Below are 135,936 nucleotides of genomic sequence, written 5' to 3' on the forward strand. Positions count from 1 at the left end.
TTGCACTGACAGCAGATTTTCAAGGGTTTTATTCCCTTCCACGTGAGCTTTGCTGCTGAAAGGTTGCCAGCAGCTCTCAGAGCTGGAAATTGAGACAGCAAGGCCCGCTGCTTGTTTTGGAGGGAGAGCAGGGAGGAAATGTTCTTTTCCTCAGAAGAAGGAAAATAAAGAGTTTGGAACAAGAGTCATCACTCAGAGCCCCCCTTGGCCTCGTTTAGCACCCTGAGAACTCCAGGATTAAACACTCCCTGGAGCCACAAACTGCACAGAACCTGCAGCACATCCAGAATTTCCATCCCAGCTGCAGCCAGACCCTGGAGTTTTTAAGCAGGAGCCAGTTTTTAAGGCAGCAGAGACCCCTCAGTTCCCAAGCCCGTTATTTTTGTCACTCTTACTGCTGACCACTACTTCTGCCACTAAAGGCCATCAGCAAAACCCACTGACCCCTCTTCTCTCCCCCCAAAAAGCTGATTCAGGACCCTCTACTGAGCAAGGAAACCTTCAGCAACAGGTGACTTCTGAGCTTTAAATTGCACCAAAAGCAGCAGCTTTTCTCCTCCAACACTTCCTTAACTTCCATTGCTTTTGAAGGACACAATTAAAAAAAAACCTAAATGAATAAAAGCTCATTATTTACAAGGAGTGACAACAACACTCCTCAGAGTTTTTGGGCTGTGCTCTCTGCTTTCCCTCCAGTGCCAGGAGGGCACAGAGAAGAGGGGAGGAGGAAAAAAAAAACAAACAAACAACCAAAAAATCCCTCAGGCTTTAAAAAGTGAAATTTTTCTTGTCCTTTAGACCCCTCGAATGTGTCATTTATCTCGCTGGCTGTTTTTATCCCGCTGTAACCTGTTGTGCTGCTCAGCATCAAAGAACATTGCTTTATTGTGACATTTTCAAATGAAAACTACATGGCAGTAATGGTTTTCCAAAGAGTGTTCATTTAGCCTGGCAACTTTTACGTGTGGCAGGGAGGAGAAGAAAGGGAGGGGTAGGGGGGGACACAAAGCCCCCAGCTCTGCATAAAACTGGTGCTTTGAGCAAAACTCTGTGATGATTATTTAGCAAACAAGCCCCTCTATTCCAGGGGCAGGGAGGAAGATTGCACATCCAGGCTAAATTACACTTTGCAGGGAGATGGCACAGAATGGCTTTCTGCCGAGGTTAGGGGAAATTATAGCTGTTGCTAAAGCAAACAGCTCGTGGTTTGTGTGTGAATTTGAATGATGCAGCCAGCAGACAGTGTGTTTATGAAAAAAAAAATATAATAAAAGCATGAAGTCAATAGATTGCTAAATTGCAAAACCACGTTTGTAGAGGGCAAAAATAGCTGTGGTGGGAGGGCACCAGGAGTGAGGCACAAACATGAATTAAAGCACTGCTGTCCAGCACTCAGCAGAGACTGTTTGGCTCTTGAACACCCCAGGAAATCATTGCCAGGGATAAAATTGTACACAAGGCTCTGACTCTCGTGTTTTGTGTTTTGTTTGGGACCTTCAGGGCCTTAAAATTCCCCAGAGAGCAAAGAGCTGGAGCTGGGCAGTAAATCCAGAGGGAAATGGTTCATGAACAGGGAAGCAGCCCAGAACCTGGCCATGCATAACAGAAAGGTCAAGATAAATAAGGGGATGATTTTTTTTCCCCCAGCAAAAGTAGGAGAAACTGAGGGAAATGGGTGGAGATGTGGGGTGGCACCTCAGCAGGCCGTGCCAAAGGGGTGATTGGTGCATTAACAATGGCCAGGAGTGCCAGTGAATCCTTTGTGGTGGCTTCCCCTGCTGTGCTGAGCTCTGAGCAGGCAAAGGGGATGCGAGAGGCAGGGTCTGGGGCTCAGCTCCCCTCCAGGGAACGCTCAGTGCTGACATCCAGGAGGGCTCCTGGATGCTCCTGCTGTCCCCACAGACCTGGCTCAGCTGCACAGAAACACACAGGTGCTCTTCCTGGGGCTGGGACTCTGATTTTTCTGGGGACACACAAGTTTTTAATCAAACTCCAATAAAAACACAGGTGGGATATAAGCAGTAACTTTAAATAAAACCACTCAGGACTGTGCCAATAAAGCTTGTGCAGAATTAAACTCCTGGCTCCTTTAATTTTCTTGTTTTAGTTCAGAACTTGTCTGCCACTGCATTACCAGTGAAGAATTAGTTCTGAGGTGTTTTTGTGCAAGCCAAGATGATGGCTCAGGGAGCAGTTGTGTTATGACTCATAATCCCTTGGTTCCAGATGTTGTAGAATAACTGATTCCCTGTCAGGACACAAAGCTGCAGATGTGGATCTTGCTGAACAACCCACGAGCTGAGGCAGTTGTCTGTCTGTCTGTCTGTGTGTGCATGGACTGCTACTGGAAACTCCCAAAAATGTGGCATTGAGGTACAAAATTTTTCAGTATTTTTTTTTTTTCCCAGAAAGGTCTCCTGGAAAAATGTTAGGAGATGACTTTGGGATGGTGACCAATCAGGTTTAATGGACAGCATCAAACACAAGGAGGCCAAAAACCCTACTTGGCCTTTCTTGATTCTACTATAATACAAACAATAAACCCCAGAAACCCAATTGTTCACTTCATTCCTTATCCTTTGAGACTGAAAAATACCAACAGGGAGAAGGGGAGGCAGGAAGCACCTGTAATAGTTTCACAGGAGCTATTAAAGCCATTAAAATGAGCTTAAGGAACAGACATTAATACCCAGTTAGGGCTGCTCTGACCTCCTGTCTTGCAGGCCCCATTTATGTCTTGTTTGATGAAAACTCTGCAGGACTGTGAAGCGAAAAGGGCAGAAGTGATTTATGAACAGGGCTCGTTGTTGCACTGGCAGGTTTGTACAACGAGAAATACATGGAATGCAGGGAAGGCAGAGCTTCCCCAGGCAGGGGCAGAGTGTCCCCAGTGATGGTTTGGGGGGCCCTCAGGGGATTAATTCCTGTTTGGGGCTGTGCTGGCAGCAGGGGAGGCTCCCCCAGGGAGGAGGGAACGCTCCCCCCTGCCCCTGGGGCTGGGGTGGAAGGTGATGGCTCATCCCCTCTGAGGAGGACTGACTGCAGGCTGCATTTCAACAACCTCTCCAGATCAGACCCCTGCCTTAGTGAGGTGTTCACAGCCCTCAGTGCCCAGGTGTGGGGTGGGAGGGCTGTTGCTGGCAGCAATCTGGGGTGAGGGGTGTGCAAGGAGCAGTGCCACGAGCAGGATCCCGAGCCAAAACTGGGGTAAGGGAGGTGAAGTTGGGGCGTGGAGGTGAAATGGGAGGGCGGGGAAAGATTTGGGGTTCACAGGGAGAAAACGAGAGGGGAAATCGAAATTGGGGTACAGAGAGCAAAACTTTGGGGTTGGGGGGTAAAAACTGGAAGTATGGGGGGGGGCATTTCCAGAGCAGGTGTTTCCTGATCTAGGAACAGCTCCCCTGAGGCTGGACACTCTCCCCTGAGGTTGGACACTCTCCCCTGAGGCTGGACACTCTCCCCTGAGGTTGGACACTCTCCCCTGAGGTTGGACACTCTTCCCTGAGGTTGGACACTCTCCCCTGAGGCTGGACACTCTCCCCTTCCTGCCCAGGAGTGTGGCAGCCCCATCCTTGCAGCTCTGTCACTCGGTGCAGCTCCATCCCTCCCAGGTGGAATCTGGAGGAGCAGCTCGAGGTCTGTGCAGCCTAAAAAGCCTGACCCGTGTCCCTGGGAAGGACCTGCTGCTCTGGGTGGAGATGTGTGGGAAAGATGAAGGGGGTAAATACACGTGGCCAACCCCAGGGACACCTGGCCCTGCTCAGGGTTTGGCCTCTGCAGTGGGGATGCTCTGGGTTGATCAGTGGCTGCGCCTGAGCTCGTTCAGCTCTAAGAAATTCTTGTGCTCGGCGTAGATTCACCCTCAGTGTTAAAAGCTTGACCTTGAAACCTTGGTGCTCTCTCGTAGTGAAGTGCCAGAGCACCTTTAGGCAGCACAGACTGTGAGTTTATCCCCGACTCCTCCTGTTTTGAGCAGATTCGTGTCTGGAGGAAAATGAAAAATTAAAAAGAGGGTACAGAGGAAAAAAACTTTTCCCTCCCATCTCACTAAAAATATTGATTAAACAGAGAAGAGCCTGGGGAAGGTGCTGGAAAACAAGACCAAAGAAGCTAAAACATTGATAAACTTAATTAAATTTCTAATGAAAACAGAGGCAGCCTGTGGTGATTACTCTGTGTAACTGAGACTAATACACCAATTAGGATAATTCATCCCCTGGTGCTCTAAACACAGTTACAAACTTAATCCATAGTTCTTCTCCCATGTCAACAATGGATTTCTGTAGTTTTGGGAGCCCCTGGTTTGGCCATGGAAAGCAGAGAGAGACTTTTCATTCCCTGTGGCAGCAGATCATGAACTTGTGGGACCTCCAGGGATTCCCTTTCCTTTCCTCCTTGAGCTTCCACACCAGCCCTAATCTGCTCTGAACACTTTGTGAGCCTAGTTCAGGGCATTATTAATTAAAGAATCCAGCAGTTGGCAAGCATTATCCATGCTGCAACAGAGGCAACAAAGGATGGAGGAATTCCTTATGTCTTTGGGATGGGAGAAACCTCCTGCACGAGGTGAAGCTCAAACCATTCCTTGGTCTTCTGGTTTTGGGCTTGAATTTGGAAACTTGATAAGCACATTTGCACCAAAACTGAATTAATTTCCTAGTGTGTGACAGAAACCAGTGGAGCACTGAAGTGGTCTGATTCCTGTTTCATTTATAAAATGTCCTTGGGCAGCAGTTACTGAGCCCCAGCTGGTTTTAAAGGCAGAGGTTCACTTGGGTTGGTGGTTGTGGCTGTCAGAATGCAGGGCTGCACCAGATTAATCCCCTCTCGTGATTTTCCAGAAGTTTGAGGATGTGTTTAAGCTTTTGACATCTCTGCACACAGATAAATTCAGCTGCATATGGGAATTAGATACCAGAAAGGTCAGAGACGGCCTGATGCCTGTTCTGTGTATCCTGGAAACAAATCCTGGGCAAAACAGAAGGGAAAACAAACATTTAGCAACTTTGTCCCAGTTGCCTGTCAATAATGTAAACCCAGCTCAGCCAGTTAGACACAGTGGCTGTACCAAATCAAAAACCATCTCGGGCAATTAGCAACACTTAATTTTGAAAACGAGCTAATGGAATCAATTATGTTTTTTTAATTTGCCAGACAGTTATTTTACAGGGTTTAATTTTCTGCTACTACACCTTTCAAATTATCCTCAGGTGCTGTTTTGAATGTCACTGCTGATGCTTCTTCTGGAACTATTAGCTCTGAATGTGCCCCCCCCATCCCTGCTCCTCCAGGCAATGTGCCAGTGATCTGTGGGATGCAGGAAGGTGGCAGGAGATGTTTTTGGCCTGTGATGGGATCCAACCTTCCCCTGTGTCACCAAAACTTTGTGGTTTCCAGCTCGCTGGGGGTGAGCCTGTTCTGCTGCTCTCCCAGACACGTGTCTGGGGTTTTATTTCACTGTTTCAGGAGGCTTTGCAGGAGCAGATTAGAATTATTAGCAGCAGGAGGATGTGCAGATTGTGAATGGCAGAGTGTGCTTCTCTCCCTCCCTCCCTCTGAGTCAGACAGACTGTGCTGAGCTGCCCTGGCTTTGCACCGAGTTTGCAGCCAAAAGTTAAAGCTCAAATTAAGGAACTGCTCTTTAGGTGGGAGCTGCATCCTTGGCTAAACCACTGACATACTGGGCTAATATTTTATCCATGGCTGTGCCTGGTGATCCGTGGTGAATGCCAGTCCTGGCTTCTGCTTTTCTGCTGTGCCCCCCTGCCAGGGCAGCATTCCTGGTGAGCCAGCAGAGGGGAGGGAGGGGGAAAGGCTGTTTAATGGGGATCCAGCTGGGCAGAGGGCTTGGTGCAGCCAGGTCTGCACTCCTGGTCACAGCTGAGGAATGTGAAGGGGATGGAGAAGCTCCCAGCTCAGCCTGTGTGTGTGCTCGGGGTGCTGGGTGAGGATCCAGGGGGTGAAGGGGCAGCTGGGGCAGAATTACAGGATATTCTGAGTTGGAAGGGACCCCCAGGATCACTGAGTCCAATACAGTCGTTCTCCAGCAGAGGGTACAGCCTATTTCTGAGGATAATTCCCTTTTCTTTATTTACTCTGATTAATTCCCTGCTCCTGCAGAGACAGAGGACATTGTGTCTGTGCTTTATCTCTCACTCCCCCTCCAGTGCAGCCTTCCTGGCATGTTGTCCTGCTGTCCCTCTGTCCCTGGCTGTCCTTAGGGACACAGGCAGGACTTGGGTTGTGCCACCAGCTCTGCAAACAGCCCCTGAGAGCAGATCAGCCCTGAATTTACGGGGAAAAGTCCTTCAGCTCACGTTTCTCCTGGAAAGGTGGTGGAGAAGCCACAGCTCCTCCCCTGGGTGTTCCCTCCAGGGTTTGAGGATGACATGGAGCAGAACAGCCTTTTATTCGTTGCCTGCACAGCCCGGGCTCCAGAAAGACACTCTGTTCTCCTCGGTGGCACTTGTCTCACCAGAGGGCTTTGTTCCTGCCCGGCCTCGGCAGCACAAACGCATTTAAATCAAAGCAATTACATTTATGCAAATGTGCGGTGAGCGCTGGGATTGCTGGATGGATGTGGCTGAAGGAAGGGCCGGTGGGCACAGCTGGGCTTTGATCTGCCTCCCTTGAGGGGCAAACACGCTCTGAATGCCCGTGGGCAGCACTGGAGCCATCCCCTGCAGGACCTTGCCCGCTCCCTGCCAGGCAGAGTGTGATCCCAAAGCCAAGAGCCAACACACTCCCACATTCCCAAGCTCCTCATCCTGCCAGGCACAGCTGAGCAACCTGCAGTTCCCAAGAACTTTCCTTGGAAATTCAACCCTTTCTCCTGGAGCTCCTCGACACCAGCAGCTGCCTGGGCAGCCCCAGCCTGGAGCTCCCTCCCTGAAGTCAGAAACCCAGACCTGAACCTATTAATAATTTGAGCCAATTTACAGAAATAATGTGGTTTCCTGAAACAAGTAAAGCCCAGAGAATTAAAACTGCCCAGAGCCTCAGATGCTCTGAAAGAACCTGGTGAAACTCCACCCAAAGCTGGTGAGAAGCAGAACACGGCACCTGGTTTTTTTTTTGCCATGACATCCTTAAGGTCAGACCAGCCACGGGGAGGGGAAGGAATTAAAAAGGTGGTTCCTCTGAAGACACGATTTTACAACACTTTTTTGCTTGTAGCTTGTTAATTTTCTCAGCAGAGTCGCCTTTGTGCCGCGAATTAAAGAAACATGAAAAAAAAAAAAGCCTCGTGCCTCCAACTGCACCGAAGGCCCCGTGCACACCCCTGTGCCTTTGATGAGAAACATTAAACATTTTTAATTTAGCACATCAATTTGAAAATCTAATTTTTTTATTTTTTTTATTTTTTTTTTCCCCCCTTAAATGCTTTGTGGCAGCAGAGGCTTTTCAACGGGGGCTGTCACGACCGGCGGAAGAATTATGAGAAACTTGAACCGCGAAAAGTAAATTAGAAAAATCTCATTTCGGTTCCTCTAAAAAGAGGGGAAATTAGATTTTGATTAAAATCACTCACACATACAATTTTAGGTAAACTAATTTAGCAAGACTGACTATATGATTTTTTTTTATTATTATTTTTTTATTTTTTTTTTTTTGCTTCTAAAAGCAGCTGCAATGGCCTTGGGCTGGTCCCCCCTTCAACAGCCCCAGCAGAGGAAGGGCTGGTGCTGGTTTTTCCTTGGCAGTGCTTGGAAGGTCACGGGAAAGAGCCACTTGTTTAATTTGCCCACGGAAAGCCAATAATTAAAACTGAAATGTGCCACGCTGGATGTTTTATTTTCCTTAAACAACCTGCTTAATTAACTGTAAGGACAATCACAGTTAATTTGAGCTCCTTGGGATCCTGGTGCCAGCAGAAGGGATTTAACATTTAACACTTTGACTTTGGGGGGACGAGCGAGTGGTTTCCAGTTCGTGCTGATTCATGAATTCTCGAGGAATACAACGTGATTTTTCTGAAATATATTTGTCATTTCACACTATTGCCTGTCCAATGACAGCAGCTCATTTTCCACCTACCATTTGTTTGAAAGGTGCTTATTGAGAGCTCTGTTCGATCTCAAAGGCGTTCTGTGGGTTTAGTTTTGAGGTGGGATATCAATTATATATTGTATTTTCCTTCTCCCGTGCTGGTAGAGCCAAGTTTACAGCCCAGCCATTCGCAGGGTTTGTAAAAGGAATTTGTGTTGTTGTTTTATTGTTTCTGTTCCATTTGTGCCATTCTCATGCTTGGTGGTTAAATCTTCACGAGTGCTTTACAAAGGAGATAATTGAGTTATAAAAGGATGCGAGAGAAGGGAAGGATATTAAGGCTCCAGATCTGTCCCAGGGATCTCTGGAATCCCCAACCCTGTGCCCTGGGCTCTTCCATCACGTGTTCCTCAGGGAACTGGCTGCTGCTGTTGTGGCTTCACTGCGGCTGAGAACAGCCTGGGTTCCAAATTGGGCAGCACTTTGCATTTGACAGCAGTTCTGTGCACTGACACGAGCTCCATGGAACTCCAGAATGGTTTGGGTTGGGAGGGACCTTAAAACCATCCAGTGCCACCCCCTGCCACGGGCAGGGACACCTCCCACTAGCCCAGGTTGCTCCAACCCACCCTTGGACACTTCCAGGGATCCAGGGGCAGCCACAGATGCTCTGGGAATTCCATCCCAGCCCCTCCCCACCCTCACAGGGGAGAATCCCTTCCCAATATCCCATCTCTCCCTGCCCTCTGGCTGTTTGAAGCCATTCCCTGTGTCCTGTCCCTCCATCCCTTGTCCCCAGTCCCTCTCCAGCTCTCCTGGAGCCCCTGGAAGGGTCTCTCAGCTCTCCCTGGATCCTTCTCTCCTCCAGGTGAACCCCCCCAGCTCTCCCAGCCTGGCTCCAGCCCTTGGAGCAGCTCCATGGCCTCCTCTGGACTCTCTCCAGCAGGTCCATGGCTTCCCAAGGTTTTATCCTTCTCACCAGAGCAGTGAGACCCAGAGCCACTGCACGGGGAGGAATCCCACCCCTGGAGCCCTGCAGAGCTTTCTGCCTTCAGTGCTCTGCCTCCCTTCATCCCAGCCCAGCTGCACTAATAAAATATGTACTTTTTCCCTGGATGGTTGGATCAACCAAAGCCAGCCGGCTTTTATCTCTTCTGCTTTGATTTAATTTGAATATCCTTGCAGCAGAAACACCCTGATCAAAGATGGAACGCGTGAAGTGCTAAATGAATTTATTTGGTCCTAAATACCTACGAGCTGTTTGTGTGTTTTTAGCTCCAGACCTGAACATTGGGGAGAATACACACACACACGTGGCAATTTTTCTTTTAAAAATCTGATTTTTGGGGGCCAGTGAGGAGGGAGACACGGCCCAGAGGAGAATTTGAGCTGTGTGGGAGCAGAGTGGGGAGAGAGGGAGGGAGGGAGGTGGGAGCTGCTCTGCCAGGACCCACCCCCAGCACAGGGGCATCCCAGGAGGGAGGAGTGATTGATGTGATGAACACAAAAAAAACCCAGACAGATGATACAGGCTAAGCTTTTGTACAAAAACAGAACCTAAAGGAGAGGTGGCTCTGTTTCCCGAGCGGGTTCCTCTCATCACCCCGAGCTGCTGATCTGTACAGGAGTGTGTTTTTAATCAGTCAGGCTTTTTTTAATCACCCACACTCAATTCTGCTGCTGAGGGGGCAACACAAGCTCCCTGTGGGTCGATTTTCAAAGCTGAGCATGAGGATCTCCCCTGGAAATGTGGGATTTGTGCCCGTGGGGAGCTGCCCCACAAGGGTGGAGCCCAAACTTTTTATCCCTCTGGCTCTGAGACCGCAGATTGCTGGCACTGTTTTTGCCCTCCTCCCCTCCCTCCTGCCTTTTTGTGAGCTTGTTCTGGCCTTTTCAGTGTATGATTAAACTATTTGGTGGTTTTATGGCAAGGTCCATAAAACAAGTAATTTACAGGGAGCCTTAAAATCGGGTTTATTTCGATAATAAGCACTTCCAGCGTAATGGTTCTGGTGTCACCGGGTGTCAAGTGAGAAAAGTGACCTCTCTGTGTCAAGAACACCCTGGATACTTGAGCCAGTTCCTGTTGGGGCTGGATCAGTGACCTGAGCACACCAGCAGTGGCTGAAGTTTGGATGGTTCAATAATTGTTGCACAAAATCCCAGCTGGGGCCACATTTGAGGTCTGATCCCTCGTCCTGTTTCCATGGGAAAGGAGGGACGAGCACCTCCTGTGTGGTAAAGATCAAGTGCTTCACTTCAGGCTGCTGTTCCACTCCACCACTGAGATCCAGAGCTCGAGGCCACATTTCCTGGTAGCTCCTGCTAAAATATATTGATTAATTAGGGCCAAAAGGAAGAAGGGGCCTACATACCTTCCAGGTCCTCAAAGTGGGGAGGAAAGGTGACATTTCAATGACTTAAGCCACTAAACAGCCCCTCAAAATGGCAAGGTGAGATTTCAGCTGGTGGGAATCTGAAACAGAAGGGCCACGATGTGACTTTTTTTTTTTTTTCCCCCCAAACTTCACAGAAAGTGTGAAGAAGATGAAAGGAATGATCTCAAGCCCCGGTGGGGAACACAGGCAGGGACAGAACATTCTGTTACTTATTGTCTAGACAGAGGATATGTCCTAATTAAGGCAGAAACCATGAGCAGAACTGCACAGAGAAGCTCATTTCTGGTGGATTATGGGAATACAATTCACCTGTGTGTGCTCAGGCCAAAAGCAGGACACACCTGAAGGCCTGAATTTTCTGAACAACTTGGGAAAGCCTCAAGTCAAAACTGGTTAAGAACAACAGGTGAAGCCATTTTATGGTCTAATTAATAACTGCAAATTCCCACGGATTTTTTGGGAGGTAAAACCCGGTGCCAATGCCCCAAACCTCCATTTTGGGGCCTCTCTGGTGGACCAGCAGGCAGCTCCTGTGAGGCAGAATGGCCTGTGTGTGGTGCCAGGGAGAGATGAGAGCTAATAAAATGCAGAATATACATCAGCCATTTGCGTTTATTGCACATTAAACCCCGGCACACACAGAGGATTATGACGGATGCAAATTGAGAGCACTCAAAGAGTGTGTCTGTGACGGGCACGGAGCCAGAGACACGGATTTGCTGCAACACATGTTGAGAGAGAGGGGTCAGGGAGGAGCCAAAGTGCCCTGCCAGGCCTGTCAACCTGTGCATTGACCTCGCCAGGGAAGTGTTGGTGGCACCTTCCCCTCTGCTTTGCATCCATCCTCACCATTCCCAGTAGGGCAGGGGCTGGGAAACCCATCTAAGGGGCAAAGTCCAGCTGTACAAATGTCTAAAGGCAGCCCCAAACTGGAAGAATTTATGATCATGGAATGGTTTGGGTGGGAAAAGACCTTAAAACCATCCAGTGCCACCCTCTGCCATGGGCAGGGACATCTTCCACTAGCCCAGGTTGCTCCAGCCTGGCTTTGGACACTTCCAGCCACTTCCAGGCTGCTTTGGAGCAGCCACAGATGCTCTAGGAAACCCATTCCAGGGCCTCCCCACCCTCCCAACAACACAGAACCCAGAGGGATCAGCGTTGCTCCTGTTCAGGTGGGGTAACACTGAGGTTGGACACCCCCCCACGCACCCAGATTCCACATGGAGCACCTGGTGGGGCTGGGAATTGCCTCCCCTGTGCCAGGGCGTTAATTATGAGGTGAACTTTTTAACCTGCCCCGGGGAGGAGGTGGCTCGAGTTCTTCCTTTCTCTTTACTCTCCATTTTCAAGCTGTTTGCTCTTTCCAGCCCGCTTTTCCCAAAGTCAATCAGCACAAGAGGCTGCTCTTCTAGTGCAGAAACTCCCCCTTCCAGGTGGGAATGGCAGAGCAGGATGGGAGTTCGTGCACAGCTGGAGCCCTGGAGGAACATCTGGAGAGAACACAGAGCACTTGGTAACACAAGTGGGTTGACAGGTCTCTGTCAAAACAGTCACCAGGACAATTACCTGGAGATCTGGTCCTTGTTCAGGGGTTTATTCTTGAGGAACAACACCGGCTCCAAAGACTGTGTGTGTCTGCCTTGAGCTGTTCTGCCTCCCCCTCCTCCTGCCAGCGAATCCCTGGAAGAACATTTGCTGCTTCCCCTGCTCGGGCTGTGCCAAAGATAAACGGCCTGGTGCCTGAAAGGGAGCAGGGAAAGGGGCTGGAAGGAGTTTAATTACCAGGAGTGCTTGTTTGGTGCCTGCTGCGATTGCTTCCCGTGATACAGTAACTTCTCTTGCCCTGGGAGAGGGACGTGCTCCCATTTATCAGGAGGAGACCGAGGCAGCAAATTGGGGCTGGAGAAGGAGCCACGGAATTGCTGCATTTGTAAGGAAAAGCCAGCAGTGCAGGGGGAAAGCAGCAGGTCCTGCTGGAAGCCTGTTATGGATTTTCTGCCTGCAGAATTCCAGCGTCTCTGGCCCTGCCTTGCACTTCCCGCTCTTGATTTTATTTTCAAAGGTCGGCTGAGTCTGAGTTGGGTGTTTTTAGTCCCATTTTTACAGAGGGGAGAACAGAGTCCTGGAGCAACTTTCACCAGGGAATGTTGGGAGGTGTCACTTTTTTTCATACTGAGAACCTGTTGAAGCTGGAAAATCATATCCAGTGGACAGCAAAGGTGCCTCTGCTCTGTCTCAGGGGGCTCCAGGGCCATTCAGGCCTTGATGTCATGGGTTGCACACCTTGAATTGGGATTGTTCAGCCCAGGAAAGGCTTTGGGGTGACCCAACTGTGGCCTTCCAGGGGCCTGCAGGAAGGATGGAGAGAGAGGCTGTTTACAGGGGACAGGACGAGGGGAATGGCTTCAAACTGACAGAGTGGGCTTAGATGGAATATTAGGGAGCAATTCCCCCCTGGGAGAGTGGTGAGGCTCTGGAATGGATTTCTCAGAGCACCTGTGGCTGCCCCATCTCTGGGAGTGTCCAAGGCCAGGTTGGAGCAACCTGGGCTAGTGGAAGGCGTCCAGGGGTGGCACTGGATGATTTTAAGGTCCCTTCCAAGCCAAACCACCCTGGAACTCTGCGACAAACCCATCCCAGGGCAGTGCTGCAACAGACTGGGAAGATGCAGGATCCTGGTGGGTTCATCCCCAGCTCCGGGGGGCTCTGCTGGCCCCGGGGGGGCAGGGCCGTGTTTGCAGGGATGATGTTCCTTTAACCACCGTTTGTTCTCGTCCCCTGTGCCCCTTGCTGCCTGCCAGGGATCGTTATCACCGCTCGCGTTATCACCGCCCATCACCGCTGCGCTCCGCTCGGATAAGCTTCGGTAAATAAAACCCGCCGAGATGAAAAGGCCAACGCCTGATTACTCTCTCCGAGTCGGGCGGCTAGACCAGGTTCCAAGGGCTCAGCCGAGGCGCTGCCGTTTCTGCCCGGGGCTCCGAGTGGGAAAGAAACGGCATTGTGTGGGGTGCGGGTAAAGAGGGGGAGTAGCTTGGACTCTCTTGCTGTGGCCGCCTCGGCGGGTTCCGAGCCCGGCGGGTAGACCTGGTGTCCGATAGAAGCGGGTAGACCTGGTGTCCGAACGTAGCGGATAGACCTGTTGTCCGATCACAGTGGGTAGACCTGTTGTTCGCTCACAGTGGGTAGACCTGTTGTTCATTCACAGTGGGTAGACCTGTTGTTCTCTCACAGTGGGTAGACCTGTTGTTCTCTCACAGTGGGTAGACCTGTTGTCCAGTCACAGTGGGTAGACCTGGTGTCCGAACTTAGTGGGTAGACCTGTTGTCCAGTCACAGTGGGTAGACCTGTTGTTCATTCACAGTGGGTAGACCTGTTGTTTGCTCACAGTGGGTAGACCTGTTGTTCTCTCACAGTGGGTAGACCTGTTGTCCAATCACACTGGGTAGACCTGTTGTCCAAACTTAGTGGGTAGACCTGTTGTCCAGTCACAGTGGGTAGACCTGTTGTTCACTCACAGTGGGTAGACCTGTTGTTCGCTCACAGTGGGTAGACCTGTTATTTGCTCACAGTGGGTAGACCTGTTGTCCAATCACACTGGGTAGACCTGTTGTCCAGTCACAGTGGGTAGACCTGTTGTTCACTCACAGTGGGTAGACCTGTTGTTCATTCACAGTGGGTAGACCTGGTGTCCAGTCACAGTGGGTAGACCTGGTGTCCAAGCCCTGATCACAACCTGATGTCCAATGCCTGATTACAAGCCACCAATTTGGTCCCCTTAAGTTCTTCTAAGGGGGAAAAAAAAAAAAAGTAAGTAGGATCTTTCTCAATCTCCTGCACTCTGGGAGCCGAGGAGAGCTTTCCAGGCTCATTAAGGCAAGACATGCTCTTCATGGAGCTGTTAAGGGGTATTTAACTGGTGATCAGCTTTTACTTCAATCACGGGGTGTGATGAAGGTAAAGATGGAACCAAAGGAATCGTCAAACTCTCATATGCAGAGGATGGAAGGGCTCAGCCCACAGTGGGGTTTCATTCTCACTGCTCAGAGGTGGGGAGTGGCAGCCTGCTGGGGACACCTTTCCTTGCCATTTTGGAAGGTGTTTACTCGGGTTCACCCATAAATGTGGAAAAATAAATACAGGAATCATACATAAATAGGTTGACCTGTCTGCTGATCAACTTACCTGCCATTTTGAATTTTTTTCCCTACATTTATAATCAAAAGAAAACCCAAACCCTGAAATAATTTAATCCATTTCCCATCTTTCACCATCCATGCTTTCTTGACCGTGTTAGTTTTTTATCACTTAAAAATGAATCACTATTGTGATCATCTGAGACTATTTCAGTAAAAACAGCCAAGGAAAGCCTTCCTGCTGCAGGTATTTCCCTAAAATTCGGGGTGGCATTCACTCCAAAGTCTGCGACTGGAAAATGTTGGCCACTTCCTTCCTCCTCCTTCAGCGTCCTTGTTTTTCCTCCCCTCAGGAAGAACAAGCAATTCATTCATCAGACAAATTCCTGAGATACAAGAGTAGAAATGGCTGACTCAGCTAATTCCTTGTGGGTGTCACAGCACGAGTAGGTGACTTAAAAATTTTAAGAGCATTTGCTTTTGGAGGAGATACAGCATGGATTTTTTTTTTTTTTAATTTTTTTTTTTTTTTTTTTACTTTCCATGTTTTTCCAGTGCTATTTAAACTTTTTCGACCCAGGCTTCACACCTTTGACCTCTTTAAATTCTGATCTTTCCTCCTGGTTGGGAAAAAGAGGAGCCCTCTCCACGGGGCACAGTGGCAAGGAGCTGAACCTTTGCCCCCTTGCCTTGCCTGCTGCCCAGAAATGAGCCATTAACATTAGCTGGATGGAACCTGCGCCCCCTAAAACTGCTTGGCATTCATGGATTGACATTCCTGACCTCTGCTGATATTTGAGGGCTGACCATTTTCCTGCTGGGCTGTTTGCTGAGAGCAGCTCTGACGCTCTGCACGGGAGGTGATCTTCAGCCTTGCTCAGGAGCTGTGGAGGCCAGAGAGGCACTGAATGCCCACCCAGGCTGAGAAATGGAGAATTGGGCACTTACCCACCCAGGCTGAGAATTGGGCACTTCACTGTGGAGGGGGTTGGGTTGGGTTTTGTGCTCTCAGTGGCTGCAGTCTCACAGTCCCCTCTGGTGATGCTGTGCCTGCTGCAAAGGGGGGTTGTGAACCAACACACCTCTAGGTTCTCCTGGGACTAGAGGGTCTGGGAGAGGGCCTGGAGGGCCCGTCCTTCCAGTGGGATCTCTGAAAACAGCCGGCCAAGGCTGGTGAGCGGGGACAGCCCGGAGCGGGCGCTGCCCCTGCGGGACCCGCAGGGCACACGCGGGAGGTGCCAGACTCAAACACGGCCCGCAAAGTTAAACAGCGCACGGCTTTTTATCTACAACTCGATGTAGCGTTTTCTGCAACAAACAAAAAAAAAAAAAAAAAAGGAAAGAAAAAGATAAAGAAAAACAACAAAAAAAAAAAACCCCAAAGAAACCCGATTTCGCGGAGTTTTGGGGCCGAACGGCGACTGCGCAGCGCCGCCTGTGGGCGGCGGAGGGAAGCGCAGCCCCGGCGGAGATTTCCCGGGAATTGGAAAACTGGGAAAACTGGGAAAACTGGGAAAACTGGGAGGAAGCGCCGCAGTGCTGGGGGGGCCTGTCGAGGGTCCCGGCGATGGCAGGGGCACAGCTCTGTGTGCGGGGTGGCTCGCTGCGGGCACAGGGCGTAGGCATGAGCTCTGACAGCACCCACAGGCAAGGCTCCGACGGGTCTTCCCACCTCTAATCCCTGGTTTTGCCATCTGGCAATAACTCATGCTAATGTTATGCGTTTGACCAGGAGCATTTTAATGAGAAAAATTAGCTCTGTGAAGAGCAAGACTCTTTTTTTTTTTTTTTTTCTCTCCCTCCAGAAAGAAGGTTTTGAACCTCTCCCTCTGGCTGAGCTGCATGAGATGGGTGCGGGAGCCTGTGTGAACACACTGAGCCTGCAGACGTGATGGTTGTGCTGATAAACACATGCACTGGGCTCCTGAACACGCCTGTGTTGTCCATGGACACATTTCTGCATAAGGGGTTCCATGAGCACACATCCATGTGGCTCCATCCCGGGGGTTCCTGTGCTCCCGTGGCTGTGCTGATGCCTTGTGTTTGTGTGGATCTATCTATAGATGGTGCCTGTGCCTGCACAGACAGTTATTATGCTTGTTTAAGGATCTAATCCCTATATAACTCTGCTTTTACGTGGGAGTGCTTGCACAAATACCAGTGAATTTAAAAAACTCCAGTAGAGGTAATTGGATACATTTATTACTGTCAGAGCATTTGGAAAGTGAGATTCCTGACCAGAGCAACTTTTCCCCCTTAAAAAAAAAAACCCAAAAAAACAACAACAAAGCAAAAGGCCCAAACAACCAAGTAAATGAAGTAAAAATGCTGTTGCTTTTATATGGGGAAGGCCAAATCTAAACCCTCTTTCACAGGGTCCAGAGCCTGGAAAGGCACTAATCACCCGGAGATAAACCAGAGGAGTTGCTGCTAACAAGCCTTCAAACTGACAGCGGGATTTGGCAGGGCTGCTGTACCGCTGTGCTGGAAGGGCTTTAAACTTTCGGGGTCGTTATCCTCTGACCCTGGGAAAAAAAAAAAAAAGAAGCCTTCCCAGCTTTGCAGGGGCACTGAGTGCACAGCCCTCGCTCTAATTGGCCCTGCCGTGTGTGAGGAGCATCCGACACGCTTTGATGGGCTCTCCTCGTGCTGCTGCCGTGGCTCTGCTCTCTGTGCCTTCCCGGAGCCAGGGCACAGCTCGCCCCGTGCCCTGTCCGAGGTGCTCGTCAGCCAAAGCCTGGGTGCCACTCAGAGGGTTCCCCTGCGAGCCAGACCCGGCCAAACCCCCCTGCTTTTGTAGTGTTTGTGCCGGAGTGTGAACACGGCCCCAGCCTTGATCCTCTGCGCTTGCTGTCGGCGGAGATCAACGACCCTCTTTGCATTTCGGGGCCGTGAATCGGCCCCTTTGTGCTCGGGCTCGATGTCCCCGGCACTGCAGCCCCTCAGCACAGTCACCCTTCAGCCCGCTCGGCTTTGAGCGAGGTCGCTGCCTCACCTCTCTGATGTTCCTCTGTCCTTGCCTCACCTCTCTGATGTTCCTGTGCCGTTCCCTCCTCCCAGGCTCTCTTTGATGCCGGTGCTGTTTCTCAGCTCCCCAGAGGGGTTTTCTCAGCTCCTGCCAAACACTCTCCAGCCGGGCCCCTCTTGGCAGTTCCGACGGGGCTCCTCCAAGACCCCGTAATTGAAAAGGCTCCTCAGATGTGGCCCCGTGTGGCATTTGAAGTGCCTGTGCGTTTGTCTCAGAGTTCACTTGCTGATAATGCTCGAAGGACTGACATCAGTGAGGTGAGATTTGGCCCGTTCCACCTCCTGCTTTTCCTTCCCTCCCCCACCTCCGAGGCAACGATAGGAAAGGCAGAGAGGCTCTGCCCCTGCACAGCCACGGAAGATCAGCTCCCTGGGGCGGAAAGGACAACCCCACATCGGCCTTGGCTCATCTCACCCTGCTCTGCTGCCTTCCCCTGGGCTCTGACACTGCAGCTCCGAGCACGGGGCTGGTTCCACGAGAACTTGTCTGATCTCTGCTGTGGTCTCGTCCTCGTGCTGTCAGGCCCCTCGAGTGTCTTCTTTGGGGGCCTGCAGAGTGATGTGAACCCGGGGCAGGTCACCCTGGAACACTTGCTGTGTGTGCCTTGTTCTCCCTGGGCGGGTCTCGGGGTCTCGGGCTCGGGGGGGTTCAGGGAAAGCTGCACCTTTTCCAGGGGAGTGCAGAACCCTGGCAGGGCTGAGCCCTGTGAGCAAGAACTGACAGCAGCCCTGACACACCCCCTGATCCTGTGCCAGCCCTTCCCTGGGGAACTGCCAGCCCTGACCTTGGTGCTGGAGTGTTGTGCCCTCAGGGAGGAATCCGGGGAACTGCTCCGGCTCAGGCCCTTCCCCAGCCTCCCAGTCACATCCATTAGAACCAATCCTTGGCTGGGTTATCAATAAAGGGCAGCTGGGTGACACCAGTGACCACGGGAGGCAACAGGCACATGTGTCTTGGGAGAGTCCCCTCGCAGGAAGGGGAGGGAGGGAGGGAGGGAGGGAGGAACAGGCCACGCTGCCACTGCCCAAACGTTCCTTTAGGGGGAAAAAGGGAAAGCAAATGAGGTGGAATAAAAGCTGCAAAATAGAACACCCCTGACAGTTTTGCTGCTGAATGTGGTTTCTCATTTAGGACCAAGAGGGTGGCTCACAACGGGAGCAGAACGAGTGTAGGTGCCATCCCAGGGAGGCCTCAAAGAATATCTTGAATTAAAGGACTTGTGCCATTAGCTGGAATGACACGAGGATGCACAAACAACCTTGGCAAAACGGCACGAGCCAAAGGAAAAAAAAAAAACCTCCAGTGCTTCACAGTGTCTGATGCTATTTTGTCTTTTGATGTTTGTTTCCCGCACTGTGCCAGCAATTCCTGTCATCCCTGGTGCACGTTGCCAAGTCCATTATTTGGGATGATTCCTGCTTTAAATATTTTTAGCAGCAGCAGATCTTTAATCACGGGGAAATTGTTTTCAGGAACGATTATTTCTCTGTGCATCCAAAAGCAGAGCTGAAGGTCCAGTCCAAAAGCGTCAGGGATCATCCTGCAGCCGGAGGACAGGGCGGGAGGGGACAGAGCCAACTCCAAGGCTATTAGAGGAGAAGGATGTTTCATTCAGATGGAACAACCGATCCCTGCCCTCGGCTCGACCCAGGGGGTGCTTTTCAGTGGTGATGATAAATCCGGCGTGTGAGCAGGGAGAGCATTCCCCCCCTCTGATCTCCAGAACGCTGGAAATTAAGTGTTTATCTGCCGCCTGTTTGCGGAGTAAATCACAACTGCAGCAAAGACTTGGTAATGCTCCGTTCCCCCATTGTTCTGTTTAAAAGCAGCGATGATTTCTGGTGCCTGGGAGTCAGACACCCAGCTGGTGCACGTCTGCAGAGTTCCATTCACTTCCCTGAGGGAACAGCAAACCGGAGAGCACGGATGGGAAGCAGGGCTGGTGTGGGGTGTTTTTTTTTCACTCTTTCCTTCCTGAGATCCTGGAATAAAATAAAAGCCCTGATTTCTTGAAAAGTCCCATTAAGAATTTAAGAACCGTGGCTTTTTGGAGCTAAGCGAGGTATTGACCTTGAATTTGTTCCCCCTGGGAGGTAAATCTCCCCCAGCAAAGGCTGGTATTTGAGCACAAAGCTGCCCTGAATTTCAGCGCTGCATTTGTGTGTGTGTGAGAAATGCATTTAACAATGTTACCCCAGTATCAGGGGCTCGGAGGCTCAGATAAGCACAGAAAATCTCAGATGATTATCTGAATCAATTTTGGAACGTAAAAATTGATACCAGAACTTTACAGGAGTCCCTTTTTCTCCCAGCCCGTCTGCACGAGTCCTATTGATTACTATTTATGTGAAGGAAGGACCTGTAGTCGTCCGAGGAAATTACAGGCAGGTGTTTTTTCACAGACTTGAAATCCACACTCAGGGCTTGCAATTCCCACTCTGGCCCAACCGTGGAGTAAAATCCCAGCCAAGGGAATGTTCTTCTCCAGGGTCAGGGTGGGCTGAGGGCACACCCAGGCAGGTCCTGGCTGATAGGAAGCAGGTTATTAAGTCTGGTAACTTGATTGCCCCCAACACCACCCTTTGTCCCTGGGTGGAATGAGAGCTGCCTCACTCCTGAGTGTGTGTCCCCGTGAGGCTGAATGTGTTTTAACTAAATTCACGTCGTAAGTTAATTAGGATCAACCTTCTCAAGTTATCTCAGTGCTGAGCAGGAAAAGTAGGGCAGGACAAGGAGACACACTACCCAGCTCATTTATTACCCCAGACTGGCTGCTCTGTCACTGCTGCTGGATGGTTTTCCACAGTATATTTCAGTATATTGTCCATATAATATAATAATAGATATTATTGTACAATATAGCCACACTATTTAGGATATTTTAGTATGTCTGGGCTGTGTTTGACATTCCCAGAGCTTTGCTCTCTTTGGCACTGGGGTTCTGCCAGTCCCATTATTCCAGATGTGCATGGAGCTCTTCCAGCAGTGGTGATTGAGGACACAGTGACCCCACAATCCAGGGAATGGTCTCAGAGCTGTCCCTCTCCAACAGGAGCTAAACTCTCCCAGCTCCTGTGAGTTTGGAGCTCCTTGTGTTGGTCCTTCTGTGCCTGGAGCTGCTGGTGTTGGTTCCTGTGAGTTTGGAGCTCCTGATGTTGGTCCCTGTGTGTTTGGAGCTGCTGGTGTTGGTCCCTGTGAGTTTGGGGCTGCTGGTGTTGGTCCCTGTGTGTGTTTGGGGCTCCTGGTGTTGGTCCCTGTGTGTTTGGGGCTGCTGGTGTTGCCTCAACAGGAAATCAGACCAACGGACAGGGGCCACACTAATCACAGTAAATTAGCTTGGGTAACACTCACAGACAAATAAAACACGTAAAGCCCTTTCCAGAGGAGTTCAGCTGCTGCTGGCTGGCCCCAGCAGGGTGGGAAGGTGTGTGGGATCCCACCTTTCCAGGGGGGAAATGAAGAGCTCCAGTGGCTCCCGTGGAAATCTGCAGCACCATCAGCTGGGGGCTTTAGAAGCAAAGGAATTGGAGGCTCCAGGGGTAATTTCTCTCCTCTTTTGCAGCCCCGTGTGGGAGTGGGTGCCCGCTGGGTGATTACAGGCTGTGCCAGTCACAGGGAGGGCAAAGAACAGGCTGAACTGAGGGGGGCTGTGTTTCTGCAGCCCCCCCAGTCATTAACCAGCCCCCGGTGGCACAGACACACCTTCCACGGGGGACTAATGAGTGGGGCTGACACCGTCTTCTGGGGAATGCTGGTTCAGTCACCTCCAAATTAATGTGGCAGGGAGGGGTTAACCCCAATAAATGGCAGGTTCCAAACACACGCTCACGCCCTGCTTGGAAGTGAGGGAACATTTGCAGGGGCTGACTCACTTGATAGCAGCATTTGGGGGAGAGTCTGGCATTTATTTCCCTGCCTTCCCAGCGTGGTTGTGCTGTTCCACCTGCAGGCACTGCCCCAATAAACCCAGTGGCAGAAGGGACAGGCAGAGCTGGGGCACAGGGGCTGCCAGGGGTCAGCACCAGAGCTGGGAAGTTTAAAAAATCAAAACAACCCTCCTTGCTTGAATAATGAGCTGCTGCATATTTATTCCTTAGCCCTGCAGAGAAGCAGGGTGTGAAATATTGGTACTGCCGGGCCAAAACAAGTGTATTTCAAGCTGATGCTCAATGCAAAGCGTAACCATGTGCTTAAAATTTAAGGTGCTGTGTCAAAAGATGTGACTCTGATGACAAACTCCAGGCTCCAGGAGCATAATTCAGGGCTTATTCTGCTTGATTTCGTGATGATACTAATCCAAAGGAGGAGATGGGGAGAAGGCTGTGGAATATATGTATTTATTTGTTATATTTTTTTATATATTTTTTAATATTTATTTATATTTATATTTATTTATTTATTTATTATATACTATATGTTATATGTTATATACAATATATTATATATATTATATATGTTATATGTAATATAACATATATAATAATTATACATTATATATAATTATATATAAAATATATATTATATGGTATATAATATATATTATATAAAATATATATAATTATATATAGAAATATATATTATATATGTTATATAATATATTTTTATATTATTTATTATATATGATTTATTTATATAAATATGTATTTATCTATATATAAATACCCGGGGCTGTGAATAACCAGCAGTGGAAGGCCATGGCAGGTCTGGGGCCTGAAGAACACTGCAGAAGAGGAGAAGTTTGCAGGCTTTTGTGGATAAAAAGCCCAACGCTTTCAAAAAACTTTAATTTAAGCGGTGTGAGAACCAACACAAAGCCGAGCTATTTGCTCGTTCCCCGCTCTCGGAGCAGACCCAACCTGCCGAAGGTGGACATCCTCCAGCCACAAATAAGTGTATCTTGTGTATCTTAAAAGCATTAGCGGGGCTGGGAGGCGGCAGGGCTGCAAACAGCGCTCGCTTTCACAGGGTAATTGCCTCTATTCCAGCCGGGGAAAGCGCCTGCACTTTCTAATTTGAAGGAGCCACGATCTAAAGTGCTTGACAATGCGCCTTTTTTTTTTTTTTTTTCCCCTCCCCATTTTCCTCCCGCGGCAAAAAAAAAAAAAAAAAATAAAAAAAAAATAAAAGAAGTGCTGAGGTGGGTTTTTCTTTGCCTGTAAACAGGAGGAGTTCTATTGTCGCGGTGGGGACTGGGAGAGGGGGACAAAGGCTCCGGGGATGGGATTTGCTCCCCTGCACACCGGAGGGAAAGAATAGGGGAGAGTCGGTGTGGAATGAGCTCTTTGATGACCTGAGGAGTGCAGGAGGCTGCAGAGTCGGGGGCAATTTTCCAATAACTGATCACTACCAAAGGAATTGTTTGCTGCCTGTTCTTCACCGTGAATTTATTCCTTCCTAATCTCTGGCTCTGGTGCTCTCAGCAGAGCTCCACAGCACGCCCAGGTCCCTCCTCCTGCCCCAGGGCTGAGGCTGCACCCTCGGGCTGTGTGTTTTGGGAGGCTGGAGCTGCTGCAGGCAGAGGTTTGGAGTCTCCCACCCTGCCTGACCCCCCCTTTGTGCCCCCCTGCCCTCTGGGAACCTCGGGCTGCACCTCTGGGCTGCTCAGTTTTTAATCTGCACCCTGGAGCAAGGGTGAGGTGCTGCAGATAACAGGAATACCTGGCTCTTGCTGCCAGGAATCCTCCAGGAGGATTCCCCCCTGCCAGACTCACTCTCCCTTTCCAGAAGGAGGGTTTTCCTCCAAAGGGACACCGTGGGATGCTCCAGTGCAAAGATCCAGCCTGTGATGGGTTTGCACCTCCACCATCTCCAAGCCTGAGGTGTTCATTAGGATGAGATCCCACCTCTCACCCAGGCCTGTGGGGCTCCTGCCCTCTCCAAGGCTTTGCCCATCCAAGGACACAATTTAATGTCCCCCCACCTCGAGAAAGGCCCTGCCAGGGCAGGTGTTGTGGCTCTGGATGCACTGGAAGCTCTCCATGACCATCCCTCTTGCCATACTCAGTGTTCTGCTGGTTGCACTGTTCCAAAACTTCCTTTTCCTTTTCCCTTTTCCCTTTTCCCTTTTCCTTTTCCTTTTCCTTTTCCTTTTCCTTTTCCTTTTCCTTTTCCTTTTCCTTTTCCTTTTCCTTTTCCTTTTCCTTTCCTCTTCTCCCAGCTTTCCCAAGCTTTCCATCCCTCCAATAATCCTTTCCTGAGTGAGCATGGCAGCAGTGCCTGTGTTTCCAGCCCAGCCCGGGCCCCAGAGCTGTGACAAACAGGTATCTTCCAAGGCCTCTGATCACATCCCCTCCAAAGCCACAGGAGCACTAATTGTGTCGCTGTGAGCTGCTCCTGGACGCTGCCCACGGGCTGGGATGGACTCACCAGCTCGTTTGGCACCTCCAGACGAGGCAAGAGCACTGCCAGTTCTGCCTCTGCACCTCCTCTGCCAGCACATCATTAGCCCTGCACAGGGGGGTCCTGGCAGGTGGAATCTCCTCACCTGATGTAGCAGGAGGTGCTGCAGGGTCTGTTCTTCCCCCAGACCCAGGAACTCTTCCACCTGCACAGATTGGCCCCCCATCCACAGGAGGGTGATGTCTGATGCTCTCACCAGCACAGGGGCTTTGTTCCACCACTGCTGCTGAACCAGGGTTATTTCCATTTCATGGGGAACAACCCAGGGGTGTTTTTTTAGAGGGAATAACCCATTTTTATCACAGGAAAACAATGTAGTTCTGATGCCTATCAACTGTTCTGATTAACCTCTCTGAACCTGGTTATTGGTGAGCCTTTGGGGGCTTTGCCTCAAGATCAGGAGAAGCTGGCAAGCTGTCCGTGTTCCAGGTGCCATTTGTAGCCATTTCCCTTTGTTCAGTCACACTCTCCCAGCATTTAAGGGCAGTAAATTCCTTTGGCACATGTCCCACGGGCACAGGGGACAGAAGGAGACCTCGGAGGGAATCTCTGCCCACCCATCCTGCAGCTCCAGGGACCTGGAAGAGACCTGGAAGGTGGTTAAGGTGGGAAGCAGTTCCAGAGGGGGGCAGGGAAGGCTGCAGTGATTTTCACACCACAAAGAAGGGAAAGGTGCCTTTCTGCTTTAGCTGGAGGGAGAATAGGAAAAGACAGCTCTCTCTCCTTCCCTAAACAAACCCATCTGCAACACTTCCAATTTGAATCCAAATAATATCTGGGGTTTGGGATTCAGCAGCAAACTAGCTCTGAGTCCTTAATCCCAGCGCCTGATGTTTGGGGGTGTTGGGACTTGGAGCTAATTAATTCAGCCACCTGTAATTCTGCTCAGATGTGCTGCTGCCTTTTCCTTACATAGATCATATGCTGGGAAGGCTGCACACTTGGCTGGCCTGAATCCTAATCCCTCTCCACTGCCTTTTTTTCTGAAAACCCTTCCCTTGTTCTTGTTCATTCACACTTTGTCTTGTTTCTCCTTCTTTCCCTCCATCTTCCTCCTGCTGCTGTCTCCCTCTTCTGGGTCCTGACTCAAAAAAACCCCCAACAACACCACCATAAAAATCTGACATTCAGTAAGTGATGTGGCTCTTCCCAAATGGAATGGCCTTGTTCCCTTCAGGGCTGTCCACAGGATGGTGCTCCCAGTGCTGTCCCAGCCTCCCTGACTGGTTTCATATGAGCTCAGACAGTGCTGAGTGTTCCTGGTGGGAACAAGGCTGCAGGTGATAAATATTGCAAGATCCAGCCAGCCCAGGAGCCCTGTCCTGATTTCTTTCCCTTGGCAGTGAAAAGATGGAAGAAGAATGAAAAGATAACTCGTTTTGGAGCATTCAGAAATTAAATGGGAAAGGTCAGGCCATTCCCTTTGTGGCCAAGTAAAAACCTGGGCTCACCCTGCCCGGGCTGGGGGGTCCTGAGTGGCCATGGAATGAGGGGGGGAGCTGCTTTTTTTCTTCCTGTGAATTTTCCACTAGAATTTCCAAGTCCATACCGGGTTTGCCCTGGTTTTCCAAAGGAAAATGAACCAGGCTTTCCAGGCTTTCCTTAGTTCAGTCCCTGTTTTTTGGGCTCTCGAGGATGGCTAGTTGTTAAAACTCCCCCTAAAAAGCCACATTTGTCCTTTCATTTCACAGAAAGTGGGGGCAAAATTGGGGGAAATCCCACAGCTGCCAGCTCTGGCTTGGAATTCTCTTGCAAATTCTTGCCCTGAGAGGTTGTGGCTGCCCCTGGATCCCTGGAGCCAGCAGAGCCATCACTCTTGGTCTGGCAGCTCCTCATTGATATTTTCCTCCACGCCTGGATGTGTGTGAGGACCTGGGGAAGCTCTTTGGTGCAGCCAGGCTGCCAAAGCCCTGCTTCTCCTGCAGAAATCTCCCTCCTGGAGGCACAGAGAGGCCACCCAGGCTGTTTTTGCACTGAAGGTCAGGGGACATCTGCAGTGGCACCAGCAAATAGGCCAAAAGGCCCCTGGAGCTCGTGGGCCATTGCTGCTCGAGTGAGATAAAGTTATAATTATTTAACATTCCTGGGTGTGAAATTAGAGTGATCACATAATCTCCTTAGTCTCTGACTGCAGGTCCGGCGTGGGAATATGAATCTTAATTGGTGTTTTCTTATCAATACACTCAAGTGGAGGGATTAAGGACAAGGCTGTTGGGTACAACCTGAATTTTTGGAAGATGTCTCTGATTTTGGTGTGGTCAGGGAAGCATTGCTGGTGCAGGGAGAGCCTGGGGAGGAGGAGAGCAGGGACACGAGGGAATAACCCACACAGTGCCCCCTGTGCTGCCCTTCCCCTGCACACCCAGTGCCCAGGCTGGGCAAAACACCTCAAAAACCAGGAGCACAGACAGGGAGGAAATGCATTTTATAGGTGTGACAGTGCTGAGAATGGTGCTCCATGAGAAAGACCTGTGACCACGTGAATAAATACACAGAGGACTCCTGGTTTTATCTGCTATTTAACGTCAAAAACTCTGGGTTTATCTGCTGCTTAAAGTTAAGCACACAGCTAAAAACTCTGCTGAGCTGTGATGGTGAGATCCAAAGATGCACGACAGGCACACGCTGCACCTCCTGCTCCCCCTCCTTTGGCCCAGGGCTGCCTCACATCTGCTGTCCCAACCCTGCAGATACTCCACCAAATCCATCCTTTCCCTGCTGGTCCCCTGAGGAACCTCACCCGGTGCAAGAACACCGACCAACCCCAGTCCCTGAGGTCAGGAGCTGCTTCCAGGGCAGGAAAAGCACATGCAGGGAGCTCTGGGAGCTCCGGTGTGCAGGGGCTGGGGCACTTCTGGAGCGGCTCGTTCAGGAGGCTGCACTTAATTAAAACTGCAAAACAGAACAATTAGCCAGGGCTGACGATTTCCTGCAGCCCCAGCTGAGTGTGAAGGCTGGTTTTTAATCTCTCCATTTATCTTTTTGTTGATCTGTAGCTATCAATTAAATTAATTCTCCCAACTTTGACGGGTCCATCTGAAAACCACCCAGATAACAATGGAGTCATTTAACTTTTCTTTTCTGAAGCTTAATTTGCCTTCACTTTCTTTTCAGTGCTTGTCACTCTTAAAGGGAGTCTGTGCTCTGATCTCAGAGCTGGTGTGTTGCAGAGGATGCAGGTTGGGTACCAATGCTGGGGAAAAAGGGCAGAAATATGATTTATGGCAGTTTGCAGATGCTGGAGTAAGTCCCAGTCATGCTGATCGTTTTAGTCAGCTGAGGAAAAAAAAACATGCAGCAGAGTTTTGGGCCGGGAAAAAGCAGTTGAGGTGTGGGAGCCTTTGAAGTCTGAAAATTGATTTTCTTCAAAAGGGGGAAAAAAAAAGCTTCCTATCAGCTCACAGCTCCAGTCACGGGCAGTGGTGGCTTTTTCCTGCAGTCACAGTTCAAACCCAGGCTGAGAGTGGAAGAATAAATAGTGTGTAATGCTTAGTCAGTCACAAGGCATTTACTTCAGCTCCATTTTCTGCCACTCAGGCTGGGGGCATCTAATTGAATTGGCACTGGGGAGAGGCTGCACTGCCAGTCCAGGGTGCCACAAGCTCCTGCTGGGGAGCCTCTGATTCAGTAATCAGGAATATACCATGGGCAGAGCTGCCCTTTGCAGTGACCCCTCCTGCACAAAGCCCCTGTTCTAGCTGAGAGCTGCATTTTCTGGGGTTTAGCAGGAGTTTTGAGCGCCCTAATTAAATCAGGGACCCGGTTTAATAATCCTGGCTGGCCCTGGCAGCTGAGACAACTGGCTCACAGTTGCTTTATTAATGCAGCAGTGATCTCCAGGCTGGGAGTTCGCCTCTTTACTCATTCCTCCCTCCAGTTCTTTGGGAATGGGGATGGATTCTGAAGGCAGCACGTGCTCTGGCTGGGAAGGCCCAGCCTGGAGCCCACACCCAGGATTAAAACCCTCGCCCAGAGAAGGATGGAGAGAGGAAACCACACTGACAGCTTTCCAGCAGGCTCCCACCCCAGGCCATTTGGTGTTTCCTCAGCACCCAGAATAGTTCCAGGTCCATCAAGCCTCGACTCTGAGCTCCTGGCTGCCCACACAGTCAATAAATCTCGTGCCCTGTCCATGGTTTGGAGCAAGCCAGGCCAAAACCCTGCCCAGCTTTGGAGCTGAAACCCACATTGTTCTGCAAGTCGTTAAATCCGTGGCTTTCACTGCTGAGCTTCCTGCTTGTGGCTTGGATTAGAATTTATTCTAATCCCCTCCCTGTAAAACTGATATATTCACCTGGTGCCTGATGCTGTTTCTGCACTCGCTGGGGTGTAAAACAGGAGCTGCTCGATTCCAACTGACAGCTACAGCACATAAACATCGACAGGAGCAGGAGCAGAACCAGCCCCAGTGTGCTCACAAGGTGCACAATGAAATGCTTTTTTTCCAAATGCTGCATAATATACAGGATGCAGCAGGGCTGATTTTTCTCATTTCTCCAAAATATATAAGAGGATGGAGGTATAAAAGGAAAAATTATGCGTTTCTCGATACGTGGAAACCACATCACAAAGCGCCTCCGAGGCAGAAATATTTCCTTGGATGTCACCAGTTCCTCAGTGGAACATCCAACACCCCAACTGCTGTAAATCACCCTGTTGACACGAGTGGAGCTGCCCTGATTTACACCAGCCAATGATCTGGCCTTTATTCATTATTATGGCCTCGGATTTAATCCCTCTGGAGGAAACAGAGGGATTTGGGATGCTGGGCTTGCCGTGGGTGTGTGCCCAGGGCCGAGCCAACTTCCAGAAACTCGGGGAAGGAAGAATGCTGGGATGAGGCAGAGATGAGTAATTGAGGCTCACGACTGTGATTCTAAGGTGTAATTACAATTAGCAGCACCAGGGCGTTAATCACGGCAATAATCACCCGGCAGCTCTTCCCAGCAGGAAGGAGAAGGGAATTAAGTGGCCCGAGTGGGTGACAAAAGCAGGGATGGTGTTGGCAGGAGGGGCACAGAGTGTGCTGAGGGGAAAAGCCCACTGGATGTTTGCTGTTGCCTGTCCAGCCCTGAGCTCCAGTAATGGGGCTGACTGAGCCAACTTTGCCAGGGAAAAGAGGGATCTCAGGGTTCCAGCTCCTGGATTTCTCAGCTTTGTCAGGTCAGGGCTGTCTAGTTCTTTTGCAGTGGGTTTAGGACCAGACCAGTCCTCAAGCCACCTTTCCTCTGCACCCAAATGAAGCTTCTTTTGCCCCACAAGACAAACCACCCGTTTTTAGAAGGCATTTGAGCAGCACAACCCTTAATTCTCCTGGGGCTGGTTTAGGTGCTGCACCAGGGGTTGCCTTTGCTCCTCTCCCTCTTTTTGCTTAGACAGGAACTTCTTGTTCCAGGTGGTTTTGGGTGAATCCAGTGCTGGAGCATCCAGAGCAGATCCCTCACGCTCTCATCATGAATTATCCAGAGCCCTCTCAGGGAGGGAGGGTGGCAGGGTCCTGTAATTTATCTTGCATGAAATGAGCTTGTTTGAATGGACTGGAAAAGCCAAGCCATTAATTTAGAATAGCTTCTGGACTCTGCAGAGCTGCAATTCCATTCTACATATCCACTGCTGTAAAAGTTATGGGATTTTAATACCCTTTCAGGTTTTATTTTTCTTTTTTTTGATCTTGTCCTGCTGCAGACTCTCTGCTCTGGGTGTTCTGGATGCTGCTTCACCTCACAGCAGCCTCCTGTGAACAACTGAGTAAGTTTGCCCAGCGTAAATCCTCTTCTTTAAACTCATTAAAGTGTGCCAAGCCTCTCCAGGAGCCATTTGACAAACTCCCCTGAGCGGCAAAGGAGTGTTTATTATGATTATTATTACTATTATTATTTTTCTCCCAGCTCCATCTGCAATGTAAACACCATTACATTTTAATTATCTGTTTGAATAGGAGATTTAAGAAGCGAATCCCCGCAGGAACCTGGCCGGAATACACAATGGAATTCCCCTGGAATGTCACTCCTGGAGGTGAGAGCTGCTCAGGGCTGAGTGTCCCGGGCATCCCAAAGCCTTTGATCCCACAGGGGTGGGGCTGGAAGTGGGTGGATCACCCCCTCCAAGGGGGTGTTTTCCAGCCCTGTGGGGGGAAGAAGGTGCTGGCAAAAGGCTGTTTCTCCCCCGGGGGTGGAGGGGTTGTCCCCCAGCCCACGGGGAAGGGGCTGGGAGCTGGAGCAGCTCATCCTCGGGAGGAGGGAGTGGGAAGGCAGCGGTTGCCATGGAGCCGAGTCTGAGGCTGGTACCACGGTGGCAACCACGGGGCTGAGATCCCCCAGGCAGCATCCCAGCACCCCTGGGGGGGAAATATCCCCCTCTTTAAATTTAGAAGGACAGCAGAAACTCAGGGAAGAGGTGAGCAGAGGGCCTGCAGGTGTGTCATTGAATTAGAAATGCTGCCCAAAGGAACCCGAGCCCAAGGCAGGAATGAATTGTTGCAAAACCCCAGAATCACCTCTCCCTTACTTCTTAAGCATGAAGCAAACTCAGCTTGGTGACCCCTCCTTCACCCCCCTGCCCTGGGACAGCTCTGTTTGCCAGCCCTGCCCTGTGTTCAGTGTCCTGCACCTTCCATCAGCACCAACCTCCTGGAGTGAGAGGCAGGAGCCCGGGCTGGGTGTTCACCACAGCCCTCCTGCCTGCCAGGAACAGGGCAGGACAATTCCCAGTCCCCTCCCAGTCCCCTCCTGCCCTCACCTGTGGGGAGGATGGACAGCAATGACAGCAGTCTGCTGGCCTGCAAAGCTCTTCCTCCACCTCCTGTGCCCCGGAAAGGTCGGCAGCCCCCCAAAGAGAAGGTCAACACTTCAAAATTAAGCTTTCCCAGAAGCCTGGAAGAGGCCCTCCTGCTTCCCCAAAAGCCCTGGAATTTAGAATTCCTGTGGGAGGGATGACACTGGTGAAGATGTGAGATGAGAATATTGACACCCCCGGGGTTACCAAATAAAAAAAAATTGATTTTTAATAACTCTAACCATGTCTTCAGCTTTCATTAGTCTCCTCTTCGGCTTTTTAGTGCCGGGCATGAAGAATATGAGGATTTGAAGAATTAACTGAATTAATGAGGGTTGATTATTAATGTTCAGAGCTCAATAAAAAAAGAGAGAGAGAGAGGGAAATAAAACACACCAAAAAATGAGCTGGAAATAAGGGCAATCTTTCATCCCCCCAAAATGAGATACATTGAATTATTGCCGTGCTTAAAACTGAAGCACCGAGAGAATGGAAATAAATACCTCCCATTAGCTCCAGGGGGGCCTGGGAAATCTGCAGCAGGGAAGTGTCCTGGTCAGGGGATGACAGGGTGAAAATGGCTGATTCTGGGGTTCTGTGATTCTGTGATTTTATGATTCTGTGATTCTATGATTCTATAATTCTGTGATTCTATGATTTTATGGTTCTGTGATTCTATGATTTTATGGTTCTGTGATTCTATGATTCTGTGATTCTATAGTTCTATGGTTCTGTGATTTTATGATTCTATAATTCTATGATTCTATGATTTTATGGTTCTGTGATTTTATGGTTCTAACCGAGGGGAAGACACTCACTGAGAGCGAGGAGGGAGAGCCAGGATGTGCAGCAGGTGCCTGGGGGAGTGCAACAACTCTTATCTGAGCTCTCCCAGACCTGGAGACCCTTCCCAGTGCTCAAAAGGTGGAGAAATCCCATTTGGGTGCCAGCAGCAGTTCCCTGTGCTTTGCTTTGCTGGTTTATCCCTGTAGGAACTCTAAAACCCAAGGGCTGAGTTCTCCCCTGCACTGCCCCAGTCTGGGCACTCAGTGAGGGGTAAATCCAGCAGCCAGTGCCCTGGGGTGAGGGGACACTCCATGGTCCTACAGCCTCAGATCTTGTGCTGGTTTTGCTCCTGGTCAAGGTCCCTCCCCACCCAAAGCATTCCATGATTCCAGGACTCTCCTCCCCCTCCTTCTGTCCGTTTGTAGGGTGAGGAAACAGAATCCACCTGCAGGGAAAACTCCCTTCCTCGTGGCCCCTGACCCAGAGAGGGACTGGAGGGAGAAGAAAGGGGCTGTTTTTCACGTAGGAAAAGCCTCCCTGAGTCTGGGAACCCAGTAAACAGTGACAGCCCTGGGAGGAGATTTAGAGATGCAGGAGTGCTGACAAAGGCCAAGCCTGACCCATTCATCTCCCAGCCCCTCTCAGCATATTTAGCAGCACCTCACCAAATTGGAGCTGGGGAATTTAAATGATGGCCTCCTCTCCCGCTCTGGCTTTTTTAATTTCCCATCCCTTGGATGCTCGTGGAGTGCTCCTCACCTCCCGTGATGGATGAGGTGCCTGTCCCCAGCTCCACAGAACTTGTTTGCAGAATGGTCATTAGGGGTCTGCTGGCTTTAATTAGGGGGAGACACCAGCTGAAGGGGGCAGGCAGGGAGCTGGGGGCACAGGGCTGGATCCAGCACTGCGGGTGGGGCCTCAGGAGAGGGGAGCAGAGCTCCTTTAAAACCCTTTTGTGCTGCTCCACTGCCAGTGGAAATCACTCCATCAGTCGTGACGCCTCACGAGGGCTGATCCGGCTCATCCTCTGCAACAGACAGGCAATTATTCCATAAACTCCATTTTATTTTTTGCCCTGTGTCTTCCCTGATCCTCAAACCATTAAATATCAACTGTTTTGCCTTTTCTTTTTTTGCTTTTCTGGGTTTTTTTCCCCCTTTCTTGTGAGCAAAGCCGGAGCCCGAGTGTTCCTTTTCGTAACAACCCAGCTCCAGCACTCCCCCACAAATGACAGGCTCCACGTCGTGCCAGGAAAAGGTAAATTAACTGCATTTACTCCTTTGAACACAGCAGCTGACACAGCCATCCGGGGGGTTTTTTGAGCCCCTGTCACTGAGGTGCCTTGGATGGAGAAACCTCCCCCTGGAAACTCAGAGGAAAAGGGGTTTGCTGGTGGAGCTCCTGGGAAACGATGAGCCCTGTTAATTAATCACTCCTTTTCCAGGGGAGGTGTCAGGATGGGACCAGAGCCAGCCAGTAAACGTGGGAGCAGGGGAGAGGGGCTGGAGCAGCAGCAGGAAACAGGACGAGGGAGAGGAGGAGGAGGATGGGTTGGACCTGGGATAACCTGTCCCGGGGCTGGCCAAGGCCTCCCAGGTCAACTGGAGCTTATCCACAGCAATGAGCACCAGGAATGGCCCTGCTGACAGTCAGCAGGCTGTGCCAGTGTAAAAATCACTGCACTGTGGGGACTTTAACATCCCTTTAGGTGCCCAACAGCCTCTGAAATCCGTGGCATTTGGATGCTGGAAGTCCTTTAACCACAGCAGATCCCACTGAAAGCCAGGGAAATGAGTCCAAACGGTGCTGCTGATGGCAACAGGCATTCAGGGGAGATGGGAACGGGAGGCAGTAGCAGGGAATGTTTGCTGTGGCCCTGCTGGTTTCCTCCAGTGTTACCTCCCAGCCCCACCAAACCTCCAGGTCCTTCCCCAGACCCAGGGGCTGCTCAGATGGAAAACTGGAGCCATAAATTGCTGCCAAGTGCTCAGCGAGGTCAAGGGAAGGAGTCAGCAATCCCTGGGCAGTTTTATGATCTAATTTAACTCCTCAAGTGTATCAGTCTGGAGTTCATATAGTCCCTGATATATGTGCTTGGCCAAAACCTGAGAACAGGAATATGTGGGTGGCAGAATAACTCTGGACAAGACAGGGATATAGACTCTTATCAGCAGAATGAAATCAACCCTTTATTGGCTTGAGTTGCTTCCCTTCCCTGTCCTGCAGAGCCAGGGCTGCACTGATACAGATCAGCTGAGTGTTCTCCTCGGGGCAGCACTATCAGCAGGGAATAAAGTCCTTAGAAATGTGCATTAATCATCTGGGAGGGAGAGTTTGCACCCCCAGGCACAGCTGAATTTTGCCTCGAGGTGTGTTGGTTTTGTCTCCAAGTTAAAACAGCAGCTGGCTCAGCACAGCCAAAGGCAGAACTCCTGGCCAGGAAGGTGTGGAGCAGCAAACCAAGGGCTAAGTGTGGCCAGAGCCTCCTCACATTCCCTTCCAGCACTGGCCAAGGGCAGCCTGGGTTCTGTTTGATACCCTGGGTTCTGCCTGACACCCTCCCTGTGTTCTGACACCCTCCCTGCCTTCAAAACCACGAAATAATTGTTTCAGGCTTTGAGCTGAGGGCTAGAAAACGACTGGGGGGAGGAACTGAGCTCCAGGGTGTCTGCTGGGGTCATGGAACACCACGGGAGCTGGAAGTGGCCTGCAGTTGATTTCCTAAAGGCAGCCTGTGGCCTGGGAGCACTGAAAGCTCCTTTAAACAAGGAGGATGAGCCTTCCCAACACCCCTTGATTGGCAATTGTGATAAATCCCTGTAATTGCTATTGACTGCTCCCAGGGTTTTCATTTGTTAAAGACCTTGCTGGAATGACAGGGGATAGAACAGGAGGAAGGGAAAGCTGCACGAAATGCTTGTCCTTGCAGAGTTCCCTGAGCAGATCTGGGATGAACCACAGCTCTTCCCCCCCTCTCTCCACCAGCACCTCACTCCTCACCCTCAGATCATGCCCGTGGAAGTGCTTTTTGTTCTCTTTTCCTGGCCAGGTCCTTTCCACCCTGGTCATTTGTAATTCAGTCCTTGTGCAGGAACAGGGAGCAGCATGTGCTGGAACCACGTGGGGTTTGGGCAGAGGAATAAAATATTTACAGATGTGAACCCTTCCACGAGTTTCTGAGGTCTCTGCCCAGCACTGAGAAATTATGAAGCATCACCCAGAAGCATCTTGATCTCTTTTTTTTTAAAGAGTCCCAAGTTTAGCAACGCTGAAAGGCACCCTCAGCTTCATCCTCTGCTCCTGCAGGTCCTTGCTTCGTGTCTTCAAGCTTTTTTTTTTCATTTCCCTTCCCCTTTCTTTAAGAAGAGTGGAATTTGTGTGATGTTCTTGCCGTGATTCAGCTGCTGAAATTGCCAGGAAGAAATCAGAGCTGAGATGAAATAGGAAAACAAGGAACATTACCACACACACCCTCCCCAAATCAATCAGGGGTTTGCAGAGCCCTGATCTCTGAGGAGCCTTTGCAGGGGAGTGTGGAAGCTGCTCTTGCCTCAGAGCTTCCAGGAGGAGAAGAACAAGGGCAAATGGAACCTGCAGATGGGCTCTGAGTTAAATCAGCAGCAGCTGGGAGGAATCCTGGGCTCTGAGGCATCGACTTCAGTGGGATTTGGAAGGAGCAGAGGAGGGAAACGGCTCCAGAGCTTTTTGTTTCCATTAAGGAACAAGAGGACGAGCCCAGGTGGCTGCAGAGCCCCTTTAACAAGCAGGACACACATTCCAGAGCTGCAGAGCCCTTCCCCACCATCCCTGAGCCATCACAGCAGCTCTGTGCTGTTGTAATCCGGGTATTAGTGGCTTAATCCTCCTCCTCTGGAATTCCAGGAGTACACAGGACGTGTTCCTGCTGCCTCCTGCACTCCAGCCAAAGCCTGGAGAGGGCAGGCTGTGGATCCCAGCAGGTACAGCTCCAGCAGGAGTAATCTGGGGGAGGAGGGAGGTGAGGGAGCAGGGAAAGAAAGAACTCCTCCAAATCCTTCAGCTCCTCACTTGGACACAGTGAATGAGATATTTAAATACGTTGCCATGGAAACAATCAAAGAGGAGGGGTCCTTGTGTGAGTGTGTGTGTGTGTGTGTTTGGGTAATCCCAAAGGGGGTATTTAACTGGAATCAACCACAGCTTTTTAACCGTGTTTTAAATTGGAGAGAAGCAAAAAAGAAGGAGCTGCCAGAAAAGGAACATTAAATAAAAGGGGAAAAAAAAAAACAAACCAACAACAACCAACCCAGCCCACCTGAAACGAGATGAGGGGAGAAAGGGAAATCAAAAGAATAAATTTACTGTAACTGGTGAAGGATTCATTAGGGTTCAGTCTCCCTCCTGTTGACATGAAGGAGTCTGATGGAGGTCCAGCCCAAAAGGCAGAGAGAACATCCCTCCCTCTCCCCCTCTCCCTGCTCCCAGGGGACCCAGCAGCTGGAAACTGGAAACTTCTCCCCACTCCTCACGTTTTCCCTGCTGAGCAGAGCCCTCAGAGCTGCCTCACCACGGCATTTTTGGGGCAGGAACAGCCCCTGCAGGCTCCTAATTCGCTCTTCCTGCTGTCAGTGGGAGTGCTGGGGCTGCTGTTTAAACTGAAGGACACTCTTGGCTCAAGAGCAACCTCAGTGTGGGTAAACTTGGGAAATTAGAGAGGTACCTGCTTTGGAAAGGCTCATCCTGGACTGAGGGCACTGGGAGAGGAAGCCTGATGGTTTTAGTAGGGCATGAATGGGATTGTGTCTCAAAGATCTCAACCTCGGGGTCCAGAAGGTCTTTTCCAACCCCTTGCTCCCATGTTCAGTGCTCTCCTGTGTTAAAATGAGGTGTCCCAGGGTCTGAGTGACAGGGCAGGGGGGGTTCAGTCAGGCACCCAGGGAGCAGGAGCCAGTTCCTGACCCTGTGTGAGGGGACAGGATGACATTTGGGATTAATTCCGCATGGACAGAGGTGCCAGGACACGCAGGGGAGGGGAGGGCACTGATCCCAGATGGCAGGAGCAGGCTCAGAATCAGCTCACAGGAGGGGCTGGGAGGGGTCCAGCAGCTCTGCAAGGGAAGGGACTCACTCCAGGTCCAGTTTTAGGGCTATTTTTAGATACTGCACATTCTCACCCTCCTCTGGAGAGGAAATGAGGGAATGCTGCCTGGTCCTGCTGCCTTCCTAAAGCACTGGGAGCCCCACTTCTGGGCCTTGCACAGAATCTTTGTGGGGTTTCCCTCCAGAGCCTCCATGCCACGCTCTGTTTCAGTGCCAGGCATGGCAGTGCTTGCTGTTATCCTCCTTCCCCACGCTGTCCTGCTTCCCCGTGGGCATCCCCGTGAACACCTGCTGCAGGAGGCTCAAACCCACCCCCCTCAGATGGGAGGATATTTCCATTAAACCTGCCAGGTGTGAGGAGAGATAGAGGCTGTTCCTGCGGTGCTGCTGCCCCTTGGATGTTTGCCACAGCCCCAGGGCTGGGCAGGAAAACTCCCCTTTGGCAGAGCAGAGATGGCCACGGCCAGGGAGGTGCCAGGAATTCTGCACTGGGATAACTCTGGGGAAATCAGGGAGGTAGGGCTCTTGCCCAGGCAGCAGCTCTCGCTGGGCTCAGCCAAGGTCCCCCCAGGCATCTCCCTTCCCCTGTGGAATGGTAGCAGCTGGGAGCAGGGTGGTTTGTTTGGCCTCTCAGCCCTCGGCGTGATGGATGAGGATGCTGATAAATTGCTGCCTCCGAGGGAAAGTCTATTTTTGGTCCTTAGCTCCCATCTGTGGCTCTGTGAATTGTCCTCCCGCTCACCTGCTCCAGGAACAAGTGCTGAAGGCTCCTGGAGAGTTGGGTGCCGTGCCCAGGGCCTGGGGATAAGGGCTGGGGATCTTCTGCTCCCTTACTGGAAACAAAAGGGAGTTTCTTCCCTGCTCAGATCCTCCCCATGGGGCAGTGTCTCCAAGGAAGCTCCCCAGAAACGCTCCTGGGGCTGCCTCAGATCCTCCTGGATTTCACAGCCCGTGAAGTGCCCAATCCCTGGGCATTTCCCAGCTCCAGAGGCGCTTCATTCCCGAGGGACTGGGAGCTGCTGGAGCCTCCAGCTCAGGGAGTCACAGCTGTGCATCCCTGGGGAGAAGGGACACGGGAAACAGCCCCACTGGGAGCAGGAAAGCTGTGGCCCAGGGTTTGCCTCAGCCCCCTGCATGACTCTGCAGCAGCCACCGTGTGTTTAATTTTCTCTCCCCTTCCTGAGCATAATTTCTATTATTTTCCGTCTCGTCTCCGCAAGACAGAGCCCGGGATGGGTTTGGATACCTGCATCCTGTGCCTGCGCATCTCCCAGTGCCATGGGACGCTGATTTCATTTGGGTTTCTAATTTATTTCACAATACCGTGGAATAATTAGAATTATTAAAGCCAAAATGTTCTCTGCTGCCTGTTTCCATTAGGCAAAGCAGCTCAGACTGCCGGGTCTTTGGGGAGGGAGGAGAAGGTTTGTTTTTTACCACCTCCCAATCTTTTGTCCTTCATGACCTTTACTTTTTTTTTTTTTTTTTTTTGGCTAAAATTAACATTCATGCAAAAAAAAAAAAAAAAGCAGAAGGGGGAGAATTGGTCTCTCTTCCCATTGCACCAAATATTCCTGCTGAGGAAAGGTTGTTCCTTGCACGTGGGGCATTTTGGAGGGGGGAGGATCTGCCCTTTCTCGGGCTAAATCATCAGCTCTGATGTGTTTTCCTTCTTTCCTTATTGCTCTGCTCTCCTTGGAACACGAGTACTTTCCGTGTTGGCTGTGACATTACTGCCTGTGCCGGGAGCAGATGGAAAGCCAGGCTGGAGGTACAAGTCATGTTCCCATTAAGAGCCAGCAGTGAGATGTGATGGTTCCTAATGTGACCCTTCAAGTTGTCGCTGGAGCTGTTTCTCAACAAAAAAAATAAATAAATAAACAAACCCCGAAACTGAAAGAAAAACAACCCAAAAACAAAGCAAACCAACAAGCCTGAGGCACAGCAGGATTGGTGAAATCCTGCCTGGGAGGTGTGGAGAGTTTTACAACTGGCTTTGGGAATTTCTTTTAGCTTTTCGTTGGAATAAATCAATCGAGTGAGAGCTTTGCTTTGGGATAAGCAGGGAGGAATTTGCATGCTGGGAAATGGAGCAGCCAGATTTTTCAGGGGGGCTGTTCCTGGATTCCAGACATCGCTCTGGGGTCTGGATCAGCTGGAGCAAATCAGCCCCACGGAGTCTCCAGTGCCCACCAGGAAAATGAGGATTTCTGGCTGCTGGGGAGAGCCAGGGGCTGTGGGAGGGAGCTGGCACTGGGGCTGAGCTCGAGCCAGGCCACCCTTCTGGATAAGTGGATATTAAAGTTCATATCCCTTAACTCTTGCCTTGCCAAGGCCTTCCCAAGCTTCCCAGAGCTGGGATCGTTCTCCCCCAGTCCCAGCTCCTTCCCTCCCTCCCTCCCCAGCCCTGCCCAGCCAGCTGCTGGGGGAGAGCAAACCCTGCAGGGTTTGGATCAAATTTTGGATCAAGGCACAGGATCCCGGGATGGTTTGGGCTGGGAGGGACCTCAGAGCCCATCTCACCCCAGCCCTGCCGTGGGCACCCACCCGGATGGGGCTGCTCAGGGGAAGGGAGGAAAAACTAAGGGAAAAGAGGTGATTTTGGCTCATTTCACTTGCAAATGCAGTACCTTAACGCTGCCACATCTGCAGGAGCCCTCGAGCCAGGGAGGGATTTTAAAAGCTCTCTGTATCAGAGCCTTTCCCTCGTCCCATCCCCTGCTTCCCTCCCCAGCCTCCTCATCCCCTATTCAGGGTGAGCCTTTGTCCTCCCCGTGCCCAGCAGTCACCACCACGGCTCCCTTCATCCACAAAGAGAAACCTTATCTTCTGATGGACACATCCAGCACATTCTCTGTGACATTTAAATCTCCCTTTGTAGCCAGCTCAGATATTTTCGCTGTTAAAAGGAGCGGCCCAGCCGGGTGATTTCATTGCTGCAAATGTTATTACAGTGAAAGCCTGTTTAAGACATAATGTCACTGAAGGGAAAATAGGATCTAGCAGCAAGAACAGCCTGATGGAGGGTGCTGGGCTTCATCACAGCCTGAAAGAAACCTCTCAAACATCATACCTGCTAATGGAGCAGCTTTTTTTCCTCCATCGAATCAAACCAGCCACTTCCTCAAAGCCCTAAGGCGAGGAATTAGAAAGGAGATTGAATGGAATTAGGCACCCAACTCCCTCTGACTTTATATTTGAGCTCCTAAGCTGTTCTTGCTGCTTCAGAAATTGGAGCTGAGCTGCTGGGGTTCTCAGAGCCACGGCCAGTGGAGAGGCTTTGTGGGAACAGCAGCCACGGGCTCTCCAAGGCCCTGCAGCTCCCTGTCCGTGGCCACAGCCAGAGCTCCTCGGCCCAGGAAGCCACCACAGACACGTCCCAGCCTCCCTGGATGGAGTCCCTGGGAATCTGCCAAGGACTTGGCCCCGATTTCCACCCTGACGTGGCTGCAAATCCTTTCTCCTCCAAAGCAGATTTTCCCGGAGGGGTTTTGGATTTGCCAAGAGTAAAAACCTGAGCTCCTGCAGCCGGGGGTGTCACGAGGGCTCAGCTCAGAGTGTGGGGCTCTGGGTACACGGGGAGGGTGGGGGGAGAGAGTCACAGGGCCCCAGCCCCTGCTCCCACCCCTGTGCCCTGCAGGCTCTGCTGGCTGAGCCTTGGCTGGCTCTGTTTGAACATCACTGTGCTGTGCAAGAGAGATGTGACCTTCATCTCAGCCTCCAGAGAGTGTGAGGAGCTCAGAATCCCTGTTAATGGGGCTCGTGGATGCCTTGGCTGTGCTGCCTTTGGAGGGGGGAGCAGCTGGAGCAGTTCTCTTCCATTTGTTCAGCCTGGAGAAGGGGAAGAAGAGATGAGAGGAGACCTCCTGGCAGCCTCCAACCTCCTCCCGAGGGGCAGCTCCATCCCTGCCCCTTGGGAGCAGGGACAGCACCCAGGGAATGGCTGGAGCTGTGCCAGGGCAGGCTTGGGTTGGATCTCAGGATAAAGGTTCTTCCCCCAGAGGGTGGTTGGCACTGCCCAGGCTCCCCAGGGCAGTGGGCACAGCCCCAAGGCTGCCAGAGCTCCAGGAGGGGTTGGACAACACTCTGAGGGACAGGGTGGGACTATTGGGGTGGATTTGGATGCACGGGGAGCAGAACCGGGGAACGGCAGCTCTGGAGCTCTCCAAAGCCTCCCTTCATTTCCCTGGGCTGAGTTTTCCGCGCCCGACAGTGCTCAGAGGTGATTTATGTATAACCAGAGCAGCCTCCAGTGGTTGGACCCGCGAACTTTTCCAGCAGCCCTCGGTCGCGGCTCACGGGGCGGGTTTTGCAGACCCCAAACCCAGCCTGGGAGGGGCGGGGAGGGCGAGCCGAGAGCAGGGGGCTGCCAGCAGGGATGCGGGGATCCTCTGCCGGTGCTGTCCCACCACATCCAGGCAGATCCCACTGCTCTGGGCTCCCACATCGCCTGTCCCTGCCCAGGAGGGGATGGTCCTGCTGGGTCTGTGGGCTCAGGGGTGGTGCAGGGACCCAGCTCGCAGGGACAGGAGGGGGCAGGATCCCTCGGAGTGCTGTCCTGCGCCTGGAGCTTCCCAGGGGGAGCAGCTCGGAGAGAATCCCTGCCAGGAAAGGGGAGGTTTGGGGGGTCTGGCTTTTAAATTCCCTCCCCGTGCCTTGGCCACGGGTTCTCAGAGTAGTTCTTGCTTCCCAGGGCAAAGCAGAGGAGGGACAGGGCTGTGCCCTGGGGGTGCTGGGAGGAGGTGGGAAGCTGAGGAGGGTGTGTGTGAAGGTCACAGCAAATCCCGAGGGGGATTCCTGCCTCCCTGAGCCTCTGGAGCAGCTCCAGGCCTGGAGAGCCTCGTGTCCCCCGGGACAGGAGCTTCAGGAGCAACACTGGGAGCTGATAAATCCTGCCAGGGAGCAAGGGGCAGCTCGGGCTGGGCTCCAGCTCTGCTTTTATGGAAAACAAGGAGAGGAGGTGAGGCAGAGAGGTCTGCTCTGTGTCTGAGAAAAGAGGTAAAGAGGTCTGCTCTGTGTCTGAGGAACTTCCCTTATCAAAAGGCAGATTGGTGACACTTTTCCTCGATGCAGCTGCCCAGGCATTTCAAAGCCTCTGAAATTTCATTATCTAAGGAGCCGTCTCTGGCTTTGTTGGGGACTTCTGGCTGCTTTACAAAGCAATTCCAGCATTATTATTGGAACAAAAACATAACAACTACTAATCCTCTGCTTAAATGACCAGTGAGTTCCCCGCAGGCAGCGCTCTGCCAAAACATTTATCCACCTAATTTTATTTCATGTAGTTTCTTTAAATTCAGATTTAACCTTTTGTGATGGGGGTGGGAGGCACTTCTGTTCAAAAGCACATTGCACAGTCACCTGGGAATGTAATTCCCTGGTGCAGGGGAGGGAGAGGGCTGCTGCTTGTCCACGTTAAAAGCTGTCTTACAGAGCTGTGAAAGGACAAATTTCCTTTCAGGTCACTCAGTGCCTGTTTTTTGAAGGAGTGTGGCCAGGCAGAAGGGAAAAGCTCAACCTCTCTGCAGGTAAGTGGAGTCAAACCCCTTTTTCCGGGGGGCAGGACAGGCTTTTCACGAGACACCGTTGGCTCAGCCAGGACCTCCTTGCTCATCCTTGGAGCTCCTGAGGCTGTATCCTGGGAAAAACACAACCTCAGCTGAAAACAAACCTGGAGACTTTCCCTGCTTCCAGTCGAACAGGGCTGGGGGAGAGGGTGCCAGAAATCTGGAAACGTGTCATTTGGCCTGGAACGGCTTCTCTCGGCTCTCCCCCGGCTGGTTTTTCCCACCACACTCCCACTTTCTGATTTGAGTCAAACTTTTCCCTGGAAAGCCGGCGCTTCAAAGGGGAGAAGGGAGCGTATCCTGCCTGGGAAATGTTTAACTGAAACATCACACTGCTTGTGAAATGAACGGCGTCGTTTAGGAGCTGTCAAAACAAAACCCTTCCATCTTCCCAGTTTCCTCTTTCTTTTTTTTTTTTTTTTTCCTACCCCCCCCCGTGGGGAGAAAAAAAAAAAAAAGAAAAAAAATTCCTTGCCTTTGACATGAATTTGTAAATACTTTGTTCCCCATCCAGGAATGAGATGATCCTTAAGGTCCCTTCCAGCATGAACCACTCCACAATTCTATTTTCTATCACCATATAAACCCTCTCCCCCCCCCTCCCCAAGGTTTATATATTCCTTGCAAATGAATAAAATATGAAATATCCCCAAGCCCTGGCCGTGCAAAGGGACTCTGGCTGAGGGGGGTTAGGGTTAGAGGGTGAGGTCAGCTGTGTAAAACAGCCGAGGATTCACCCCCTCGAGATTCCCGGGGTGGGGAATCATGGCTCGGGCAGCACTTTCTCAGCTCGCCCTTCTTCCCTGTTGCTGTGCAGGAGGAGGAGGAGGAGGAGGAGGAGGAGGAGGAGGAGGAGGAGGAGGAGGCAGAGCAGGGCTGGCAGGAGGGCTGGGATGTGCTGCTGCCATGGGCTCCTGCTCCATCCATGCACAGCGTGAGATAAACAAAGCTGCCTCTGGCCATGTCATGCCTTAAAATAGATGTTCATACATCAGCCTCTCTCTCCAGCGGCGGCGGCAGCGGCGAGACATGGCCGACTGGAGCTGAGCCTGCCCCCGCTCCCAGAAGGAATCCCAGCCCTCGCCAAGGTAGGGTGAGGGGTGGGCGTCCCCTCCCCGCCGGGGCTGTGTGTCTGTCTGTCTGTCTGTCTGTCCGTCTGGCAGGGAGCTGGGTGCCCAGGGTGAGCCCCCTCCCTGCCAGCCTGGCACGGGGGGTCTGGAGCTGCCACGGGGGGAGCGGGGAGTGACCCCTCTTTGCAGAGGGGGTGCATCTCATGCCTGGGGGGGTTTGGGTGCCCTGAGTGCTGGGGGAGCTGCTCCCAGCCCCGGGATGTGGGGCAGTGTCCCTGTGACACCTCGGGGGGCTGGCGTGGGGCTGTGCAGGGGGTGGGATGCTGGAGGCAGCTTTGGCCCAGGAAAGGTGTGGATTGCTGGTTTTCCAGCTGTGGCAGGAAGAGGGGCTGCAGCTCCTCCAGTCCCAGCCTTCCTGCGTGATTCAGTTGCTTTTCCAGACCCCCCTGCTGTTGTCTCTCCGTGCTGGTGACATGTGGCTGTGCTGCAGCCAAGGTCACCCAAGGTTTGAGGGCCCTGCCCGGTGCCTTTCCCCGGGTGGGCTTTGCCAAGTCTGAATTCCCGGCGTGGAGGAGCCCAAACGTGCTCAGAGCAGGGTGAGATCTGTGCTGGGGGCCAGGGATGGGCAGTTTGGGCAGGGCTGACCTGCCCTGAGCAGCTCCCCGGGGTCTGAAGTGCCCCCCTGGAATGGGGAGTGGGGAGGGAGGCATCCATGAGCCTCCTCCCAGCTCCCCCGTGTCCTTGCAATGCTTTTCTCCTCACGTTGCCAAGGAGTGGCTGGAGGCTCCTTCCTTCTGCTCTGCTGGCTGGTGCCTCGGGCAGCACGTCCCTCACGGGCTCTGCTCCAGCCTGGGCAGCCCAAGGTCGTTGTGTCCCCCTCTCCAGCCCCAGGGACAACTGGCCGGGGCTGGGCTGGGCTGGGGGGTGGGAGGGGAGGCTCTTTGGGCCCCCCCCAGGGTGGGAGTGATGGGAGAAAGGGAACTGATTCCCGTGGGAGGGACTGTCAGCCGGGCAGCAGCAGAAAAAGGCCCCTCTGACCACATCTGGCCCAGGGACCGTGACCTCCCAGGGGAGGGTTCCTGCAGATGTGTGACAAACATCCCAACGATCCAAGGGCTTGGGAGCAGAGCTGTTGTGTCCTGGAGGAGCTGCTGTGTCAAACGAGCCCTCTCATCCCCTGGAGTTAACTCTTCCCAGCCCAGCCCTGGCTGTGGGGGTGCAGCAGCAGCAGCACTGCTGTGCAGGGAGGGGTTAATCCTGCCTCTCCCTCCCCGGAGGGCTCTGCAGGAGCCTGGGTCCTGGCCAGGCTGCCTGGTGCCATATGGAATCCTCCACCCGTCTGGGGCTTTCTCCTCCCCAGCCCTGGTGTTTTGCCCAGCCCTGGCTGCCTTTCCTCGCCTCTTGAGCGCAGGTTTGGCAGCACCAGCCCCAGGCTGGCTCTGCCCCAGGGCCCAGGAGGAAGGTGGTCCTGTGCAGAGCATCTCCTGCCAACGTGGCCTCAGCCCAAAGTCGTGGAGGCTCAGCAGTCTGGCTGCCTCCCCAGCCCTGGCAGCACCAACTTCTTCCCAGCAGTTTTCCTCCTTGGAAGGGATGCAGAGGATGCTCGGCCTCACGCTGGGAAGCAGTGGGGGGCTGACCTGACATGGGGAGGGTGAGAACTGGCTGCTTTGGGCCAGTATTTCTACAAAAGGGACCGAGTGAGAGGTCCCCAATTAGAACACCACAGAATCCCAGGATCACTGAGGTTGGAAGAGCCCTCCTAGACCATCGAGTCCCCCCTGTGCCCCATCCCCACCTCATCCCCCAGCCCAGAGCACTGAGTGCCACAGCCAGGCCTTCCCTGGGCACCTCCAGGGCTGGGGACTCCAAACCTCCCTGGGCAGTTCCAATGTTTAACCAACCCTTTCCAGGGAGAAATTCCTCCTGATGTCCAACCTGAGCCTCCCCTGGCACAGCTGGAGGCCGTTCCCTCTCCTCCTGTCCCTTGTTCCCTGGCAGCTCCCCCCTCCTGCCAGGGGGTTGCAGAGCCAGAAGGTCCCCCCTGAGCCTCCTTTTCTCCAGGCTGAGCCCCCCCAGCTCCCTCAGCCACTCCTGCTGCTCCAGCCCCTTCCCCAGCTCCGTTCCCTCCCCTGGACACGCTCCAGCCCCTCAGTGTCTCCCTGGCACCGAGGGGCCCCTTCTCCTCACAGCATCTCCCCTGCTTCCCCGGCAGGACCGTGGGTGGCAGCGGCAGCAGAAGTGACCTCCGGGCCCCCGCGCGGCCTCCTCGCCCCCACAGGTATGCCAGGTGGGTCTCGGCAGCTCCCATGGCCTTCCTGTCCAGGTTCTACAGGGCCAGCAGCAGGTCCCCGAGCCGGGCCCCGCGGGAGGAGCGCGGGGGACACCCCATCCTCAGCGTCTTCGAGCTGGAGAGGCTCCTGTACACGGGCAAGACGGCCTGTAACCACGCTGATGAGGTGTGGCCGGGACTCTACCTGGGAGACCAGTATGTAATGGGAACGGGATGGGGACCGGGGGGGGTCAGGGCTGCTTTGGGGAAATCTTGGGAGGGGGAAAGTTGGGAAAAGGAGGGAGAGGAGGATGCGGTGGGTGTGGAACACCGGGAGGAAGGAAGGAGGACTTGGAAGTCCTTCCCAGTGGGGCTGTGAAGAGTTCACAGGATCACAGAATAGGCTGAGCTGGAAGGGACCCCCAAGGAGCATCCAGTCCAACTCCTCACCCTGCACAGGCCCATCCCCAAGAGTCCCACCCTGTGCCCCAGAGGATCATCCAAACCCTCCTGCAGCTCTGGCAGCCTCGGGGCTGTGCCCACTGCCCTGGGGAGCCTGGGCAGTGCCCAACCAGCCTCTGGGGGAAGAACCTTTCCCTGAGATCCAACCTGAGCCTGCCCTGACACAGCTCCAGCCATTCCCTGGGTCCTGTCCCAGGAGTTCAGTGCCTGCCCCTCTACTTCCCCTCCCCAAGAAGCTGTATCCTGCTGCTGTGTGTGGGGTCAGGGACTTAAAACTCGATAATCTTCAGGACCTGGTTGTTCTCCTCCGTGCCCACCTTGCTCGGGCGGGAATGCTGGCACGGGACAGCCTTTGGGAACTCGTGAGGGGTCTGAGCCGTGCCCTGTCCCCCCCCCCTGCAGGGATATAGCCTCCAACCGGCGGGAGCTGGCCCAGCTGCGCATCACCCACGTGCTCAACGCCTCCCACAGCAAGTGGAGGGGGGGGGCCGAGTACTACGAGGGCACCGGGATCCGCTACCTGGGCATCGAGGCCCACGACTCGCCCTCCTTCGACATGAGCCCCTACTTCTACCCCGCCGCCGACTTCATCCACCAGGCCCTGAATGAAGGTCCGTGGGCAGGGGTTCTGTGGGGCAGTGGGGAGCAGCGGTGGGAAGGGAGGCAAGGGGGAGGCTGGGTTGACACCCCGTTGGCTCAGCATCCTGGGAAACAGTGGGGTTTGTGGGGTGCTGCCTCCTGCATGGAGGGAACAGGGCGTGTGGGTGACCCTGGGGTCAGCTCGTGGTGCTGGTGACACCAGGGCGGTGGGTTTGACCCCTGTGTGGGCCACTCACTGAAGAGCTGGGCTCAGTAATCCCTGGGGCTCCCTCCCAGCTCAGAACATCGTGGGGCTCTGTAAGAGCACTGCCCCGCCGGGTCCCAGCCCCAGCCCGTGTCCCGAGCCGTGGCTGAGCCTGTTCAGCCTGGTTTGGTTCAGCCTGGTTTGCTCAGCCTGGTTTGGGACACCCCAACAGGCTGATGCCCTTTGCCACCCCACACCTGGGGCCCTACACCCGGGTGCTGCTCACCTGAGCCCCCCCAGCTCCGGGTGCTCCGTGGGCAGGTTCTCGGTTGGGATCCGTGTGGTGCCGTGACCCAGCCCCCGTGTTTGCCCCCCAGGGAGGATCCTCGTGCACTGTGCTGTTGGGGTGAGCAGGTCGGCCACCTTGGTCCTCGCCTACCTCATGATCCGCCACCACATGCCCCTCGTAGAAGCCATAAAGACGGTCAAGGACCACCGTGGCATCATCCCCAACCGCGGCTTCCTGCGCCAGCTGGTGGCCCTGGACAATGCCCTGAGGCTGAAGAGGAGCTCCTGAAGGAGGAGGAGGAGGAGGAGGAGGAGGGGGGGTGTGTGCTGTGGTGGGAGCAGTGCCCACCCCGTGCCCAGACCAGGCTCTCTCTCCCCACGGCGCAGTCGCTCGGCAGCTCGTGGGTCACCTCAGCCCAGGGGGTGCCCAGCCCTGCCAGCCATTCCCACCACCTGCAATCCTGCCACCCAGGCAGGCCTGACCAGAGCCTCCCTCCCAGCCTGCTCGCTCCAAGGTGCCTCCAGAGGGACTCGGCCCCACCTCACAGGTCACTCCATCCCCGTGGGCTCCAGGAGGCCTCCGAGGCCTCGTTCTCCCTCCTGGCAGATGTGTTTGCCGAGCCAGTCCCGTCCCTCCCTCGCAGGACACCGAAGCTCTGTGTGTCCCCTGTCGTGTCCCCCCGTGTGCTCTCGGTGTGTGTAGCCTCGTGACCCAGGCCTGGTGTGTGGGCTCAGCCTCCCGTCCCAGTGTTTGGGTGTTCTCCATGCCTCGTGTCAGCTCGTGAAAATAAAGCCAGTGCTAAGGAAAAATCCGGCCCCCCCTTTGCTTTGGGACAGCTCTGGCTGGGACCTGTCATGGAATGGGTGGCAGAGCATCACCCCGAGCACTCGGGGCTGGGCTGGATCTGATTTCCCCCAGATCCTCAGTGCAGGGGTCAAACCTGAGCCCCCACAGTGCTGGGCATCCCCACTCCTTCCCCTGCAGCAGCGGGGACAGAGGGGGGCTCCTGATGGGAAGCAGAGCTGGGCTGGCACTCACAGGGGCTCCATCCAGCACCCAGCTCCAGCCAGGCCTGCAACAAACCCCTTCCCCCAGTGCTGGGCCGAGCCCAGGAGGGTGACCGAGGCCAGGAGCGGGTGTCTGTGTGGCAGGGGCGGCCCCAGGGTGCCCCACACGCTCCCAGCACTCATTGTCCTCCCGCTCTTATTATAGCTCCATTCTTCCCGCGCTTCCGGAGGGCGCCCGGAGCAGCGCCGGCTGTGCCGGGATCCTGTAAACACGGAGGGAGAGGAGCCCCGTGGCCACCAGCCACCTGCAGGGGCCACAGCTCGGAGGGAAATGCTGATCATAAAGCCATTTAGGTTGGAAAAGACCTCTGAGATCAAGTCCAGCCATCCCCCAGCACTGCCAAGGCCAGCACTCAACCCACGTCCCCACATGCCACATCTCTCTGTTAAATCCCTCCAGGGATGGGCATCCACCACTGCCCTGGGCAGCTGTGCCAGGGCTGGACAACCTTTTCCATGGATATCCAGCCTATCCCATCCCAAACCTGAGACTGAGAGCCTCCAGGAGCCCGGTGCCCTGTGGGGGGGGGTCCCCCAAAGGGCTGGTCCGTGCCCGAGGACAGGCTGGGCACCAGCCAGGTGGCATTTGAGGCAGGTAATCCCCACCTGGATCACGTGTGGCAGCGCTGCTGCTGCCGGAGGATGGGGCGGGATTTGTTTCCTGGGACAGTCGCCATGGGATGGGCAGGGCAGGGACATCCCAGGATGTGCAGGGACACCCCAGGATGCTCAGAGACACCCATGGGATGTGCAGGGACCCGTGGGATGGGCTGGGACACCCGTGGGATGTGCAGGGACCCGTGGGATGGGCTGGGACACCCGTGGGATGTGCAGGGACACCCATGGGATGTGCAGGGACACCCCAGGATGCTCAGGGCTGGGACACCCCAGGATGCTCAGGATCACCCATGGGATGCTCAGGGTCACCCATGGGATGCTCAGGGACACCCGTGGGATGCTCAGGGCTGGGACCCCCGTGTGTGTGTCCGGTGCCCCGGGGACACCCCGCCCGTGCCATCCCCGTGTCCCGGCGCCGCCGGCGCGGTGGGGGCGGTCCGGGGGCGGCTCCGGGGGGGCTGCCGGGGCCGGGGCGGGGTTTTGCGGGCACGGCCGCTCCCGGCCATGGCCCGGCCGAGCCTCCCCGGCCCCGCGGAGCGGCTGCCGGATGCCTCCGTTCCAGTGGTGCCACGGTGAGAGCGGGGGCGATGGGGAGGGTCGGGGATGGGGGCGATGGGGAGGGGGAGCCGCTCCCCTCTGCCCTGCCCGGGAAGGGAGGGGTGCGGGCTGTGGGTCGGGGACAGCGGGGCATCCCCGGCGGGGATGGGCGCACGGACCCCGCTCCGGGGGCTCCCGGGGTCCCGGTGCCACCGTCCTGCTCCCGGAGCGGCGAGTCCTGCCCGGTTCCCAGGGATAAAGCCGGCGGCCAAATGGATTTGCCACTTATTCGCTGGTTGCTCCAACGAAAAAAAAAAAATAGCCCCAACCAAAAAACCCCCCAACCCCCTTTTTCGTGTGTCCGCAAAAGTGGAATTAACTTATTTTTAGCCCTCCCTCCCCCTCCCCCCGGCTCCTCACGCTCCGTAAGAAGTTCTCAGGAACGCGGAGCTGAGTCCGCACATGTGAGGGAGGGTTTTGGGTTGAACGAGAAGTGGTTTGTTTTTTACGGCTGAAGTAGCCGAGAAGCCGCGCCGGGAATTCCACCATCAAAGCCCTGCCCGGGCAACAAAAGGACCGGGCTGTTTTAATTGACGAAAAGGGTTACAGCCTTTGAAGCTTAAAAATAGGATGCACCCGGTGGCTTCCTGCCCTGTAAGACATCCCCCGTGGGCTTGTGGGGGACGAGGGGTCCCACGGGGAGTTCCCCGGCACATGTGGGAGTGTGTGGGTGTCAGGAAATGCTCCCAGCGCGGCTCTGTGTCCAAAGGAACACCCTGAATAAGAGGGGCTTTGCTTTCAGAGCCTCTGGGGAGCACCAGGGACAGAGCCCACCCTTGTTCAGGGGCCGGGGCGTGGGTTGAGGGCACCCAGCTCGGGCACTTTGGCAGATATTCAGTAAATCAGCAGGGCCCAGTGCTGTCCAGGACCTTTACAGAGCTGGGGCTGTCGGTGGGAAGAAGTCTGAGATCCACTAAGAAATCCCATTTTCAGCCTAAGTAGGTTTATTGAAATCATCCCCACGGCCTGAGGGCCGAACTGCTGCCTCTGCACCTCAGCTCCTCCTTTGCACCACAGCTTCTCCTCCTGTTGCTCACCTGTGGTTCATCCACAGTCCAGGGGACATTGTTTGGAGGGGAGTTGGTTGTCCCCCCCCGGAGAACTGCTTGGCTTAGGGGCAGCTTTTGCAGGAAACCCCATCCAGCAAAAATTATGTGGAAGCTGCATTCAATTTTCTGATGCAAAGCCCCACAGCCTTTGTGTGGGAGGAGAAAGAATGGTTTTATTTAACGACCTGCTGAGTTTTCCATTTGTTTTATTGAACAAGAATCGGGGTGAGGGAGAAGCCCCAGCTCAGCAAAAACCCTGAGCCTGCGCAGCCCGGGTGGAAACTTGTGTCTGTCCTGACTTGAAATGCTCCAAAATGTGGCGTCTGAGGGGCCAAAGCTTTGGCAGTTTGGGTGAGAAATACTTTTCTGGCAGAACAAAGCACCTTCCTGAGCATCCTTTGTGCGGGAGGAGGGTCCAGAAAGTCCCCAGGTGTCTGTGGGGACATGTCAGCTGATCCCTCTTTTCTCTTTTTTTTTTTTTCCAACTGAATAACTGCTCCAGTCTTTGGGAGTTCTGGTTCTGGGAGACTTGAGCTGGTGACATGGGTTTGGTGCTCATCAGCTCTTAATTTCACGTCATCTGAGCCCGGATTTGATCCATTTCTGTTGAGCTAAAAACACGGGTGCCTTTGTCTGGTGAAGGGGTTTGTGATAATCAAAACCACCCAGGCACCCCCCAGGCTCTGCTGGAGGGGAGGGGAGGGGTGGGGGGGAAAGGATGGGAGGGCCTTGCTTTTTGGGGATGCTGAGCTCAGCAGCTCCAGGGCTCGTCCTGGCAGGACCATCCCATGAAGGCACTTCCCTGGGGCCACTTTTTGGCCTCACAGCCCGGAGCTCATGAATTCCTGGAATGACCCTGCTGAGCTGGTGAGTCCACAATTAGCTGTGTTGTGGCTGGCAGGGACTTGTCAGCTCCTCTCTGCTTCCCTCGCCCCGGGGCTGCTCCAGCAGCTCCTGTTCCACCTCAGGCTTCCCCTGCTGACTGTTTGGCTGCCCCTCTCCCAGCACCCAGGGGGCTTTTCCCTGTGGATGTGTCCCCCTGTGGGGATTTCGGGTGTCTTCACATGGAGCAGAGCTCAGGGAGCAGCTCTGGGGTCGGGGAATGGGATTTCTGCCCCATGGGGTGGGAGGGAGGGATGGCCCCATGCAGAGCAGGGGGGCTGGGGGGGCTGGTTTGGATCGTGTGCTAGGGAGGGTTTGTGTCTCTTGGGGTTCTCCTTCCCATCCCACCTGATACCTCTCCTGGAAAACCTGCAGGATGCACATCCCAGCTTTCCCCACTCTCTGGGGAGCTGATTCTCCTCCCGCTATCCCAGACAAGGGCTTTCCCATCCCAATTCTCCTCCTGCTCTCCCAGACAAGGGCTTTCCCATCCCAATTCTCCTCCTTCTCTCCCAGACAAAGGCTTTCCCATCCCAATTCTCCTCTTATTCTCCCAGACAAAGGCTTTCCCATCCCAATTCTCCTCCTGCTCTCCCAAACAAGGGCTTTCCCAGCCCAATTCTCCTCCTGCCATTCCAGACAAGGGCTTTTCCAGCTCATCACAGGTGGCCACCAGCAGGTCCAGGCCATGCCCTGCTGGCCATCAGCCCCTCTCCCCTCTCCAGGCTCTACTTTTGGGACCCTTCCTGTCCCCACTCCTGTGGCACAGAGGCTGGTGCTCCTCAGCAGCTCCTGGGAATGGCCTGGAAGGCCCATGGGAAGGGTTATTGTTTCACTGTGGCCTGTTATTGTTACCACAACCCACCTCCCTCTGCCCAGCCTGGCTTCCTCCATCACCCCTGTCCCTCCTCCAGGTGCACCAGCATTACCTCATGTCTTTGCTCAGTGGGTTTGTTTTTTTCCCAGAGCTGTATATGCTTTGGTTTGGTTTGGGGGGGATTTTTTTTTTATTTTTGGAGCATTTCTCAAATCATTTCCAGCAAGGAAATGGCAAAAAATAATGAAACCTTTCCTATTGTCTTTTCCTGCACCTGGTGGTCTCGGGAGCAGGAGGCCAGGAGAGAGGGGGACCCAGCAAGCAAATCCTCCCTTTCCAGCCCTGGGCACGAGGTGGATGATGGATTGTTTGTGGTGATTACAAGTGGCTCTGCCCTCTGGGGCAGGAAAACCCCCTTTCCTACAGTGCAGGCTCTCCTCTGGTGCTGCTCCAGTGGCACGGTGGAGGAGGTTTTTGAGGAGGAGGAGGGTGCTGAGAGGGAGGAAGGGGCTGGGGGAGCTGCTCTGTGGGGCACAGAGGGGGCTCCTCTCTTTCTAAAGTCCTGTCTGGGTGAGAGCTGAGGAGAAATCAGAGCTCCAGCTCTTGGGAGAGCACAGTCTGAGACGTATTCAGGGCTTGGGGTCTCTGTGCCTGTTCCCCTCAGTTCAGTGGGACTGTCCCACTGCCACCAGTCCTGTGTGACACCCACATGTCCCCCGTGGTGTCCTGGGCATCAGGCTGGGACTGGCACCCCTGGTTTTGCTGGAAAGGGGGTTGGATCAGCGTCCCCAGCACCGAGGACAAACCAGCTCCTGCTTCTGCTGCTCCCACAGCGCAGTGACAGACACCAACTGTTCTTGTTTTTCAAGCTGGGGTGTTTTTTTTTTCACTCTGTCCTTCCCTAAATCCCTTTCCAGCCTCCATGTGTTCCTCTGGAGATGAAAGCACGGGGCCTCCTGGTCTCCCAGCCGCCTGCGTTGTGCCTGGGGTACAGTTGTGCTGCTGGAGGAGGGTTTGGTGGCTGTGGAAATGCAGCTGCTGGTGCCTCACTGAGCTGCTCTGAGAGGCTGCTGCTCTTCCAGGGGAGATCTCACAGACCTCACAGGATCACAGCTCGCGGGACGATGTCCTGGCGTTGGTTTCTGCCCACTTTGCAAACTCCAGAGGGGACAGAGCCAGCCCAGGCTCTCCCTGCTCTCACAGCACATCATCTTCACCTCCTTTCCCCCTTTTTCCACCCTCAACACTGACTTTTCTGCTCTCCCCCAAGGGTGCTCCTGCAGCCTGGGGCTGGTTTACCCCAGTAAACCCTGCACGATGCCGCCCCTCACCTTCCAGGACCTGCCCCTCAACATCTACATGGTCATTTTTGGCACCGGCATCTTCATCTTCGTGCTCAGCCTCATCTTCTGCTGCTACTTCATCAGGTGAGCCGGGGGGCTGTGCCAGGGGGTGGGTGGGCAGCCCCGGGGCACCCCCGGCCCTTCCCTTGTCCTGCCCCAGAACAGGGGGACAAACCCTGCTGGGATCGTGGTCCCTGCAGCTCCCGGAGCAGGGCAGGAAGCGCAGGAAGGGGCTCTTGTTTTCCAGGGGACGGCAGGAGGGACACATTGTGTCGGGCAGGGAGAGGGAGGATGTGCCTTTACATCGCTCCCTGGTCGGGGAGGGCTATTTTTAACCCCAAAGCCGGGGCAGCTGCTGCTGTTCCCGGCTGGCTCAGCCCTGCCCGTGTCCTCTGTGTCCCCCAGAAGTGTTTCAGGGCTGTGGAAGCGCGTTTTGGTGCCTCGCTGGGAGTAGAAGCCCTGCTGCAAACTGCCCCTTCCTCCCCGTTCCCGCTGGGTTTCTGTGCCAGCCGGTTTTCCCGACCCAAGGTCACGGCAGGGCCGGGAGCTGCCGGCTGGAAATCCAGCACTTCCTGCGCCGTGAACGACTTCCTAAGGCAAACAATCGGGGCTGCCAGCCCTTGGCATCCCGTTCCTGCCCCGCGGGAGCAGCTCGGGCTGGCCCTGCCCGCTGCCCAAAGGCAGCCCCAGAGCTGCTGATCCCCAAATCCCGGCCGGGAAGGGCGTGCTCCCCCGATTCCCTGTGCCCCTGGAATGTTCCACAGCGCTGTTCACACGTGGCCGTGACGCTCACGGTGCCTTTCTCTCCCCCTCTGCAGCAAACTGCGGCACCAGGCGCAGAGCGAGCGCTTCGGGTACAAGGAGGTAACGCCCGGGGCTGCCCCTGGGCGGGTTTGGGGTGGGCAGGAGGGGACATGGCAGGGCCCGAGGCTGCTCGTCCCAGGAGGGCACCTTCCAAAGGGGTGGGATGGGACAACCTGCCCAGAAACACCCCCGGGCTCACCCTGCCCCTGCCCGGCCCCGCTCAGCCCCTGCCGGGGCAGGATCCTCCTTCCCAGTGTTCGACCCTCTCCCTCCTTTTCTCCCTCAGGTGGTTTTGAAGGGTGATGCCCGGAGGCTGAACGTGCACGGGGTGAGCGGGGCCGCCTCTGGCTCGGGATGGATTTGGGGTTCACAGGGATAAGGCTGAGGATGCTTCCCATCTGCTCCAGGGGGGGCTGAGGGGGGCTCAGGAGCAGATGGGGAGGGTGGGACAGGGATGTGATGTGGGGATGGGATGGGACCGGGATGGGATGGAATGTTTGAGGATGTGATGTGTGGATGTGCTGGGACTGGAATGGGATGGGATGTTTGGGGATGTGATGTGTGGATGTGCTGGGACTGGGATGGGATGGGATGGGATGTTTGGGATGTGATGTGTGGATGTGCTGGGACTGGGATGGGATGTTTGGGGATGGGATGTGTGGATGTGCTGGGACTGGGATGGGATGTTTGGGATGTGATGTGTGGATGTGCTAGCACCACAAGGCTGGGGACTGGGAGGGAATCCCCCTCCCTGGAGGCGGTTTGGGAACTGAGCTGAGCTCCCGGCTGGAAGTGCCCGGGATTTCCCCAGCCGTTCACACCCGCCCTCCCCGTGGTGTCACCTCCCACAGCAGACCTGCGCCGTGTGCCTGGAGGATTTCAGGGCCAAGGAGGAGCTGGGGGTGCTGCCGTGCCAGCACGCCTTCCACAGGAAGTGAGTGGGGGGTCGGGGAAGGGGGAATTCCCCGGCAGGGCTGGAATTCCAGCATGTCCCTGCCCACAGGTGCCTGGTGAAGTGGCTGGAGGTGCGCTGCGTGTGCCCCATGTGCAACAAGCCCATGGCTGGTCCAGCACAGCCCCGTGCTGGCATCGGGACCCTCCTGGATGAGCTGGTGTGAGCCAGCCCTGCTCCAGACCGGCCTCATCCCGTGGGATCCATCGTGGGACTGTTGGATCTCAGCTCCACGCACGCAGCATTGCCCCCCACCCCGGGGCCGCACGGCTCGTCCCGAATCTCCCAGCTGGGATTTTTAACTGGGGGGTCGTGGCTTTGGTTGGGGTTTTGAGTCGTCCCCCTCGTTGCTCCACGCGGAGCCGGGGCCTCCCGGGATTCCCTGTGGGGAGCTGAGCCCCCCACAGGGTCGGGGAGGGGGGTGTCGTGTCCTCCCCCCCCACCCCAACTTTGCTGCACAGAGTATTTTTGTACCTGTTCCCCCCTCACACCCTCGGGGGGTGTGGAGGGAATGTACAGTTTTGTGTAAAAAATTATTAAATGGTGATTTCTCAGCCGGTCTGAGCTGTGGGGGCTACGGGGCCGTTCGGGGGGAGTCGGGGGGGATGCTGAGACCCCCCCAGGTGCCTTGGGGGCACTTCAGGGGGGCCCAAGAGAATGCAAGGGGTGGGCCCAGGACCCCGAGGACCCCCAGGAGCATTTTGGGGGACCCCAAAAAAGCCCAAGGAGAGATGCTGAGACCCCCCCCCAGGTGCCACAGAGGGCATAAGCACAACCCAAAAGCTCCCCTGCACCCCCCAGTTTGCCCATTTCCACTGGTTTTTGACGCCTCTAAGTGATGATGACGTCAGCAGTGACATCACAGGGCACCCCCTGAACTTTGCCCATTTCTGCTGATTTTTGACACCTCCAAGCTGTGACCACGCCAGCAATGACGTCACTAGCCCCTCCCACTATTTCCTTTCGCTTCCTGGCACAACTATTTTTGACATGACAAGTGTAAATATGACGTCACGTGTGACGTCAGGACCCTCCGGCGGTCAGAAGGGACTGTGCGATGTCGTAACTGAGGGCGCACACGTCACGCAGGCGCGTGTCCATCCCATTCATCATGGTCATGAACCGGAAGGATCAATGGACGCCTTTCCCGCGCCCAGACCTACCGCCGCACCACTTCTATCGAAGTCAGGCCGATCTCAGCCTGCGCAGTTCTCCCATCACACCGATACAGCGCATTCCACACCATCGATTCGTCCCCTCACATCCCCCTGTTTCGCCCTTTTCGCCCCGCACCGCCCCTTCTTCTCCGCATTTTCGCCGCTAATTATCCATGGTAATTTATTCTCGAGGCGCCACGCCCCCCCCGGCGCGCCGGCTTTACGGCAAGCGGGGTGTTTTGCGACAGTTCGAGCCGCTGGTGCGAGGGGCGCGGAGGGGACCGGGGGTCTCGAAGGGGTTTTCGGGGTCTCTGAGGGTCTCTCGGGGGTCTCGAAGGGGTTTTCGGGGTCTCTGAGGGTCTCTCGGGGGTCTCCACGCCCCAGAAGGCGCTGCTGCCGGCAGGGATGTGTATTTAGCGCGGTTTTAGGGCGCGCCATGGATGCCGGTGGCCTGAGGCCGGAGGGGGGTCCCGGGCAGCCGCCGCCGCCCCCCTCGGTCCCCTCGGCCGAGCAGGTGCTGCTGCAGGCCCGGCTGTCGCTGTGCGATGGCCCCGGAGCCCTCAGGGAGCTGCTGGAGGCGGCGGACCCGCGGTGGCTCCTCCTCGGGCCCGGCAGCCCCGCGGCGCTGGGCGAGCTGGCGGCCGCGCTGGGCGAGTCCGCGGCCCCCCCGGGGCGGGAGCAGGACGGGTCGGAGCCCCCCGGCCGGGACAGGGAGCACGCTGCTGCGGCAGAGAGGGCACAGCAGGTGGGCGCCGTGTTTGCGCTCCTGCTGAAGAAGCTGGAGGATGCCGGGAGGAGCCAGGAATGCCCCGGGGCGCCCGCGGTGGGTCCCGCGCTGAGCCGTGTGCTGGCACACATTTACGTCTTCGCTGTCACACACCTCGAGGAGCGGCCCTGGACCACCGAGAGGAGCCGGGCGGTGGCCCGGGAGCTGCTGGAGCTGCTGGTCCGGGCCGCAGGCTGCGCGTCCGTGGCTGAATTCCTGCGGGGAAAGGATGGGGATGAGGAAGGAAGGTTTGGAGCCGTGATGGGGCTCCTGAAACAGGAGTTAACCAAGTGAGTAGGGAGGGGAGGGAACGGGCTAGGTGACTCTGTGTGGGGAGTGCTGGAAGCCTTTGGGGCACTGAGCTCAGACGTTACAAACATGAGATATAAAGGGGGTAAATGAAGAATATCTATTAAGTAATAAATAAAACACATGATTAGAGACCAGGAGCTTTGCAAGTACACAGTAATAGAAGATGTTGGGGAGGATCAGTCTGGGTTTGCTGTCAGCTGGCCCCAGTGCCCAGGAAAGCAGTGCTCATTATTCCCAGTGTTCCCTGAGCTGGTGTTTGTGTCTCCAGGGACACCTGGAAGCGCAACCCTGCCACCAAACACGTGTTCTGCTGGACGCTGCCCCACGTCACCCGGCCCTGGCTGGGCCCTCACCTGGAGCGGGTCCTGCCGCCCTCACTGCTCATCTCCGACGACTTCCAGGAGGAGAACAAAGTGCTGGGAGTGCAGTGCCTGCACCACGTCGTCCTCAACGTGGTGAGGGAGGGGAGACCTCGAATCCCTCAGAGCGTTGTCCAAACGCTCCTGGAGCTCTGGCAGCCTTGGGGCTGTGACCAAACCCTCGGGAGCCTGTTCAGTGCCCCACCACCCTCTGGGGGAAGAATCTTTTCCTGATCTCCAACCTAACCCTGCCCTGACACAGCTCCAGCCGTTCCCTCGGGTAGGTTGGACTCCTGTTAGGATTCCTAACTTCTCTTCCTGGTTCTGCTGTTAACCAGCAGTTCTGCCCTCTCTTCCCCGTGTGGTTAAACCTGTGCAGTTGTTACATCTGTAACACAAAGCTGAGAACTGCTTCGCCACATCTCAGCCAGTTCACACCCGAACCCGACAGCAGCAAGTGTTGCCAGTGGAACTGCACAGCAGCAGCTGGGGAGGTGAAATAAGGAGAAGGAAGTGGCTGCTTCTGAGGGTGGCAGCATTTAACCTGCGTTTCCAGCACCTGTGAGCAGAGTTCCTCGTGCCCAGGGTGCCCCAGGGTTTGGGAGGGCTGTGCTCTTTCCTTAGGCTGTAGCTGGGTGTGGTGCCCAGGACTAACCCCCTGCTCTGTGTTGTTGCAGCCGGGTGCGGATCTGTGCCAGTTCAACAGGGCCCAGGTGGTGTTCCACGCCCTCTACAACCACCTCTACTCCCGGGAGGCTCCTCTCATCCAGGTAGGAGTAGCTGGGCCTGTCAGATGAGCAGCAGCAGCAGCTGGGGGTGCTCAGAGGGTTGGTGTTTTGGAGAGAATGTGACCAGGATTGCCCAGCTCCGCTGTCTCTCCCCAAACCAGGCAGTGCTGCTGTGCCTGCTGGACCTGCTGCCCATCCTGGAGCGGTCCCAGCGGCACCAGGGGCACCAGGGCCAGGTGAGACCCCGCTCCCAGTGCGACGAGGTGCTGCAGCTGGTCCTGACACACATGGAGGGGGAGCACCGGCTGGCGCTGAGGAGGGTCTATGGGGGGATCCTGCCCGCCTTCGTCAGGAGGTGAGAGCTCAGAGCTGCACCTGGGCACCCTGCCCTTGCTGGGGAGGGGAGAGGAACCAGGTCTGCACAGGGGCCCTGCCTGCCTTTGTGAGGAGGGGAGAGCAGTGACCCAACCAGGACGGGCCTTGGCCTGGCTATCCAGGGGTCTCCTCCCCCCTCAGGCCGTGTCTGTGCCTGCAGACTCGGCATCCTGGTGGTGCGGCACCTGAAGAGGCTGGAGCGAGTCATCCTGGGCTACCTGGAAGTCTCTGATGGCCCTGAGGAAGAAGCCAGACTGGGAATACTGGAGACACTGCAGTGCACCATAGAGCACGCCTGGCCCAGGTACCTCTCGGGGGTGACAGGCACTGTGCCCAGAAAACCTGGCCTGAACACAAACCCTGGCCTGAGTGTTTCCACTTTAAGGGCCAAAGTTACTGCTGCTTGAGGAACAGGCCCTGGAATCCTAAGGATTTGTCCCAGGGAGGAGTCACTGGCATTGCTGCTTGGCTGAAAAATCTGGCCCAAAAATTAAGCCAGGTCCTCGTTTCCATCCAACTTGTGCCTGTTCTGGAAGCATCAGCTTGGCTATAAGTTAAATCTCTGTGGAGTGAGCCCTGTGCTGTGAATCAGGCTGTGCAGTGACAGCATTCCTGACACTCCATCCCAAGGTTACCTGTGTGTCCAGGTCCGTCCCCTCCTGGCACACTGGCCTTAGGCAGCTCCCAGGAACTGCTCAGCAAAGCTGTCTTCCCCTGGCTTGGGCAGGCTTTGGGCTGAGGTGTGGTGCTGTTCTCCCTGGCAGGATGCCCTGCAGGCTCCCCGTGCTCCTCAGAGCCCTGCTGAGGCTGATCTGGGATGTTCACACGGACCCGGGCCCGACGCCGGAGCCCGTCAGAGCCACCCTGCTCCAAAGGGCCACCCAGTGCCTCATCCTGCTGGATCACTGCTCCAGAGGGCAGGTGAAGGTGAGTCGGGGGCTCAGCACCTGAGGAGGGGCAGTGTGGGGTGTGCAGGTGCCCAGTTCCTTCCTCAAGCATCAATAACTGGTGACTCCACACCTATCGACAGGTATCGAGCCGTGCTCTGTGCAGCTCTCTCCCAGCAGAGCTGGGGGAGGGCTGGTAACACCATAAAGCCCACTGGGAATCTTTTTCCAGAGCCAAGGCACCAGGAATGCCGCTGTTCTTGTTGCAGGTGCTGCTGGAAGGGGTGTACAGCAGCTGTGAGGAGAACCGTGTGCAGGAATGCATCAGGAAGGTGCAGGAGAGCACGTGAGGAGGCTGACAGCACCCACCCCAATTTTGTACAGTAAAACTGGTTTATTTATTTAAAGTTACTGCCTGTCTTGTCCCACCTGTTGGCCCCATACCTGCCATGTCCCCCAAAATACACGTGTGTGCTCCCTGGGCCACGTGTGGCTTCTCCAGCCACGGCCCAAAGCAGCAGTGCCCCCCAGGCCAGGTCCTGTCATGGAGCACAGTCCAAGCTGAGCTTTTTGTGGCTGTAGAGAAGGTGGGGGATCTTCCTCCTTACAGCTGTGCTTCATCCAGTTGTACAAATTTGCTGCCATTGCCTGGGGTTGGGACAGAAACCCTGCTTTTCTTAGAGAAAATTTTTCATCTGGAGTATAAAACAAGGAGTTATTGAAGGTCTTGCACAGTGGTGAAAGCTGGTGACAGATCTGGAGTCCTGTCAGTCAGTACCAAATGGGATCAGGGAGGCCTCAGGCTGCTTTTGTTTTGGTGGTTGGCTCTGTTTCTTCTTCATACTCTATTTCAATGTAGGGACGTTTTCTCCTGGCTGGTCCTTTCAGGGGCGTTTTCCCTTTAGATTTGGAGTGAGAGGCTTTCTTCTCTACTTCTTCCTCCTCTTCCTGCTCCTCTTCACTACTTGTCTCCAACTTATCCATGTCCTGAGAAAGAATTGAGTGACAAGACTGATGTCAGAGCAAGCTGTGCAACTAAACCTCCCCTTTCTCCAAAATTACCTCGTGTATCCAAGTCCCTTCTATAATCCCTGGCTCCCAGCTGTCTGACCAGAGGAGCTGGGCTGGAGTGGATACACTGCAGTCTGACTGTACCTTCCACAAATCTGATCTTGCTGGCTCTTACCCATCACCAGAGACACCAAAGGGTGGAGGTGACCAGACAGTTTACACCTGGTGCTTCACCTACCTCAAAGTCACTGAGCTCGCTCTCCTCTGCTTCCACAAACTCCCTTGTACCCACACCCTGCAAGAAACAGAGTCAGAGCTGGGACTGAGCACAACAGGGTCACAACTCATGGCAGAAGAGCCACCAAGGCCAAGCTTCCTGAGCTCTCCTGATGTCTTCTTCTCACCCTGCAGTGCCACAGCTCAGCACTGGGGCAGGGCAGGAGTGATGGGGCAGTGGCTGAAAGCTTTACCTCCTCCTCCTCCTCCTCTTCCTGCTCTGCCTCCGACTCGCTCTCGCTCTCTGCCCCTTGCTGTTGTAGGGCTTTGTCAAAGGCATGGATGGGGAAGTTGTAAATATCTCCATACTGGAAAAAAAAAGTGGATTTTCTGTAGGTCACAGGAGGAAGGCACACTTGGAAAGCCTGCACACGGGCAGCATCAAACTAAAGTGTGCTCCCAGGGGGATCCTTACTGTGTCCTGCTTCAGTCTCTCCAGCAGTTCCTTCTCAATGGCATTATCCAGCTGAGCAGCAATCAGGGCTTTTTCCTAAAGGAGAGAGAGAGGAGTTGTCAGGCTGAGGCCCAGGAGCAGTGACCAGAGGGGACAGAAGGAGCGTTGTTACCTCTCGCCTCTTCTCCCGCCTCTCGATCTTCCTGCGCAGCGGGACGAGCTTCCTCCTGCAGGGAACAACAGGGAATCTGTCACCCTCTGGGCAGCAACAGCCAGCACTTTCCTCATTAGAAACGTGGCTGCAACTGGTGTAAGTGTCCTGGGGGGCAGCAGTGCCCGCTGGGGGTGTCCCTTACTGCCTCTTGAGGGTCAGCTTGCGGATGCGGATCAGGTACTGCGTGATCTTGGTGAACCTCTGCTTGCACTTGTGCCGGATGAACCGCGGCCAGTAGATGAGGTTCTCGTCGATCTGCTCCAGAGCCTTCTCGTAGTTCTTGTGTAGCAGGACCTGGGGGGCACAGGGGGAGAGCTGAGTTACACAGCAGGGACATCTGGGAGCAGTCACATCGCTCCCAGAATCGCTGAGGTTGGAAAAGGCCTCCCAGACCATCGAGTCCAACCTGTGCCCGATCCCCACCTTGGCACTGAGTTGTTCCTTGGACACCTTCAGGGATGGGGACTCCACCACCTCCCTGGGCAGACCCTTCCAGTGTTTAACAACCCTTTCCAGGAAGAAATTCCTCCTGATGTCCAACCTGAACCTCCCCTGGTACAGCTTGAGGCCATGTCCTCTTGTCGTGGGGACACCCTCCCTGCCCCTCAGTAAAGGCCCTCAGAGCCCTCTCTGTGACCCCTCTGCTCCCCTGAGCTCACCCGCTCCCAGAGGCGCCGGGGAAACGCCGCCCGCTCGATTGTCTTCATGTACAGGTAACACCGACCTGGGAACAGGGAACACGCTCCCACTGAGCACATCCCAGAGCCAGGGTGCCCTCAGGAAGGTGCCCCTCACCCCCTCCCTGCCCACGGGCTCCCTGCAGCTGCCAGAGCACAGGAACATCCAGGTGGGAAAGACGAGTCCACCCTATGCCCCATCCCCAGCTTGTCACCAGCCCAGAGTGCCGCGTCCAGTCATTCCTCGGACACCTCCAGGGATGGGGACTCCACCACCTCCCTGGGCAGCCCCTTCCAATGCCTGGCCACCCTTTCCACGAGGAAATCCCTCCTGGCTCCCAGGAGAGGGCATCCCACCTTTCTCCTCGCGGATGGTGGCGTACTGGCTGTTGGCCAGCGGGCAGGACGAGCGGTTGCACAGCCCCGTCAGGTTGTACTCGTTGCGACAGAAGTTCTGGGTTTTGGTGCTGGAAAAAGGGGTGAGAGGGAATTAATTAAGTGGGGAAGGGCAGGAAAACCCCACTGCCCACCTGCCTCATGTGTGGCCGTGGTGGCACAGGGGGTCATGCCGAGGTTTGAGGGGCACCCCCGAGTGTGTCCCTCCCCCAGCCCCCCCGGGCTCAGCCCACCCTGTGCCCCCCAAAAACTCACGTCATCTTGTAGGAGCAGAACTGCCTGTTCCCCAGCATGCTCCAGACAATCTGCGGGGACAAACAGCGGGTCACACACCCCGGCACCCCTCACCCGGCCCCCCGGCCCTCCTCCCGGCTCCAGCATCCCCCGGTGCGGCTCTGTCGGGGGGAACCCCACAAACATTGGACACTCCGCTGGCAGGGGAGGATGCGGAGTCACAAGGGGCGCAGGCACAGCACATCTGCTGCTGCCAAACCCCCATTTGCATCCCCCCCCTCTTGCCCATCGGCCACCCCCGGTGTCGGGGACAGGGGACACCCCGCTCCCCCCCCCTCCCCGCCGGCCACGTGGGGCGGAGGCGCGGCCGGGCCGAAGCGAAGGGACGGGCGGGCTCACATCGTCCGAGTGCATGGTGGCGGTGGCGGCGACAGCGACGGCGGTGACAGCGAAGCAGTGGCGGTGCCAGGGACGGGGACAGCGGTGCCAGGGACGGGGACAGCGGTGCCAGGGACGGGGACAGCGGTGCCGGCCCACACGCTCAGGGCGCCGCCATTACCGGAACGGGAAGTGACGTCAAAGGGAAGGCGGGCCCCTGTAATGGCGGCGGCCCCTCAGGGGCGGTGATGAAACAAAACCGTGGCACAAACACAGCCCTGAGGGGCCGCTGGATGAGCCCTGCCCAGGGTGTTCTCCATGGCAGACCCGGCCGGGCGCTGGGCGCCTCCAGCTCGGTGGTTTTGGAGCCGTGAGGGTGAATGTTTGCGTTGTGGAAGCCGTGAGGGAAAGGGCAGATTCTGGGGGAAAGCGTCCCCTCACAGCTGCCAAGAATCCCCTCGTCCTCTCCAGCTGCAGCACTGGCAGCACCTGAAATATATCCATCTATATTTCTATCTATGTATCTATCTCTGTGTGTATATATATATATATGAAATATATATATATTTCTATCTATATGTATATCTATATGTATAATATACATATATATAATATATGTATAATATACATATATATTATATATATACATATCTATATGTATAATATAGATATACACATATATATATGTATCTATGTATATGCATATATACGTATGTATATATGTATGTATAGATATGTATCTATGTATATATATGTGTGTGTACATACATGTGTTTGTATATATATGGGTGTATACATATATATTTGTATATATGTAAATAGCATTAATCACGAGTGATCTAAGTGGCTTTTTTTGTGTAGGAGTCTACACCTTATTTCCACCTCAGTTTCTTAGAGTTCTCCAAACAAATGAATTCGTTTAATGTACGTTGGGGAGGACACACAGGCAGCTCTGAGCAGCACGGACACAGCACGACACATCAAGCTACAGCAAAAAGAAATGAGTGTTTTTTTAGTGTCCCCAGAGGAGCGTGGAGCAGTGACATTACAGTGACATCTTTACGGGCGGTGGCACAGATGGATTGTGCCCTGTTGTTACAGAACAGCTTCATCCTGGGGTTTAGAGGAGGATCTGGAGAAATCTCCCAGAGCTGATATCATTTTCTTTTTTCTTTTTTTCCCCCCTCCATTTTCTTTCAGGAACAGTCAGTGCTTTAAAGACATTCACAGAGCCCTGGGGTGTTCTCCTCTGGCACGGGCAGGCTGTGCCTGGGACAAAGCTGTTCTCCAGGACAGGCTGGTACATCCACTGCTCGTAGAATCTGTGTTTGTAACCGTAATATTGGTTTTGAAGCAGGGCACACATCCTTGCACTGCCTATTCCACATTTTCCTCCTCCACGTCACTGTCCTCCGAGAGAGGGAACTCCCGCAGGGGTTTCTGCCCGGTGTAGCTTTGGGGTTGCATGGGGCACTCCTGGCTCAGGATTGCCTGGGTGGAGGAGAGGAGAAATCCTGCTTTGGTAAAAACTGTGATTAATTTGAACACTTAACAGGAGTTACCAACTTCTCCCCAGGGAATACAAGTTAAGGGAGAGTTAAGGGAAGGACCCTCTAAACTCACCTGGTTTTATCTGAGATTTTTGTCCCTTTTTGAGGGCAGAGCGGCACCCAAACCAGGAGACGCAATTCCTAGCGAATTTATTCTTACCTCCCCCCAAATCCCTGGGTTGTGAACCCCCTCTACCCCAATAAACCCCCCCTAGACTGACCATCTTCTCCTCCTTGGCGGGGGGGCTGCGCAGGCACCAGCAGAGGGGGGCGTAGGCCAGGTTGGTCACTCCGATGCTGACCATCAGCCAGGGGAAGCCGACGGCTCCGACGATCGCCCCGGCCGTGGAGGGACCTGCAAATTGGAACGCTGAAAAGGGATAAAAATCCCAGAGAGCGGGAGGTTGGTCCGCTTTGGGGGGGACCTGTGGTGGACTCGGTGGTTGTGGTGAACGTTGTGTGGAGGAAAGGGGGTGATAACCAGAGTGAGATACACACCGAGCAGTCCCCCTGTGAGTAAGAGCTCCCTCACTGCTATGAGTGTACTCTGAGATAATCCAAATAATAATAATTACTATTAACTTACCGTGTTGTTCTAATACCACAAATCAGCGAGTATTTCATATTAAAAAAACAAACAAACAAAAAACCAGCAAAATAATGGCAAAGAGTGTTTAAAAAGTTTGGGGGTATGCTTGTTTTTTAAAAAAAAGGGAAAAGAAGGACATCTACCAACAGCAAAGCCCATGCAAAAGGCCACGTCAGCGATGGCGTAGACGGTGCCGTAGACGGAGGTGTGGCGCAGGTCCACCAGGTAACCCATGATGGGCATCATGGAGGAGTCCACCATTCCTGCCCGGAGCAAGGAGGGGCTGCTCAGGCACTGCTGCTCCTGGGGAGAGAGCCCTGGAGCAGCCTGAGCACCCCCAGCTTACCTATGGCAAAGCCCAACTTACCCATGGCAAAGCCCAGCTTATCTATGGCAAAGCCCAACTTACCTATGGCAAAGCCCAGCTTACCTGTGGCAAAGCCCAGCTTACCTATGGCAAAGCCCAGCCCAGCGTTGGGGGCGATGAGCCCGTAAATGTTTGTGGCCAGAGGTACCTTTGAGAGGAGAGACGTGGAGTAGATCAGGGAATCATGGAATGGTTCGAGCTGGGAGGGACCTTAAAGCTCATCCAGTTCCACCCCCTGCCATGGGCAGGGACACGTCCCACTAGCCCAGGTTGCTCCAACCTGCCCTTGGACACTTCCAGGGATCCAGGGGCAGCCACAGCTTCTCTGGGCAACCTGTGCCAGGGCCTCCCCACCCTCACAGGGTAGAACTTCTTCCTACTCTCTGATCTGAACCTCCCCTCTGTCAGTGGGAGGCCATTCCCCCTCGCCCTGGCCCTTGTAAAAAGTCTCTCCCTGTCTTTCCTTCCAGCTCCCTCAGGCACTGGAGGGCCACAATTTGGCCACCCCGAAGCCTTTTCCAGGCTCTTGGTACTCACGCAGAGGAGGCTGACTCCCACCACAGCCATCCCGACCATGGAGCACAGCCACCTGCAGCGGGGGAGAGGGCAGGAGTTCTCAGCCTGCACAGCACCACGGGCATCATTCCCGCTGAAATTCCAGCTGGGATGGGCTGGGCTGAGCCAGAACCTCTGGTTTGGTCCCACTCACCGCCCCATCCTGTTGGCCAGGACCCCGAAGAGGTTGGTGCCGATGAGGTAGGATATGCTGGCGGGGAGGAACGCCATCCCTGGCAGAGGGGAGGAATCAAACACAGTGTGTCACCCGCAAGAAAACACAGGGCATTTGCACAATTTTCATTCCCTCACTGGGAGAATGTCCCGAGCCAGGACAGGCACCTGAACACCCTCCTGCCATAGTTTCTCCCTCCTCCACCTTTCCCCCTTTGCCTTCTGCTTTTCATCTGCTAAATAGAGAGGAATAAAACAACTGCTTAAGTAAAAAGCTCCGGGATCATTATGCAGCTCAAAATTAAATATTTGCTCTGCCTGCTGCTTTACCAGTTGTTTATTTTTCATATACTCTCCCGCTGACTATAAATAAAACTGATCAGCTCCATTTCCCTGGGACAACTTCCTTATTGGAACACACTGATTTGTGTTTAATTTTCTCTCCTCTCTCTAAGAGCTACAGAACATGGTTAATCCTGCAGGTTTAGTCCAAGCTCTTCAGGGTTGTTTTCCCAGATTTTATGGGAGTGGGTGAACTGAAGGAGACAAACAGAGAAGGCTCCTGGGCTCAGAACAGCACGTGAGGTGGTGGTTTGTCGTTGGACTGTGTCTAAATCCAAACTGCTCTCGAATCTCAGGTACCCAAACATCTTAGGGAATGTATTTGGGATTTTCTTTGCTGTCTGCTGACCTCTGGGTGCTCTAAGTCACCTCAAAGGTTCCCCTGGGGCTCAGTGGTGACAGGGCAGCCCTGAGTTCTTTTCCCCTGAGTTCTGCCCCCTCTTCCCACCACCAGAATCTTTGGGTGCTGCTCCCCCCTCACCCATCCTTGCTCAAAAGAAGCATCATCTGCTTTTACTGGATGGATGTTCCTGCCTGCCCAGAGGATAATTTGATCAGGAGCAATCTCACCCCCCCCTGCTCCCAGCCTAGAATCCAATTTGGGATCTAAGTGCAGCCCGGGGCACCCCCGGGGTCATTCCTCTGCCAATTGGGTTTTATAACCATTAGTTTTTACTTCTGCAGCAAACACAGGCGGTGTTATCTCCACATCCCATTTTCCAGGCAGCTGGTAAGCAGCAGGTCCTGCCCTGCCCTGCCTGGGACACCCTGAGTGGCCTCGTTTCACTCGGAGCAGCCCCTGCAAAGCCCATCTGGCCTCCACCACTGCAGCCCAGCACGAGCCCATTATCCGCCCTGCAGAAGATGGGCTTCCACAGGCTTCCCAAACAGCCTCCCCTCCCCGTTATTGCCCTTGTGGGGAGCCTGGTTCCGTGCAGTTTTTTCAATAACAGAGCAAGGCACATCGTGCAGCCACCACTGAGGAATTTCCAGCTGGAACTGGAGCACAGCCTGGGATTGCTGCCCCCCCCACACGTGTGAGGTCATCTGTTTTCTTCTTTCTTTTTTTTTTTGGAATGATATAAAAGATCTTTCACTCCAGCTCGCAGTGCCCAAGCAGGACGTGGTTCTTCGATCCCTGGAGCTGTGCCCAAGAAAAAACTGGACGTGGCACTCGGTGCTCCGGGCTGGTTGGCACGGCGGGGACGGGTCCCAGGTTGGACTCGGTGACCTGGGAGGTCTTTCCCAAGTGATCCCGTGATTCTAAACTCTCCCAAGGCTCGGGAGAGGAGGCTGCAAAGCACGAGACCTACCGAGCTGCCACTGCGGGGAGCACATGGTCTGCATCATCCAGATGGGCAGGGTGGGCTCCAGCATGGCCACCCCCATGTTGGAGAAGCAGAGGGCTCCTGGTGGGGAGAAAAGGCAGAAATGCTCCATTTGAGCCTTTACTTTTGCTGCTGTTTCAAGCAGGGAATCTTTACTCAGGGGGGCTCAGCGTGTGCCAGCCTCCTCCTTTACCTGCAGCCACCAGGATGTAGGGGTCCCGCAGCAGGGTGGACATTGGGGTGGCCTTGGTGCTCTGCGGGGTGTCCAAGGGGGTTCCGTGGGCTGGGGGCTGTGTGTGCCCTCACCTGGCCCCTGGCACTGCCCCCTCCCTCCCCTGGCAGCGCTCAGGGGTGCCCAGGGCTGTACTCACCTCCGGGCAGATCCTGGAGGGCTGCAGGATGCACAGCTGCAGGGCTGGGGAGAGAACACCCCCTCAATCCTCCTTCTCCCCTCTGGCTTTTCCCTCAGCTCCACCCCTTCCCCCAGCAGAACCCCCAGGGATGCAGGAACTGTGTCTGGGGTAGGGCAGGAGGTGGGAGGGAGCACCAGAACTGCCCAGGGTGGAGTGTGTTGGAAGGGTTTTGTCAACCCCTGAGCAGTCAAAAGTGCAAATGCTCTCGCCTGGCTGCCAGCTGGGAGAGGCCACCAGAGCATGACAGGAATTGGATATGGAAAAGAATGGGATTAAACCAGAAAGTCTGGTATGTATGAGGCCTACATTTTGTTTTTCAGAGGCTCTTACACGCTTCATTACAGATATCTTGCCTCACATCTGGGCAAAGATGGTAACTGGGACTGTAATTTAATTAGCTCAGTACTTCCCACAGAAAAGGCACATTCCTGCTGCCTGTGACTTTGCTGTGGCACTGGGAAGGCTCTTTATCTCTGACACAGTGATGGGAGGAAGCACAGGACACCGTTTATGCTGGCAAAGCCTGATTCCTTCGTGGCATGAAGAGGCTGCAGACAGGAAGGCCTTGCCAAAGAACTCACAGCTCAAAGAGCTTTGCTGAACGTGCCTTTCAAGCCATGAAAGCAATTGGGGGGTTCATTAAGTAATGAGGGATTAATTCTTACATATTGCTGTGTCAGTCATCTGGAGATAGAAACCATGGGATTCAGCACTAACAGAACAACCAGTGCTGATGGTGTCACCCGTCCTGTGTTCACGTTCTCCCTTCTCTCAGATCCTCCCCAGAACACCCACACTGAAACCTTTTCACATGGTGGTTTTTGGTGGGGTTTTTTTGGCAGGCATAAACCACGTGGCCTCTCACCTCCATCCAAGAGGGCGAGGAATGCCAGCACCAGGAAGGGAGAGGATTTCCCGGCGAATTCGTACATGACGCTCCCGAAGGGTGCCCCGACTGCAAGGGAGAGGCTGTGTCACAGCAGGGCAGTGCCACCGCCCCCAGCTGCCCCCTCCGGGTCCCTGGGGGGTGTTTTGGGGGGGAAAATGTGGTTGGAAGGTGTGGGGTCCCACGGAGGGAGGGCAGGGGGAGGGAGCAGGACACCCAGCCGAGCCCATGGGACGGGGAAGGGGCACATCCAGGGTGGAGGTGCTGTCCTAAATCCCACTGGGATCGAGGTGTCCTTACTCAGCACGCCCAAGGCCAGGCCTCCCAGGGCGATGCCCATGGCACTGCCCCTCTCAGAGTCGTCTGTGTACACGCTGGCCAGCATTCCCAGCCCTGGGAGCGGGGAGAGAGCACAGGACACGTGGTTCCATGGCGGTGGGCTCCTCTCTTTTGGGGTGCCCTGTTTGCACCAGCCAGGCAGGCCCAGTGAGGAGGAGCAGGAGGAGGAGGATGACAGTTGAACCCAAACAGGGGGAGCTGACACGGGGACAAAGCTGAAACATTTACCTGCCACTGATGAGAAGGAGGAGCCCACGCCTTGGAGGGCCCGGGCGATGAACAGCAGGGTGTAGGTGCCTGAGAAAGCAAACACTGCAGAGAGAGGGGAGAGCTGCATCAGGCTGGGCCTGAAAACCCTGCAGAGGGTGAGACTGGCCTCAGCTGGCACCCCTTTGGGCGCTGGAGGGGGCAAAGGGAGAGAGGGCTCCTCGTCCTTTCTCGTCACTCCGTTCTGGGTTGCTCTGCTCTCCCTCCTTTCTCCTCCTCGGGGACAGCAGGGAGGGCACAGCCCAGAGGATTTCCTGGTGCCAGGGAAGGGCAGAGGGAAGGGCAATACTCACTGACTGTGGAGAGGAACATGATGGAGAACCCCACAAACATGGGGATGTGGTATCCTATCCTGGAAAGGGAACAAAAGAGGCACCAGCTCAGCGGGAGCTTTGACATGTGGCCTCGCTGCCCAGCCTTAACACACAGCTCTCTGTGGGCTGGGAAGTGTCTCCTGAACGGGTGGGTGAGCCCCCAAGGGCTGGTCAGTGCCCCAGTGCCCCCCTGCAGAGCCCACCCAAAGCCATGGCTCGGCTCTCCCACCCCAGCTCAGCTCACGGTGTCTGCAGGAGACACAGGCCAAGGGGATCTGAAAACAGCATTGTACCATGGCAGGCTGGGAGGCTGTGTTTGTTTGTTTGGTGCTTACTGGCACCAAACAGCACCTGCCAGCACCTGAGGAGAGCATTAGTGAGGTTTAGATCGGGATATAAACTCACAAACCACGGGCAGGCTTTCAGAACAGGTACAATTCCTGCTATTTTCAGGGATACATTCTCCCCAGTTCCTCTAATCCCACAGCTGCAGCAGCTCAGCCCCGTGGTGGCTCCTGCCACAAACCCGGCTCTGTGACCTACCTGTTGGTCAGGAGGCCCACGCAGGGGTTGACCAGCAGCTGGACCAGAGCCTTGGAGGCAAAGAGCAGCCCCACACGGACGTTCTCCCTGGTGAGGAAGTCGTCCCCCTCGGGGCAGCCCCTCGGGGGTGCAGGGGGGCTGCTGGGGGGCCGTGCTGGGAGGCTGCTCTCCGTCCCACTGGGCACCTCTGGGGGGCTGTCAGAGCCCCAGACAGGCACCGTGGTGTTGGCAAAGTAGGAGAACAAGGAGGAGAAAGGAGGAGCCTTCAGGGCTGGAGGAGCTGGCTCGGGCTGGGCTGTGGCCATGGAGCTGTTGGCACCTTGGTACTCGGTGGTGTAGAGGAAGGTGGGCACGATGGGCACTGGGGGAGAAGACGGGGAAGGGATTAGTTGGGGATTTTCCTCCCTTTCCTGGCTCGGCACAGAGCCAAGCTGAGCTGCCAGCACCCAGCCCTGAGCAGGGACCCCGCTGGCATCACCCAGAGACCCACAGAGGAGCTGAGACCCCGAGACAGCCCCCCAGGGACCCATCCCCTTGCTGTACCCCCAAGACAACCCCTGAAGGACCCATCCCCTCGCTGTACCCCCATGCACCCCCCAAGAGTGCCCTGAGCAGCCCCCAAAGAACCCAACCCCATGCTGTGCCCCCGAGACAGCCCCCAAAGGACCCCTCCCTTTGCTGTACCCTCAGAGAACCCCACACTGCCCCCCTGAGCAGCCCCCCCAAGGGTCCAGCCCTGTCCCCTCCAGGCAGCCCCCCCAGAGCCCCCCTACCCACGACGGTCAGCAGCATGTTGTCCAGCAGCAGTGCCACGAACACCACCACCAGCACCAGCCTCGGGGACCCCCTGCTCTGGGCCAGCCAGCGCTGGGGGGGGTGCTGGGGGGCTGAGGGCACAGCCAGGGGCATGGCCAGCGCTCCGGGGGGCTCCTGGGCTCAGGGGTGAGGGGCTCTGAGCACCTTTAAAGAGAACACTCCGGGTCACTCCTCCCACAGCTCACGGCTGCTCCCTCGGGAAAGCAGCTCCCGGGGGCACCGAGTGTGGCCCCAGGAGCTGGGGGCCATTCCCAGAACCTGTGTGCTTTGCTTTCCCCAGGAGCTGGGGGCCATTCCCAGAACCTGTGTGCTTTGCTTTCCCCAGGAGCTGGGGGCCATTCCCAGAACCTATGTCCTTTCCCCAGGAGCTGGGACCACCAGCTTCACTATCAAAGCCCGTGTTTTCATCAGGCTTGCTTTTAAATTCACAGCTGGAGTGGTGCTCCAACCATTTCCCCTCTCCTGAGACGTCTTGTACCTGCTTCAAGGCATCCTTTCGGTCTCCTCCCAAAGACTCCAGGCACAGATCGACCCTCCAGCTTATCTGAGGTAATCTCGACATCTTTTATTCCGTGTTTGTTCTTTGGAGATTAAATTCGGCCTCAAAGGAAATTCATTTTACCTTCCGTGTCTTTTTATCTGACCTAATTGAAATGTCAGGGCAAGATCCAGGACTTCAAAGCCTGATGTAAGTGAGGGAGATCAGGGCTGAGGGAACACTGCTCACACCAAAAATGCCCATCAGAAACTTGCATTAAGCCAACCAATTAACCATTAACGCTCTCACAGCTCTTGGGAACAAGGGACTGAGTGGCAAAATTAATGGAGCTGAGCTCGAACTATCCCTCTTCCCAAAAAAACCCTGTGGTTTCCTGGAATCCCAGGCAGTGACAGTTGTCATTTTTTAATTATAAAAAAGCAAACACTCCAAATGCTTTATCTTCAAACGTGAGTGTCACTGAGCTGGGAAACAGGGCTGGTTCTCCCAGTGCCTCCAGGTAAACACCAAATAACAGAATTAACGCCAGAGAAGAACACAGAGGTACAAAAATGAGACAGAGAGGAAGAGTAAGGGAGCAGAGGCAATAAAGACACGTAGATTAACACCTCCAGCACAAACCCTGGCCCCTCTCCCTGCAAACCTGGGGTGAGGAGCAGAGGAAAATGGTCCCTTACCCTGCCACCCATCGGAGCCGGAGCCGCTGCCTTGGTGGATGAATCCTCCCTGGATTTATGGTTCCCTGTTCTCTGGAGAGGATGTGAGTGTCCCTGGTCCACGGAGATCTAACTGGAACCTCAAACAAGTGCCCCTGAGCCCTGCAGCTGGCTCTGCTCTGCGTCAGCAGGGCAGGGCACTGGGCTGGGAGCCAGGAGTGTTTGTCCTCAGCTCTCCAGCTCTCATCCAACCCTGGGCTGGCCCCAGGCACCCAAACCCCTGCCTGGAGCTTTCTCAGAGCTCTGGGGGATGTTCAGCTCTTTGTGGTCCCCCCTCTCCTCCTCCCACGGGATTCTGCCAGTGGGGCACCTCCCCACGGCCTCTCCCTGTCTGTTCTGCCTGCAGGGACAGGGAGATAGTTCTTGGATTAACCAGGCAAAGCTGGCTGGAAATTCATCTCCAGGCACAGGGGAGCTGCTGCAAAGGCCACTCACAGCGGGATCTCTTTTATTCCATCATTTCTGTTTCCTTAAACTTTTGACACTTTGCCCCATGATTTCTTTTTTAAACCCCAAAAGCGATGCCATCATTCGTTCAGGACACAGAGATTTACGGCAGGGAGGGGAAATAAATCCCAAACATATTCACCTTTCCTCCCTTGGCACATAAATCTGCCACTGAGGCCGTTTGTCTGCTCCTGCCTGGCCCAAAACCATTGCCAAGGAGGTGAGATGAGAACATCCTGCCCAGAAATTCCCTGGGTGAGCATTAGAGCAGGAGTTGAAGCCTTTAAATATATTTCATGAGCGGAGAATTGAATGCCTGGGCCTGGAAATGACTTTCCCAGCGTGTGGAGAGGAGGCAGAGGATGAGCAGTGCAGCACCACCATCTGCTGAGGGAGCCCAGAACTGCCGGGCTGGGCCCGGGGCTGCCTGGGAGAGGAGCCAGAGGCTCCTCAGGTGAGGAGGGCATGTGGAGACCCCCTTCTCCTTCTCCTTCTCCTTCTCCTTCTCCTTCTCCTTCTCCTTCTCCTTCTCCTTCTCCTTCTCCTTCTCCTTCTCCTTCTCCTTCTCCTTCTCCTTCTCCTTCTCCTTCTCCTTCTCCTTCTCCTTCTCCTTCTCCTTCTCCTTCTCCTTTATTTTTCCTTTCCCTTAACTTCTTTACCTTTTCCCTTTCCCCTTTCTCTTTTTCTTAACCCCTTTTCCTCTTTAATTTTCCTTTTGCCTTTCCTGTTGCCTTTCCTTTTCCTCTTTTCTTTTCTTTTCTTTTCTTTTCTTTTCTTTTCTTTTCTTTTCTTTTCTTTTCTTTTCTTTTCTTTTCTTTTCTTTTCTTTTCTTTTCTTTTCTTTTCTTTTCTTTTCTTTTCTTTTCTTTTCTTTTCTTTTCTTTTCTTTTCTTTTCTTTTCTTTTCTTTTCCTTTTCTTTTCCTTTTCTTTTTCTTTTTCTTTTCTTTTTCTTTTCTTTCTTTTTCTTTCTTTCTCCTATTCCTTTCCCTCTCCCTCTTTCCCTCTCCCTTCCCTTTTCCCATTCCCATTCCCATTCCCATTCCCATTCCCACTCCCATTCCCGTTCCCATTCCCGTTCCCATTCCCATTCCCTTTTCCTTTCCCCATTCCCGTTCCCCCCCCAGCACCCGGGTCAGCTCCGGTGGGCGTGGCCTGTGTGGTGGGCGTGACCCTCCGCGATGGGCGTGTCCCCCGAGGTGGGCGTGGTCCGCCCCGCGCTATAACGCGCCTGCGCAGTCGCGGCGCTGCGGTCGCGGTCCAAGATGGCGGCGGTGCGGGCGCTGCGCGGGGCCGTGAACGGCGCCGGGCCCGGCGGGCCCCGCGAGCAGGCGGCGGCCCTCACCCGAGACTTCCTGTCCCAGCCGCGCCTCAGTGAGTGCGGGGGCGCCGGGACAACGCGGGGGGTCGCGGGGGAGGGGGATCGGCCCCGCTCGGCGGCCGCGCACAGCCCCTCGGGCGGCTGCCCGCGGCAGGACCGCCTGGGCCTGGGCCCTTCAGAGCCGTCTGGGGCTTCCCTGAGCCTTCCCCGCAGCGTTCGAGGGCGGCGGGCCGGGGTCCGGCTGCAGTGGGGCTGTTAATTGGTATTGATTAATCACCGTGTCCTGCCCCAGAGCGGGCTCCCGAGGAACACGGGCCGCTCCAGGGCCTTCCTGGGAACCCGGCGTTGGCAGCAGGAACGGGAAGTGGCTGTGAATGGTGCGGGTGCGGCATCCTTCAACGCTGCCTTGAGAAATCCGGTGAAAAAGGGGAAATCCGGGAACCTTGTAAAAATCTCCTCGTTGCAGCGCTGTGGGAAGGGGTGTTTTTCCTGGCAGTGACTCCACCTGTGCCCTGAATGGCACCAGGACCTGCAGGGGGGTGCCCAGGAGCTCCTGGAAAAGTCACTCAGGTTGAGAAGCCAATCTTTGCAATTCCAGCCTCTCCCAAGGCGTTGGAGCCAAGGTGACTCCATGTTCTATCCAGATTTTTCCATTCTGGCTTTGACCTGAACTGACGTCAAGCAGGGTATGGAAAATATTTCCAGTTGCTTTTGGTTCATCGTGGAACTGGTTGATCAGAATGGAAAGGGGAATTTGGAGTGGGGGTTGAGCTGCTTTCCTGGGGGATTGGTGCTGAGTGATCCTGCTGGATGCCAGGGAAGTGTTTTCCCGTGGACAGAGCAGGGGGTGGGAGCCCTGTGGGTGGATTGAGGAAGCAGAGCTCATGAGGCAGTCATGGGATGAAAAGCTCCGCTCAGGGTCATGTTTTCCGTGGCCTGCAAACCCTGGGAGTGTGAGCAGAGCCCTCGTGGATGGTGTCTGGGTGATCCCTCCCTGCTCAGGTGGCAGGAGCAGCTCAGCTGCTGCTTCTCATTAAGGGACACGTGTTTTGTCTCAGAGCGTTCAGGACGATTTTAGGAGTAAAACTGAGGAACTGGAGTTCAGTCCCTGGCCCAGCTCCTGCCCTGAGCTCCCCTCAGTTTGATTGTTGCCTGTTAAGATATCACATTGCAACATTCAGGGTGTTTATTGCAGTGTAAACAGCACCTTGTTGATGGTGCACACACGGCCTGGGGAGCTGCCAGGCTGGAGAGGCCCTGGATGCTTCCCTGCAGCTGGTGGAATCTGTGATCTGGTGTGGCTCCAGTGGCTCATTCCCCTCTCCCAGGAGAAGTGGGGAACTGTCACACTTGTGGTCACTGCACCTCGTGACCCTCAGAGGGCTCTGACTCAATAGTTCTTCTTTCTGTGGGTCGAGTGGTGCTCGGCTCCAGCTGCATCCTGGGGGGTGTATATCCCTGCATCCTGCTGTGTGCCCATCCCTGGATCCTTGGGGTGCATCCCTGGAGCAGGATTTGCTGCCTTTTCACAGCTTTCCCCCTGGGCTCTGCAAAATCATGGAATATCCTCGGCTGGAATCATAAAATCATGGAATGCTTTGGGCTGGAAAGGATCTCAAAGCCCATCCAGTCCCACCCCCTGCCATGGCCAGGGACACCTTCCACTAGCCCAGGTTGCTCCAGGCTCATTTTATCCCTGGCTGCAGATTTGTAGTGAATTTTTATGATTGACAAAAGCCCAGCAGGATTTTAGGGTCACCTCGGGGGGGGCTTTGCAGGAAGCAGCAGGAAATGCTGGACACACAATTCCATACCTGATCCTTCTGGAAGAGTTCATTATAAACACAGAAATGGAGCCCCACGACTGCAAACCTGAGCCTGGTGATAAGCATGGAACTGGGAAAACTTGATCTAGGATGTTTCTAAGGCAGCACCACCTGACTTGGGGCTTGTTTTTTTTTTTCCAGCCTATAAAACTGTCTCTGGTGTGAACGGGCCCCTGGTTATCCTGGATCAAGTCAAGGTAAAAACTTGCATCTTAATGAAGCTTTTTTTTTTAAAGGGAGAATTTCCAAGCAAAGCTGGGGCAGGTTAAATGAAGACTGGTGGGAAATTCTGGCGTCCACAGAGCAATTTTAATCCCCTTCTGGCTGCTGAGAACGTGGCTCTGAGGCTGGGGAGGGGTGTCCGTGCCCTTGAGGCTGCTGGGGAAAGAAAGGGAACAGTGTTTCAGTTTTACCAAAACCCCCGGAATGTTGTTTTAAACTTTAACGCTGAAATCCACCTGTTTGCTTTGTTCCTGACCTTTCTGTTTCCAAATAAGTGCTCTGTGAAAGGAAACTCTGAACCCTTCTGGCTTGTTTTCAAGAAGGCAAACAACTGCTGCAGGTTTTTCTCCTGTGGCTTTCTGTTGCTGTCTCAGGGCTACCTGGGTGTTCAGAACTGATTCTGCCACTCTGCAAACACTGTATATTCATGTAAAAATTGCTTTAGCCCCAGAGATTTAGTGTGCTTGGAACGAGTTTTGTTCTGATGATGAAATTATTCTTAAAAATCGAGTAGTTTCTAGGCTTAAGCTTGCTTAAAACTGGCAGCTTTTGTTTCCTGACTGTGGGATTTTGATGTTTTCCACTCTCTGTTTGTTCCCCCTCAGTTCCCCAGGTATGCAGAGATCGTCCACCTGACCCTTCCCGATGGCACAAGGAGGAGTGGGCAGGTCCTGGAAGTCAGTGGCTCCAAAGCTGTGGTTCAGGTATCAACAGGAGTGCCTCTTGTTGCATGTTTTATTAGTATTTTATTAATCAGGGTGCATCTGAGCCAAGTCAAATCTGTCCTGAGATTTGTTCTTTTGGCACTGGAAATGAAAAAGAAATAAATCACCGACTTATTCCGAGTGCCAGTGGGATGAATAACTTGAAAAGACTGCAAAGTGGAGCACAGGGACATTTTTATTTGCATCCCCCATGGATTTCTTTGCTGCTGGATTAAAGGAATCCACTGTAAGCTACAGTATTAGGTTCAGGATCAGCCGCTCTGCTGTGGCTGCTGTCTTTCTTCTAAAGAGCTGTGTCTTGTTAATATTCTTCTTATCTGAAGAACTTTACCCTGTTGGCAAAGGGAAACACCTGAGATGAAAGGAGTGGCTCCAATTTTGTTGGTGTAATTCATGAATTTTGTTAAAAGTGGGGGGGGGTTGATGTTTTGTGGCAGCAGAGCTGCTCTCGCAGCCCTTTGCAGAGCAGGGGCTCCTGCTGGGAGGCAGCACTCAGGTGTTACTCTGTGAAGCACAACACCCTTTTCCTGTGTTTTTATTTACCCTTTTCTGCCATATTTGCAGGTATTTGAAGGCACTTCAGGGATTGATGCCAAGAAAACCTCCTGTGAGTTCACCGGGGACATCCTGCGGACCCCGGTCTCGGAGGACATGCTTGGTGAGGGCACAGTGCTTTGAGGGCTGGGCAGATCTATCTCCTGGGAACTTATTGTCACAGTAATTTACATTTTTATTGCTGTTTCTTACAGGCAGAGTGTTCAATGGATCAGGAAAACCTATAGACAGAGGCCCCATTGTCTTGGCTGAAGATTTCCTGGACATTATGGGTATGTTCTGTGCTCTTAATGAGTTTCTGGTGGGGAGTTAAGAGACAAATTTAGTGTGTCTGTTTTCTGAATGTTACAGTAGATTTGGGTTAGAACACAGGATCTAACTTAGGAGGAGCTTAATCTTATCTTTAATTAGGTGTGGCATCAAACTCAAATCAAGTTGCACAAGTGCAGGAGGACGCAGCAGCAGAAAAGAGCAGTTTTCTGCAGTGCTTGGAGACTGTTCTTTATTATTTGTAGACTTAATTGTACAGGCTCCAGAGGTGATTAACTGGTAACTGGCAGGGTTTTCTGTAAATAATTCTTATCAGTGACATGACCACAGAATTCCAGAGCCTTGGCATCTCCTCAGGTGTGACCAGGTGCATGTAAAGATTTGTTGGCCTCACAGTGGGGTTGGTACCTCTTGAGCAGTTGTTTAATAAAGCTTCAAACACATATAGGGAATAACATATTCTCTTAAAAAAAACCCAACAGGTCAGCCCATCAACCCCCAGTGTCGTATCTACCCAGAAGAAATGATCCAGACTGGGATTTCAGCTATAGATGGCATGAACAGTATTGCCAGGGGCCAGAAAATCCCCATCTTCTCAGCTGCTGGGCTGCCCCACAACGAGGTGAGCACTCAGAGCCTCTCTGAACTGTTTGCTTGTGTTTCACTGGGGTTAAAAGTCAATGAAATGAAGTTCTGGGCTGTGCAGCAGCATCAGATGCAAAGACTGGAATGTTTTCTCCCCAGATTGCAGCTCAGATCTGTCGCCAGGCTGGCTTGGTGAAGAAATCCAAAGATGTGATGGACTACAGTGAGGAGAACTTTGCCATCGTGTTTGCTGCTATGGGGGTGAGTCCATGGAGCTGGAGGGAGCAATAACTGGGAATTGTGAGAGCAGCTGAAGTACTGTAAGAAGGTTTTATGTGAATGCAACTAGAGGTTGAATGGCTGAAAATCCCAAAGGGCAGAAGTGCTGAACCCTGTTTGGCCCTGGCACAGGTTGGTCAGAGAAGCTGTGGCTGCCCCGTCCCTGGAGGTGTCCAAGGCCAGGTTGGAGCAGCCTGGGCTAGTGGAAGGTGTCCCTGCCCATGGCAGGGGGTGGGACTGGATGGGCTTTGAGGCCCCTTCCAACCCAAACCATTCCATGGCTCCAACAAAGTGTGTCTGATCAGGATAAAGTGTCTTGAACTTGATCTCCAGCCTGGAATTCTAGAAGTTACTTATTCTGGGAATGCAGAGGAGCCTCCATGGTGGAGAGCCTTGTTGTGGATGATTAACGAGGTGCTCAGACCTTAATGTGATGCAGAATGTCCTAAGCTGGAGTGTGGAAGTGATGCCTCCCTGCTGTGGTTTAGGTGAACATGGAGACCGCCCGGTTCTTCAAATCCGACTTCGAGGAGAACGGCTCCATGGACAACGTGTGCCTGTTCCTCAACCTGGCCAACGACCCAACGTGAGTACTTACAGCCCTGCTGGCTGGGAAAAGGAGCTGTGCTGGTGCTCCAGTGGGTGCAGCAGCAGCAGATTCTGAGCTGCTTGCAGCTCCCAACCCGTCCCTTGCCATCCCTAAATCCCGGCTCGCGCCGCGTTGTGCCGCAGCATCGAGCGCATCATCACCCCCCGGCTGGCCCTGACAACTGCAGAGTTCCTGGCTTACCAGTGTGAGAAGCACGTGCTGGTCATCCTGACAGACATGAGCTCCTATGCTGAGGCCCTGCGGGAGGTACGTGGCCATTAAGGTGTTAATTACCCCGCTCGTTAACGAGCTGGGGGTTGGCAGCCAGGGTTTGTGGTGGAAAGTGAGAATCCAAACTTCTGCTGAGGCTGCTGCAGTTAATGTTCACTGCAGTGCTCTTAAATAGCCAGGGAGGCTTTCGGTGAGTGCTGGTGCTCAGTGGGATGTCAGAGCTAAATTTAATGGGCTGGTGGCAATTCCATGCCTGGAGGTGTCCAAGGCCAAGCTGGATGGAGCTCTGAGCAGCCTGGTCCAGTGGAAGGTGTCCCTGCCCATGGAAGGTGTCCCTGCCCATGGAAGGTGTCCCTGCCCATGGAAGGTGTCCCTGCCCGTGGCAGGGGGTGGAACTGGGTGATCTTTAAGGTCCCTTCCAACCCACCCCAGTCCATGATTCCATGAATTAGCAGTTTGACACCATCATTTTGGTTTTGCCTTGGCATCTTATCAAAAGGGTCGTGGTGACTCGGGGGGGTTCGTGTGGCTGCATTTCACAGGATGGGGTACTTCAAGTGACTTAGTGCAGCTAAATGTGGGGAGACAGCAGCTCCAGAGGGGGTGACCTGCCTTCCTGGGAATGTTTTGTGGTGTTCCCCAGGTGTCAGCAGCCCGGGAGGAGGTTCCTGGGCGCCGGGGCTTCCCGGGGTACATGTACACCGACCTGGCCACCATCTACGAGCGCGCGGGGCGCGTGGAGGGCAGGAACGGCTCCATCACCCAGATCCCCATCCTCACCATGCCCAACGACGGTGAGTGAGCTGCTCTGGGCAACACGCTGGCCTTCAGCTTCCCTCTGGAACACTGCAGCTGTTGGCTGCTTTCTCTGTGGTGCTAATAAGTGCTTTGCCCCGATCCAAGAGCACTTAGGGGATAAATGGAGGGAATCAGTGATGGCTTTGTACTTCAGAAGTCACCTAACGGCAAAAAGCTGCTGCATCAGTGCTAAAATGGATATAAAAGGGCTGAAAACTGTCAAACCATTTTTTTTTTCCCCCCCATAGATATCACTCATCCTATCCCTGACCTGACTGGGTACATCACTGAGGGACAGATCTACGTGGACAGGCAGCTGCATAACAGACAGGTGTGTGCTGCAACACTTAGGGTGTATTTAAGATTACTCTTTGGGGTGTTTTTAAGTATTCCTGTTAATTCCTGGATGTTTCTCCCCCAGATTTACCCACCCATCAACGTCCTGCCCTCCTTGTCTCGACTGATGAAGTCAGCTATTGGGGAGGGGATGACCAGGAAGGATCATGCTGATGTGTCCAACCAGCTGGTGGGTACAAACCTCCCTGGGACAGCAGAGCCATATTCCAAATCCACCTTTGGCTGCCCAGCCTGTAAAGAACATGCCAAGCAGTTGTGATCCACAACATCCCTGAGGCTGCTTTAAGGCACTGACTGGGTGTTTAGGGAGACCCTTGGAGTTGGAACAGAAATTATGTGGATGATGGGCCATGAAGATGATGAGAGGGATGGAAGCTCTGCTGTGAGGGCTGGGGGTGTTCACTTGGAGAAGAGAAGGCTCCAAGGATTCCAGTGCCTGAAGGGGCTCCAGGAGAGCTGGAGAGGGACTTGAAACAAGGGATGGAGGGACAGGACAAGGGAGAATGGCTTCACACTGCCGGAGGGCAGGGTTAGGTAAAATATTGGGAAGGAATTCCTCCTTGTGAGGTTGGGGAAGGGCTGGGATAGAATCCCCAGAGAAGCTGTGGCTGCCCCTGGATCCCTGGAAGTGTCTGAGGCCAGGTTGGAGCAGGCTGGGCTAGTGGGAGGTGTCCCTGCCCGTGGCAGGGGTGGGACTGGTGCCGTTCAGAGCCCTTTGGATCCCTCCCTGTCCCCCCAGTACGCCTGCTACGCCATCGGGAAGGACGTGCAGGCCATGAAGGCCGTGGTCGGGGAGGAAGCCCTCACCTCCGACGACCTGCTCTACCTGGAGTTCCTGCAGAAGTTCGAGAAGAACTTCATTGCTCAGGGTGAGTGAGGTGTCCCAGCACATCCCAGCGGGCACCAGCACCTCGGGGCTCCTTCCCCTGCCCCTCATCCCCCGGGTGGCTGTTGTGCAGGTCCCTACGAGAACCGCACGGTGTACGAGACCCTGGACATCGGCTGGCAGCTCCTGCGCATCTTCCCCAAGGAGATGCTCAAGAGGATCCCCCAGACAACGCTGGCCGAGTTCTACCCCCGGGATTCCACTGCAAAGCACTAACCCTGCCCCCCCTGCCCCTGCTCTGTGAGGTGCTGGTTTGGTTCCTGTCCCCATGTGTTGGTGTTTACTCGTCGCCCTTTTAGGATTCAGAGCCAGGAGTAGGTGACACCCCTGCCAGTGTGCCCATGTCCACTGAGACCAGCTTTTAAAATATCCCTTCTCCAGGAGAACACTTAGGCCAGCTCTTACAAATGTGCAATAGCCACCACCAGGTTTGGTTTCTTCCTGAGCTGAACCTTTTGGGGGCGTTTCAGGGGAGTTGTCTTGAGGATCACCAGAAACTGCAAATCTTTGCTTGCACACTGTGGTTTAGGGGAGCATGAAAGAGCAAACGTGACTTGCATGACAACATTCCTGTCTGGAAAATGCAAGTTCTGAGCCGTGGCTTAAGGTTCTGAAAGGTTTGTGTGAGCTGAGGACACGAGGAGGCAAATGCTGGGGGCTTTTCCACCAGCAAAGGGTCTTTCAGAGGACACAGGCCAGTGAGTTGCTACCTGGAAGTAGCATAATTACTGAATTAAAGGTTTTAAATTGAAGTTTGCAGACTAAGTTTCCTACTTAACCCTTTTTTTCTTTGAATTCTGGAAATGCCAGGGACACAAACCAGCAGCTCAAGTGATTCTGAGCTCAGAAGTGTCACCACAACTGCTGGTAATTCAAGGCTTTGTGCTGCTGCTGAAGGGGATTCTGAGGGGTGAGAAAACCCACCTTAAACCTGACACAGGTGGGAACTCAGCTTTTACAGAATGTCCTGCACTAAATGATGCAACAGGAGGAAAAAAACCCAAACCAAACAGGTTTTAGTGTCAGAAAGGATATTTTGAATCCTGCTCTGGGTGTGCTGGGCCCGTGCTGTGTCTGAAGCTGCTGTGGTTTGCACTCCAGGCCCGGATTTGACTGGCCCTGAGCTCAGCATTCCCAAACACTGCAATCCTGGCCAGGCAATTCCGGGCTGTTCTTTTTCCAGCGGGTTCAGACGAGGCTCCAGGCCCTGCTGCTGGCAGACTTCCACGCTTTTTCCCAGGCTTCACACGAGTCTGAGCTCTGGTCTGGCTCACCAAGGCATGTTGCACCTCTCTGAACGCCTTCAGTGCCTGTCTGGGGAGGTGTGAACAGGCCTGGGCTGCCAGAGTGTGCTAATTCCAGCTCCCTGCCGTCTCCATGTGCAGCTCTCCCCAGTTCTGTGTTTTCTGTGGCTGCAGCAGCGACTCTATTCCAGTGCATTCCACCCAAAGCTGTGTCAAGTCTCTCTTTTTTTTTCTTTTTTTCTTTTTTTCTCGAGGTCGGAGTGGGAGGTTGGAAGTGTTGGCATGAAAATACTTTAATGTAGAGAATATCTAAATAAATTAAATATGGAAGGTGTTGAAGACAATGGAAGGCTCCTTGTGGTTCTGTGGTGGTTCAGCAGGGGCCGGGATGTCCCCTGGGAATGGGAATGGAGCCACTTCAGTGGGCAGGGAGGGCCCTGAGCTGAGGATTCCCTGCTGAGGAGGAGGATCTGACCTTCAGCCTCAGCCCCCAGTGCTGTGTGGAGTTGGGGGGTGGTGCAGTCACGGGGAAAGGCTTTGCAGGAATGTGCAGGGAATGTGATACCCCTGTTCCCACATCCCTCTCCAGGGGTGGTTTGTGCTTGAGGAGGCTTGGAAACATTGAACTCCTGGACAATGAGTTCTGGGCGTTCAGTTTGCTTTGGGGTTTGGGTGTGGTCAGCACTGGGGGGGTTGTCCAGGCCTTCCCTGCAACCAGGCTGCTTAAATTCCAGTGCCAGCCCCTCTGAATTCCCAGAATGGTTTGGGTGGGAAGGAACCTGAAAGATCATCTTGTTTCACTCCCCTACTGTGGCCAGGGACACCTTCCACTGTACCAGGGACTGGCTGGGACAAGTGTTTTTGGCTTTTCTACCCATTTTCCCCTTCAGTGACAGTCTCTGTCTCGAGGGAGAGCCTGTGCTTAGGGATGGGAATAACCCAGGAGCTGGGGCTCAGGGACAGGTTCTGAAAACTGAGCCAGGGGAGAAATTCCACAGCCCAGTGAATTCCTGAGTCCCTCAGCAGGTGCCAGAGCTCGGGGACAAAGGTTGAACAAACATTCCCAAGGGTGTGTGAGCAGGAAGGTGCCTCTCCTGGGATGCCTGCAGGATTCTGTATGGATAACAGGGCTCCTGGAACGTGTGTATGTCACAGAGCAAAGGGAATTCTGCAGGGATAGGAATATCCATGGCAGTTAAACTGCACTGCTCTGCATCTGGTGGGAGCGAAGGGGAAGGAATAAAACATTGCAGCTCTTCAGCTCGGGAGGCTCAAAGAGAGCAGGAACCTCCTGGCTGGAGAAAACAGCACCACAGAGTTATCCAGGTGGGAAAAGCCCTCCAAGGCCACAGAGTCCCCCCTGTGCCCCATCCCCACCTCATCCCCCAGCCCAGAGCTCTGAGTGCCACGGCCAGGCCTTCCCTGGGCACCTCCAGGGCTGGGCACTCCAAACCTCCCTGGGCAGTTCCAATGTTTAACCAACCCTTTCCAGGGAGAAATTCCTCCTGATGTCCAACCTGAGCCTCCCCTGGCACAGCTGGAGGCCGTTCCCTCTCCTCCTGTCCCTTGTTCCCTGGCAGCTCCCCCCTCCTGTCAGGGGGTTGCAGAGCCAGAAGGTCCCCCCTGAGCCTCCTTTTCTCCAGGCTGAGCCCCCCCAGCTCCCTCAGCTGCTCCTGCTGCTCCAGCCCCTTCCCAGGACATCACCTTGTGCTCTCAGCAGCTTCCCAGGTGAGGACAAGCCCCTGTCCCAGGCAGGGAACAGCCCGAGCCTGGCACAGGAATGACAAAAGCACCCTTGTCTCCCCCCAGCCAGAGGTCCCCCAGCAGGTCTGGGGGCCCGAGCACAGCGATTTTAGCCCCGAGGTGGGAGCAGGGCCCCTCGGGGGGGAGCACAGGGCTCTGGGGGCAGGTCAAGGGGTGCCCCCTCTGCGTGGCACCAGCCCTGGCAGCGCCCTGAGAGCTCCAGGCACGGCTCTGAGCCGGGTGCCAAAGGAACAGCCCGACTCTTCCCGGCAGGAGCCAGCAGGTACCAGGCTCGGGGCGAGGGGGGGGGACGGTCGTGCTGCTCTCCCAGCTGCTGCCTCGCTGCATTTACGCGCTGTTTGCTATTTTTATTCCCTCCTTTTTTTTTTTTTTTTTTTAATATTTATTCCATAATGACTAACGAGGGGCTGCCCGGGGGGCTTATCCCCCCCTCTCCAGCGGGTGTCAGGCGGTCCCCGCAGGAGCACACGCCAGCTGTCAGCCCGTGGAGGAGCGGAGGGAGGGGGCGAACCCCGGGCAGGGCCCCCCCCTGCCCCCGGGGGTCGGCCGGGGTGGCAGATGCAGGGCCGGGGAACAGGCTGGTGGGCAGAGCTGCCCGCGGGTTATTTGCACATCAAAAGCAGCTTCGCCTCCGAGCACGAGGTGCCGGGGTTTAATTGCTCTTTCAAAGCCAACCCCGGGCTTGGTGCTGCGGAGATTTTAGGTCTGACTCTGCCCCCCCCGACCCCCCCGCAAAGCCAGACACTGGTGCGGTGGCACCGGGGCGTTTAAAGAAGATGCAAATCAGCTTTTCTCCGTCTTGAGGCTGATTTGCATCCGCTGATTAGTCCAACAATTCACACTCCTTCTGTGCGAGGGCGGTTGGGCTCGGGCAGCTGGAGCTGAGCTCACCCCGAGCGGGGGGACCCCGGAGACGGGGGGAGATGCCCGAGCTGGGCTGGTTCTCCTGTTTGCCCCCAGCACTGGAGCCACCCGTGCCCCTCAGGTGCTTCCTCAGCACGGTCCGATGCCACTCAGCCGGGTGTCCCGAGGGCAGGGCTTTACCCCGGGATTACCTTACCCCGGGATTCCCGGGGCTTGCTGCTCCTTCCTTGGCCGCCAGCCAAGGACCAGCCTGCCCTGGCCACGTCTGTGCTCCAATTCCCAGCCTTCCTTGTGCTCTCCCAGCATCCTGACACGGACCACCAGCCCTGAAGGACCCGCTGGTGCCCACTGTGCCTGGGGCAGAGGATGCTCCGAGCCCCACCTCGTCCAGGGGTTGGTGGAAAAGGGGAGAAGCGGCCCAGGGTTCCCAGGCTGGCTTCCCTGGGCATTCCTAAGAATTCCTGGGGGTGTATGTGCCCTCAGGGACTCTGCCCTTGCTCCTGGAGCTGCCCTTGCTCCCTCTGATGCTGCTCAGCTCTGCTGTGCTGCAGCACCTGCAGCTTGTGAGCTCTGCGGGGCAGGGATGTCTCCTGGGAGTTATTCCAGGGATAACTGGCAGCTCAGGGGTCTCCTCCTCGCTGCTGCCTTGACCTGGATTACACGGACCAGCCCTGGAAGGGCTCAGCTGAGCCGGGAGCACCCCCAGCCAGGGCAGGGTCTTCAACACAAGGTGCCTCTCAGGAGGCAGAGCCTTTCCACGTGGTTTTCTGTCTCCTTCCTCCTCAGCAGCTTTTCAAAGGCTCTAAAAATAAACTTCCCTCCCGCCCGGGGCGGTGTGAGCACAGCCAAGGTTTCCCTGGAAAGCTCAGTGGGTGCCAGGTGCCCTTTTGGGGGGCACAGAGCAGCTTGTGGGGGGCTCAATTTTAGTGTTTTCCCTGGTTTTTGCTCCTCAAGCTCTCCCTTTACCCCCCTCAACGCTGTTTAGATCTGTGTGGTGCAAAGAGGCTCCGGGTTGGTTTGGCTTGGAGGAAAGAAAACAGCTCCAAGAGTCAAAATACGACCTTGGGTTTGTTCAGGCCGTTACACTTCACCTCTTCCTCTGGGAATTGTTTTCTCTGGATCTCCTCAGGACACGGGGGGTGGGTTGGGCACCCCTGGGACTGGGGGAGGAGGGGGGGTCAGGGTGAAAATCAGCCTCACCTGCAGAGCAGGAGGGCGAAGCTGGAGGGTGCAGGGGGGGATTATCCCCCCTCTCCAACCCCTCTGTGTGTGCCAGAGACAGGCTTTTCCATGCTTGGGTTATCCCAGCTGCAGAGCGGAGATAACAGGCCTGGGGACAGCAGGGCCAGGTGGAGGGATGTCCCCAGAGGGGACCTTGGGGGGCTGTGATAGATGGCTTGTGGCTTGGGGGGCACAACAAAGCACCATCCTGCTTTTTTGGTGTGGAAAACCCCTGGAACGCTGCCAAGCACTCGGGGGTGGAGGGGGGGGGGGGGGGGGGGGGTGAGGCCGAAAAGAAGTTTTACAAAATTTTTATTTATAAATAAAACCATAAAATTACCAGTAGTTTACATCAGTCACCAGAAATAACATCCAAAAAAAAAACAAAAACAAACCCGAACGAAAAAACAAAACAAACCAAAACAAAAAACCTGCAGAAAAATAATTCTCTGTACAGGCTGAGGCCGGGCAGGAGCCCCCCCAGCCCGGGTTGGCTCCCACCTGGAATGACACACCTGGAATGCGGAGGGGCACACACAGCGTTGTGCAAAGGCAGCACGTCGAGGCCTCTGGGCCATCACATCATAGAGCAGGGGCTGGGAGAGGGGATATGGGGCTGGGAGGGGGGACACGGGGCTGGGAGAGGGGGACACGGGGCTGGGAGAGGGGGATATGGGGCTGGGAGAGGGGGATATGGGGCTGGGAGAGGGGATATGGGGCTGGGAAGGGGGGATATGGGGCTAGGAGAGGGGATATGGGGCTGGGAGATGGGGACATGGGGCTGGGAGAGGGGATATGGAGCTGGGAAGGGGGGATATGGGGCTGGGAGATGGGGACACAGGGCTGGGAGAGGGGGATATGGGGCTGGGAGAGGGGACATGGGGCTGGGAGAGGGGGATATGGGGCTGGGAGAGGGGGATATGGGGCTGGGAGAGGGGATATGGGGCTGGGAGAGGGGATATGGGGCTGGGAGAGGGGGATATGGGGCTGGGAGAGGGGATATGGGGCTGGGAGAGGGGGATATGGGGCTGGGAGAGGGGGACATGGGGCTGGGAGAGGGGACATGGGGCTGGGAGAGGGGGATATGGAGCTGGAAGAGGGGGATATGGGGCTGGGAGAGGGGGACATGGGGCTGGGAGAGGGGGATATGGAGCTGGAAGAGGGGGATATGGGGCTGGGAGAGGGGGATATGGAGCTGGGAGAGGGGATATGGGACTGGGAGGGGGGGATATGGAGCTGGAAGAGGGGACATGGGGCTGGGAGAGGGGATATGGGGCTGGGAGGGGGGGATATGGAGCTGGAAGAGGGGGATATGGAGCTGGGAGAGGGGATATGGGGCTGGGAGAGGGGACATGGGGCTGGGAGAAGGGGATATGGGGCTGGGAGAGGGGATATGGAGCTGGGAGAGGGGATATGGGGCTGGGAGAGGGGATATGGAGCTGGGAAGGGGGACACAGGGCTGGGGGACAGGGGTGGTGCCTCCAAGGCCAGCAGGAGCAGGAGCAGGGCGTTGGGAAGGCAGGGGAGGGCTCTGCTCCCCTGGGTTTGGCTCTGGGGACGCTCCCGGTCGCTCCGGGGTGGGAGAGGGGGGTGCAGAGCCCCCAGTGCTTGGGGCATGGCTTGGGGGATGCACTGAACCCCTTCTGGCCTCCAAGCTGGAGCCATCCCAGCTCCAGAGCATCCCTGGGCAGGGCTGGGCAGAGGCTGGACCCGGCGTGGCCCCGATCTCCAGCCACGGGGATCTGAGGTGGCCGTGGATGAGGGTTGGGGTGGGCACCCAGCCAGGGTAACTGGGGCAGTGCACTTGGGGGTGCTCGGGGCCAGGTGCAGAAGGCACAGACTGGTTTCTGTGTGTCGCTTTTCCAGGCTGGAATGGTGTGAGGGACGTTGGGTTCTGCTGCTCCCGCACAGCTTTGAGCCCTTGGCCCGATCTGTGGCTTTGGGGTTTGTGCAAGACCTGCCCCAAAACCCCCTGGGCTGGGGCAGTGGGTGAACAGGCACCCTGCAGTAAAAAAAACATCATTGCACTGGCACAGGGGGGGCCTGGCTGGAGATCTCCACCCTGGGAAGCTGGATCCAGGCTGGTTCCCTCCCTCCTGGCCGTGCTGAGCCACAGGGGACACGGGAGTCACCTCTGGTGACCTGCAGTGGAGCCTCGTTATCCACTTGCTGGTGGCAGGAGGAAATTTTTAAGAGCTGGGGTAGAAAACAAAGTGAAAGTGTGTGGGGGGGTTTTTTTGGGTTTCTTTTAACCAGCTCCTCTTGCTGGGATCCCGTGGATGTAAGGACACAGCAGCAGATAAGGCAGCCGGGGGTCCCGGAGGGGATGGTCACAGCGAGTGTGGGGGGCTGTGGGGTGAACACAACCCCCATTCCTTGGTCAGACTGTGGCTGGGACACTCCTCCTAGCTCTGAAATCCAGCTGCTGCCTGGCAGCTGGGGAAAGGGACGCCAGGGAGTGCTGGGCTGGCCACGGCTCACCCGGGGATGTGCAGGGGGGTGCAGGGTGGGCTGTGCCCTTCAGTGAACGGGGATTTCGGTGGGTTTTGGCTGTAACCCGCTGGGGGGGTGCAGGTGGGGTCCTTCCTGAGGCACTGCAGTGGCCCGAGGGTGGGAGCAGTGGATGTGCCAGTGGCAGGAGGTGGCTCCGTGGTCCCACAGCGCCCTGGGATTGGCACTGACGGAGAAGGGCGGGGAGGTGTGAGAGCAGCGTGGTGCTTCCTGCAGGGAGCTGGATGTGTGCTGTGGCTGATTCCCTTCAAAGGCAGTGGGAAGGACCGTGGTGTCCCCATTCCCCAGAGTTCTGGTGTCCCCATCCCCGGGGCTGTGCTGTGATCCCTCGGAGCCTGGAGCAGAGCACCCCTCGGGCGCTGGGCATCGACGGGAGCTAATCTGCTGAGTTCCTGTTCCCTGACCACCCCATCGCCGGCTCCTCAGTCCTCCCAGGGGCAGAAGGGGCACTGCCGGGGCGGGGGGAGCTGCTGGCACGTCACCACTGGCACGAGTTGCTTGTTCACCTCTGTAACACGACAGGCGACGGGGAGCACCGGGACGGGCAGGGAGGGGGGCCGGGAGCCCCCCGGATAAATACATGGCTCAGCTGGACTGTACAAGGCACGGGCAGCGTGTCCCCCCCGGGAGGGACACCTGCCCCGAGCTGCAGGCAGGGCAGGGCAGGGCAGGGTAGGGCAGGGCAGGGCCGGCTCAGATCTCGGTGGCGATGATGTCCTCGTAGGGCACGTCGGCGCCGGGGATCTCCAGCTCGATGGGCTCCTTGCCGTCCTCCCCCGCGGCCAGCTGCTGCAGCATCTTCTCCAGGTTCTGGTTCCTCTTGTACATGTGCAGGTAGCTCTGCTGCAGCTGCTTCTGGTAGTGGATCACCTTCTCCTTCTCCTCCTTCCACGTCTGCCGCTCGTGCTGGAAGCCCGAGGTCATCTGCTCGTTGTTGTCCCGCTCGGCCTCCAGCTCTGCCCGCAGCCTCTCCACCTCGCCCTGCAGGGCCTGGGCCTCCTCCAGCCCCGCACGGGGCCCGGGCCCCTCCCGGGCCTCGCTCAGCTGCTCCCTGAGGACGGCGAGCTCCGTGCGCAGGTCCACGATCTCCTGCTCCAGCAGGTTCACCTTCTCCCGCAGCAGCTCCGACTCGTTCTTCTTGCGCTGCAGCTCGTTCTCGCACACCTCCAGCTCCATGGCCTTGGTGCGCAGGGACACCTCCAGCTCCTGGGTCTTCATCTCCAGCCCTTCCATCTTCGCCCTCACCTCCTTCAGCTGCGCCTTCAGGCCGAGGATCTCGGTGGTCTTGGTGTTGAGCTCCGTCTGGGACTCCTTCAGCTGCTGCTTCAGCAGGGAGATCTCCCCGGATTTCTGGCACACCTGCGGGCAGGGATGGAGAACCCGAGTCAGGGCACAGCCCTTGGCACACACACAGTGCCCCGTGTGAGCCACGCCGGGCACAGCTGGGGCTCAGCGTGTGGAGACCCCGAACTGCAGTTACTTCTCTTGATTCAGAATTAATTTAATTAGGATGATTAGTTGCAATTAATATTAAAAATAATTATTCATAAACTTCGGGATTTTCATCAGTTTAATGCTCTTTGTTCAGCAATACCCAACGAGTGAGTAAATTAAGCAGTGGAAGGTTTTACTGCTCTCTAACAAACGGCTGTGGCAAGTCCAAGTAGTTCCTATTTCCACGTGGGAAGGCAGCTTTACTGCTCCTCTGGGGCAGGCAGCTGGAAAACCCTGTGCTGGAGGCTGGGAATGCCAGGTTATTTTAATGACTGAGTGTTTTTATGCACTGGCTGTTCCCGTGGATGATGGGAAGGGCTGAGGGGTTAAGAGGGGCGGTGAGAGCCTCAATTACAGCTCACAGAACTCCTTGGATTTAACATCCACATCCCACAGCCCTGCACCCCCCGTGGTGCTGCTGGGGGGCAGGAATAGAGGTGGAGAAGGGCTCCATCTATTGCTGCTGCCAAAGCTGCCCCATTCCACACTCACACTCTGCTCTGGGCACCCTCAGCCCCAGGTCTGGGGCCCCGGTGCCACTCACCTCCCACTGCGTCTCCTCCAGCGCCGGGGCGAAGCTGGTCTTCTCCTTCTCGTAGGACCTCAGCTTGGTCTCCAGCAGGTTCTGCTCCTTCATGAGTTTCTCCAGCTCCTCCCGGAGCTGCTGCTTCTCCTGCTGCAGCTGGAAGACCTGGAGGTGAAGGACCTGCTGCGTGCGCTGCGTTTTCTGCGAGGTCTGCTTGAGTTTGCTGTTGCACTTCTGCTTGAGGCCCTCCAGCTCCTCCTTGCAGCGCCGCTGCTTCTCCTCGTAGGCCTGGCAGGAGCTGATTTCCTTCTCCTCGAAGCTCGACTGAAGCTCCTGCAGCTCCCCCTCCCTCTCCAGCAGCTTCTGCTCCAGCTCCTGGATGGTGGACTCGTCAGTGGAGATGGGCGAGCGGACGCAGGCGGTTTTCTCCGCGGCTCCGTGGTGGTGGTGAGGGGCTTTGCCGGGGTTCAGGATCTTGTTGCCCCCGTCGGAGAAGGACATGGCCTTGAGGCTCATCATGTTGCTGTCCTGGATGATGGCACACTGCAGGATGTTGTGGGCAGAGCCCCCGAAGCGGCTGATGGGGCCCATGGGGGTGACGAGGGGGTCGAGCTGGTAACTGCTGCTGGTGCTGTGGGTGGGGAGGCTGGACATGGAGTTCCTGCCCGAGTCAGACAGACCCCCCGAGCACAGCACGGGCTTCAGCTCCTGCTCCTTGGCTTTCTCCGGGGGGTGCAGGGGCGGGGGGAGGTGCCCCCCGCTCTCGGGGGAGGAGGAGGAGTGCAGGATGGCCCCCGAGCGCGGCAGCACCGGCTTGAAGGCGGTGGGACGGGCAGGAGGCTTGTCCACACCCTGGGGGAGAGCAGAGCCCGTCAGCACAGACCCAAACCATCAGCACAGACCCAAACCATCAGCACAGACCCAAACAATGCCATCTGTCCCTCCCCACACCCTCTGCCCCCAGGGATGAGACCCTCTCCCTCTGCTCTCCCTTGAGGGCCAAAAGCTCGGGAAGATGCTGATGGGTGAAAGTGCCTCTGCTGGGAGATGAAGGGTGTGTTTGGGAATTAAAGGGGCTGTGTGCCTTGGATCACATGGCACGATTTTGGATCATGTTGCTGAGCCCAGTCCCCGAAAGCAGAGGGTGGCACAGTGCCCCCAGCACCTCCCTGCTGCCCCTCTCCTCCTGCTTCCCACCCCAAACTGATCTCACGGACCACGGCCAGGACAGCCCTGCCGTGGGACCTGCACCCCCTCCGAGGATGGATGGGGCCCAGTGGGGCACCCCCCGCTCCCAGGGCCACCATTCCCCCCACTAACCACTTCCAGCTGGCTGGGGAAGGGCAGCAGCTTCTGCGGCGTGGGCGTCCCGAAGTCGATGCTGCTGCCGCCCGCCTGGCCCAGCTCCCCTCCGGCCAGGGAGGTGTAGTCCCGGTGGGAGCCGTGGGACTTCTGGCTGACCTTGATGTAGAAGAAGTCCTCATTCTTGCTGCTTTTGGAGCCGGACTTGTGCCCGGAGTCCTGGGAGAAGCCGAAGCGGAGCAGCCCGTCCGAGTAGCGGTTGAGCTTCTTGAGGTGGGAGGGCTTGCGGAGGCGGTAGTGGGAGGCGCGGCAGTGCTTGCTGTGCAGGCTGTGCCCGGAGATGAGGCTGCTCACGCTGCCCATGCTGGTCCCGGCGGGGGCAGGGCCCGGCTGAGCTCATAGCAAAGCCGGCGGCGGGTCTGGGGACACAGAGACAGCGGGTCAGGAGCGGGGGGTGATGCTACAGAGGTGGGGTTTGGGTGAGAGGGGACACCGAGGGCAGAGCTCAGCGGGGGCAGCTCCGATCTCTGCTCTGGGTGAGCAGCAACAGCACCCGGGAATGGCTGGAGCTGTGCCAGGGCAGGGTCAGGCTGGATCTCAGGGAAAGGTTCTTCCCCCAGAGGGTGGTTGGGCACTGACCAGGCTCCCCAGGGTTTGGTCACAGCCCCCCCAAACCTGCCAGAGCTCAAGGAGTGTTTGGACAACGCTCTCAGCACAGGGTGGGATTGTTGGGGTGTCTGTGCAGGGCCAGGAGTTGGACTCTGATCCTTGTGGGTCCCTTCCAGCTCAGGATATCCCACGATTCTGCCCTAAGCACACCTCACAGGCACAGCTGGGCACATTTCAGCACTGACAGGGTTTGTGCCAAGGGCACCTCTGTGCACATCTCCCCTGTGTGCCCAGGGGTGGGTGCAGATGGACCAGCTGCCCCTCGGGCATGGAAGGGACAGGGATGTTTGCTGGGGCTGATCCCTCCCCCTCCCAGCCCCGTGGGAAGGAGGGTGGCACCCAGGGAAGAGCAGGGCTTTTCCCTGAGCCCAGGGATGGCTCCAGGAGCCTCCCACGAGTTGCCTGAGTCCCCCAGGCCACAGCTCCTGAATGGCCAGGGGCATCCTGCCCAATGCCCAGGGGGCTCGTCAGGAGCTGCAGGTTACAGCAGGAGGGCTCTCTACAGGAGTCTCTAAAATGACAAGAGGAGGAAAAGGGGTTTGTAGTGATTTTTAGGTGCCTAAGAGGCATAATTTCAACGAGCACCCTTGGCTCCTGCTTTTTGCACGTGATGGATCCTGTCTCCTGCCAACCAGCCGCAGTCACAACCCTCTCCTGCACCAGCCTGTGCCCCCTGATTCTCCAGTTTTCAGTGCCCCTCTTAACCTGCCTGAAAAGGGAAGCTGTGAGGTTTAATTACACTTAATGTCTGTGCAGCACTTCAGAGGAGGAGAGGCCTCGTGTGTGTGCTGAGAGCTGTGAGGAGGGCTCAGAGGGATGTGGGGCTCTGTGCTCACTCTCTCTGCTGGGGGGGGAAAAGATGTAGAAAATAAACCCCCAGCTCCTGGTGGCCTTTGTGGCCCTTGGCTCCCAGAGCCAGGGCTCTAATGGAGATGCACCTTCCATCCAGGTAATTAGGGGGAGAGAGGGGGAAAGCACGTAATCCAAATGAGTTAAATCCTGTTGGCACAGGATGAGCAGAAAGGAGACATTTCTGCTCCTTTGGAACAGCTCAGAGCTCCCAGTGTTGGCACTGTGTGATCCAGCTCTTCTCCAGAGCTACCCCAGGCCCAGCTCCTATCACCCAAACAGGAATCCTGGGGGTTCAGAGTGTCCCCTGGCAGTGGCACAGGGTTGGGTGGTGCAGGGGGTGTGCCAGGGTGTCCTCATCCTCCAGCTCCAGGCAGTCACTCCTGCGTGTTTCCCACTCTTGGATATGTCCTGCCTTACCCCTGCTCCAGTGCCAGCCCCTCTGCATCCCAAAAACAGGGCAGCACCGACCTGTGCCCACCCCTCAGCTTCAGCTGTTCCCTTCTCTCCACGCCCCGAGGACCCAGATTGACTAAGTATCCAAGGAAAGTCCTGGAGAGGCAGATGATACCATTCTAATCCCTAAATCCATTTTGGGGGGATTAGGAGCAGTAAGTAAGAACCGAGGCCTGACTGCTGCCGGGATGCTGATGTGTGAGAGGTGATAAACGACTTTGGGCTTCCCTCACTCGTGCAGGGGAAGAGGCAGAGAGGGCAGGGAGGGGCAGGAATCGCCCCAGGGGAGGGGATCATTGGCACAGGAGGCAGCAGAGCTGCCAACTGCGGTGACAGCAACCCCAGGCAGGGCTCAACACGTGCCAGGGAGCAGCCCTGGTGTGCTGACACACACCCGGGTGTATTTACAGGCACCTATGGCAGAGGTGGTGGTGGTGGGGAGGTTTGATCCCTTAAACCAGAGGTTTCAGGCTGCGTGGAGCTGCTGCTCCAGGGATTCCAGGCTCTCTGTCCCCTCGGGTAGATGTGCCCTTGGGTTTTTGGGTGCCTGCAGGAGAAAGGAGAAATGCAGAAATGCAGGGAGGGAGAGCTGGGACTTTCCAGCCTCTTGGCAGGAGGTGTTTCAATCAATCCCAGCCCTCCCACACACGCCTGAGAGGGTTGGGCACGTCTTTTTCTTCTCCTTCCCCCTTCCCACTTAAAAATGAACACTTTGAAAGCCGTGGAGGAGTTGGAATTCATGGGCAATGTCTGCAGGAAGGGGAAGGCTCTGGAGGCAGCACAGGCTCCCACTCCAGCTTTCGGGGGACCTCTGAAGGGGGACCAGACTTGTCCCCCTCCTTGTGCAGCCTCACATTGGCATCTTCCCTGCATCACATCCAGTGACCGTGTGGCTCTTCAGGGAGCCAGATCAGTTTGCTGAGCCAGCCCACACCCAGTCATTTCGTGCACACAGGTATATTTGGCTGTGTGGATACATACGTGTATTTTTAAGGGGTTTGCAAGTTCGGCAACAGGCACGGTGGGGTCGGGTGGGGCTTTGCTGCGAAGTGTAAAACGGGGTTGGGGGTAAAAAATGAAAAGTAAGTGATACTGAGAGTGCAGGCAATGAAAACGGGGGGTGCCCCAGCCCCGGCACTGCGGTGGCAATGTCACAGTACCAGCCTGGCTCTGTCCCCAAAGCCAAACGCTGCAGCCCCCCCCCGGCTCAACCCCAGCCCCGCCGGGCTCTCCGCGCTAAATGTGATTACCCTGAGCCGCGATTTGCCCCGTCACTCATCAATTAGCGTCACTCATCAATTAGCGGGGAGAGAAAGCCAGAAAAGACACGAGCCTTCTCCTCCCGCTCAGCAAAGGAGCCCCTCCGGGCTCGTTTGTCGGCGCCGCGGTGGGGAGGGGGCCGGGGGGGCGGCAGCACGAGCCCGGACCCCCAGAGCAGTGTCTGTGCACCGCGGCCCTTCAGGGGCTGTGAACAAACCCCCTGAATCCCGGAATCACAGCACAGTCAGGATGGGAGGGGAGCTCTGCAGGTCACCCACCCCCCAGGTGAAGTGGGGAGGTGTGGGGGGGACCCGCGGTGCTCCTGGGGGGACAGACCCCCCAACAAACACTCAGGCAGTGCGGGCTAAACCCACGGGATCGGGGCTGAGCACGTGGATGCTCCCACTCCTGCCCGTGCGGGAAGAGGGGGGAAAAAATGAATGGCATCTCATCATCCCAGTCATGCCTTCCCTGCACGTGGGAGAGCAGCTCCTTCCCCGTCGCCTCCTTCCTCAATGGGCTGCAGGAATTTAATCTTATCTCCTTCCCAGCACGCTTTCTTTGAGGCTTTTCCCTCTCCCCTGCAGAGTTCTCGCGCAGGCAGCAGCTTTCCCTCCACCTTCCCCGACAGGTCACCCTCGCAAAAGAGCCTTCGTTTCCTCCCGGGCTTGGCGGTGTCACTCGGCTCCCTGCTGAGCCTGCTCTTCCCCCCTTTCGGAACGCCGAAGCTTCCTTCTTCCCTGCAATCTCTCGCCCACTCTTTTTCCCCTCTCGAATTATTATTCATCCTTTCTGTGCAGATGCTCCCACACATTTGGGTGTTTGTTGGGAGAGGCACAGATAACACGGGGAGCAGCTGCCAGGAGCCCGGCTCCCGGATCAGCCTCCTTCCTCTTTCCCTCGATCGCTGCCAGGGGATGTGCCCCCCGTTCCACGCGGTGATTCGGGTCTTTGAGGCACCGGGAATGTGGCCCCGGGGGGAAAATGTGGGCACTTCTGTGGCGAAAAGCCCCACACGCGCCTCGTGGAGCATCCGACTGATGCTCTGAGTCCAGCCTGGGCTGTGCGAGCATCTGCCCGTCCCCGCTCCAGCTCCTGCCTGCCCTCCCCGTGCCCAGCTGGAGCCAGGCTCTCCAAAACCTGCTCATTTCGGTCTCCAAAGAAATGGCAGCAATAAGGGCTTGCAGAGCGCCGACCTTGCCCCCTTCCCGTAATGGTCCCCCCTCCCCGCGCTAATGGGGGGCAATTCAGAGCCTGCCCGGGCAGGCGCCAGCCCGTGGTGCTCAATTGTGGCTCGGGGCCCCACGACAAGGCTCCCATTCACCGCGGGCCATTGTCCCCGCTCCTTCATTGTCATTCATCGGGATCGGTTTGATGGCAGGCGGGCGGCGATCGGAGCACAAAGCGCGCACCATGTGTTCCGCCCCGATCTGCCAGCGGCGAGGGGGACACTCGACAGGAAGAATGAACCAGCCTCAATTACGCCTTACATCCACTCTAATAGCCCGGGAGTCCATCACACTTAATGTTGTTTCAATGAACAGCGAGAGAATTCACACCCCCCCCCCCCCCGCCCCTGGCGCTTGTTAGAGGAGCCGCCGCTGCCTTTGGCAGGGGGTCGGGTGGGCTTCGTGCCAGCGCGGCGGTCCCGGGCCGTGCCGAGGCCCTGCCAGTGCGCCCTGGCAGCTGGTCATCCTGCTGCAGGCCCTGCAGGCGAAGGTGCAACCGCTCGATGGGGGAAAAAAAGGCGAAAAAAGGCAATTTGCCTCCGTTTGGAAGCCCCTCGGCAGCACCCAGCGCTGCCTCCTTGCACCCGGTTCCTGTGGGAGGGTGGCCCAGGCCAAGGGCATTTGTGTCACCCTTCCTCCTGCTGGAAAAGCCAGGAATCAGCGCTGAATCCAGCATCAGCTCTGGGAAGGGCTTGGAGGAGCTGCGGGCACTTCCCTTCCCTGTGTGGAGCTCCTGCCCAGGGATGTGGCTTTGCTGGGAGAGCAGGGTGAAATCATCCCCGGGAGGATGTAGGTGGGACTGTTTGGGGAAGCCAGTCCTGGAACGAGAGGAATTTCTCAAATTAACAGTGAATCACGTTGGCAGGGCGAGCTCTGAGGGTCTGGGCTCCACACCCACCGTGCTGTTCCTGCTTCCACACTGCTCCTGCTTCCACGCTGCTCCCACCGCTCCCCTGGGGCCGAGCAGGGAGAGGCTCCTGTCCCTGCCCGGGGACGATTGCTCAACCCCCAGAAACCTGGTGTCAGCAGAGTCCTGTGACTCCCAGCACCTGCGTTTCTGCAGAGCCTCGTGTTTCCTCCGCAGCAAACCCTGCTGTTCTGAGCAGACACCCGGGCTGGGAGAGGGGTGGGTTGTTATTCCTTCTGTCCCACAGCCCGAGAGGGACGTAGAAGTGAGACAAACCTCGTTGCTGGTGGCTGAAAGGTCACAACCACAGCCAGCAGCTGTTTAATTCCCAGGAGAAGCCAGTGGGGAGTTCCAGCGCATGGGGAGGTCATGGCTGGGCTGGGGAGGTGTGACAGCCTGGAGCTGTGTCAGGGCAGGGTCAGGTTGGATATTTGGGAAAGGTTCTTCCCCCAGAGGGTGGTTGGGCACTGAACAGGCTCCCCAGGCTTTGGGCACGGCCCCCCAAACCTGCCAGAGCTCCAGGAGGGTTTGGACAACGCTCTGAGGGACAGGGTGGGGCTGCTGGGGTGTCTGTGCAGGGCCAGGAGCTGGACTCTGATTCTTTTGAGTCCCTTCCAGCTCAGGGCGTTCTGTGATTCTCTGAACTGATCCTCGGGCTCGGAATGTCACCCAGCAGTGTGGTGATGGGGACACAACATCATCCCCTGCCCCTCCTGCTCCCACCTGCCAGCCCAGCCAGCGGTCAGAGCTGGACTGGTGCCACTGAGGGGCTGTTTGGGAAGCTGCTGCTCCCTGCCCAGCCCACTGGAGGCTGTCCCGTGTGAGCATCACTTCCTGAGCCAGCCCAGTGTGGCTGTGCACGGGGCAAGGAGGGATTTCTGGAGCTGAAAGGCCTCAGCTCTCCCCAGAGAGCTGCAGTTTGGATGAAACAGCTCCAGGGGCAAGGAAAGCCAAGCACTGTGAGGAGCTGGGCTTCAGACCCCCTAGCCCCTCCCCTGCTGCCCCTGTCTGACCTCGGACAGGGGCTGTTCCCACGGGCATGGCTGGGTGCAGGCACAGCATCAGCAGGGAACAGTGGGAATATCCCAGGAGCCTGGGCCTCCCTGTTATATCCACCTTGACTTGGTCTGCAGCTCTTCCTTGCTCTCCTGACACCCCACGTTTCTGCAGGTCACCCTCAGTCCTGCCTGTGGCATTCCCAGCTCCCTGCTCAGCCCAGAGCCCAAGTGCTTTCCCCCTCTGTTTCAGGTTAAATTAACTCCAGGGCCCTCCAGAGCTCCCAGCCACATGCCAAACCCTACCTGTGCCACCCAGACCTCCCCAGTTTTATTCCCACCCCTGCCAGCAGCCTCCTGTCACAGGGATTCTGGAGCTCATCAGTGATTCAACGGCACCCACACAAGTCATATCAGTCATGCTCCGGGGACAAAGGAAACACTTGTATGAGACATACTTAAATATTCCTGGGGTGGAGAGAAAGATCTTTTCAGCTTAGCTAATTCCTCCCAGCATCTGGCTTTTCCCACTAATGAGCAACTAATACTGCAATTAAAGCCCTGCTAATTGGGAACTCAGAAATGCCGCTCCTGCTCCCCCCTGCTTTTGTCTGTTTGCAGGTTCGGGGGCTGGCCGGGCACACCTGGGTGGTGACACTGTCACCAGGGAACGGCCACCACCTCCTCACTGGTGAATTCACCCCCCTCCCACTCCGGGAACCAGCAGATCCACGGGGGAACAGCCACAGCACCAGCGGGGCAGGACCCCCTCTGCTGACAGGGGAGGGTTTTTTGGGGGGGGAGAGGTGACACCTCCCAGCAGGTCCCACCCGGGGTGGCCCATCCCTGCGAGGCAGCAGGTGCAGGGGGCCGGGGTTGGTTATTTTGGGAGCCGTCTGGGGCTGGCAGGTGGTGCCGGGGTGGGCGACAGCTGAGCTCGGAGCCGCCGGGCCCCTCCTCGCGCATCCATTTCCCACCTCGCCCCACACAATCTGCCAGGGCTGGGCACCCAAAAACCCTGCCTGCTGGGGGGGCTCTGGGCAGCTCGGGGGCTCTCTGTGCATCCCCTCCTGGGCCCTGTGATCGCTGCCTGTGCAGCCCCAGCTCCGTGCCCGGTGCTGTTGGGTTTGGTTTGGGTTTGCCTCCCCTGCACCTCCCCCGGGGTCCAGCTGATGGAAGGGCTTTGTTCTGTGGGGCTAAAAATAGCCAGGACTTGGTGTAACTCGAGATGAGCCCCAAATACTTCTCCTCCCAGCTCTGTTGCTTCCACGGGCTCTGCACGTGTCTTCCTCCATCCCCCTAATCACGGGGAAACGAGGGCCAGAGAGCATTTCCCCCGGGCTATGACAAAGATGGGAGCACCAAGGGATCCTTCCACAAGCCACCAACCTCCCCAGGCACCAGGAAACACCTGGGCTAAGGCCCTTTCTGCTGCAAAATCCCCCCAGGATCACACAGGGGAGAAAAGCATCCTCTCCACCTTCAGGGAAAATTTAGAAGCGGTGCCGCAGGCTGCCATGGAGACAGGGCTCTGTTTGCAATCCTCCTGCTTTTTATTGTCTCTCCCCCTCTCCCAGGCTGCTGAAAAGCAGCCAGGAGCAGGGCTGGCATTGCCCCCCGTGCTCCTGGTGGCCACACTGCCCAGCCCACCTTCCCTGGCTGCCCAGCTGGGTCCCCTCTCTGCTCCCTCACCTCCTCCAGGTGCCACTTTTGGCTCCCTCACCTCCTCACCTCCTCCAGGTGCCACTTCTGGCACCTCCCTGCTGCGTCTGGGGGACCATAAAGCAGGTTTCTCTCAGCCTTGTTGGGTTCAGGGGCACCAGGAGCCCTGCCAGGGTGCCCAGCCCTGCTCTCCCTCGCTCTGGGGATGGCCAGGGAGGTGAGGACATGAACAGCCAGGGGCTGGGCTGGGGCATGTTCCTGAAATCACAGGCTGGGGACTGTCTGAGAAACAGGAGGGGAAATAACTGGCCCTGGCAGCAGCTGAGACCCCTCAATCCCTGTCCTTACCCTTAGGAAAACCAGGAGTATCAGAGGAAGAACTCTGGGGTAGGAACTAAGGATCTTCCAGCAAACTAACCTCTGTGTCAAATCTAGGCTTGACTTCACAAAGCTGAGCTCCAAACCTGATTATTTCTGTGCTGCCCTTCCCTGTTTGTGATACCAGTTACACCCTGGATTTGTCCAAACGTGGGTATTTTCCTCCCCTGCCTGATGCTCAGTGAGGTGGGAGCTGAGAAAAGGCAACTTCTGCAATCTCAGGCCTTGCTGCAAAAGCATCTGCTGCTGCTGTCCCCTCACCCTTCAGCTCCCTCTCTTGTTTCCCAGGCTGTTACCTCCCTATCCCTGCTCTGCTTCAATGCAGCAGCAGCAGCAGAAGGGGGAAAAAAACCCCAAAAACCAACAAGACAAATTCAGTTCTCGCTTCCCATTTTCCTCCTCCTCTATTTTTCAGACTTGGCCCGTTGGTGAAAACCACCCCTTTAATGCCTGGCTGCCAAATAGAGCAATTCTCTCAACAGAGAAATGTACATCAAAGTTGCAAGGAATATTCAATTAACCTTTAAAGGAGATCATCCCTAACTGGCTTAGAGAGACGTCGCTAAATTGTTTAAAAAAGCTAAACACAGGCACTTGGGTTTTGGAGGAGCAGCTCTGTGGAGACAGTCCTGGCTGCTGGCTGGCTGGAAAAAAAAAAAAAGGGCAATTAAATATCTAAATGTTCTTTCCAACTGGCATCCTGAGCTAGAACCTCTGACAGGGTTCTCTTTGCTTAGGCAAGTGGCCAAATCCACGGCTCTGCATCTAGGAAACGTGGAATAACTGAGAGAACAGCGATGGCAACAGCTCCTGGGATCTCTGCAGGGACGTCTGGGAGGCTTCTGCTTTTCCAGGGAGAGGGCAGAAAGCTCCCTTCCAGCTCTCAGAGCCGAGCACTGCCAGTGCCCAGGGGGGAGGGATGCTCCATCCTCCACAAGTCAGAGGCTCAGGGGATGAGGCTCTTCTGTAAATCATTAAAAATCCTCTTATCTGGGAGCGTGCACAGGCATTGCTACCCTCTGCTGGAGGGAGCTGCTTCCTCAGAGGCCTGGTGCTGCCACGAGGAGATAAAGGCAGATCTTTTAGCCCAGGGGGAAAACTCCTGCCTGTGAGGAAGAGGAAGGACAGGAATGGGAAGGGAATGCTGCTGAGAGGAGCCAGCAGGAGCCCCAGCACAGCTTGTGCAGCCCCTGCCCCTGGATTTGCCTCCCCAAACCCGGGCAGTGGCCACCTCTGAGCACACTCAGCGCTTCCCACGAAGGATTTGGGAATTGTTCACCCAGCTGAGCCTTCCTGCTCCTGGTGGGGCTCCTCTCCGTGAGCAAACAGCCCCCGTGCAGGAGAGTCTCTGCGAGCCACGTGCCAGATCTTTGTGCATTCCCGGCTATTTTTAACTAATCCCTGATGGAAACTGTCCGCTGAGGTCCTGCCACTGCTGCCCTCCCTGCTCTGGTGCCTCCTCCCTGCATCCTGCCCTTTCCACAGCTCCTGCATCTCCCGGGAAAAAGCCACAGCAGCAAACCCAGGGGCAGCTGGCAAACACGGAACACCAAGGAAACGAGGCAGGGGGGTGGATTTTAAGACCTCCCAAGAGAAAGAAATACTTAAAAACACGCAAGTCAGGGCTTAGGGGGGAGACTGGGGGGAAAAAAACCCTCTGAGTTTCCTGTCAGGGTGAAGTGCTGGAGGATTAAGGTCCCACGGCTCGGGGTGCAGGGCACGGGTGGCACTCCTGGCTCAGTTATGGGGCCGTGCTGGGCCATGGTCCTGTCTCTGCCAGCCTGGGCTGCTTTAGGAGCAGTTCTAGCACCAGCTTTAGCACCAGTTTTAGCAGCAGTTTCCCAGAATAGCCGCAGTGCTACTACGTTTTCACACTTGTCCACGCAGCACCTTGTACCACAGGCACTGAGCTCCCTCCGTGGGTGACTGAGTGTCCCCGGGAGGGACCCTGGAGCTCAGCTCTGGCTGCCAGAGCTGTTTCTCAGTGGTCTCAAGGAGAGCAGGTCAATGATCCGGGGTTTTGCTGCCTGTTGCACCCCGAGTGGCCGCTCTGCCCACCCCTGCGTGCTGCACACGCCTCACCTGAGGCTCACCTGAGCATGACTGGACCTGCCCACCGCAAAACAGAGGCTCCCAGAGAGGGGCAAAATAGTGATTTAGGGCTGAGGACACGCCAGCAGAGCAAGGGAGGCGCGGGATGGGGGAGCATCCCCATCCCTGCTCAGCAGCCAGCACAGACACCCCCCCTCCTTCTGCCCGAACCCGGGGTGGGGAAGGGTCTGCCCTGCACACCCTGGGCACGGGAATCCTGCCCTGGAGATCCCTGTGCCCGCCTCGGTGGCTCGCAGAGGAGCCTGGCTTTCCCGGAGCTCTCGTTTTTCCTGCCCGAGTCTCGCATCCCTTCGCCTCCCACCCGCTGCCAGCGCCGCCTGCCAGGGAAGAGTGACTAAGGGGCGGGTGGGAGGGAACGGCTCCAGCCCGATTTAGCAGCCTGCGGTGCCGAGGGCAGCGAGAGGGCCACGGGCACGGCCGGGGGGCTCCGAGGGCGGGGGGGCTCGGCCGCGGGAGCCCGGAGCATCCCCAGAGCATCCCCGGAGCATCCCCGGAGCATCCCCGGAGCATCCCCGAGGGCGCTTCGGCAGCTGCCACGAACTGCCCCCCCAGGGCTGATCGCGCCGAGGGTTTTGCGCTTCCAGCCCTTTGTCCCGCCGATTAATGGCCCCGGTGATTAATTGCGCGGGCAGGGCGGCTCTCGGGGGGGCTCTGCAGCCCCCGGGAGAGCCTGGCAGGGGGTGTAGGGGTGAGCTGGGCACACGGGGGGGGGGAGCTGTGTGATGGTGTGTGACAGGGCACAGCCAGGCTGGCGTGGGAGGCTGGGACCAGGCGAGGAGCAGCCGGACGGGCTCTGCCCTGGCAGGGATTTCAAAGGGAGGTTAATCAGTGTCTGGAGCGATGGGAGATAGTGGAGGCTCACGAGGAGTTTCTCCCCGGCTCATATTCCACTTGCCGCAGCCTCCAGTGCGGAAAACAGGCTCTGGGGAGGGAATTTGGACAGCCATGGAAACGCAGGCCTGCCTGGGAAAATGGGTCAGGGGCTGGTCCCTCTGAGCACAGCCAGGCACGCGTGGAAGGAGGTCACAGGCCCCACTCGTGAGCACCAGAGAGAGAAAGAGAAACCCCCCCAGCGCTGCTCTGCCGGGGCAGGAGGTGGCCAGGGAGGGCTCGGCACTGCTGGAAGGAGCTGACACGGGGGCCAGGGGGGTGGTGGCAGAACGGGAAAGGGGAAGGCAAATGCAAACTGCCCGGGGAGAAAGGGATGTGCAGCAGGGACGTGGTGGTACCAGGTAGGGGGGGGTGTGGGCATACCTGGGTGGGAGCTGTCAGGGCTCCACCAGAGTCCTGGGACCCTCCTGCCACACCCCTGGGGACCTGCCCTGTGGCCACAGACCCCTGAAGCACGAGAGAAAGCGAGGTGATCTCTGCAGAGCCCAGACAGGTGTCTGGCCTGTTCGGACAGACAGCAGGACGGACACTCCTCAGCCGGCTGAGCAAGGACAGGAGCGCCGCGAGCCGAGCCCGGACCCGTCCCCGCGCCTGGTCCCCGCTGGATTCGCTGGGCCCTGCGGCTCTGGCGCTGAAGGCAGAGTGTCAGCGGGGTGAGCAGCGACAGCCCGGAGCTGACTCCTGCCACAGCTGTGGCAGCTCTCCAGCGCTGCTTTTAAGGGCGAGATTAATCCCCGGCTTTCCCGGAGCCGCGCGGGCACCCCCGGGAGCCGTGCGGGCCCTGCGTGGCACTGACCCCCCCGCCCACGCCTTCACCTGCCTGCGAAACCAGGCACAGCCCCCGCACGGCGAGGGGACATCGCCAGAGCCAGCGCTGCGCACCCGAGAGAAGGCTGAGCCCCCTCCAGCGATCCCCGCCTGGACCTGGATGATGCGCAACTGGCATCTCCCACGGAGGTGCCCGATGATGCCCACGCCGGGCACATCCCCTGCGCTGCCTTATGCCCTTCCTTCGCCCCGCGCTGCCCGCACGCCCGCGGGCTCCGGCGGCAAATAATCCCTGCACGGGCACGCAGCCCCTCCGCCGGGGTGGCTCCGTGCTGATGACAGCAAACCAAAGGCATCCGCTCCTTTCCTTTCCCTTCCCGGGGAGTTTGGGGACGCTGTAACCCGAGGCAGCCCTCACCACCGAGGTGCTGAACACGCAGAATTTTCTCGCTGCCGTGCGAAAAAGAAGTTTTCCAGACTTCAGAGGGAAAGCGAAAAGCCAGAGCCGAGCCCCGGGGGAGCCGCGGGCGGCTCCGGCCGGGCAGGGGGGGATGCGAGCCGGCCATGGGGGCGAGTCCAGCCGCCCCCCCGACCCTTCGTGCCCGACCCCCGCGCCCCGAGCCCGGCAGAGGGGCGGTGCGGGGCACCCGGGCTGGGGGGTTCACCCCGAAGAGACGCGCCCCGATCGCAGTGCGGGGAGTCCCCCCCCCGGCGCAGCTCAGCCCCTCCCGGTCCCTCCGGTCCTCCCGGACCCCCATCCCTCTTCCCGGAGCTCCCCCGCACGTCCCGCCGCCGCTTCCCCCCCGCTCGTCCCCCTACCTGGAGCTCCCGGGCACGACCCCCTTCCCCGGTGCCCCCCGCGTGTCCCCCGTGCCCACCTCGGGTGGCCGCCGTGTCCCGGGCGCGGTGCGGGGCTGCGCGGGGCTCCCGGTGCCGGCCCGGCCGCAGCATCCCCGGCTCGGCGGCGGCGGAGGAGGAGCCTTGGATGGAGCCCCGCGCCCCGGGACCGCCCCGGCGCAGCCCCCGCCTTTGTGTGCCGGCCCCCGGCCGCCCCCAGCCCCGCCTCGGGCCCGCGGGGGGGAGAAGGGGGGGCTCGGCCGCTCGCTCCGGGGGCAAACGCTGAGAGAGAGGGGAGAGGTGCTGGGGACGGGGGGGAACGCGGGTGGATTTGGGATTATCCCGGCACTGGGATTGAGTCTGGCGCTTTGGGAAGCCCTTGGAGAATAGAGCCGAGAGCCCGGGGGAAGCTGCCGGCACCGGGAGCCCGCCCGGCCGGGGAAGGTCCGGGCTGAAGTTCCTGTTTTGCTTGATTCGGAGCGAGCACTCGAAACCGAGCCTCCAATATGCCCAGTTGGGGATGAGCAGCGGGGTGTGACCGACACATGCCACAACTAGTCCTCACGGCAAAAATAAGGACACGTTCCCAAGGCCTCTGACCACGGGGAAGGGAGTCGGTGGGGCTGGGAATTGCTGTGGGAATTGCAGACCGGGGGATTGGCCTCCTGACCCCTCCTGGCCTCACCTGAGTGCCGATCAGTGCGAGGGATGCTCGGAGGGAAACCCCCGGACATCTCTGCTGAATCCCCTTCCTGCAGGGCACGGGCTGGTCCCGCTTCTTGTAGCCCGAGCAGTTTGTGCCTGTCCACAGGTAAGGCCCATCCCGCTGGTGCAGGAGTGATTTTTCCAGCATCAGGAGGAACCCGAGCAGGTTTCCCCACAGCCTGTGACTTTCCCAAGCACGGAGCAGCACCCGGTGCATCCCTCGGTGCTCCCCGGAACCGGGCTGGCGGCGCAGTCACGTTCCCACACCCCTTCCCTCCCTGCACATGTGCCCCTGGGGAGGTCTGTTTGCCTCCCTCTGCCTCACCTGGTCGCTAATCTCTTCCTGCAGGAGGCAGGTTGTGCCGAGCTCGCCCTGGGCGCTGACGCAGCGCTCAGGAATCCGTGGGCAGCTGGAAGCACATCTGGACTTGCCCTGTGTGCGGGGCTGCGGGGCCGTGTCCCTCTTAGGTGTGTGGGGCTGTGTCCAGCTCAGGTGTGCAGCTGTGTCTAACTCAGATGTGTGGGGCCGTGTCCAGCTCAGGTGTGCAGGGCCGTGTCCAGCTCAGGTGTGCAGGGCCGTGTCCAGCTCAAGTGTGTGGGGCTGTGTCCAGCTCAGGTAATGCAGGGCTGTGTCCAGCTCAGGTTTGCAGCCAGGAGGGATCCCCCTGCTCCAGGGCTGTGTCCCCCTCAGGTATGCGGCCAGGGGGGATCCCCCCGCTCTGCTCAGATCCCCCTCTGAGCCCCGAGCCTGCCCCTGCCAGGAGGGAACGGGGCTGGGAAGGACAGGAGCCCCAGCAGGAGCTGGCACAGCACAGCACGTGTCTGGCAGGAGCGTGGCAGCCGCTCCCTTCCCAAAATCATCCCGGGAAACCACCCCGGGAGCACACACAGACCCCCGCTGCAGCAGAGGGGTCCAGCAGGACCCCCAGGGACGGGAGGACCGCAGGCCCTGTGACTGAACCAGTCTCAAACCGTTCAGCTGATGGGCCCCCACGGGGTCTTGGGTGCGTCCCATGGGTGGTGGTCGCCAGCCTTTGGGCACGGCTCGAGGAGAACAGCCTGGGATTTGCTCTGGGAGCCCGGCTGGCCCCCCACGGGCGGGCAGGAGGCACAACCTGACACGGAGCAGGGGTGGAGCCCCGGGAGCACCGAGGCTTGAGCCCGGCACGAACGGCGAGGGCTTTGATTTATGGAGCTGGCGCTCGGCAGACGGGATCCACCCCCCTGCTTTTTTTTTAATATTGTTTCCTGGCAGCTCCGCTGGTTTCTCTCGCTGATTCGAGCAGCGCTCCCACAATCCCGCGGGTGCCTCGTTGCCTTGAAAGCAGTCAGCTGGAATTTGCTATTTTGGGAGCTAAAAAATGGAAGGGAAGGAGAGGAAGGAGAGAGAAAGGGAGAAGGAGAAAGAGGAGGAGGAGATGGGGAGGGAGGAGGAGGAGGAGAGAAAGAGGGAAAGAGAAAGAGAGATGGAGAGGGAGAAGGAGGAGGAGGAGAAAGCACATTCACGTGAGCACAGAGGAATGGTTGAGCAGGATTCCACTCGAGGGGAAAAGGCACAAAATAACCCCACAGAAATTGTGACTCATTTTCGGCCTCGCAGGAGCCTCGTGTTCCTGTAGCTGGGCTGTAACAAAACAAGGCGGCCAAGCCAGGGAGTTTTATTTGTACCAGATGGGCCAGCGGTTGGATCTGCAGCTTTTCAGGAATCCTCTTGACTTTGGGGCAGAGTTTGCAGCCGGGAGCTCGGGAGTTCAACCATCAAGGGGGGGGGGGGGCACAGGGAGCCAGGGGGGGCCCTGCTGTGTCCCTGGGCTGTCCCTGCCGGGCTGGGGGGGGATATTCCCACCCCCCCGGCCTCCTGCTGGGGTTGAAACTCGTCGTGCCCGGCTCCTCCATCCCGGCGCTCGTTCCTGTCAGAACTCGTCTGCAAACGAGTCTGGCGAGGGGGTGTTGCTTCACCTCCCCAGTCACCTGGAAGCTTTCCCAGGGCGAGGGAGCCCCGGAGAGAAACAGGGAAGAACCCTCGTGGAGCTCTGGTTGTTGAGGAGACAGGCTGTGTGTGTGTCCGGGGGTGCTCGGGCAGATCCTCACCTGCATCCTGGTTGTGCTTCCAGCTCAGCACAGCATTGAATCCCCCCAGAGCTGGGGGCTGGGCTGCCCCTGCAAACGCTGCCCTGTCTCCCACCTCCACCAGCAGGGATTAAAAATCCCTCCAGCAAAATCCAATCTAAAAAAACCCAAATTACAACAATCCACTTTTTTTTTTTTTTTTTTTTTGCACTTTGGCTGCAAACAGGGGGTGAAGCACCAGTGACTTGTTTCTCCCATAGGAGGTTTGGGCAGAGGAACCTTCACCCACCTCTCTCACCACGTCTGGCACCTCGGGCTGCTCCTGGGCACGGGCACAGGTAGTGGGGCAGTGACTCAGTCCCTCATCCCTTCCACTTAAGTCTTCCTTAATCACTGAGCATAGTCATCCTGGACACAGCCTTAAGTGGATTTGCATGGATAGATTGAAAAAAAAAAAAAAAGCCCCTTCTCCCTTATATTTTAGGATAAAGAATAAGCAGAAATGACAAAGACAGAATTTTTTTTTTCTTTTTTACTACTACCAGATTATTTACAAATCCATTGAAATTGGATAGAAGTTAGTTCACACTAATTTACTGCTCTGGGAGGGGAATTACAAGATAATAAGATCAGTGATAAAAGCAAGAAGTAGGTGTATTTAATGACTTTTTCCCCTACAGAGCCATGAAGCAATATTGGAGGAGCGAGGCAAGGCTGGGAGGAGGAAATGAACCCAGGAACGCTCCGGGGGGTTGCCTGGGGATCTGGAGCTGGAATACAGCAGAGAAGGAGGAGTGTTTGGTGCTGGATCCTCTCTGCTGGGCAGGTGGATTCCCAAGGACAGGCAGGATGGGAACCTGCCCCGGCACGGCCGTGCTGGAGCCGCAGGGACTCGTGTGCTCCCCGGGGGGACTGCAGGGTTCAGGGCAGCCACAAGCACTGGCAGGGACCTGGCACAGCCTGTCCCGTCCCTGGGAGTGCCCAAGGCCAGGCTGGGCAGGGCTTGGAGCAACCTGGGCCAGTGGAAGGTGCCCCTGCCCAGGGGGTGGGACTGGATGGGCTTTAAAGTCCCTTCTGCCCCAAAGCATTCCAGGATTCCATGAGCTGGGACACAGCGAGGGAGCAGCTCCTGTGTGTGGCCCAGGAGGATCCTGGCTGGTGCTGGGGGGGGCTGTTTGTGTGTCAGATGGGCTTTGCTTTAAGGCTCTTGATGCATATTAATGACCCAGCTCAGCCCTGCTGGGGCCAAGCCACCAGCTGATACCCCTGAGATTGTCCCCATTGTGCTGCACAAAGCCAGGCCCAGCCAGGGCCGGGCATAATTCTTGTTTTGGTCGAGGCTGAGGGGAGAATCCACTCAAATAATCCCCTCCAACTGTGTCCTCCTCCCTGACAGGGTTTAAGGGCCAGGAGAAGCGACGTGGCCTCGACACGACCCTTTGCCAGCTCCTCTGTGCTCCCTGCACACTGTGTGGGGAAAAATCCAAAATACAACAGCCACAGGATGGTTTGGGTCAGAAGGGACCTTAAAGATCATCTCATTCCACCCCCTGCCATGGGCAGGGACACCTCCCACTCTCCCAGGTTGCTCCAAGCCCCGTCCAACCAAACCTTGGACACTTCCCAGGGATGGGGAAGCCACAGCTTGGGAAGCAAACTCCACGTGGCATTCCCAGCCCGGCAGCAGAGTGTCACTTGGTGAGTTCAAGCCTGCTTAGGCCAGACTTTGCTCCCAGCTCCCTTTCCTGGGGCCCTGAGAAGCAGCCAGCAGCTTTGGTTTCGATCCCAGCCAGTTTGGCAGCAAAAAAAAAAAAAACCCAAAAAACTCAAAAAGGTCATGAGAAAATCATATCCCAGCCCAGCTTATAAAAGCAGATTGATATTTCCTCTTCCACTTCTGGGATTCATGTGTTCCTTTCCCATTAAAACTGATGATAAGAGCACGTCTCAGCTCCTCACGAGCTCTTGGGCCTCTTCCTTTGATTGATGCCAAAACAGGGACAACCCCAAAGCACGTCCCCAGAGCCCCAGGTTTGGTCCAGAGTTAACCAAAGCAGATCCTGTGCCCGTGGAGCTGGAGCAGGGAGGAGTTTCCTGTGGTTCTGGTGTTGATCAGTGGGCTGGACACCCCATCACCCCACAGAGCCTTCCTTGGCCAGTCCAGGTCTCACACAGCCAGGAATTCTTCTGAAGCCCCATCCTGGTGTCATTTCATTCCCTGAGTGCTGAGAGCAAACACAGTTTCTGGTCCTCGAGGCCGGGAAGAGAAGCTGGAAAATGTGGCTCCTGGGGGCACAAAAGGCCACACGCCCACAGACCCTCAACATTTCACCTTCCAGAGCATCCCGTGCTCCAAACCCTGCTCCTGCTTCCTGGAGGGAGCTGATGGGTGGCACCTCAGCAGCTGAAGGTGGGAGGCTGAGCAGGGATCCCAGCCTGGGGTCAGGAGCAGGAATATCAGCCCAGCAGGAACATCCCAACCCCTGCACAGTCCGAACCCGGGAGCTCGGGAGCAGAAGTTTTCCCTCCCGCAGCCTTTTCCTCCCTCCCCTTCCCTCCCCTCCCCTGCCCTCCTCCTCAGCGTTACTCACCAGTTATGCAATGCTGTCTCCCAGCCCTGCACACGCCAGCAACCACTTGGGCAGCAAAAGAAAAATACTCTGCTGGAAAAAGCAGTTTGTCTGACCGTGCCCGCCTGGCTCCCGGGACCCACCCCCAGCGTGGCACAGGCTGCTTCCCTGCTGCTTCCCAGGTGGAAAAAAGGAGAGGGAACGGGGCCTGGCGTCCTCCTGGCACTGCTCCACGTGCTGCTCAGCTCAGTTTGCTTCTGCTCCATCGGCCTCCGGATCCAAATCCTCCTAAATAATTCAGCGGAGCTGCTGCGCCGAAGGGGTGTAAATAATTCATCCCGGAGCTCTGAGGGGGAGATGTGGTTCCATCACCCCGCAGGGCAAAGCTCCTGGGGCTCCCTCTGCTCCCTCCCAGGGCAAAGGTTCCCTCTGACCCAGCCAAGCTGCTCCCGTGGGTGCTGTTGGGAGAAGCTGCTGCTCCGAGGGCTTGGGAAGGGGATGGATCCCACGGAGCCTCCTCCATCCTCCCACCTCCCTTTCCGTGGGTCCCAGAGGGTTGGGGGGCATCAGGGCAAAGCCTGACCTCGTCCAGGAACTCCCAGGAGAGGGGAGCAAAGGGGCAGCAGCTCCTGGGGCCGCTGGAAGTGGGGAGCAGGCTGAGCCATGAGGGGCTGCAGCATCACACTGGGCACTGGGACAGTGCAGACCTGGGAGTCTCCCATCTTCCCTTTGGATGTTGGGCATCCTGCAAAGGCAAGAATAAAACTGGTTATTCCCCTGCACTGGGCAGACCCTCTTTGTTCTCCCAAACAGCAAATCAGGCTGTGAAAAATCCCCCCAAATCCCCGACTGCTCTCCTTGCATTTCCCATCCCTGTCTCCTCTGCATCCCTGGGATAAAGAGCCCCCTCTCCCCAAATCCCTCCCTCCCCAGTGTGGGGCTGAGTCTGGGCCTTATCTCTGCCCCCAGTAATTTGATTTTCAGCCCTGGCAATTACCACAATAAAAGGTGGGATTTGCAGCCCAGTGGGGACTGTGGCAGCTGGGCTGACACCACCAGCACCCCCCTGCGTGGCTCGGGGGGTCCCAAACCTCCTGAGAGCCATGGCCTGGGGAATAGCCCCCCTGCCATGGGGAGAGGGCACAGGGCTGCCAGGGGTGACCCCTTCCCTGAGAAATGGTGCCCTGCTGTGGTTTGGGGTGAGGACTGGAGGGTGTGGGGTGACTGGGGGCAGTCACGGGGTGTTTGTGCAGGGCAGGAGCCGTGAAGGGATGCCAGGGAGTATTTTTAGGGAAGTCATGACTCATCCCTTGTCTCTGCTCCAGGGCAGTCACAGTTCAGGAGCCCTCAGAGCTGGGCAAAGATGGGGCAACCTGTGATTTCCCAGAGAAGCTGTGGCTGCCCCTGGATCCCTGGAAGTGTCCCAGGCCAGCTTGGAGCACCCTGGGCTAGTGGGAGGTGTCCCTGCCCACAGCAGGGGGGTGGAATTGGACGATTTTAAGGTCCCTCCCAACCCAAACCACTCTGGCACTCCCTGATCTCCCGGTGCAGGATGAAATCTTTGTGCTGTTCCCACCGGGACAGACAGAAACCAGCCCGGTGCTGAGCTCTGGTGAGGAGGTTTTATCCCAGCTCAAACACAGGATGTTTCAACTGGGTTAAAAGGCCCCGAGGGGACAGTCTGGGGGCTGCAGAGCAGCCCGGGAGCCGCAGCATCCCGTGTTTCCTGTGCGAGAACCGGGAGCCAGCACATGCAGAGCCAATTTTGGGGGGGGTCTGGGAGGCTCCAGGAGTTGTTTATTCCTTTCATCCGGGTGCGAATTCCCGATCTGGCCACACTGTTGCAAATTCGGATCCCCGTAAATCAACTTAAATCACTCCTAAACACGGGCAATAACTCAGGGATTTATTGAACCACGGGCTGCATAAACACGGATTTAAGGTGGTTTCACTAAATCAGAGGCAAAACCCGGAGCAGCCGTTCCTCTCTGCTTTTTCTCCAGAGGAGTTTAAGCTGGTTTCAAGTTGATTTAAGCCAAGACTGGTCTGGGGGAGGCAGAGACTTGACATTCCCACCCCCAGGAGTGCAGGGGACCCATTTGTTCCTGTCCCAGCTCAGTTCTGGCACACACTCGGAGCTGCACCTCCACCAGGGATAACCAGGCCCAAAACCCCGCAGGGAAAGGCCGTTTTCTCCCCCAAATTCCTGGGTTTGGCTGCAGGAGGAGACACACGGAGCACGAGGGGCTGGGGCTGTGCTGGAGCAGGAGGGGTGGTTTGCCCTGTTTGCTGCAGAGAGGACCCTGGGATGGGACAGAGCTGAGGCTTTTTTCCCCTTGGAAACCCTTCCAAAGGCTGGCACCTCCTCTGGGAAGGGCTGGGGGGGTTCAGTGTGCAGGAGCTGGCTCTGGCCTGGATTTTTCCACAAAAACTCCAAACCTTGCTCAGCCTGCAGTGACAATTTGTATCCTCTCAGGATGGTCCATCTTACTTAAAGAAAAAAAGCTGGATTTGGAAGCTGCAAAGATGATTACGTGGGGCTGCAGAGGTGGGGACGGGCAGGATTTTGCCGAGGAGGGAGTGGGATTTAACAACTCTGTGCCCGCTCTGAGCTGAGAGGATTATGCTGCTGGTTCTGGCACAGCTCTGGGGTTTGGGTGGTGTTGGGCAGGATCCTTCCCTCCTTCCTGCCTGCTCCCTGCACTCCTGGGTTGTCTCCTGGCCCTGTGTTTAAGTGCAGGCAGGTTAAAGGCAGCAGCTCTGAGTAAATCCCAGGGTTTGCCTGGAGCGAGTCGAGTGGCATCTGGTTGGAGTGGCCCTTGTGGAGTGCTGGCAGATAAAATCACGGCTGCTCCCGCCTGAGTGGGAGACACTGGAGGAGAAAACAGGATTGCTGACAAGATAAGGGCTGGCTTATCTATGCAGAGTGTGATTTGGAGCCAGCCCCGAGCCCAGGCGGGTGCGGGAGGTGCCAAAAGCTGATTTAGCTGCTCACTCACGGGGTGATTGTGTCGGGTGAAGCCTTTCTAACGCGATGACATTTAAACGCAATTTTGAGTTAATTCTGTTCGATCTGCGAGCTGCCAGAGGTGTAATGGGGTCAGGGCTTGATGAGTTTGGCCTTAAAGGGGTTTGCTGAGGCGAGATTCCAGCGGTGAGCAGGGGCTGCTGCCATCCCACCCCTGGGTAAGTGGAGCTTTTTTTGGCTTGTACCTCTGGAAGGAGGGGGAGCTGGGGGGGGTTTGGTGCTGCGTTTCCTTATCCTGGTGTTTCCCTGTCCCGGTGAGCAGTGGGACAGCCCGCGCGTTCGCGATGCTCCGGCTGTAGGACCCTCCTTGCCCGCCAGAGGCTGCTGGTGGAGTTCGGAAACATCCCTAATTCCCGCTGCATCCTCCTGCCGGTTCTCGCTCCGAGGGATGAGCGGCGGGAAAACAAAGCCAGAACGGCCCCGGGAGAAGTCCCTTCCCCTCCAAATGTGTGAAGGGACCGCGCGTTTTCCAAGCGTGTCACCCCTGGGAAAAGGTGCTGGCACCAGGGCAGGGCTGAGCCTGGGGGGGGGTTTTGTCCCTCTCTGCCTCATTCACCCCTGAAAACTTGGCCTGTGAAATCCCTGCCGGTGTTTTAAGTCGTCCTGGATGTGCCTCGTGCTCTCCAGCAGGGAGGGGAGGGAGGCACAGGGTGAGCATTCGGGGTCCAGCCTCCCCTTTTTGGGTGGGGATGAACCGACCCCAAGGGCAGTGCTGCACACAACAACCCTTGGCTGCTCTGGGACAAGACTCACTGCTATGGAGAGGTTTTCCTCGGTGGAGAAGGGGTTTTTTTCAGCTAAAAAAAAAAAAAAGAAGAGCTGCTGCCCCAGGTCAGGGCATTCCCTGGAGCCTGGGATCCCTTTCCCTCCCACTGCAGGGCCAGCAGAGCCCTTGGCATGTCTCATGTCCCCAAAGCTGTGCATCCCTGACACCCCCAAACAGAGGAAAACTCTCCTGGTTTCCCAGGAGATCCCAGCACTCAGCAGGTGATTTAATTACTTAATTAAGAACAATCAAGGGAACTGATTTGTAACTCGACTTAAACTTTGCAAACATCAAATGTCATTTTTTTTTTAAATGCTGATGCCTGTTAACATAATTAAGCTATTAGCAAAAAAAAAAAAAAAAAAAAAAGAAAAACAACACAATCCTTGCCATTCCTGGGAAGGGAAGCCTGACTGGGATGAAAGATCCCTGACAGCAGGGCTGGGTTTGCCTTCTGACCTCACTGGGCCTGGGCTCTGGCAGCCACCACTGCTCCCTTCCCTGGCCACCTCTGCCCGCTTCCCTGGCCAGCCTGGGCTGTTCTGCTGCAGGTTCCTCCATCCAGACCCGAGCCAGGAGCTGCCTGATCCCTTTCCAGGGCGGATTTGGAGCTCTGAGCTTGGCAGTGTCCCCTGGCTGCCTGTCCCAGCCTCAGTCCCTTTGCCAGGTCCACCCCGTTGGCTCCTGGAGCACAGAGCGTGTCCTGCTCCCTGTTGGGAGGCACCTCCTGCATTCCCGTGGGATTCACCGTGGATTTCCCACCCTCGCCCTCCCCTAGGGAAGGATGGTCAGTGCCGAGGGGCACAAAGCTGGTTTCTTGTCACTTTTGGTGACAACGAAAAGCCCCGAGCAGAGCCCAGACCGTCCACCCCAACCTTCCAACCCGGGGGCACAGGGGAGGTCCAACCCAGCCAGGTCTCCCCCTTTTCCCCCCCCAGCCCCTCTAATTCCCTCACTGGCTGCCTATTGATGGTCAGGGATGTCGGGTAACCATGGCAACCCATTGATTAGCATCCAGCCCCTGCCAGACGAGGAGCACGGAGCCCTAAGAATTACAAATGCTGCTGGATTGTGTGTGCTGCCAATTGGCTGATTGCTGCCATTTTCTGCCAGGTAGCCCGGCTCTGTGTAATTACCGGGCTGTGATTGATGCATTGCTATAGTTACTATCTGCTGTGCTCCCTGACTAATAGTTTTTAAATTCCCCTTCAGATGGAAATGCGCTGCCTGTAAATGCGAGGAGAGAGAGAGAGGCAGAGGTCTGCTGAGCCCGAGATCCATCCTGAGAGGAGCCAGGCTGGGCGTGGAAAAGCGTCTTGTCTGGGAGAGAAAAACCCCGGTGGTCAAGTGCCTGAGTCACTTGGATCAAAGCAGGGCGGGGGGTGGGGGAATGGGGGGATGAATGAGGCTGGGGGAGGATAAATGAGGCTGTGGGAGGAGGGGGGAGCTGGGCTGGCCCGGGGGTTTCTCCAGGCCTGAAGGGTTTGTCGAGGGTTGGCACCACATGGTGGCTTTAAAAAAAAAATATAAATAAAGCCAAACCAGCAAAATCCCAGACAAGGACAGGGTGGTGGTGGGGGGGTGGTTTTGAACTAAGAGAGGAGGGATTTAGGTGAGATGTTGGGGAAGGAATTCTTCCCATGGAGGGTGGGGAGGCCCTGGCACAGGGTGCCCAGAGAAGCTGTGGCTGCCCCATCCCTGGAGTGTCCAAGGCCAGGCTGGAGCAACCTGGGATAGTGGGAGGTGTCCCTGCCCGTGGAACTGGATGGGCTTTAAGGTCCCTCCCAGCCCAAACCATTCTGGGGCTCTGTGAACAAAACAAAACACAAAAAGGCACCAACCCCCCCCTGGGCTCTGAGCAGGATCCTGCTGCCCACACCCAGCACCCCAAAACGGGCACCAGGGACACGTTCTACCCCCAGAGAGGTGCAGCCCGTGGGGTGAGCACTGAAAACTGAGCCCCAGGGGATGAGTGGGATGAGTGGCACTCCTGTCCCCTGTCCTGCAGGGAGCAGGAGGGGATGGGAGCTGGGGGGATGCTCTGCAGGGCTCGGGGTGTTGTCCTGGCAGAGGTGAGGCCGCCCCAGGCGCTGCTGCTGCCGAGCCAGTGACTGGTGTCCAGAGCCTGGTGCTCCCAGTCCGTGCTGGGAAGGGGTCAGGGAGATGCTGGGAAGGGATCAGGGAGATCCTGGCTCGGATCTGGAGCTCTCCCAGGCGGACTTTGCCTCTCCTGGGGTGAGGATGGCGAGCAGTGCTGCAAACCCCTGCCCTGCCCTCCTCTCCCCTGAGCGTTGCCTCCGGTGTTTGAACATCTCATAACCCACACAAAGTTAAAAGGGGTTTGTTTCCTTTCAGACTGAGTGCAGCCAGGGTAATTTAGTAGAAAAATGTCATGCTAATGCAATTCAAAGTTCAAATGATCTTTCATTTTGAGGGAGAGGAGAATGTGTGTGCAGTCAGAATGCTAAAACCCACTACTTGCCCTGCAATTCAAATAGAAATATGAGCTTTGGGGGATACATAAGTCACATGAAATACTGTGAGTGAAACAGAAAATGAATAAAAATGATCCTGAAGCCATTATTAGCATCGCTGGGGGGCAAATCCAGGCTGGAACAAGTGTAGCAGCAGTCAGGAGCAGCGTGGGGAAAGGAGAAGGTGGCATGAAATCACAATAACACGGGAAATAATGAGAAAAAGTTATCAGCAAGGCGTTTTTTTCGTATTAATATCTAAATGTTTGCAGCCCAGGTGCTCCTTCCCCTCACTTCCCAGCCCCTGTCGACATCCTGGGAGTGCTTAGCTGGAGAGTGGCACATGGTAATGAAGCTCTGGGTGCTCTGCAGGGGCTGTGCCTGGTGCTGCTGCTCCCCCAGCCATGCAAGGAGCAGCTCCACTCCACGGCTGAGGAGGTTTTAGGTTGGGAGCCCCCCGGGGTGACTCTGTGCACTCGTGTTCTGTCTCCTTGTATCAGTCAGAGCTCGGGGTGAAGGTCTCTGTGGAGGTTTCAGAGCTTTATCTCCCGAAGAAGAGTGGAAGGAAGAGACGAGTGTGCCTGTCAGGGCTTGGGGAGGGTGGTTAAAACCAGGCACAGCAGTTTTTGTAGGGGAAGGGAAGGTCTGCAGCGAGCAGGGGGTGGTTACCAGTGGGCAGGTGCCCTCTGGAAAGGAGAATCAGTCCAGGATCAGTGCAAACCTGCCCTCTCTGCCCCTCCCTGGTGAAGCAGAGGAAGGAGTTTGTGTGACACTGTCCTAAACACAACCATTTGATCAGCATCTCCAGGAGACAACCCGAGGAAGAGTTTCCTCATGGAAGGGGTTGTTAAACACTGGAAGGGGCTGCCCAGGGAGGTTTGGAGTCCCCCCCCCTGGAGGTGCCCAAGGAAGGCCTGGCCATGGCACTCAGTGCCAAGGTGGGGATGGGGCACAGGGTGGACTCTGCTCTTGGAGGGCTTTCCCAACCTGAAGGATTTTGGGATCCAGGAGAGACCAGCAGAGCCTCCAGAGCTGCCTGTGAAGCTGCTGGAGGGACCTCCCAGAGCCCTCCTGCCTCTCCTGAGAACTGCAGGGCACAGAAAACCAGCTCTGAGCTTCCTGGTCTTCACCTTCCCTCCCGAGCCTCGGCCTCTGGCTCTCCCTCCCTCCCTCCCTCCCTCCTCCTCCTCCTCTCTGTGTCCTCCTCTCCCTGGCTCTCCCTCCCTCCCTCCCTTTGTGCCCCTCTCCCTGGCTCTCCCTCCCTCCCTCCCTGTGTGCCCCTCTCCCTGGCTCTCCCTCCCTCCCTGGGTGCCCCTCTCCATGGACAATATTTCCAGCTCCACGGCTTTATTGGCACCGACAGAGGCTTTAACGCTCACATAAAGCCTTCAAGCCCCGTGATTAAAAGTCAATAATGGAAGTGTTCACTGGGCTGCTCAGGGAAGGAAGGGAATGAGGGAAGGCAGCAGGAAAAGCAGCTCCTGGAGAGGCAGCTGAGAGGAGGCTGCGGGTCAGAGGGTTCCCAGAGTCACGGAATGGTTTGGCTCGGAAGGGACCCTGAAACTCAGGGATGCACCTTCCCCTGGAGCAGCTGGATAAAGCCCTGGCAAGGCAGGGAAATTCCATCTGCTGAGGAGACGTTTCAGGGTGGCACTTGGAGCACACTTCCCAAATCCCCCAGCAGAGCCCTGTCTTTATCTGGTGTTAATTGGGAGGATGTGTAATTTTGAGTTGAATGTGTGTGTCCACAGAAGGTATTACCGAGGTAATTTGGGCTATAAAAGACTCCACACCCCCCCGAAGGTTTCTGTGTGGTGATGCCCTGCTAATCTGGAGAGCAAAAATTAGATTCTTTTTCTTTTTTTTCCTCCCTTTAAATCCCGGACTGTGTGTTCTGCTGAATCCCGGATTTTCTCAGGTGTGCTGTGCAAATCTGCCAAGTAATGTAATATTTTAACAAGGGTTTTTTGTATTACAGCCCTGCATTTAGCAGAGCTCTTACCTCGGTCCTCTGGATGATTGTTTGTGAGTGTCTCATTGTCGGGGAGAAAACGTAATTGCAGAGAGAAAATGAGACCCAGGGAAACTCTCCTGGAATTTGAGGGGGGCCGTGGTGTGAGCACAAGTGGCTCATTGCCTGTGGTTGCTGAAAACCGTCTGTATATTCCAATTTTTCTCAGTGCATTTGACATTTGTCTGAACGTGAAGCCCCCCCCAGATGGGTTCTGTGGCCTGGAGCACGAAAATTAATACTCTGGGGATATTTAATCCCCTCTGCTTTTGTCTGTGCGTGTGTTTTGAGTAATCCTGAGTCGGGAATTGGGCTCTTGGGGTAGAAACTGCACCGTTAAATGGATCCCTCTTGCCAGCAGCTGAAAAACTCCCCCTTCATTCAAAACAGCCACTCCCCTCCCTTTGGGCTCCAAACTGTGCTTGGCTCTTCCCCTGCTCGGGATCCACCCCAGGGCTGGGGGGATATTTGGTACCACAGGGCCTTGATCCACTTGGAAAACTCGAACTCAAAACCAACCCGGATTTACTCCTTTTGCTGAAAACTCGTCGAAAAGTGGAACAGTCCCAGCTCGGCTCGGGTGGTGACAGATCCTGAAGCACTTTGTGGTGAGCTCTGTGGGTCCTGAGCAGCACAAATCCTGGCTGACTCCCCGGGATCAGGGATTAGATCCCCAGCTGCAGTGACAGGGCTTGAGATGCCTTTAAACCGGGGTGGCAGAGCTGGAATCAAAGGCTCTGTGTGGATAAGTGGCCATTGATGACTTCCCAGGAGCAGCCACTGCTTATTGAGGAGCTGCCTTGGCCACAAAGGGAACCTTCCTCAAAGGTTTTGTCTCCTTTTGGCATTTCTGGGCCCAAAGCCTTGAAACACTTGGGAGGGGGGTGAGGATTTCCAGGAGCAAGACAGGACTTCAGGGAGAAATCAATGGGAGCTGGGGGTAAAACCTGGTGACACCTGGGGCTGTTTGTCACTGCTGAGCGAGGTCACCCCTCCTCTGCTCCCTCTGCCCTCCATCCCCATCCTGCTGCTCTTCTCCCTCTGCTCCTGATGCCCTATAAAGGAAATTATTACAAAGGCATGGGGAAAAACTGCTGGAAACTGGTGGATTTTAGGGATGTAACATGTTAGTGGGAGGAGGAGGGCTCGGTGTGGGTGGCAGTTCTCTCCTGCCTCTTCCTCCCTCCCCTCTCCACCCAGGAAAGGTTCCACTTGAGTTGGTATCTCACTTTTACTTAATGACTCCCATCTAGGGGAGGGGTTCCCCGGGCAGAATTCACAAGCAGTGGGATTCTGGATTCCTCCTGCCCGGCGATAAGTTTGTGATGAGGTTTTTATTCTTTAGATAATACATTAGGACCGTATTTTTTGCCAAGTTTGCTCCCTGCCCTTGAATTCCCCCCCCTCCCCTTTTCCCTCCCCCTTTTCACCTGAGTGGCATTTTCACTGGAGGTGTTTAATGCAGCTCTAATCCCCTGGTTCCCCCAGGTACACGGAAGCAGCTTTACGAACCCATAAATCCAGAAAGATAAAAAGTGCATTTTTATTAGTCCCCCCCAAAAAAAAAAAAAAAGTAGTCTAATGTGAAACAGTCAATAACAAAATTTGCCTAATAGTCCTGCTTAGGATGGCAAAAGCACTTTAAAGGAAGGGGTGGGGAGTGATGCTGGGATGGGGAATGGTGCTGGGATGGGGGTGAGTGGCCTGGGAACACCCCCCTGGGGTGTCAGTGGGGTGCAGGGGGGGGTGAGACCCCCCAGCCCTGCTGGTGCAGCCTCCCAGCACACCCCTCTCGGCCCAGGGGATGCGTTTGCAGCTGAATGAGGGGTGGATTTATCCGTGTGTGGGTTTGGGGTGAGTGGGGAGAGCTGGGAAGGGGTTGTGGCTCCAAGGTGGGACCTGGGGCTGTCCCTGTGCCAGGCTGGCACTCCCCGGGGATGCCACAGCAGGAGTGAGGGTGGGAAGGCACAGAGCAGTGCTGGGGGGGGAGTGGAGCTGCCGGGGGGGGCTTTTCCCACTCTGTATTTGTCACCCCCGTGGCCCCATCCCCCTCCAAGGGCTCCCAATTCCCAGGGCAGCCTGCCCAGGGCTGCTGGCCCCCGGCTTTCCTCGGCACGTGGGTGACTCCGGGGTCAAACCCAGCGACCGGGAGGTCACACAGAAGGGTTTTGGTGGGTCAGGGCAGCCTCTGCCCCCGAGCTGTGCTGGGCGCTGAGGAGCAGCCGCCAGAGAAGAGCCCTTGTTCTCCATCCCCCCCTTGGGGCACCGCCGACGCCCTCCTCCTCCTCCTCCTCCTCCTCCTCCTCTGCCCTCTGCTCCTGCCCTGCCCTGCGCTGGCATTTTTGCCCCGAGGGAAAGGGCCGCGTCCCCGGGTCCCTCTGAGGGTTTGCTCTCGGCCCTGGGGGGAGCAGAGCTCGGGGGGAGCGGGGGTTTGCGGGATGGGGGTGTTGCGGGATGGGGGTTTTGCGGGATGGGGGGTTTTGCGGGATGGGGGGGTTTGCGGGATGGGGGTTTTGCGGGATGGGGGTTTTGCGGGATCGGGGTTTTGCGGGATGGGGGGTTTTGCGGGATGGGGGTTTTGCAGGATCGGGGTTTTGCGGGATGGGGGTTTTGCGGGATGGGGGTTTTGCGGGATAGGGGGTTTGTGGGATCGGGGTTTTGCGGGATCGGGGTTTTGCGGGATGGGGGGTTTGTGGGATGGGGGTTTTGCGGGATAGGGGTTTTGTGGGATCGGGGTTTTGCGGGATGGGGGGTTTTGCGGGATGGGGGGTTTGTGGGATCGGGGTTTTGCGGGATCGGGGTTTTGCGGGATGGGGGTTTTGCGGGATGGGGGTGTTGCGGGATCGGGGTTTTGCGGGAGCAGCGCTAGATGGCAGGAGTCAGTCACGCACCGGGCTGGGGCTGAGACGCCTCTGGAAATCCGCTCCGGCTGGAAATCCGCCGGCTCACCCGGAGCTGCGGGGACTGGGATGTGTTTAAGCGGCGAAAATCCCCTTCTCCGGCCGGATTTGGGGCTCTGCCCCCCGCCCTGCCCGCAGTCCGGGGGCGCAGCCCTGCCGAGGGAAGGGGGGATTTGTTGTGGTTTCACGAGCTGGCCTTGTATCCACCCGCGGAATCCCGGCTCGGATTTTGGACCGTGTGCTTTGGGAGGGGGCTGCCGTGAGGTTTGGAGCCCCTGTGGTTGCTCTTGGGGGGTGTTTTCGTGGAGAGCTGTGGCCGGGAACCCACTGCCCCTGCCTCCCTGGGGAGCCGCGGTGCTGAGGGCTGGAACACCGGATTTTTACACACACATCCCCCACTCTCTCACCTTTAGCCGCCCAACAAACTCACCTCGCTTCCTTTTTCAGTCCTTACCCACTCAGCTTTTCCAAACCAGGGAGGGGAGCCCAGAGCTGGAGGAGCCGTGGATGAGTTTGGGGCACTTTGCTGCATCCCCAGCCCCCTGGCTCAGCCAAACAGCCCTTTCAGGGAGAGAAAGGGAAACACTGCGCTGCTCTGAGTCTTGTTACAACTTTCATCTCGCTGAGACTTTGCTTTTAGAGCTGCTCTCGGAGCCTGGCAGCAGCTGTCACTTATCCTGCTCCCTAATGGTGTTCCCTGCGAGCCTCTGCTGTGCTGCTGTAACCTCTCTGTAGTCTGTGCTGTGATATTATCGGGCCCAGAAACCCGAGTGAGAGACACATGATACAAAATCAATCTCTGGAACACCTGAAAGGGAGAAGATTGGTACCAAATGTTGTAGCAACAACAAAAGAAACAGCTTCTCCCCCCGCCCCCCTCCGATTCTTCGCCTGGGCGATTTCTCCTGGGGCGTGGAGATGAAGGGTTGCTTCACTTTTCACGGGCTGAGGGAATCAGGGAGAGGGATAACACCAGCCTGTGCCTCTGCGTGCTGAAATCCGGGGGTGGGAGTGCTGGTCTGGGGGCAGGGGGGTGATTATCCCCCCTAAAAATGGGTGGGTGGGTGTGGAGACCGGACTGTGATGGCAGGTGGGATGTGGGGAAGGGTGGGAGATCTGGAGAGTGTTATAACAGAGTTATGGAATGGTTTGGGGTGGAAAGGACCCTAAAGATCCCCCTGTCCCACCCCCTGCCGTGGGCAGGGACACCTTCCACTGGCCCAGGTTGCTCCAACCCGGCCTTGGACACTCCCAGGGCTGGGGCAGCCCCAGCTGGGATGTGCCTGACGTTCATCCCTCTGGTGCTGCACCGGGACACTCTGGGGGGAGCACCTGGACACTGTGGGAACAGCAGAGTTTTGGGCACCCAAAAACCCGAGTTTGGCCAGGGCAGGGTGAAGGGGTTTGGCTGTGCCAGGAGGTGGCCAAAACCCCCAGCCCAGCGAGTTCCCCCCAGCCCAGGGGCAGCAGCTCCAGCCCTGCTGGGTCACTCCAGGTGAGTTTTTGCCACTGGATGCTCCGGGTCAGGGCAGGCCTTTGGATTTCTCTGCAGTTATTAACCTGAAACATCAAAATGTCACCAGATCAGCTGGTGGTGAGGGAGGAATTCCTCGCTGTCCTGCCTCCCCTTTCCCCTGACTGATGTTCCCGGAGCCAGAGCTCTGCCCTGAGATGGGCAGCGATGCCAGAGGATCCTGCTCTGCCCTTCTCCCTGGGCTTGCTCGCCTTGCACAGGGTTCAGATCAGCTGAGTAAAAGCTGCTGCTGCTTTGATTGACTCCCAGATCAATTAAAGCAGCGTGTGGACAGATGGAGGGCTCGGATCCTGAATTCTACCCGGATCTCTCCTCCTTTCTCGTTCTCCAGGGGCCCTTCAGGTTAATTGCCCTGATCTCTCACTGCCTTTTTCTGCCGGCCCTGAAGGACTGTCTGGCTAATGTTGCCCTACGTGGGCAGCGCCGCGATGAATCCAGGCCGGGGAGGTGCTGGGGGGGAAAGGAGGGAGGGAGAGAATTGATTTGCTCCATCAGGCAGCAGCAGCAGTTGCTGCCACGGTTTAATTCTCGGTTCAAGCCCCGTGGAGAATGCAAACGGCTCCGCTCCTCGGCCAATTTACAGCTGCTGACAAGCTGCTAAACAACATCTTTGTTAGCGCCCGTGTGAGCCCCGGGGCCGCTCCGCGGGTGACGGGGAGATGCTCAGGTAAGGAGGGAGGAGGATGAGGTTGTGTCTAATGAGCACCGCTCGCCGCACATCCCCCCCGATCGCTGCTGCCTCTCTGCGCAGCCCTTTCTGCCTCCGGAGCTTGTCCTGCCCCTTCTCCGGGCTGCTGGAAGAGGTCGAGGGGTGGAAGTTCTCCCCGGGGGGAGCTGGAGCGCCCGGGTTTGGGTGGTTGTGCTGAATGAGGGTGTCGATGGCCGACCAGGGCTGCTCTGAGGGGCAGATGCAGGCACGGACCACCTGCCCCGTCCTGCCAAGAGACCAGAACCGAGCGAAACTGTGCAAAACACGAAGGTTTGGGTCGCCCCTTTGGGGTCTGGAGTGTTGGCAGAAGAACGTGGCTGCTCACCTGCCTCCCAGGGGATGGAGAGGGAGGAGGTGGGGAAGTGTCCTGCACTCCAGGCTGATTTCGAAGAGATTTCATGCCAGTGTTTATGACACAACACCCTCGTGCTCTGAGACCTGCCCCTCTCTCCAGCACACAGTCCCTCCTGGCCTGAGAGCACCCAGGCCTGAGAGCTCCAGGAGTCCACACTAATCTCATCAGGCTGCACTAATCCCGGCTGGAATTAGCCGGTGCGTTATTCAACGAGGGCCTGATATCGTGTTTAAGTAAATTATCTCCCTAATAATGACAAATCAATTATTGGTGCTGCCTGTCAGGACAATGCCGCTGCTGTACCTGTTTCAAAAAGCACTAAAACCTGCTCGTTCTCGCTGCCAAAAATTAGCTGGAGCAGCGCAGCCAAAACAGTGGGGAATAATCCAGAGCACACAGACAGCAAGTTAATGAATCATCCTCGTGCAGCTCAAAGGCAGCACAGAACGGAAACAAAGCCAGAAACCTTGTTAGGGTTTATTAAGATATTTTGCTTCTCTTTTAATCTTTCCTCTCCCCCCTCTTTTTTTCTTTTTTTTTTTTGTAGTTGTGAGCCCTGCTGGGCTGAGAGCTTCGTGCCCGGGAGGGATCACACCAGTTCCCACCACACGGAGCTCAGCTCTGAGCTGGGGTGGGACTGACTGACAGCTGGGGACGCGTTTTTGGGGTGTCCCGCCGAGCCGGGGAGGGGGTGGGACAGCGCCGTGCCGACATCTGTCCTTCTGGCAGGACATCCAGTCCCGCGGCTGGGCTGCAACAGCCCCGGGGGGACGCCGGGGAGGGGCTGGGGAAGAGCTGCCAAGCTCCAAATCAGCGCCAGGCACTGCGGGGACAGGCACGGGTTGGCACCAGCCCATCTCCCTTCCAGCACGGGGGGAGCTGGGAGTGCCTTGGAGGGGAGGGGGGTCACCTCTGGCCCCTCTGCGGAGCTCTAATTACCCCTCCTGCCGTTTGGGTGGCACGTGGGCATCCCTTGTTCAGTGGCATTATTCGTGTTGACAGGATTGACGGGACGTTTCATCAAGCAATTAAACAAAACAAAACAAAAATAAATAAAAGGGTGCAGCTCGTTCCAAAATCCGAAGGCAGCAGCCGGCATAAATTAATGTGCGTAGTTTGAATGTTTACTCCAGCACTGTTTTCTGCCTTCCCAGGGGAGGTAATTAAGACAGAGGCTGTTTCTCTCCTACCACGAGGTATCAGGAGATGTTGCCACATCCCCTTAACTCCCGCGGACCTCCTCGGGTCTGGCAGACGATCAATTCAGTGAATTGAGGAGAGGAGACTTGATTTCTTTTGCACTCTTAAGTTCAGGCTTTGTGGTTTCCCCGGGTGGGTTGGTTCGTATTTGCTCGGCTTCCTTACCAGCCCCGAGTGCCTGAGCAGGGAGCTCAAGGGTGGAGCAGCTTGTTCCTTATCAGGAGTTGATCACGGAGCTATTAATGGATGCAAATCTGTTTGTTCGCCCTGCTTTGATAAACAGCGGGCGCTGCTGCTCCCCCGGGATGCGATTTGTGCTCCTGTTTCCTCTCTCGCTGCCACGCAGCCCCCGGGCCGTAGCCTGGGGCATCCGGGCACCAGGAGACAGATTTGGGGCTTGATTTCCTTCTGCTGTCAGCTCCTGGTGGGCAAACTCCCCCGGCTGGCTCAGCCCAGGCTGCTGCTGTTGCTCACAGAGCCAGTTCCCATTTTTGCCGCGTGACTTTGATTTTAGGACTGACCTTTAGCAGCTGTTCCTGCAATCCAGAGGTGCTTTAATGAGCTCTGTGCTGTGAGGGGACCTTAAAGCTCGTCCAGTGCCTCCCCTGCCACAGGCAGAGACACCTTCTGCTGTCCCAGGTTGCTCCAACCTGGCCTTGGGCACTTCCAGGGATGGGGCAGCCACAGCTTCTCTGGGAAATCCATTCCGGGGCCTCCCCACCCTCCCAGGAGGAATTCCTTCCAGGTATCAGCATCAAGTGCCTGAGCAGGACTTGGCCCAGCGGAGTCTCCTGTGCCTGGGGACATGGGGAGGACGTTTGGGGGGCACCTCTCACCTTCTGCTGCAAATCACCTTGGACAGCTCCTTCCCCCTCTTGCTCAGGCAGTGACATCCTCCCTGGGGGGATCTGAGACCTGGAGATGTGACCCCTGGGGACATGGTCAGTGGTGGCCTTAGCAGGGCTGGCCTGACAGCTGGCCCCTGTCATCCTGGAGGCCTTTTCCACGAGTTTTGTGCCCGGCAGTTCTCAAACAGCACCAAACCCCCTCCCCTTGTGTGGTAACCACCCCAACATTGTGATAACCACCCCAACACTGTCAATCCCCCTCACTCACAGAGCCTTTCCCAGCATCTCCTCCCACGTTAATTCAGCCTCACGACCTTCCACGGGGACAAACTGCCAGGATGAGTCACATTCCAGGGCAGGGGAGGGGAGGGGAGCCAGGCTGTGCCTGTGCTCCCAGCAGGGCAGGGGGGGCACACCCCGGGCTGACTCACACTGGGGGGGAAGGAGTCCCCTCCAGGCCCCTCCGTGACTCATTTGCAGAGCCCCAAAAAGAGCCTGGAGGGTCCCTCAGCCCTGGCTGAGCACCAGGCAAGTCCCATGCCCAGGACAAGGGCTGTGTTTACACCCTGGGTGGAAAAGGGGGATAAGGAGGAGTTTTTAGGAACAGGAAGGTGAAGCTGGGAAGGCTGGGGTGGGGGGGGTGATGAGGAAAACACCCAATCTCTGGTTTTCTGCCCCAGTCCTGGATGTGTTCCTGTGTCACCTGCTCCAAGTGGCTCTGCCTGGGCAGGGAGGTTGGACAGGAAGATCTCCAGAGGATCCTTCCAACACCAACTAGTCTGGGATGCTGTGACCCACCCCCTCTGCAAGGATTTGGGTTTCCCCTTCTCCCTCGGCTCTCCAGCTCCAGCACAACCCTTGTTGTCCTGCAGGGAATCTCACACACTGAATCCCACTTTCCCCTCCAATTAGGAATATTTGCAGCAACACCTCGTGCTGGAGAGATCCTTCCCAGGGTTGGAGAGATCCTTCCCAGGGTTTGACCTCCAGGCACGAGGGCTGAGGAATCTGATGAATGCAAAAAGCCAAGTGGTTCTCAGGATTTATTCTGGGTTTTTGTTTGTTTAATTACCACCATCCACCACATTTTCATTTTTGAGGCATCAAAGGCAAAATACAAATACTCTCAAACCTGGTCTGTGCCTGCAGTGGAAGGCTGTCTGTCTGTCATCTCCAACCTTTGCTGGGGACAAACAAACCCTCTCTGCTTTGTTCTCTGGCAGTGTTTTGTTCTGTGCATTAATTTCTCCTCTAAAATTAAAATTAAAAAAAATAAAAAATCCCCGAGATTCGGCGCTTTGCAGAAGGGAGAAAGTGCTGCTTAGGGGATTAAAAAGAAAATGCCTCCTTTCTTTCAACTAAATTACAAAGCACTTGTGCTGCTTTGTACCTGAGAACGTGGAGGGAAGGAGCAGTTTGTTTTTAGAGCCAGATTGGATGGAGAGATGAAATGACTGAGTCGTCTTCAAAAGCCACCCCCGGTGCCAGGGAGCTGAGGCTGCAGAGTGTTTGCTGGTGGCTTTGTCCAGGGTGCTCTGACATTCTGCTTGGTTTAGTCCTGATCAGAGCCCCAGAGTGTTCCTGCCCAGGGCTGGGAGAGGAGGGAGGATTTGGGAATCGCAGAGGAGAATCACAGACTCGCTGAGGTTGGGAAAGACCTTCAAGGTCATCAAGACCTTCAAGGTCACTGAGTCCACCCTGTGCCCCATCCCCACCTCGTCCCCCAGCCCATGGCACTGATGCCACATCCAGTCTGTCCTTAAACACCTCCAGGGATGGAGAATCCACCCCTTCCCTGGGCAGCCCATTCCAATGGCTGAGCACCCTCTCTGCAAAGAAATTCTTCCTGATCTCCAACCTAACCCTCCCCTGGCACAGCTGCAGACCCAGCCCTCTTGTCTTGCTGATGGTTGCCTGGGAAAAGAGACCAATCCCCCCCGGCTCCCCCCTCCTGGCAGGGAGTTGCAGAGAGTGAGGAGGTCTCCCCTGAGCCTCCTCTTCTCCAGGCTGAGCCCCCCCAGCTCCCTCAGCCTCTCCTCACAGCACTTGTGCTCCAGTCCCTTCCCCAGCCTCGTTGCTCTCCTCTGGACCTGCTCCAGCCCCTCCATGTCCTTCCTGAGCTGAGGGCCCAGAACTGGACACAGCACTCCAGGGGTGGCCTCACCAGTGCTGAGTCCAGGGGCAGAATCACTTCCCTGGCCCTGTTGGCCACCCTGTTCCTGAGCCAGGCCAGGATCCATTGGCCTTCTTGTCCCCCTGGGCACACTCTGGCTCCTGTTCAGCTCCCTGTCCATCCCCACTCCCAGCTCCCTCCCTGCCTGGCTGCTCTCCAGCCCCTCTGGCCCCAGGGGTTGTTGTGGCCCAAGGGCAGGACCCGGCCCTTGGTCTGGTTGAACCTCAGCCCCTTGGAATCAGCCCATGGATCCAGCCTGTCCAGGTCCCTCTGCAGAGCCCTCCTGCCTTCCAGCTGATCCACACTCCCCCCAGCTCGGTGTCACTGCTTGTCTGACAAGCGCTGGGAGGGTTTTTTGGGACCGTGTCGCGGTGTCTGCGAGTTCTTAGAGATGCTAAACGAGGAGCATCCCCCGGCAGCCGAGGCCCCTCAGATCCCTGAGCCGTCAAATGCGCGGCTGAACCCAATCATTCCATCGGAAACGACGGAGAGGAAGAGAGAGAGAGGAGAGGAGGGAGGAAAACAAAAAAAAGAATAGAAGTACGAAAATGACTCCTGTAGCACCTCACCCCTGCTTCAACCTCCCCGCTTTCATGTCTCGCCTGATTTGTTTTGATCACCGCGAGCCGAGGCTCGTTTGAATCCCATTCACGGGGAATTCATGGAAATGAGGAGCCGCTAATGAGTCGCGCGGCAGCTGGTGGGAGGAGGAGATCGGGGGCACCGGCGGGTGACGCGGCTCCCGGGGGACCGGGCGGGGGGGGTGGGATGCTCTGCGTGCCCCGAAGTGTCTGGGACCCCAAAGTGGTGCCCGCGGGACCTTCCTCCAGCTCCTGGAAACACGGGCAGTGCCACCAGAGCTGTGGGGAGTCCCTCACCCCGTGAGAAACGTATTGAAATGTCATTTTTTAAAATGAAGATACTTTGAGTTTTGATGTAGAATCGAGTCTTCTTCTTTTTTTTTTCTATTTTTTTTTTTTTTTTTAATATCCTGATTCTCCTGGAAAAACTGGTGGAAATGCAATTCCTGTCACTGCAGAGCTGGTCCGAGTGAGAACCTCATATTTTTATATCTTTTATTATAATAAGGCTCAGACCAATTCCTGGGGAGGCCTCGTGGGGCCTGTGTGTTTCCACATGTGGGGAGCCCCTAAAACTTCCAGGAAAGAAGAAAGAAAACTTATTTTTTGCAGAAAGAAAAGCCCAACTTGGAGTGTATTGGATTTTTTTCCCCCCAGGGGCGCTGTCCAACATTAAACAGGAATTAAATTCAGTTTTGTCGCAGTCCAGCGTTTCTAAAAGTGCATTTTTACCCCTTTTAGGTTGTTTTTTTTTTCCCCTCCTATTCTAAATAATTCCCTGGTTCCTTGAGTGTCAACACACCCAAATGGAATGAAAAGCTGATTTCCATACACTTGCATCAAATACATCTGAGCCAACTCACCCACTGTTCAGCTTGAGGAGGAAAAAACCCCAACCCCTGCTGAAAAGCACATTTGGGGCTGGCCAGGCCCCATGTCCTCCAGCCCCAAAGTTGCAGTTCTTCGTTGCAGATGTTTTCAGTTCCTCCCCAGTTTGTTGGGATCATCACCACTCTGCCAAAACAGTTGTAAAAACTCCCATTTTCCCCGGGAAAATCATCAGGACACGTTCAGGGCTCACGCAGCCTGTTTGCTAAGCTGTGGCAGGGACCGAGTGGAATCAGATCCAGTTAATTAAAGCCTGGGGCCCTCTCCCCAGACAGCAGCTTTTCCAAGCTTTCCCTGCCGTGGATGCAGGAATTGCTGTGGCCAAAGAGCCCTGGGGAGAGGGGGGTGCTGGTGTCCAGCAGGATGTGACCAACTCAGCTCGAAAAAACGGGATGGAAATGGCTTTTTTCTTTTTTTTTTCCCCTGAGACATCAACCATTCTTCCTCCTTTCTGTTGGGATTTTAGAGCAAAGCTGTCCTGGGACTATTTTTTGGGTGTGATTTTCGGACGGGGGATCAGCTCCCTGTGCTCCAGGCTGGGGAGGGGGAGAGTTCCTGAGGAATTTGCAGCTGGTGGATGTTGTTTGGGTTCGCCCTCCCAAGGATCTCACCCGGCTCTGCCCCTTCCCAGTGGGATTGGAGGGGAGCACCAGCCTGGGGGAAGCTGTGGGGGGCTGTGGGGAGCCAGGCTACCCTTCCATGTCCTCCCTCCCCCCTGAGGTGCCTGGGATTCATTCCCAGCTCCGTGTCCTGTCCTGGCTCCTGGACCTCCGGGGGGGTCATGGCTTGTTCTGGGCAACGAGCACCAGGCTGGGATTTAATAAAGAGATATTTGACTCTGCACAAAGCCAGGGGTCTCCATGGCAGCTGCGGCGTCTGCTGCTGGTCAAGAGGCAATTTTCTGATTAAACACTTTGCTGAGAGCTTTTTTCTGTGCCCCTTTAATCCCTGACCCTCCCGGAGCAGGGAGGGGAGGCTGGGGGGCCGTGGCCACGCTCAGCCCGTTCCTGTCTGCCTCTTCCCCCTGGTTCAACCCCCAGAGGTGAAGCCAAACCACCCCTGAAGGATTTTAAAGCATTGCTGCTGCCCCTTCCACTGGTACCTGTGGCTCTGCCAGCTCCCCCTCTCCTCTCCCGCTTCCCAGCCAGGCTGTGAATAACTTGGGAGGTCAAACAGGATTTGTGCTGCCTCTGCCTGACCTGGGGGGGGCTCTGGGCTTGACCTTGAGGGCCAGGGTGTCTCCTGCTCCTGGGAATGCTGGCTTGGTCCCCCATAAAGCACCCTGGGAGCTGCTGATGTGCCGGGGCTCGGGCTTCCAGCTGGGACCTGAAGTGTGGGGAAAGTGCATTTTCCAGGGGCTGTTGTGGCTGTGCTGGGAAAACAGGCTGGGAAAACTGTGGGCAAGTGGGAGAATTTGAACCTGGAGAGCGTTCAGGGCCCCTTGGCTGGAGGAGCAGGGGCAAATCCCCCCTGGGCTCTCCGGATGCCCAGGGATGAGGAGCTTTGCTGGACACGGGAGTTGCAGCTCAGCTTTTCGGGTGTCCCTCACCCCCAGGCTGCACCTTGTGCCGTTCATCTCTTTTTTCCTCAGTACAGACCCTGAAGGGAGGCTCCTGAGTGACACCAGGCGTTGCTGGAGGCTCCCAAATTTGTTCTAATGACTCCAACCCCAAAACAAGAGCCCCGAGGCACAGCCGGTCCTTAGCGTGGTGATTTGGGGTGATTTGGGGTGATTTGGGGTGATTTGGGGTGATTTGGGGTGATTGCTGGAGTGCCCAGCTCCCCCACCTGGATAATTTGGGTCACTTTCCCTCCATTCCACTCAATTGATGGGGTCACTCCATTGCGGTTTTTCAGAGCATTTCCTCCTGGAATGGGATTTCCCCGGGCTGGAGGGAGGGCAGGGGGTGGGCCCTGCAGTCCCCTGATGGAATTTCTCCTTCCCACATCACTTCTCCAGGTTGAATTCCTGTGCCAACCACCCTCTGTGGCTGTTTCTCAGCTCTTAGCAACCCCCTTTAGGAAGCAGAGGGGAAAAAGGCTCCATGGGGTTTTTGTTGCTGCTCCACGGGAGGGGTGAAGGGGCACAGGTTGGAAAAGGAGGATTTGGGAAATAACTGGTGGCAGGTTTGCTTTTCTCTTCCTTTTTGGTTGGAGCTGTTGCCTGGCATCCCAAAGAGGGAAAGCATTAATTTATTAATTTATTGATTTATTAATCCCATCACCCTGGAGCAGCCAGAAAAGAGGGAAGAGGCACTTTTGGGCCCCAACCAAACGTTTCCAGCACCATCCCCACTGCTCTGGGCTGGGGAGGTTGCACAGGCCAGTGGGGGGGGCTGAGACACAACTGCTATTTCCCATTAAGGCCTCTCAGCACTCAATTAATTCAGATTTTACCAGACAGCTATTTGTTTGTTAAATTAAAACCAGCTGGTTATTGAAAGAAACATATTTATTGGGAATTAGCAGCCATGTGCTGGATGGATATTTACTACCTAGTTGTCAAAGCTCAGACACAAAGCTGTGTTTAATAATCATTTTTTTTTCCCTTTCAATTAACTTAGGGGGGAAAAAAATCATCCCATTAATTCCAAATTAAGTGCACATTTGGAAAATTTCAATTCTGGAGAGTGCTGACGCTGCTGTTGTGTTCCAGCTGCGGAGGGTCTGGCTCTGGTGAAGATGTTCTGGGATTTGTCACTCCTTACCCTTCCCCAGGCGTGGTCCAGGGGGCTCTGGTACCCCCAGAGCCTCAGCTCTGCCCTCCCCAAGCTGAACCAGGAGCTCTGTGGATCCACCCGGGGACTTTGGGCACCGGGTGCTGGCCAAAAACAACCCTCTCCTCTCCTCCTGCAACAAAAAGTTTCGGGTATCTCAACGTTCAGAAGAAAATGTTGATAATTGGGTCTTCCTGGGCCAGGCAGGGAGGGCCATGAATGATTTACAGGGAGCTGGCTGGCAGTCAGAGCTCTCCAGCTGCCCTGTGCTGCCTCTCTTCCTCAGCTTGCTCTGTGCTGAAACATTTATTGCCCATCACAGGCCGTTTCCTCGGGTGCCCAGTGCCTGACCAGGCGGGGCTTTGCCCTCCCAGCCCGAGGAAGAAAAGCTGTTTATCCACACAGAACTGAGAGAGGAGATTCGAGGGGGTGATGCCCCAGCCCTGCCTCCCCCGGGGGTGGTTTGGTTGGGTTGCAAGACGTGCCCTCGGACGAGTTATTCCCCCTTTCCTGACCCTCAGCTCCCCCCCTGTGCACAAGGGCTTTGCTATCCCAGTGCAGGCAGCTGAAAGGCCCCCTTTGAAACGTGCCCTCGGTGCCCCGGGGAAGGATGTTTGTGCCTCGTTGCCCCGAGTTTAACTCAGTGGTGCCTTTTCTTTCCCGGCGAACCGAAGGTGTCTGCGCGCTCTGCCCGGAGGGGAGCAGAGCAAACAACCCGACCAACGCGGCTCCATCTGCCCGGGGCCAAGCCTGACCTCTGCCTCCCTCCTCCCGGCTCAAAGGAGGTGGAGAAGGGGGAGGTTTGCGCGGAAAGCAGGAACTGCGGGGATGGAGAGAACAAAAACCGTCTGGGGGTTCACTTCCAGCTCCTCCGGCTGCGGCGAGGAGCAGCATCCCGGGGGCTGGGAGGGGACGGGCTCAGGCATCGCTGGATCCCCCTTGTCCCGGCAAACCCTCCTTCCTGGGGCCGGCAGGGAGCGATGGAAGCAGCGCAGGGGTGATGTGTAGGATTCCCGTGGGCAGCGCCAAGCCCTGCGACCCGCGGGGCCGGGCTGGCGGGGACCCCGCTAGATGGCAATGCGAATCTGTGCCGCAGCTCCGGCACGGCTCAGGAATTCTCGGCTCCCGCAGCCTCCCCGGCGCTGTCCTGGTGCCCTGGCAGGACCTGGCACCGCGCACGGGTCGGGCCGGGCGAGGGCACGGGGAGCGCCGAGGGGGCTTCTCCTCCCGCCGAGGGGATGAGCTGCTTGGGACACCCAAAATGTTCGCAGGGATAAAGCCCACCCCGCTTTTTTTCGCCAGGAGGTGATGTGTGTGAGGGCACACATGCCTGGAACACGCTTGGAACATGCCTGGAACACGCCTGGAACACGCCTGTCCCTGTGAGCTCTGAGTTCCCCACGTCAGAGGTGACAGCCCCACGTGTCAGGGACCAGCAGGCTGGGCACAATCCTCCCCTGCTCCTTCTCCTGCCTCCTTTCAAGGGCTGCATTCTCCTTGCCTCAGCAGCACAGACAGCAGGCAGAAGCACCTGCTCCGTGTCCCACTCACCCGGTGCACCCACATCCCTCCCTTCTCCTCAGCCTTTCCTCTCTTCTCTGTGGAAATCTGCTCTCAGCAGCTCCCTTTATTCTCCCAGGCCAGTGGATACACCAAATCCTTTTCTTCCCCCCTCCCAGGCACCTTTATCACTATTTCCCCCTCCTGTCAGGGAGCTGCAGAACCAGAAGGTCCCCCCTGAGCCTCCTTTTCTCCAGGCTGAGCCCCCCCAGCTCCCTCAGCTGCTCCTGCTGCTCCAGCCCCTTCCCAGCTCCCTTCCCTCCCCTGGACACGCTCCAGCCCCTCAGTGTCTCACCATGAGAGGCCCAGAACTGGGCACAGCCCTCGGGGTGCCCCAGCAGTGCCAGCACAGGGGGACAATCCCTGCCCTGCTCCTGCTGCCCCAGCAGCCCCCTGGGAGCTCAGCCCTGGCTGCTGCAGCACGAGGGTTAATAACTCCTCCTGTCCCCCTGGCCCTGCAGGCAGCAGGATTACCTGGGTGGAGAAGGACTTGCAGGATGTGCTGGTGCTCAGCCCCTGGGGCACCAGCTGTTATCTCTGACACCGAATCCTGAGCAGTAAATACAGGGCTGAGCTAATCCCGCTCCCTGTCCTTCTGCTGCCCTCCCTCCCTCCCTCCCTCCCTCCTTCCCTCCCAGCAGTTTCTCTCCTCCCCGGCCCCAAACCCTGCAGATGTGGCACTTTTAGGACACGGGTGAGTGCTGGCCTTGGCAGTGCCGGGCTGACAGTTGAACTTGGTGATCCTAAAGGTCTTTTCCAGCCTGGAGGCTCCAGGGATTTCCCAAGGGAATGGCA

General features: G+C 56.0%; 7 protein-coding genes and 1 non-coding gene across 10 annotated transcripts; 4 read left to right on the plus strand and 4 right to left on the minus strand.

Annotated features, from left to right (window-relative positions):
• The first annotated feature begins 43,040 nt into the window (after window positions 1-43,040).
• DUSP26 (dual specificity phosphatase 26) lies at window positions 43,041-47,843 on the plus strand. The gene is given in 6 exon segments (XM_051811932.1): window positions 43,041-43,158; window positions 43,161-43,205; window positions 43,208-43,248; window positions 45,443-45,715; window positions 46,364-46,572; window positions 47,123-47,843. Coding segments are annotated over 6 exon segments (786 nt in total). The 5' UTR covers window positions 43,041-43,140; the 3' UTR covers window positions 47,323-47,843.
• Window positions 47,844-49,217: 1,374 nt separating this feature from the next.
• RNF122 (ring finger protein 122) lies at window positions 49,218-55,964 on the plus strand. Of its 2 annotated transcripts, none has more exons than XM_051811950.1 (6): window positions 49,218-49,291; window positions 53,335-53,491; window positions 54,226-54,271; window positions 54,498-54,539; window positions 55,063-55,145; window positions 55,215-55,964. In XM_051811950.1, the coding sequence occupies exons 1-6, from the start codon at window positions 49,267-49,269 to the stop codon at window positions 55,327-55,329; spliced, it is 468 nt and encodes a 155-aa protein (XP_051667910.1). In that variant the 5' UTR covers window positions 49,218-49,266; the 3' UTR covers window positions 55,330-55,964. The 2 variants fall into 2 exon arrangements, with proteins under 2 accessions (XP_051667910.1, XP_051667911.1); XM_051811951.1 differs by having other exon boundaries at window positions 49,224-49,291; window positions 55,066-55,145.
• A 237-nt stretch (window positions 55,965-56,201) lies between these two features.
• On the minus strand, window positions 56,202-56,295 carry LOC127482119 (small nucleolar RNA U13). Its single transcript, XR_007908421.1, has one exon. It is a non-coding gene; the product is annotated as a small nucleolar RNA U13 (small nucleolar RNA).
• A 321-nt stretch (window positions 56,296-56,616) lies between these two features.
• TTI2 (TELO2 interacting protein 2) lies at window positions 56,617-60,158 on the plus strand. Its single transcript, XM_051811868.1, has 7 exons — window positions 56,617-57,376; window positions 57,667-57,853; window positions 58,435-58,527; window positions 58,647-58,840; window positions 59,021-59,164; window positions 59,625-59,787; window positions 60,017-60,158. Exons 1-7 carry the CDS (start codon window positions 56,757-56,759, stop codon window positions 60,095-60,097), a joined length of 1,482 nt encoding a protein of 493 aa, XP_051667828.1. The 5' UTR covers window positions 56,617-56,756; the 3' UTR covers window positions 60,098-60,158.
• Window positions 60,159-60,161: 3 nt separating this feature from the next.
• Window positions 60,162-63,519, minus strand: MAK16 (MAK16 homolog). Its single transcript, XM_051811927.1, has 10 exons — window positions 63,349-63,519; window positions 62,971-63,020; window positions 62,677-62,786; window positions 62,302-62,366; window positions 61,785-61,936; window positions 61,601-61,655; window positions 61,450-61,524; window positions 61,229-61,342; window positions 60,997-61,053; window positions 60,162-60,734 (listed from the first exon to the last, which is right to left on the minus strand). Exons 1-10 carry the CDS (start codon window positions 63,361-63,363, stop codon window positions 60,546-60,548), a joined length of 882 nt encoding a protein of 293 aa, XP_051667887.1. The 5' UTR covers window positions 63,364-63,519; the 3' UTR covers window positions 60,162-60,545.
• Window positions 63,520-64,268: 749 nt separating this feature from the next.
• Window positions 64,269-73,132, minus strand: SLC18A1 (solute carrier family 18 member A1). The gene is made up of 16 exons (XM_051811867.1): window positions 72,987-73,132; window positions 71,768-71,954; window positions 70,995-71,355; window positions 70,431-70,489; window positions 70,099-70,182; window positions 69,832-69,924; window positions 69,511-69,600; window positions 68,604-68,647; window positions 68,426-68,486; window positions 68,218-68,313; window positions 66,543-66,621; window positions 66,371-66,422; window positions 65,918-65,981; window positions 65,610-65,729; window positions 65,099-65,232; window positions 64,269-64,818 (listed from the first exon to the last, which is right to left on the minus strand). Exons 2-16 carry the CDS (start codon window positions 71,901-71,903, stop codon window positions 64,705-64,707), a joined length of 1,587 nt encoding a protein of 528 aa, XP_051667827.1. The 5' UTR covers window positions 71,904-71,954; window positions 72,987-73,132; the 3' UTR covers window positions 64,269-64,704.
• Window positions 73,133-74,703: 1,571 nt separating this feature from the next.
• ATP6V1B2 (ATPase H+ transporting V1 subunit B2) lies at window positions 74,704-83,701 on the plus strand. Its single transcript, XM_051811863.1, has 14 exons — window positions 74,704-74,843; window positions 76,758-76,813; window positions 77,444-77,542; window positions 78,128-78,221; window positions 78,313-78,390; window positions 78,871-79,010; window positions 79,133-79,234; window positions 79,741-79,838; window positions 79,985-80,108; window positions 80,716-80,866; window positions 81,119-81,201; window positions 81,292-81,396; window positions 81,967-82,096; window positions 82,187-83,701. The coding sequence occupies exons 1-14, from the start codon at window positions 74,735-74,737 to the stop codon at window positions 82,327-82,329; spliced, it is 1,512 nt and encodes a 503-aa protein (XP_051667823.1). The 5' UTR covers window positions 74,704-74,734; the 3' UTR covers window positions 82,330-83,701.
• A 4,927-nt stretch (window positions 83,702-88,628) lies between these two features.
• LZTS1 (leucine zipper tumor suppressor 1) lies at window positions 88,629-106,171 on the minus strand. 2 transcript variants are annotated; one of them, XM_051811847.1, is made up of 4 exons: window positions 106,094-106,171; window positions 93,058-93,458; window positions 91,756-92,589; window positions 88,629-91,076 (listed from the first exon to the last, which is right to left on the minus strand). In XM_051811847.1, the coding sequence occupies exons 2-4, from the start codon at window positions 93,400-93,402 to the stop codon at window positions 90,411-90,413; spliced, it is 1,845 nt and encodes a 614-aa protein (XP_051667807.1). In that variant the 5' UTR covers window positions 93,403-93,458; window positions 106,094-106,171; the 3' UTR covers window positions 88,629-90,410. The 2 variants fall into 2 exon arrangements, with proteins under 2 accessions (XP_051667807.1, XP_051667806.1); XM_051811846.1 differs by lacking the exon at window positions 106,094-106,171 and having other exon boundaries at window positions 93,058-94,074.
• Between the last annotated feature and the right edge of the window lie 29,765 nt (window positions 106,172-135,936).

Source organism: Manacus candei, unplaced genomic scaffold, assembly GCF_025592945.1.
Source record: "Manacus candei isolate 608988 ecotype Guabito, Panama unplaced genomic scaffold, ASM2559294v1 h1tg000084l, whole genome shotgun sequence".
Classification (NCBI taxonomy): Eukaryota; Metazoa; Chordata; class Aves; order Passeriformes; family Pipridae; genus Manacus; species Manacus candei.

Coding starts and splice junctions, on each gene's coding strand:
- ATP6V1B2 (XM_051811863.1), top strand. CDS start 74,735: ATGGCGGCGGTGCGGGCGCTGCGCGGGGCCGTGAACGGCGCCGGGCCC. Junction 79,235..79,740: donor TCGTGTTTGCTGCTATGGGG/GTGAGTCCATGG, acceptor GCTGTGGTTTAG/GTGAACATGGAGACCGCCCG. Junction 79,839..79,984: donor AACCTGGCCAACGACCCAAC/GTGAGTACTTAC, acceptor GTTGTGCCGCAG/CATCGAGCGCATCATCACCC.
- LZTS1 (XM_051811847.1), bottom strand. CDS start 93,402: ATGGGCAGCGTGAGCAGCCTCATCTCCGGGCACAGCCTGCACAGCAAG. Junction 92,590..93,057: donor TCCCCAGCCAGCTGGAAGTG/GTTAGTGGGGGG, acceptor GCTCTCCCCCAG/GGTGTGGACAAGCCTCCTGC. Junction 91,077..91,755: donor TGGAGGAGACGCAGTGGGAG/GTGAGTGGCACC, acceptor CCCTGCCCGCAG/GTGTGCCAGAAATCCGGGGA.
- SLC18A1 (XM_051811867.1), bottom strand. CDS start 71,903: ATGCCCCTGGCTGTGCCCTCAGCCCCCCAGCACCCCCCCCAGCGCTGG. Junction 69,601..69,831: donor CCTGGCCTTGGGCGTGCTGA/GTAAGGACACCT, acceptor TCTCCCTTGCAG/TCGGGGCACCCTTCGGGAGC. Junction 68,648..69,510: donor CCTCGCCCTCTTGGATGGAG/GTGAGAGGCCAC, acceptor TTCTCTCCCCAG/CCCTGCAGCTGTGCATCCTG.
- RNF122 (XM_051811950.1), top strand. CDS start 49,267: ATGCCTCCGTTCCAGTGGTGCCACG. Junction 53,492..54,225: donor TTCTGCTGCTACTTCATCAG/GTGAGCCGGGGG, acceptor CCCCCTCTGCAG/CAAACTGCGGCACCAGGCGC. Junction 54,272..54,497: donor AGCGCTTCGGGTACAAGGAG/GTAACGCCCGGG, acceptor TTTCTCCCTCAG/GTGGTTTTGAAGGGTGATGC.
- MAK16 (XM_051811927.1), bottom strand. Junction 62,787..62,970: donor TTCTGCTCCTACAAGATGAC/GTGAGTTTTTGG, acceptor CCCTTTTTCCAG/CACCAAAACCCAGAACTTCT. Junction 62,367..62,676: donor CACCATCCGCGAGGAGAAAG/GTGGGATGCCCT, acceptor CCCTGTTCCCAG/GTCGGTGTTACCTGTACATG.
- TTI2 (XM_051811868.1), top strand. CDS start 56,757: ATGGATGCCGGTGGCCTGAGGCCGGAGGGGGGTCCCGGGCAGCCGCCG. Junction 58,841..59,020: donor CTGCCCGCCTTCGTCAGGAG/GTGAGAGCTCAG, acceptor CTGTGCCTGCAG/ACTCGGCATCCTGGTGGTGC. Junction 59,165..59,624: donor ATAGAGCACGCCTGGCCCAG/GTACCTCTCGGG, acceptor TCTCCCTGGCAG/GATGCCCTGCAGGCTCCCCG.